The sequence below is a fragment of the Mauremys reevesii genome, linkage group 4 (genome assembly GCF_016161935.1).
Source record: "Mauremys reevesii isolate NIE-2019 linkage group 4, ASM1616193v1, whole genome shotgun sequence".
Lineage (NCBI taxonomy): Eukaryota > Metazoa > Chordata > Testudines > Geoemydidae > Mauremys > Mauremys reevesii.
Genome location: NC_052626.1, coordinates 17,017,940 through 17,162,118, shown reverse-complemented (window position 1 = coordinate 17,162,118; position 144,179 = coordinate 17,017,940). Strand labels below are relative to the sequence as shown.

Sequence of the window (144,179 nt, the reverse complement as noted above, 5' to 3'; positions counted from 1 at the left end):
ACATCAGGGGTTTTTGCAAAAATAAATTCAGTAAACAAGTTCTTTCAAATACACACACTAAGCACTCTAGAAAGGAAATCAGTGATCATGTTGAGAAAATGCCCATTTAACTGAAAACAATCTCCTTCACTAAACCCAATAATTGATTTCAATAATGCCATCTGGCTGAGGTTTTAGTCAGGGTGCAGCTGGGATAGCCCCTCTTGAGCAGGATATATCACTGTGCAGGCCTGACCATTTTACCCTCTTTCCTCCCTTGGACTGGCCTGGTTTCTAGAATGCCTTCAATGCTGAGCAGAGATGGCTGGAAACAAAGGCCAAGACGGCTTGCTAGCCTGGTCACTGCCCCAAAGAACTTACTATCTTAGGCTCTGATCCTGCAAAGATTTATGAATGTGCACAACTTCATTTATCTGAGCAGCCAGTAGGACTATTGATGTGCATATAATCAAGAATGTGCATAAGTCTTTGCCCAGTTGAGGCCTAACTTGACTACCATCATGACAGGAAAGGGATTCACTCCTCCCCCACACCCTATACACCTCTCTGGCCTCCAGGGGCTGGGGGAGAATCTCCCTGGCTCAAGAGCAGCATAGCTCAGTGGTTTGAGCATTGGCCTGCTAACCCTAGGGTTGTGAGTTCAGTCCTTAAGTGGCCCCCTCAGGGGTCTGGGGCAAAATCAGTACTTGGTCCTGCTGGTGAAGGCAGGGGGCTGGACTTGATGACCTTTTTGGGGTCCCTTCCAGTTCTATGAGATAGGTATATGTCCATGTTTATTATATTATATAATTGGCTGTACAAACAAAGCAAGCTCTGATACTGGGAGTGTGCTGGAGGCATGCTGGGGCAGGAGGGGCCATCTCCATGGTGCATGGTCCATTGGAGATTCTGGGCTGTGGCAGTTGGAGCTGCTCTGATTTATGCTGGGGGCTGCACTGAACCCCAGAATCCAAGCAGCACAAAGGTGGCTTAAAGCAAAAATCTAAATGGGAGGAGAAAGGAAAGAGGAGTCGAGTATGACACCAAGACTGCAGGAGCAAGAGGATAGTGGAATTATCAAGCATGAGGACTTGAGCGGAAAATGCACAGTTCTGCTTTTACCATACAGGGTTTGGGCTGAGATGCCAAGGGAGATGGCTGCAGATGAGACTGGAAACATATTTGGAGAGGTCAGGGATGACAAGATAGCTTTGGGAGTCATCAGAATAAAAGTCATTGAAGCCATGAGAGAATATGAAGTCTCCTAGAGACATGGTGTAGAAGGGCAAAAAGATGGTGGCCAAAGATGCAGCCCTGTGGATGCCAACAGGGAGCAGGAAGTGCATTCAACCACCAAGGGAGATGGTGAAGGAGTGGCTGGAGAGGTAGGAGGAGAACTGATCCAGCATGGAGTCATTACGGTCCAGGGAAAAGAGAGAACTAAGGCGGATGGAGTGGTCAGCATTGTCAAAAACAGAAAGTACGTCAAGGATGATGAGGCTGGAGAAAAGAACCTTGGATTTGACTGGGAAGATGACATATAAACTCAATGACACAGACAGTATTATAGGTTGTGTCACCTATGTGTATCATCAAGGTTGCCTGAAGCTTTCCATTCTAAGATCCTGTTTTCAGTTGCTTATATCTTATCTTGAATGGTTTATGCTTGGCAGAAGTTTTCTATGCCAGGTGTTTGTCTCAGGCTGAATATTTTGGGGGGAAAAGGTCCAGCTGCTTCTCAGAATGAGTTTAAGGAAAAATACATTGTTTTACCCATGTTAAAAAAATCTTAAAACCATTTGGAGCAGGGTCTTGAAATATGGCAAGGGGGTGGGGTCGTCCTAATGTCAGGAATGTGCCTTTTGCCATTCGTGTGAAACTTGCCCAAGTTGTAAGCCTCTGAAAAATCTCAGTTTGCACATGGTCAGTAGAGGTTTGTTAGTTTGGCAGCTAAATTTTCAGAAGATTCTGACTGCAGTGATCATGTACCAGACTCGCACAGCTCCTGCATGCCAACCTGACAGCACATGCACCATTCCCAATTGCTCTGTTCTTCAGCACTCCTGCCTCGTTTAGTACACACAACACACTGTGCTCTGAGAATGAATCAGGATTGTGTTGGTACAGAAGGCTGTTGTCTGTAGGATCCCAACCTCTTTTGTTGCAGAAATTGGGAGGTGTTTAGTGAATGACGCATTGGAAGGAGAAAAGATGGTCTCATGGGTAAGGCAGTTGAATGCTGCCCCAGAGAATTGGATTTCATCCCTGCCTCTGCCACAGAGTTCTTGTGTGATTCTAGGCAAGCCATTTAGACCAAAATTTTCACAGTTGAACACTATGTGTCTTCCTCATTTTCTGGATGCCCAGCATGAGACATTTATCTTCTGTTTATCTATATAACTTGTCCTTTTATACTGCTATCCATCACTATAGCATCTGAGTGCTTATCACATACAATCCATAGCAGTAGCAAAGTAGCTAATTGACGTCATGAAGTCTCTGGCACTTCTTTCGGTTCAGGATAAGAACTCTGCTTAGGGTAGGGATTTTTTGGGTTGGTTGTTTGGGTTTTTGAAAGATTTTAATAATTTCTTTTGTTTTGGTTGGTGAGGGTTTAGGCGTGGAAGAGAGTTTCAGTGTTACACTTGGTTTCAGATTTGCAGAAGTGCTGAGTACTCACCTCTGCAGCTAACGTCAGTGGAAGCTGTGCTTTGGATGTATAAAGTGTTATAAAATGCTAAGAACTCTGAAAAAACAGTCCCCAAGTGTCCCAAATTGGACACTGAAAATTAATGGACATATTTGGTTTTAATCTCTCTTGTGCCTCCAATCCCCAGCTGGATAATAATACTCCCCAATCTCACAGGGTATTGTGAAGACAAATTCATTACTGTTTATGAAGCACTCAGATACCATGATGAGAGGACCATAGAAATGCTCATGACGAAATTAAGAATTTTGTATTCAGTGTAGGGTTTGGATGTTGTGTGGTAAATAAGACCTCCAGCCACACACTGCATGAGAAAGATAAGAATAAATATTGAATAACTACCCATTCTCTACAGGAGTCCTGTGGAAAAAATAGTATGTGATCATATAACTAAAGACTATATCGTAATACATACAGTCAAGGGGGCATTTCCTAACTTTTGAGTGCTTGACTTTGCAATCTTAATGTTCTTTTAACATAAGGGGAGGGGGCTGTTTGTTTGTTTGTTTTGTTTTGAGTGATTTTTTGATGTAATTATTTACGTAGTGCCAAATTTATGACTAGTGCTTTACAGACCTGTACAAAAAACAGATCCCTGCCTCATGCTTGATCTTAGGACTTGTTTATCACCCACAGCCTCCACTGTCTTTAAATATCTCTAGATAACGCATTCACTTTAATGGGAATTGCAGTTGCTCAAACCCAAATCAGATATAACAGCATGGCAAATTGTTGATGAACAAAGGGTGGTGGTGGGCTCAGGAGGAAGAATAATCATAACAGTAAGATATCAAGATAAGCTTTGTTATGCAACTTATTAATTCATTAATTATTATTATTGCTGTTTGTACTACCTAGGAGCCATAGTCATGAGACAGGACCCCACTGTGCTAGGTTCCTTTTTTCTTGTTTTATTTTAGATGTATTTTAAGTGACTGGGTTATTATTTGAGGAAATAAAGTTGGGAATGAGACCAAAAGTACAGGTTCATGCTCAAAGGCTCCCCAGAAGAAGTGAGCCTTACATATTTTGTAAGAATACATAAAATATACATCAGTAGGACAAGGCTTAATCATAATCGACAATGGTGGACCTTAAAAACTGGCCAACTGCCTCAGATGACTAAGAAATATCTGCAGCTAGATAATGTCAGTATTTGCAGCATTCAAGGCAAGTTTCTTCTAGCAGCAAGTGTAGGACTGGAGTTGAACTATTTACTTAGGTAAAACTGTGAAAGACTGACAATTTCCTGTAATATTCTGAACAAACCTTACTGAATTGAGTTAAACTGTATTGAATTAGGGCGAATATCTTTGGGCGCCATTGTATTAAACATGCAGTTGTGTATGTGTGATTGTGGAATTTTATGTATTGTTATGGGAAGGATAAATAGGAGAACAACAGAGGGTGAGTAGGCAAATTCATTCAGAATGTGACTTCTCCAGAAAAGCTACCCCCATAGTTCAGATTGGATTCTCCTGGGACCAACAGACAAAGAAAAGGTTTTTGGATAAATAGCCTGGTTTTAAACCAGCTCAGGATCTAGCTAAGGGATGGGCTCTCTGGTCTATGGAGAGCCTCAATCCGTAGGGTGGATTGGAAGGACTGGGTCTTCTGGGTGCTTGTTCTGAGCTGGAGCTGTGATGAACTTGTGACCCCAAAACAATTCCTTTGGGTGGGGTGTTGAAGGCCTGCTCCCGCCAGAGTCCTCTGGTGAGCTTATTAGCACATGTGTAGGTTCTTTTAAGTATTTTTTTCTTTATAATGCTTTATACCTAAAAAGCAGGTTTGCATAGGAAGTGTTGTGTGGTACCTTATAACTGCAGAAGTTACACCTGGAAACCATCTCTGAAGAGAAAGCAAGCCGGGGTCCTGGGCTACCTGTCTGAGCTGAAAATACACAGTGCTGAGAGGGACCTGTGCAGCCTGGCAATATCCCGTTCGGAAGGGAGAAAAGCATGAGTCTCCACCCAGAAAGACAATGGCTGGGGAGCCAGAAGCCTGAGGGTGGATGCCCTTACTGGGCCCCTGAGGGGAAATACAGGTGCAGTTGTCCTGAACTGTGACAAAAAACTATTTAGGTAGGTACAGGGCAACTCATGTACAGACAGGCACCACTCATGGAATGATGAGTTCCTGCATTCTCCTATTTCATGATCATTCCAATGAGAAATGCCTCAAAGGCCAGAGCATAGGTAACTGGTACAGATAGGGAATGTCCAGGTTGAAATGGCACCTCCTGTGTCAGACTAACACTGTCCAACTGGGGTCACAAGCTAACACAACTGCTGTAACCCTGCCTAACACCAGGCTCAAGTTAAGTTGACTGGGGTATCTGTTACTCCTAGGTTCCCATGGAGAGATTTAGCAGGGCTGGGGGTATGTAGAAGGGCTCGGCCCTCTGCAGGGCTGTGGGATATCCCACCGCCTCACAGTATTTCACTATGGGCCCATGCCCTGGATCAGGGCGGGGCAGCAAACACAGAGTCAGGAGCTCAGGCTTCTGAGCGTCTGGTGCAAGGGGGAGACTGCCACCCATGAGTGGGGTGGCAGGGGGGACGCAGGCCCACCCACTCCACTGCGTCCCAGCCTGGGGCCCTAGCAGCGGCAGGAGACTCGCTGCTGTCAGTGGGGATCCTGGTCGCAACACACTGACATGGGTTCTGGCAGAGCTGCGGCCAGACCAGGGTCGACTGCTCCCGGGCTACTTCTGGACTCCCCCTCGTAAGGCACCTGGATTAGGGTGGTGTCCTCGGACGTTTCCAGCACTATCAGTTCCTCCAGGTAGTGGGCAAGGGGTAGGCTCGGCTGCTCCTCAGGGTAGCTGGCCATGGGTAGGCCAGTCCTCTCATCAGGCGCAGCCTGCTGGCGTGTCCCAACCAGGACCTAGGCCACCGGCCTCTGGCCTCTCCGGTGGGTGGCCTCCAAGTGAGCTCTGCAGTTTGGCTTTTCTACTTCCTGTCCTGCGCCCTGCCCTCTGGGGGGCGTGCTCAGGACCCACTGGCTCCACCCATGTTGGTGCTAGAGGAAGCTCATCCCTCCGCGGGGCTGTGAGGGATCCCACCACCTTGCTACATGGTATTTTTCCCAATTTTATCAATATTTTTTCTCCTGTCAGCCCAAGATCCTGCCTAGTCGTGCATGTGCTCAGCCACTCTACCTCATTGCTGTCAAGCACCGCTATCTCACCATCTGCCTCCCAGTTAGGGGCAGAGGTAGAGTTGGTTAGAAAATGGGTTGTTTTCTCCTTACAGAAAGTTTGAAATTTCAGATGAAAAATTCAACTTTTTGTTGGAAAACTGAAAATTGACACATTGTGAAATATTTTCAGCCAAAAATTAATTTAAAAAAATCAGGTTTTGAGTTGTCTGATGAAAAATTGAAATGTTTTGAGGGACGCAAACATGTTCCACAACAATGTTCAATGTGTCAAAAGCCCAATTTTCTCTCACAAAACATTTCAATGAAAAAGTCTTTGACCAGCCCTAGTGGGAAGCTCCAGGACATCACATCCTTCCATACCCACCACTGCTTCTCCTGGCTGGCAGAGAGGCTCCTGTGATTGCCACTGATCATCCAGGATCTTATCTTGCCTCTTCCCTCCCAATCTTTGGGGGAATAAAGATCCTATTACCTTCCCTTACTCCCCAGACAGAGGGCCTTTTGGCACCTAAGAGACAGCAGGTATGGGTTGTCCTAAGATCACATGCTGGAACAATTTGTATAGCGGGGGTGCTCAGAGACACTGAACTGAACTGTAAATCCTGAATATAATGGAAACCACTTCAAGCCAGGGAGTGCGGCAGCAACCCTTGTTCCAGTACCTACGCCTAAGATAGGAGGACAGGAGCAATTGATGTTGGAGGGATAGGTAAGAAAGAGGTGAGAGCTGGGATAAGGAAGAGGGAAACAGAGTGGGGAAAAGAGTGAGAAGGCATGACTGTGGGGGAATAATGAATGAGGTGAGGGTGAGCAGGGTGAATGAGTGTAGGGAAGAGAGTGAATTAGAATAGCTGGACTGAATGCAGGTATGTGAATGTGAAGGCGCTGTGCTCCTAATGATTAAACTGGTGCTCTGTTAGCCTGGCATTAGAGGAACCTTGCTCTCCACTATATTGTAAAGCAAGAGATTGAACCAACTGAGTCTATTCTACATAAAATGAGGAGAAGAAAAAGTGTTTGGGGGGTGGGGGTAAAAGAAAGGGAGCCTCTTACACCAGAAACTAGGCAAAGCATGTTCCTCACAGGGCGCTGTTTCTGTGAAAGGACCAGCATGGATTATATATATATATATATATATATATATATATATATATATATATATATATATATATATATAGACACACACATCTTTATGACAAATCCCCAAGCCCAGACAGTGCTCTGGAATGCTGGCCACTCGGCTGAATCTGTGCAGAACATTATACAGATCTACAGACCCTGGAATGACAGGGATTTTACAAGGGACATATACACATAAGACCCTGAAGCCTAATAAGGCAACCTTTTCCCTTTTGTTTAAAGACCTCGTAATTTATGTTTTTCATCATCATACCAGGCAGAGAAGGGTGTTTACTTTTATTTGTTGATGCAGCAATTTGTAATGTATGTTGGAATCTGAGAAGTGGCACACCTTATTGACTAGAGAGCAACCTAGCAAATGAGGAGGAAAACTGGATAGGTAAAGGACAGACAACGTAAAATATCAGAGTTATTTTACAACCCCACCCCCCCCACTGTATTTAACGTTCATGATCACAGAACGCTTTGCAAGGAGGATCAGTGACAGGCAGAAACAAGGAAGGTAATGTTACTGCATGATTCAAAGTGGGGTGGGGAGCATCTGAATGGCTTGGAGGGAGGAAAAAAAAAGTGTGCCAGATAGACAGGACAATACAAGAGAAAGAACCCCCAAATGCAGTGGGTTACGGGCTGGGAATGAAGAGGCGTGAATGAGCCTAGCAGGTAGATACAGAACACAGCTATGAAGTCAGGGAGGTATGGTGAAGCGAGTCCATGGAGAATCTAACATGATAAACTGTTTGTTCATAATATAAGCACATTCATAAACCAATCTAATCGCCCAAGCTTGAGGGAGAACAGATACAGAAACCATGCTTTCCACTGTGTAGATGATGGAAATCATACTTGAAGATACTGATCCAGGTATAGTATCCTATCCTATATTGTATAATCTCCCTTATTAACACTCTTCTCCCTAGGACACCCCAGCGTTGTCATTTATAAGGAAGCTCACAGTTCTTTCTGCAGGTTGAGCTGATTTTGTTTTGTAATTACATACAACATGTCCCGTCTCGGATGGGCCTCACCTGGCTGAGGGCACTTCAAGAGCTCAGCACAACAGCTCCTATCCAATGCTCTACAATATTTATTCGCCGCCAAGAAAAATTGTATCAGCCAAAAGATTAGAAATACCCTTGTGTAATAGAAACCCACAGGAAGTTTTTAAATTAAGGGACTTATTGGGATTTACCCTATCTAGCCCCAGTGGGAAGAACTCCTTGTGTTTGTTTCTAATCCTAATTGCCATAGGCGAGGAACATTTGTCCTGTGGCCTGTACTCCAGAGATCTGAGCTCAACTCTCAGCTCTCTGCCACAGACTTACAAGTCACTTATTCTCTCTGCACCTTAGTTCCCATCTATTAAATGGGTATAACAATAGTCCTTTACTCCGACTGTGCGTGTCTTGTCTCTTTCTGCCAGAAGGCACAGGAACTCACTGTATTTGTACAGCACCTAGCACAATGGGACTTGATCTTGCATGAGGCCTCTACATGCTACCAGAGCACAATTAACAAAAAATAATAAGAGCTAGGAATGATCATTAATAAGCTGAAACTTAATTGTATTTTTAAAATAAAATCTTATGAGCAAGTGGCCATTCAGACATATGTTTAAATAAATCATCTCACCCTCAGAGGTCCTGGGTGCTGAGAGAGCTAAAAAAGCAGCTCCTGCATTTCTGAACAAAAATCCAACACCAGGGCATATGTTCTCAGCAGACGCGTTAGTTCATTTTTTGTGTGTGTACATTTTGTCACCTGGTGATTTACAGCAGGCAGGTCTGGGCCCTAATAGTGAAGAATTTAAAGTTCATGCTTTTGCTCCAGTGTCCTGGCATCTCCTCTTGTTTTCATTCAAGATATACAAGTGCACTGATGATTATAAGTGGGGGGCAGCAGATCTACAATTCTTCAAACTTTTTACAAGAAAAGAGTGCACGTTGCCTAATATGGGCTGCCCGAGGGACTCTTTGCTTACAGTTGTAATTTTAAACAGAAGGCTCATGGGTTTTACCCCCTGCTTGATCCCATTTATTTCGCTACAGAGAAAGTGTGGCAAAGTAGTTTTACTACTTAGTTGAGAGGGATGGACTTCCGCAAACTGATGAGACGCACTGGGTCAAGTTTGACAGTGCATTTGCCTACATCCCATCTGTACCTAGAAAAGGCCAGCTTCTGCTTTCAGTCACATTAGTGTAAACGTGACATAAAAGGGCTGTCTGAGAGCAGGATTTGGCAACGGTTAAGTGGCTGGTATGCTTAGATCACAGCCTATCATGATGACCAATATTATCTCATTGTTTCCTTGTAATCCCTCACTGGTCTGTCTATGTTCAGCTGGTGTCTCTTGTCCTATGGTTAGACTGTAAGCACCTTGGGGCAGAGACTATTTTTTGTTGTGTGTTTGTACGGTGCCTAGCACAATGGGGTACTGGTCCATAACTAGGGTTTCTAGCTGCTGTTGCAATACAATATGATAATTGCACCACAGCATGGTTTTACACTTACGGACTAGATCCTGCAATGAGCGCCATGTGGGTGAACCTATGAGCCTCTTTACAGGAATGAAGCCTTGGGATGTATAACCCAAGAGTGAGATTTTCAAAGCCTATGCTGATGATCCTGACTATAATGCATGGAAGGACTATAATGCAATAAAGGCACCCTCTTTTATGGGGCAGCATGGCCCAATGGCCAGAGTCAATGGAGCAGCCCTCCTTTATGGGGCTGTGTTGGCCTATTGGCCCACTGAGGAAGTGAGACACCACCTAGGTGTGTGTGGTGCCAAGGGTAGGGGGACTCGGGCCTTCCCTGCTCCTCCAAGTCCCAGCCCAGGGCCCTGGCAGTGGCGAGGGTGCTCGCCATTGAGTCTGTGGGAATCCCCCCCAAACACGCTGACCTGTTCCCTGGTTCTCCAGCAAAGTCCTTTGGGCTGCTTCTTACCCTGTTTTCCTCAGCAGTGGTCCATGGTTCCCATGGGCTTCTGGGGTCCTCGGCTGGTGCAGCTCCTGATGGCTCGGTCCGTTCTCCGGGTTCTGCAGGCAGCCTGGAATCTGTCTGTAGCTCAATGCACCTTGGCTCTGTGGTCAGGGCCTGTAGCCACTCCCAGGAGAGAGTCTGCATCCTTCCCCTTCAGCAGCCTGCCCAGACTGAGTGAGGCTGCTTCCTTTTATAGCCTGCCTCCAGGCTGAGCATGCCCAGCAGAGTCGGGGGGCGTGTCCTCCTCAGCCTGCAATGCACAGTTAACCCCTGCGGGGCCAGTGCGGGGTAAGTACACTCCATCACACAGCTCTTAATATAAAATGTTTCTCTTTTGTTTTTTGGGATTTATCTTTTGTATTTGTATCTCAATGCAGCTGGGAACTTATTGGCAATATCTGATATCAGATCTTCTCACACTATGCCAAATGTTTACTGAGTGGTATTTTGTAGAGACAGCTAGAATGATAAAATTGGGTAGTGTATATAGTTCTATTCCCACCATTGTAGATTTACTTTCAAGAAAGCAAGACATATCAATAAGCAAAGATGCGATCTAGCTAATAACTGCAGCTGATCAGGAAATTAATATTTCCCTCTCACCCCCAAGAATTTTTTTTGACAAAAACGAATTTTTGTTTCCATTGCAATTTTTCACTATTTCCAAGGAAAATTTGAAATTTGTTTTTACAAAAAAGGAGAATGGGTGTGGGATTTTTTTTGTTATGAGTTGATGTGTGTGTGTGTGTGTGTGTGTATATCAGAAAAAATTTGCAACAGAAACTTCCACTAGCTTTACTAATGGTTTGTTAACATGATTTGATTCTGATAAGTATTTTAAAATAAATAGACAACTACTAATACAAGTCTGTTTCAGGCTCTGATTTTTTTATGCTCAGATCATTCAATGTCAATCTTCTCCCATAATGGAACAATTCTTCTCCATCTTGAAAGATGTATTTTCTTTACCTTCAATTCCCATCTTTTCCATTGAAGACAAGACCTTACTCATCTCAAAATGTGTATTGTTTAAATAAGAAAATATTTTGCAATATTCTACTTACATATTCCACTGATCCTTAGTGTATCAATAAATAAACACACCTTCATTGTAAAGTTATATATACGCTAGTGTGGCTCAACCTAGTGTTAAGTAAACAGCAATAGCTTAGAGAGAGATTCAGGAAGGCTTTCTACATAGAAGACTTTAGAACATACTTATTTTTTTTCTTAGATTCATAGGCCAGAAGGGACACTGTGATAATCTCATCTGGCCTCCTATATCGTACAGGCGATAAAACTTCCCCAAAATAATTCCTAGTAGAGGAAAACATCCAGTCTTAATTTAAAAATGGTCAGTGATGGAGAATCCACCACAACCCTTGGAAAATTGTTCAAATCGATAATTACATTTATTGTTGAAAATTTATGCCTTAATTCCAGTCTGAATTTGTCTAGCTTCAACTTCCAGCCAGTTCATGTTATACCTTTCTCTGCTATACTGAAAAGCTCATTATTAAATATTTGTTCTCCATGTAAGTGCTTACAGACTTTAACTAAGTTACCTCTCAACCTTTTCATTGTTAAGCTAAATAGATTAAGTTCGTTGAGTCTATCACTATAAGGCAGGTTTTCTAATCCTTTAATCGTTCTCGTGGCTCTTCTCTGAACCCTCTCCAATTTTACAACCTCTTTCTTGAATTGTGGACACCAGAACTGGACACACTATTCCAGCAGCAGTCACACCACTGCCAAATAGAGAGGTAAAAAAACCTTTCTACACTGTTAGCCAACATTCTATATATTAGATGTAGTACACACCACAGTAATAGGTATTATTCACACCGTATTAATATAATATACATTACATAGATAAGTGTTAAGAAGTTATGTTAACTGAATGTATTATGATTAAGGCTAAGATTCTGTCATGGATATTTTTAGTAAAAATCATGGACAGCTCACGGGCAATAATGAAAAATTCATGGAAGCCCATGACCTGTCCCTGACTTTTACTAAAAATATCCATGACAAAATGTGGAGCCTGGACAACTGCCAGTGAGCTGGGAACTCCAGAGGCCCCCCCAGCTCCACTGGTGGCTCCAAGCTCCAGGGGTCTCCCTTGCCACAGGGGTGGCAAGGAGCTCTGAGGGTTCCCCCTTGCCACCCAGGTTGGCCAGGAGCAGTGGGGGTCCCCTCTGCCACCGCTGGTGGCTGGGAGCAGTGGGGTTTCCCCTTGCTGCCCGGGGTGGCCAGGAGCTGCAGGGGTCCACCCTGCTATCTGCCATGACTGGTAGTGGCAGGGGTTCCCTGCCTGCCGCCCGCAGTTGGAGCTCTCAGCTGGCGCTGGCTGAAGTCACAGCCTAAATTATGATATACCCACAATTCTGTTCACCAATGTCAGGTATCCCATAATTCTTTGCAAAGCTGAAGTTAGCTTTGACATGAGAAAATAGGAAGCTTGTCCAAAACAGGATATAGAGAAAGGGACAGAACAGCTAGTTAAGGAACTGGTACGAACTAGTGGGTTATATCTTAGTTACTCTGTAAAGTACTTTCTGGCTTGTATATCAGTCTGCTATAAATACATGGTCTTAAATGCATATTTCAGGGCACGCCTTCTGTGTAAGATGAACATGCTGCGAGATAAGAATTGCTTCCTTGAAGGAGAATGTGTATGTCTTCTTTTCATATTGCACTGTTCTGTCATTAGACAATAAATTTGACTAAGTTTGGTTATTGGGGCTCTTGAAAATGTTTAATAACAAACCGTGAGTATAATCAAAACAATTGGCTATACAATTAATCAGAAACTCCTACTTGAAAGTCCCCTGTCTGTGCATCTAAGGATCGCATTAGCCCCTTTGACCACAGCATTGCACTGGGTGCTCTTGTTTAGCTGATTATCCCCCATGACCCCCAAATCTTTGTCGGAGTCACTGCTTCCCAGGATAGAGTCTCCCATATTGTAAGTATGGCCTACTTTCTATGTTCCTAGATGTAGACATTTACATTTGGCCGTGCTAAAATGCAATCTGTTTGCTTTCACCCAGTTTACCAAGCAATTCGAATCACCTTGTGTCAGTGATCTGTCCTCTTCATTATTTATCACTCCCCCAATTTTTGTGTCAGCTGCAAACTTTATCCGTTTAATCATCACTCTTTCAACCTGCTGTGTTCAGCAGAAATCCTGCACTCCAGTGCATATCACAGTAGCCACTGATATGATGTACAGGACCAAGTGATGTGTTACCTGCAATGGAATTGGCTGGCAAAATTGGGGTCAGTGAGAGAGGAGCGATGGTCTTGTGCAGTGGTACTCAAACTTTTGTATTGGTGTCCCCTTTCACATGGCAAGCCTCTGAGTGCCACCCCCCCTTATCAATTAAAAAATGTTTTTATCTATTTAACACCATTATAAATGCTGAATGAAAAGTGGGCCTTGGGATAGAGGCTGACAGCTCGCGACCCCCATGTAATAACCTCGTGACCCCCTGAGGGGTCCCAACCCCCAGTTTGAGAACCCCTGGACTTGTGGCTAAGGCACTGGGTTGGAATTCTGAAGTACAGCTGGTCAAAAATCTTCCCGTCGAAACAGTTTTCGATGGAAAACTGGGTATTCAACAAAACTTTTTTTTTCCAGACAGTGTATGCTTGCAATGAGAGTTAACAGAAATATGTCAATTCCCAATGGCTCCACTTTGTCTCATGGGACTTGTAGGTTCAACTATCTTAGAGTCCCATTCTCCTCTATGGGCTGAGCTCTCTGGCTTGACTACATTTCCCATAATGCATGACTACCAGGAACTCTTGTGATGGATCCCTCTCCACCTCACCAAGAATGAAGAAAGTGGGGCATCATGGGCGATGTACTCCAGCCAGAGAGCCTGGCCCATAGGGGAGAATAGGAGCATAAGGTATTCAAACTTCAAATTCCAGGAAGCATGATGGCACCAATTTGAATTAAAATATTTTGGTTTTAAGCCTAACCTCTTAGTTTTCAATTAAAAAAAAAGATCATTTGTCAACATTTTCCACAGGGAAAACAGCCCCTATTTTCCAACGTGATGTTTTCAAGTTTGGGTTAAAATCCCAGCTGTGCCATAAACGTCCCGTCTGACTTATAAAGCAGGGTTATCATTCAGACCATAAATACTAATGTTGCCTTTAAATGTAAGAGTCTTGTTCTTGGCAGGCTAAAAACATCTTGACATCTTGCCTCACGTTGATCATCTACAAGAGCTTTTGTTTGCCTGCCCTCATCGGTACAAATAGTATATAAAATACAACTTTTGTTTCTATAGAGCTCAAATCCCTGCTCATACATACCAACCTCCATGCACAGTAAGACAGTGCTTCTGAAAGCAACAGAGTGAGATCACTCATTCCATTACTTTTAATGGGTTAGTCCGCAGTGGCCCACCTGGTGCTCATGTTGCTAAATATAGCAGGGTTGAGTGGCACCAGCAAACACATCTAATTGTCATGCAGCAGATTTTTACAGTAGATGTCTCATGCTGATTTACCACACTCGTCATTTGAAAGATAAAGCATGCACAGGATAAAAGCCTCGGAGATGCCTTACAGATGGTTCACTTACAGCCCCTGAACTTGTCTTGGAAACAGTTGGATTTGAAGCCATTGCAAATGTTTGAAATATCTACACAACATATTTATCTTAGCTCATGGCTTCAGCACTTAGTGTGTCCTGCAGTCTGTTACCACAGAGTGAGGGCTTTTGCATCTGCCTGTCAGAAAAATGTCCCAGTGGTCGTTCTCATGAGATTAATGTAACAGAAAATGTTATAAATATATAAATGCAATGGGACAAATGCATCTTTGGAACAACCTTGCTGGCTCTGATGGAGTTATGCCTGGGATAAAATTGGACCAGTGTATTTAACTGTGGTGAATTTAACTTGTGTGGGTATAAATATAAATGCTTTGGGCTTAAAGCAGTATGGAGAAGTAGCATTAAAATAGACCCGGTGTTGCAAAAAAATCTGTTGTATCTCACATAACTAGTTATCACAAATGAACCAAACCAAGATACCGAAAACAATGTGCTAAATTGATGACAGGGAATTGAGTTAATGTGTCCCACTTCTTAGGGTGAAATTCATACCACATCTAATTGGTTTTTGCACAAGTGACTACTCAAGGGCTGGAGGGAAGGATTCTGTCCTGCAACCTGGAGCCAGGGCAAAGAAAAATTGGATGCAGCAACTCCGTGACTCTTTTGCTAGGGTGACCAACTAGCAAGTATGTAAAAATTGGGACATCTGGTCACCCTACTCCTTTGCAGTCTCTGGTCTGGATCTCAATTTGAATATAATTCAACAATGTGATGCGGTTGCAAGAAAAGCTATTGTCATTCTGGGGTGTATGAACAGGAGTATTGTATGTAAGAGATGGGAAGTAACCATCCTGCTCTACTCGGCACAGGTGAGTCTTCAGCTGGAGTACTGTGTCCAATTCTGGCGCCACTCCTTAGGAAATATGTGGACAAATTGGAGAGAGTCCAGAGGAGAGCAACAGAAATGATAAAAGGTTTAGAAAACCTGACCTATGAGGAGAGGTTAAAAAAATTGGGCAGGTCTAGTCTTGAGAAAAGAAGACTGAGGGGGGAACCCAGTAACAGTCTTCAAATGTGTTAAAGGCTGTTATAAAGAGGACCATAATCACTTGTTTTCCATGTCATTGAAGGTAGGTCAAGAAGTAATGGGCTTAATCTGCAGCAAGGGAGATTTAGGTTATATATTAAGAACACCTTTTTAACTATGAGGGCAGTTAAGCTCTGGGATAGGCTTTCAAGGCAGTCACCGGAAAGTTTTCCCCTAGCGGTACCTGTTGGGTTGGCTGTGGAGCCCCATGGAATCGCGCTGCTGTCTCTTCAGTTTCTGTCGACCTGCTGCCACTTCAGTTCCTTCTTGCCGGATACTCCGACAGAAGGGAGGCAGATGGGTCTTGGAATGGACATGAGCAACACATCTCGAAGAACAACAGTTATGAATGGTAGGTAACTTTTTTCTTTTTCGAGTGATTGCTCATGTCGATTCCAAGTAGGTGACTGCTAAGCAGTCCCTAGGAGGAGGGGTCGGAGTTCACCGAGTCACAGAATGCAGCATCGTCTCTAGCTTGCTATGTAATGGCATAGTGCAACGTAAAGGTGTGAAGAGATGACCATGTTGCCGCCCTGCAGATGTCTTGAATAGGAACCTGCGCCAGGAACGCTGCAGATGAAGCTTGCGCTCTCGTGGAGTGCACTGTTAATGCTGGGGCCAGTATCTTTGCTAGGTTGTAGCACGCCCTGATACATGAACCATGAAGAGAACCTTTGGGACGACACAGGGAGCCCCCTCATCTGGTCAGCAATTGCAACGAAGAGCTGTGTTGATTTACCAAATGGCTTTGTCCACTCAATGTAAAAGGCTACCACTTGTCTGACATCCAGGGAATGGAGCATCTGTTCCCTGTTATCAGCATGGGACTTACGGAAGAACACTGGAAGAATAATGTCCTGATTCACGTGAAATTGTGAAACTACCTTCGGGAGGAAAACTGGGTGTGGCTGCAACTGCACCTTGTCTTTATAAAACACAGTATAAGGGGGCTCGGACATCAGGGCCCTGAGCTCAGACACCCTCGTGGCTGACATTATAGCCAGTAGGAATGCCAACTTCCAAGAAAGTAAAGTAGATAGCATGTTGCTAGGGACTCGAAGAGAGGGCCTATCAGCCTCGAGAGCACCAGGTTGAGATCCCCTAGGGGAAATTGGCTGACTTACTTAGTCTATCTAGCCCTTTGAAGAAGCGGCCAACCATGGCGTTAGTGAATACTGACCATCCAGCTGAGCCAGGATGGAAAGCTGAAATAGCAGCCAGGTGCACCTTTACTGATGACACCTCCAGGCCCTACTGTTTTAGGTGAAGTAAATAGACCAGGATGAAGGGAATTGATAACTGTAACAGAGGAGTGCCCTTCTGCAGTGACCAAATTGGGAACCTCTTCCTCTCAGCCAGATAGGTGGCCCAAGTGGATGGCTTTCTGCTGCTGAGGAGAACCTCTCTAACTGAGTCTGAGCTTGCAAGCTCTAACGGGCTCAGCCATGCAGTTTCCAGCTGTGAGATGGAGAGACTCTAGATTGGGATGCTGGAGGTGGCCGGGGTCCTGCATGCTCAAGTCCGGGACCAGAAGCAGAGTTATAGGCGTGTCCACTGACAGATGTAGAACCGTAGTGAACCAGCGCTGATGTGCCCATGCTGGTGCGATCAAGATTATTGCTGCTCCCTCTCATCAGACCTTCAGCAGGACCTGGCGAATGAGTGGGAAGGGCAGGAATGCATAGAGCAGGTGCCCTTTCCAAGGGAGGAGAAAGGCGTCCGTGAGCAAGCCTGGGCTGTGATTCAGGAAGGAACAGAACTGCGGACACTTCCTATTGCGCCATGTCATGAACAGGCCTATCTGGGGAAATCTCCACCTTTGGAAGATGTTGATCATGACATCCGAGCGGAGGGACCACTCGTGGCCACGAAAGGACCTGTTGAGGTGACCGGCAAGTTCATTCTGCGAGCCCGGAAGGTACGATGCCTCCAAATATATCAAGTCCCACAGCTTTAGGGCTTCCTGAGACAGGGGAGGAGCGAGCACCACCCTGCCTGTTTATATAAAAGATCACTGTCATATTGTCTGTCAGTACTGACACACATCTACCCTGTAGATGGGTTTGGAATGTCTAGCAAATGAGGCAAACCACACACAGCTCCCTGATGTTGACGTGCAGCAAAAGTTCTGCCTGGGACCAGAGACCTTGGGTTCTGAGTCTTTCTAGGTGCGCCCCCCCAGCCCATCACCAACGCATCTGTGACTAGGGACAGCAATGGTTGAGGCCTGGAGAAGGGCACTCCCGCATACATGGCTTGCGGATCAAGCCACCACTGGAGGGACTCGAGGACTGGAGGAGTGAGTGAGACCAATTTTTCTAGGCGGCCTCAGTTCAGGCTGTATACCTGGGCTAGCCAAGCCTGAAAGGGATGGAGCCGTAGCCTGGCATGCTGTACCACATACATACAAGCAGCCATATGTCCACGCAGTTTCAGGCAATTTTGCGCCGTAGTAATGGACCTGCCTTTCTTTCTGGTTGGCCACCTCCACTACCAGAGTACCCAGTTGAGGATAAGTACACAGATACTCATACCCCTTAGAGGGCACAAAGTACTTCCTCTCTACCCCTTTTGCCATGGGGTGGGGGAGAGAGAGGTGGGTGTTTGTCACAACACCTTAGTGGTGTAATATATAGTCTTAATGAGGGGCAAAGCCACTCTCAAAGGACCTTCAGGGACCAGAATGTCAGCCATAGGCTCAGTCTCCTCCGAGACCTCCTCCGCCTGCATGCTTAAGTTTTGAGCCACCCTTCTGAGCAACTCTTGGTATGCCCTGTTGTCCATGGTAGGCAGTGTGGTGGAAGTGTCCGCCACCACTTCATCCGGGGAGGATGAGGAAGATGCCCACGGGGGCATCGGGTCTTCCTGCCCCTCTGGTTCATGGGGATTCCCTTGCACTGAAATGCCCTGTGTGGTGCCGGGCTTGGGGCTGTCTCAGTACTGGCCCCGATGCTAGGTCCCACAGTGGTCTCAGTGCCGGCCTGCGAGCCCATCTCCTGCCTTCGCGGAGGTTCCCAGGCTACCAGTGTCGATGATGAAGGGACCCGTGCCTCTGAAACCACCGACAAGGATCTGGTCCCTGGCTGGTAGGCCCATGGGATCCAGAAGGGCCACTGAGCTGGTGCATGCCACTGCGGAAGCCAGGACATCATGGATAGTGTCTGCCCTTCCTCCTGCCTTGAGCGGTGGCGGTAGAGGCATACGACTCAGCCTCTGAGTCTGACAAGGACTCTGACCCAGGTGACTAACGCAGTGCGGAGCAAGAAAGTGCCAGGGAACTGTGTCGAGGTGAGGGCGAGCGGTGCCCATCATCGTCAGCTTGCCTCTAGAGGCACCGGTGTGGATGGGGGCAGTGTCATCACTATGAGGTCCCTAGCCACCTCAAAAGGTGTTGGATGTAGATGGAAGGTCTATGTCCTCCTCCCAACACTCCCGCACTGGGGAGTCCACTAGAACTGGACTCGACGGACGTCGCCGTGAGACCTGAGTCAACGGTGCCAGCAGAGTCAGACCCAGAGCAGGGTGTCCTTGCGTGGGACACACCACATTAGTGCCTCCTCACTCAACTACTTTAGTGGGAGAGCGACCTCTGTCCATCTTCTTCTTCTTGTGCAGCACCGGCGAATGGGAGCAATGCCGGGCTCTTGCACTGGAGGTCTTTAGTACTGAGGAATGGCGGTGCTGAAGGTCCCTGGAGCCCAAGTCCTTTCGCAGTGCCACAGCCTCTCTTATCCCACTCCCGTCCTGATTTTTCACACTTGCTATCTGGTCACCCTAGTCCTTGGTCGGATGCCTCTGCAGATCTTATACTTATCCATTTGATGGGCTTCCCCCAAGCACTTCAGACAGAAGTCGTGTGGGTCTCCCTTTGGCATAGACTTCAGACAGGACTTGCACCATTTGAAACCCTGAGACCGAGGCATGCCCCAGTCCCCAGGAAACGAAGTGAGGGGGAACCCCCCAACTGAAACTTATCTAAAACTAACTAAGACTATTTGAACTAACACACACTAAGATTTTAACTATTTACAGGTAACAATTAACAAAGGTCTACCAGGGGATCGGTTGCTGTTAGCAAGAGAGGAGCTGCTCCAATGACCGTCACTGGCGGGAAGAAGGAACTGAGGAGGCACTGGGTCGGCAGGGTCCTGTATTCACCATCATAAAGGCGCAACTCCAAGGGTCTCCACAGCCGACCCAATAGGTACCGCTAGGGGAAAAATCTTCCGGCGACTGTGCATGCGGTGCTCATGCACCTACTTGGAATCAACATGAGCAGTCGCTCAAAGAAGAATTTCATCTTGTGTGTCTGATCCTGCAGTGCCTTTGGCATGCAAAACTCACTTCAGTGGGAACTGTATGGATGTAAAGAGAATAGGATTAGGCCCTTACGAAATACAGCCCTCAGCCATTTATACTCTCCCCTTATATCAGACCACAACGTCTACAGCATCGGAGGGGGAAAAGGGCATATATTTACCTCATAAAAATAAACAATAGTCTCTGCTACATTCCTGGATTTATTCCTTCTGAATAATGCTGGTCAAAATTACATTTGCTTGTGCTGTTCAGCTAAGCAATAGCTGGAGTGATATCAAGTAAGCGGTTCTGACATCTTCAGTAACAACGAGAGTGGGGAAAGGCTTGTGTAAAACTGGAGTGGTTCTGTGTAAACTAAAGTATTTAGTAATAAATCATAAGATTTATCCTTTACATAGCATGTTTCATCCATGGATCTCAAGGCAAAGGTGGGAAAGTATCATAACCCGCTTTTTATGGGTGGGAACACAGAGAGGCTAAATGCACTTCCCGATGGTCACTTTGCCAAGACAGCGGCAGAGCAAGGACGAGAGCACATCCCCTGGCTCCCCTCCAGTACCCTAAGCCATGTGCCATGCTGTCCTAGCATCTTTGAAGCCACAAAGTTTTAGAAATTACCTCTTGCTGGAGGGAATTTAATAATAAATAATTAAACTCCGAGTGACGTTAATGAGAGCAGTGGGTGCCGAGTACTTCTGACAAACAGGTCACGAGAGTTCACTATGATAATGTATCACTGAGATTGCTGATCAAGCATGGGTTAATTGCGTCTTGGGTAGTGATGCACATGGCCGACATGCTTAATGAAACAGCTAGATGCCAGATAACTGTCTGTAAGGGAATTACAATTCCAAGATAACTGAATCATATCAACCTCCATTGTGGTCAAATGGTTAAATTCTCTACCATCATCGAGCCATGTTTTACCCATTTTATAGAAAGGAGAACACTGGCAGCTCTAAGGAATGGTGAGTAGCAACCTCTCGCTTGGTTCAGCTAGCAGAGCTTCTCTTTTAGCATGGAGCAGCACAGTCCTCAATTCAAGTACTTTTTTTCTTTTAATTGAGGTGCTCCCTGTTTATCTATGTAGTTGCACAACAGCCTCCCTTTATATATGTTTCTGTAGTAAAGGTCACATAGAATAATTCACTCATTACTAGTGTGTCATGTGGATGAACTTGAAAGTCCCTCAGGACTGGTTGTCTCCTGCATGTTTATTTTACTCAGCAGTATCATGTCAATGTGTCTGCCTAAATATAGCTTCTGTGAAGAGCATTTGTAAGTTTCCTGTTACAGTCTCACTCACAGTTACCTTACAGTAAATGGAAGAAAATCAATGTAATCTCCACTCCATGCTGCACGTTACTGCAGCTAACTGGAAACTTTGGCCAGATTGAGTGTCTTTGCATGGAAATCCTTCTCATTTGGGGTTGGGATTTTGGGGGGAATAAAATCCAATTTGATCACTTAAAAACACTCTTTTGCCTTTTGTTACATGTGCACTGCAGATACGTCTCACAGGAACTGATGATGCAGAAACCATGGCCCCCATGGACACAGTTGGAAATGTAAACCCTGGATTAATTGACTCTATATTGGATTTGGATTTGACTATATCAGCAGCTTTGACGAAGCAAATTAAATGGACGATTCAGATTCAAGGTAATCTTTGAATGGAAAACACTAACCTAAAGCTTGTTGTTAGTCTTTCTATATTATAGCATCACAGCTTACAAATAGCAAGAAAATATGTACTTTAAAAATGTATTTAGTTAATGACATTCAAATGCATCTCTCTTCCAAAGACCCTCGGCTGACAGTAGCACTTCAGTATAGCTAAATTGAAAAACGCTATTACAATATTCTTGTGATGTCAATATCAGCCACTGACAATTACAGCTATAAACTGATCCATCAGATGTTATGCCACAGATGAGTAATCTAAAATAGTAAATCTAAAAATACAGGCACAGGAGAAACTACACACCCTCTATTACTCCAGGCACTGCCATTTTTGGCCCATGCTCTATAAAACACAACTGGCTTCTCAGCTCTAATTCAGCCAACGCCGGTCAGTAGCACAGAATGATACAATCTCATGCAGCGTTGTGCAACCCACATAAAGGGCTTGCTCAGGTTCAACGGGAACTTTTACTCTGACATCAGTGGGAGTTGGATCAGGCCTGAAGGGAAAATCTGGCTAAGAAATAAAAATGAAGTTCCTCTAAAATCTGCTTTTTTCCACTAATTTAATGCCAGCTGTTATATTGGTTTTAATTGATCTAAGAAACCAAAGCCGGTGCAAGTTTTTTGTAAGACCCTCAATTTAAAAGATAACTTACCAATCAGAGAGGTTTTGGTTTAGCATCATTTTTTTTTACCATAGAAGATAAGGATAGGTTCTGTCAAATTCTCAGATACTTGTATTCCTCTAACAAAGCAAAAAAGTCTGGTAAAAGTGCATGAGATTTTCTGTCACTTTAGCAAGCTTAGGTTCTAGTGCCAAGAGAAAGAACATGCAGCTTTTAAGAATTCAAAAGTAACTTTGTGTAATAAGTTTCATTGGAGCAGAGAGATAAATATAGTGTTATCCTGTGCTTCTGCAACAGAAGAACCAAAAATGTGTGAAGGGGTAGCAGCAGCCTGCTCCCTCCAGCAAATAGCAATGCAACTACAGTACCTGAGTAGGCCACACAGCATTTCTACAGAAACTAGATCAAACGGATCCCAGCAGAGTCTTTGCTGCATCTGTGGATAGGATTCCACTCTCTTATTTTGGCCTGCCGCCATACTACCTCCAATTATGATCTCATCAGATCTCACAAGCTATGCAGGCTCCAACAACGTCAGCAGTTGGTTGGGAAACGTCCAAGAAAAAGCGAAGCGCTTCAGGAAGGAACGCTGGTGAGTCTTATGGCCCCGTCAGTTCTGATCTCCAGCTGCCAAGGGGCACTGTGCTGCTGCAGGTGCCATCTTTTGGATGAGATGTAAAACCAAGGTCCTGACCATGTTAAAAGTCCTCCAGAAGAATTTTGCAAGTGTAAGGCTGTTAACCCGGGAATTCCAGCTATATTCGCGTAGGGCGATTCCTGCTTGCCCCGTTACGGATCCTCAGCTGGTGTAAATGAGCATAGACCCAATGGAATTATGTCAATTTAATGTGCTGAAGAACTGGCCCATTAACATTCAACAGTGTGCATGGGGAATTGTGCACTTAGCTATGTGTGTAATTCATGCCCTCCTCCCTCCTCCATCGCCTTCATTGGTTTGTGAAACCAGCTTGTCTTAGGCATTAAGCTCTGCCTCCTGCTATACATACATACAGCGCCTTACACAATGGGGCCCGCTGGGGCCTCGAGGTACCTTTGTAGTGCAGATAAAGAATAATACTCTTTTCAGCTGTATACTCCAGGGACGGCCACTGAGGTTTGGACAGTGCCTAGGACTTTGGGACCCAACGTGTTTGGGGCCTTTATGTGCTACTGGAATATACATGTTAAATTAGAATAACAATAAACACCTAGAAAAACTGCCACCATCATGACTAGAAAAACTAGTTAATTACACCTAGAAAAACTGCCACCATCATGTGACCTTGACCCACAACTGAAGATTAGCATTAGGTGTTAGAGTGACTTTAAAGAGTGACTTTAAAGAGAAATCAACGAAGTTCCAAAATACTTATAGCTGATGAGCTGATTCCTCCCTGGGTTGAGAGAGATGAGAAATAACTTGGAGCCTGTTTTTGCCTAAATGACTTCTAAACTGTTTAAAATACACCTCTAGGGAGAGGTGCTGATACCCTTACTGATACCCTTGCTCCAAGATCAGTTCCATTTGGGCTTGATTATCTGCTGCCCTTCACCATGGGTGAAACCCTGACTCCATTGAAGTCAATGGTAAAACGCCTATTGACTTCAAAGGGGGCCAGGATTTCACACAGTCATTTACACCTGTGCAAAGTGGGTATAGAACATTTCACCCCCACTTTGTATTGGTGTAAAGGATCACACAAGGTGCTGAGCAATGCTGAATGAAGCCTATTGGCTTTAATGGGGTTTCACACGGGGCAGGCACTCCTAAGTGTGAGTGATTGTTTTCAAATCCAGTCCTTAGGAAGCGAGTATTTGAGTGTTGATTAAGAACTTTTCCCATGAGGATACTAGCAAAACTGCCATATCTTTAATGCCTGTCTTACTTTATTCACAAAAACTAAAAAAACTGAAAATAGTTCCAAATAATTATTACTGTGAGAGCTCTATTTGTTTCCCCCAGAGTAATTCTACCTTTGTAGATTCTTTTTAAGTTTAGTAAGAGGTTAAACTGGGCTAATTTGTTTGTACACTATCGAGAATGCTTCTTGTTTAGGTTTCCTGACATGCATTCAAATCAATAAAGTTACCGTTTATTTTAAACACTTTCATTTATCAAAGCAGTTTTCTCAACATCCCTCCCTGCTGTTAGTTTTTTCACTGTTATTGGCAATCCCTCAGGTGTAGTAAAAGAATGTTTCACAATCTTCTTTGCTTTCAAAGACCTTTTTAACAAACCCTGCAATGAGGATGTAATTCATTTGATGACCTTGGTCAAAAACAAACATATGCTACATGGTGCAGCAGGTGCAAATGTGTTGATAGACTGATAAAACATTTTTTTAAAAACAAAAGCAAATTCTGGCCACCCCTTAGAAGTTCACTGCAGCTCGGACAATGGAACTTGCTGTTTGCATCCTCTAAACTCATGAAATTTATTTGGGGAAAACATAAAATATCAGTCATGATTTTCAAAACTGGGTACCTAAAGTTCAGCTGCTAAATCCATATTTAGGCTCCTATATAAAACATCAGTCTGGCAGATACCTATGCATATGAGCAAATTTACACATGCAAGTAATCTCATGAGTTGACTACCCATGTGTAAAGTTATTGGTATATGTATGTGTTTGCAAAATTGGGTACTTTCTGACCTGATTTCCAAAACTGCTGAACACCCAATATCTTCCATTGAAAACTCCCAGCATTTTTGGAAATCAGGTCACTTATTTGGATGCCTAAATATGGGAGCCTAAGTTTAGGCTCCCCAGTTTGAAAAGCATGGCCACAAACTCCCAGCTCCTCAGCCAAATCTTCCATTGGTTTGAGTGGGAGTTTTGCATGAGAAAGGACTTCCCGACTGGACACATTTCTAATGGGAAAATAAAGTGTAGTGACCATCAATAGAATAGAATTAATCGTGATATTCTTAGGGTACAATGGATACAGAATAGAAAGAATCCTGTCATTTCCATATAGGATTTGAGTCAAATACTAGCCCCCTTCACTTTCCTTCTCCCTGCTCTGCCACACCTCCAAATGATTGCAAATTAATGCCGTAGTCTCCGGACACGGGAGTTTACACAGCAGTCCACCTGGATTCTTTGTGCCAGGAGTAATTTGAGAGGAGGAAGGTGCATAGCAGCTGTATCTTGGCGAAAGACAGTTTGAACTGAAATACATGGACTATGTCCTCACTTACTTGGAGCTCCTTAAATCAAAGCACTGTGATTCGATAGCAAAATACATAACTATGGGCTTTATCAATCATATCTACGAGTATGCATACAGCACTGACTAGAAACTCCTAAAGTCTTGTCTCAGCTTGCTTTGGGCCCAGTGTAAAACCTGTAAAGGAGTCTCGGGCAGTAGACTTTTTTTCAACTGTTCCAAAGTCCTTGTGAGGACTCTCGAATGGATATCACCCATGGTGCAACTTGGGCCACACCCCTCCAATGCCTACTTTTTGCTTAGGGAGGCCCTTCACCAGGTCAAGGCAGAGAAGACCTGCAGAATGTCAGCCTCACAGATGTTTGGGATGTATAGCTGTCGATTAATCGCAGTTAACTCGTGATTAACTCAAAAAAATTCATCATGATTAAAAAAATTAATCGCACTGTTAAACAATAGAATAGCAAATGAAATTTATTAAATATTTTTGGATGTTTTTCTACACTTTCAAATATATTGATTACAACACAGAATACAAAGTGTACAGTGCTAACTTTAGATTATTATTTTTGATAAAATGCTAAACAAAAGAAATAGTATTTTTCAATTTGCCTCATATAAGTACTGTAGTGCAATCTCTTTATCATGAAAGTGCAACTTACAAATGTAGATTTTTTTATATAACTGCACTCAAAACCAAAACAATGTAAAACTTTAGAGCCTACAAGTACACTCAGTCCTACTTCTTGTTCAGCCAATCGCTAAGACAAACAAGTTTGTTTACATTTATGGGAGATACTGCTGCCGGTTTCTTATTTACAATGTCACCTGAAAGTGAGAACAGGCATTTGCATGGCACTGTTGTAGCCAGCATTGCAAGGTATTTATGTGCCAGATATGCTAAACATTCGTATGCCTCTTCAGACTTTGCCACCAATTCAGAGGACATGCTTCCATGCTGATGATGCAGGTTAAAAAAATAATGCATTCATTAAATTTATGACTGAACTCCTTGGGGGAGAAATGTATGTCTCCCGTTCTGTTTTACCCACATTCTGCAATATATTTTATGTTATAGCAGTCTCAGATGATGACCCAGCACATATTTGTTTTAAGAACACTTTCACAGCAGATTTGACAAAATGCAAAGAAGGTACCAATGTGAGATTTCTAAAAGTATCTACAGCACTCAACCCAAGGTTTAAGAATCTGAAGTTCCAGTCAAAATCTGAGAGGGACGAGGAGTGGAGCTTTCAGAAGTCTTAAAAGAGCAACACTCCAATGCAGAAACTACAGAACCCAAACCAACATAAAAGAAAATCAACCTTCTGCTGGTGGCATCTGACTCAGATGATGAAAATGAACATGTGTTGGTCCACTCTGCTTTGGATCATTATCGAGCAGAACCCATCACAGCATGGACGCATGTCTTCTAATGGTGGCTGAAGCATGAAGGGACATATGAATCTTTAGTGCATCTGGCATGTAAATGTCTTGCGATGCTGGCTACAACAGTGCCATGCGAACGTCTGTTCTCACTTTCAGGTGACATTTAAATATTTAAATAAATGGTATTCTATTATTGTTTAACAGCCTGATTAATTGTTCGATTAATAAACAATTTTTTAATCGCTTGACACCCCTAGTGGGATACCATGATTGTGTCTAGTAGTTCCACTAGATCAGGGGTAGGCATCCTATGGCACGCGTGCCGAAGGCGGCACACAAGCTGATTTTCAGTGGCACTCACGCTGCCCAGGTCCTGGCCACTGGTCCGGGCAGCTCTGCATTTTAATTTAATTTTAAATGAAGCTTCTTAAACATTTTAAAAAACCTTGTTTACATTACATACAACAATAGTTTAGTTATATATTATAGACTTATAGAAAGAGACCTAAAAACATTAAAATGTATTATTGGCACGCGAAAGCTTAAAATAGAGTGAATAAATGAAGACTTGGCACACCGCTTCTGAAAGGTTGCCGACCCTTGCACTAAACTGTAGCATTTTAGGCATATGTCCACACAAAGCCAGAAAGTGAAATTGGGTCCATGTTGGTCAGTGGGAGTTTTGACATTAACTTCAATGGGTCTACAATATCTCCCAGAATATGATCCTTAATTTCCACTTTGCTTAATACACTTTGTATATTGCTGGCTGAATCCTGATGTCCTAATGCAGAGCTAACCCCAGCAAAACTTAATAGATGGAGAAGAATTTCAAGGTGCTTTACATGCTTCCTATATGGGGATCACTCCTACTTATTTGAAAAGTAGCTACTTTGAACACAGCAATAACACCACATCATGCCTTTTCGATCCGCAGTTTAAAAGGAAATTTCAGTGTCAAACCTGCAGTTTCCTTCAGTATTTGTGTTTGTGATGTTACCAACTCCTGAAGGGGGAACAATTAACCTGGAACTGAGCCTTGTGCAATACTTGAAGGGACTGAGTTTTCAAGGGGGTCTGATGTGATATTATGATTATTTTTAATTGCTAGGTTTAGACATATGTTTCATTAATGACGTAGGCTCATGAACTTCACAGATTTTATTTTGCAAAGTTTATCTTCAAACCAAGAAATGAAATTCTGCATGGCATTTGAGATAACCAGGCTGAGACTGAGAATCAACTAGACAGAGGCAAGTGAGGGACTGTACTAAGCACAGCTGGATCATCTCGAGAAATTAAGCAAAGACCCCAAGCTCTATCAAATTTATGGTTGACAAGATAAACCACAGAAGTAGCTTTTAGTGATTGTTCTTCCAGGACAGGTTTCTAATTGAGAGAACAAGCTCAAAGCCTAAGATCATGACTGAACAGTGAAACACTCAATATCTACTGAAGTCTGCTTGATAAGACTCTCAGATGAAGGGATGTCAGTGTTGCCAAAGGGATTTTGAACTTTTTTTCTTTTTAAATTGGACCTTATATACAAAAGATCTTGGCTGTGGATGAGTGGGTCTGTGAATGCCTGTAGTAAAGATAACCTTAGATAAGGGAAGCAATTAGCTTGGAATCCACAACTGTGATTTTCTGAAAGTATGGCTTGTTTTTACCTAACTCTGGAACTCAAAAGAGGAAATGATGCCATGGTATTGAAAGTTGCAAGGAATTACTAGGACAGCCCCCAGCCAAGGCCTTTGATAAACTGCAGCAGCAATACAGTTTCTAAAGAAAGGAGAAAACATTTAGAGAAGCCTCAGGTTGGTCCATTTCTCAATCAGAGCATGTCCCCACAATGCTTGAGAAGGTGAGATTGTAGAAAGTGAGCAGCAAACATGTACAGTTTATGACTGATGCTGGAGACAACGTCCTGACTGAAGAGTGGCGGAATGAATTTATGGGAAGACTGGAGAAAGATAATAACATTGAAACCAGAGCAGCTGCAGGCATTGTTTCTGAATCAAGAATGTACAGTACTGGTAGAATCAACCCACTGGGCAGGCAAAGGACTATCATGTGAATGACAAAGTTCAACAGAAAGCTAAGGAAATGTCCTGGGTTTGTTGAAATAACCTGTTGAGCATGTGTCTGAATCAGGGAATGGGGGAAGGTGTCTGTTTGGAGCTTCCTAAGACTGTGGTACATATGTCCAAGATAGTGTTCTTAGACACAATCTTTTGTGACAGATAAAACTACTCCTTTCAATATAGTCATCCTAAAGAAAAGGGGAACAGGAGGACAAAATGGGGGCAGGGCAGAAGAAAGACAGCTATCCTCCAGTCTATCTTCTTAGACAGTTTTGTGTTGTTCCGCAGTGGACAAGGCAACAACCTAGGCAATATGTGGAAACTCTCAACAAGTCTAATTTAATTTCATACATTTCAAGGAGCTCAGGAAATGGATATAAAGTTTTGGCACAGAAGACAGAGACTTTGCAGGTCTGGAGCAGGTCAAAGGTCACTTTCTGTTTAGAGTTTCTCCATGCAAATCCCTTTCCTTGTCCAACCTGTGAAGAGAACTTTTTAAAATGCTGCACTTATGCTGTATGCACTCCATCTACTGAAGCAAGAGACCAGGAGTTCATTGTAGGTAGAGGATTCACTTCAAGACTTGCACTGAAATGACTGAAAAAAATGCTCTAAAGGACATGAAGAATTATTGGGGTTGGCCCCCAGGTAGTGTAAGGTGGGTTAGTCCCCTTTGACATCAGTGGAGCTATGCTGATTTACATCAGATTAAGTTTGGGCTAATGAGGGGAAATAAAGCTATAGAACTTTGAAAGGTTACTCTGTGACAGCACTCTGTTTAAAGGTAAACATTCACGCTCTTGTAGACGTGGGCAGATACCTGACTTTTCAATTCATTGCAAGTTCCAAAAAAATAGTATTCATTTTGGATCCATCCAAAAATGAAATTTTTGGTGAAAGTTCTGAAAAAAAATTAATTTCAGGCAGAACAAAACATTTCATTCTTATTTTGGGCATTTTAGCTGTTTTTACTCAAGGAAATTTGGAAACAAAGGGAAAGATTCACAAGGGAACTTGGGTGCCATTCATAAAACAGAGGAGAAGATTTTGTTGGTGGTATCCTTCTTCCATTCAATAGTCAGTGCACTCACCTAGGATGTGGGGGATGCAGGTTCAGATCTCTGTTCTGGAGAAGGAACTTGAACCAGGTCTTCCCCTTCCCAGATGAGTGCCCAAAGCACCAGGCTATTGCCTGTTGGGTAGCTCTCAATCTCTCCTTTTGAAGCTGTTCCACTTTGTAATTAATTAAATATTAATTGGAGCAGGAACTGTAACCCAGGAGTCCCTAACCACCAGGTTAGAGAGTCATTCTCACTCTTTCTCTCTGGCCAAAAAATATTTAATCATGAATCTAGCCCAAACAATCCAAACATTTCATTTCAGAAAGGTCAAAATGAACTCTTTTGACATTTCTGATCACTATTTTTCTTTTACTGAAACAATTTGCTGAAATCAACACAAATTTTGCAAAATATTTCAGTTGACCCAACTCTGCATTCTTCCGTGAAAAAAATGTCAACCACAAATTTTTACCCAGCTCCTCACCTGGCTTTGGCAGCAGCTCGCCAGTAGCATGGCCTCCACAATAACTAAGAAAGCTCAATAAACCCTGCAGGATTAAGCTCTGACCCTTGGCCAAAGAGGCCTTACCATCATGGTGTGGAACATTATAACTTCCAATAAGGAAGCAACTAAAAGGGTATCATCATAGCGAATCGGCAATTTGATCTATCCAGGCTTCCAAGGAAGGAGCTCACCCGACATTAGACTTGAGGTGAATGAGGTTGGTGCTAACTGAAGAGAAAGAGAATCCATTCCCAAATGGAAATGACATTTAGGAAACTTGCAGAACCCAGGCACCAAGGAGGACTGAAACTATGATCAGGTCTGCTTTGCCAGGTGTCTTTTCAATCTGTTGGTGTATTCCAGGTCTCTCTCTCCCCCAGCCTCTATGAAAACAGATCCTCGTTAAGTGATCTAACATCTGAAAATCCACTAAAACACTTACAGCAAATGAACAATATTCTTGTTATTCTTAATTATTATGTATGTTACAGTAGCACCTAGAGATTCCATTGTGCTAGGCACTGTACAAACACATAGTAGGAAGCAGCCTCTGCCCCAAAGAGCTTACAGTCTAAATGGAGAAGGAACCAGCAAAGGGAGGTGCAGTGTGACATAACAAACGAGCAACATGGCCACAGTGACGACAGCAACACGAGAAAGGTGTGTGAGAGAGGGGGACTATCAAATGATGTATATGTTTCACGTATGTTTGTTACATGCACATTTTGGCTGGGATTGTCAAAGAATTCTAAAGGGGTTAGGCAGTTAAACCCCAATAAATGTCAGTCAGATTTGGGTGTCTAACCCACTTAGGGTCCTTTGAAAATCCCACCCTTTCTACACACACACGCCCCAGTGTTTGTTCTTGTTTTAAATATCCTAATTTAGATGTACACAGGGCTGCATTCTGTTCTCAGCTACCCCACAGTATCTCTATTGTAATCAACCCATAGCAATGAAGTTATTATACAGGGTAACAGAGCAGAATCTGGTCCTTTGGATCTGGAATACGAACAACGCCTAGAATGGGTGTTTTCCCCTCCTGTGTCTAGTCACACTGCAGGATTGGGCTAGGCAGCACTGGAGCTGACTTTGTAGGATTGGACTTGGCTGGGGAAGCGCTGACTTCACAGGGGAGCAGGCCAGGCAGCAATCAAGCTGGTGGAGTTGATTTCGTGGAACAGGGGCAGGCAGCCGAAGTGAGCTCTTGTCCTATGGCCTTTGCTGGACTGGAGCAAACAGCCTGAGGGCACACAACAAGGCCTATTCCAATGTGCAGCTGCCAGGTGCAATCCTACAGAGTGAGCTCCACTGTCAAGCTCAATCCCGCAGAGGCAGCTCTGAACAGGGCTCACAATCTCTGGGAGGGGATCCCGCAGCAAAGTGAAAGTCCTGCACACAACCTCTGTGGTTTCACACAACGTCCATCTGGTCCTCTTGCTGCATTTGGGCTCTCTACCTAATCAATGTCAGCTCAAGAAGAGTCATTTTCCCCATCCTATACCTTTGACAATATCTCCCCCTTTCACAAATACATTTCCATGAATCATCTCATGTCATTTACAAAAACAGAACACAAACTCCAAACAGTACAACAGGAAACACTGCACAGAATTGCACTGGGGCAACACGATAATTGAAGTAAGTGAAGTCTGTCAGACGTAGCTTTCTTGTCCTTTCTTCTGGCTGGAGCTAACTCCTATCTTTCCCTTTAAGCATTCCAGCTCTGGGGCTTATACACAGGTACATAGGACATGCCACAGTGGATCAGACCAGTGATCCATCTCTTCCAATATCCTGGCTCTGACAGTGGCTACTACCAGCTGCTGCAAAGGAACGTAAAAATTATCCCCATGGATAATTACAGAATAACCTGTCCATATGTGGAAGTTAATGGTGTGGGGCTGCCGTAACTTATTGCAGGGGTTGAATCAGCCCCCTGCTGCTCTTAGGATCTGGGCACTGAAGAAGTTCGAAAACCACTTATGTCCCCAACTTCACCCCAGTTGTGCCTGAGCAGATCTGGTTTTTGGGTTTAAGTGTCTTGGTTTTTGTAGTTGGTAATAAAATGCCAAGTTCAGTGTTGAAATGTTCACTGCACTGGGTACTGTATAAACAATATACCATAAGAGAAATTCATTCTTAAAAAAATCCCCAAACTCTTTTAAATGCAACTTGGGTTTCATCCTGCTCACATTGAAATTGATGGCAAAGCTGCCACGGATTGCAAGGGGAGCAAAATTAGGCCTTTGGTTTTTGAGATGAAATATATAATTACACTGTGCAGAAAATGAAATATTCTATGACAGCTTCAGAGTTTAAAAGAAATAGATCTTAGCAGATGCTGATCTGCAAGATAAACAAATTAATTCAATTCAATTCAGCCTCCTCTACAATTGTACTCCTTTGTTCTTTGATTTAAAGTGCCAAATACAGCACGTATATGGCATACATGACAAAAAACACATGCCAGGACAGACACATAAATCTGCAAACAGAAAACATATCCAGTTGTCCTATAGCTCTGTTGTGTTTGTCTATCATCCTTTAACCTTTAGAACCTTGGCTTTTATCCAGGCCGGAGAGCTACAAAACACACACAAAAAAGCAGCACTCCATTTTCAAAGCTTTAACAGCTTGTAAGTGAAATGATTGCCTTTGATGCTGAAATCTCTCAGGATTACATTAGTGTATTAGGTTGTACTAAGCAAGCAGATTTAGCTTTGTTAGTTTAAAATCTCAGACTCCAAATGGGAAAAAAAAAGCATTTATTATTAAAAAATATTCAATGCAATTTTTGCTACCTTGCTCTGTGCCTGTTGTGGAACCACTCACTCAGTCATAAGCATACAGACTTAGTCATGATATGAGAAATAGCTCTTCGTTATTGCAATATGAAAAGCTAAGCTCATTGAGTTAAGATAAATGCCCGGGCCGGATCCTCAGCTGGTGTGAATTGCTGTCACTCCACTGAAGCTAATAGAGCTACTTCAGTTTACACCAGCTGAGGTCTAGCACTGGAAGTGATATTTGTTTCTTAACAAAGATTGCATTTCTGCAGCCAATGCAAATTCCTCTTAAGACTTCTGTGATGGGTAAGGTGGCACGGTCAATACCACAAGATTTCCTTATTTGGGCAAAGTTAGGGGTCTTCTTGATCACCAAGTCAATGTGTGTGGGTTCCCCCCACACCCAATAATTACAACTGTCACATATGCAGACACTCTGCAGTCTGACTTCTGGAAAAGTGCCAGACCAGGTCAAAATCCGTTCACAGACAAGTAAACTTCCTCCAGAAACACAAAGCCTTTAACATGGCATTTGGTCAGTGCTCTGTGCTAGCGTTTGACATGCGTATAGTACAGTACCTCGCAACCACAGCAGCTCATCTGTATGTCTCCTATTTTGCCCATATTTAAGGCCCTAATAACAGAGTAAGTTCTGCCATGCTGCTGGCAGTGACTCAAGTTGATGTTATATACAGAGCCTATTGTTGTTCTCCTTCCTGTAACCCCATCTATTCTCTGTCCTTGGACTGCAAGGTCCTCAGAGCTGAGATTTTCCTCAAGTGACTGAGAAGGGCCGGGCACATAATGGGTATTACCATATATAATTAATAATTAAGATCTGGTTCATAAAAAGTGGGAGTAACCGTATTGGAATTAGATTCATATAAAAATAGATAAAGGCTCTCTTGTGGAGATAACCAACTTTCCAGGAAAAGAATGTATTTAAACAACAGCGTTTCATTTACAGGTCTTAGGGAAAAGCAGCTCTGTGACTCCTCTGACTTATTTCAAGTTTAGAGCAGGATATAATTCAGATCCTTTAATAATTAAAAGGCTTGTGAGTCTTCTTAGCCTCACAAAGAAGAAACAGATAAGCAGCTTTCAGAGTACTAGAACTCAGACTGCTGTTATAAGGGGCATTTGTGGAATATTCTTCCAGTTTAATAATGAACTGTAGAAATCCATAACCAAATAGGAATATTATTACAGTTGCAATGCATAGATAAATTTCTTAACATTTTAGTTTGAGGCCTGTAAACGTCTTTAATTGTGAATTTTATTCTATTATGAACCAAGATCATATATGCTTTGAATATGTGAATACACTGATAAATTCAAAATAAAACAGCTACACAGTTTAATTCTGCACACAAGATGTAAACAAATTCAAAGTCAAGAAGGAAACACAAAACCCATATGGAATGCAATTCCTGGTTCAAAGAAAGGGATGGATATAAACAAATGTCTTGGCTTCTTTCTGTCCTCGAATTTCCTATGACCTAGTGTTTCAATGCTGGCTTTAAATGCTAATTTTATATATAAAATATTAAAAATCACAGGAAATTTACAAGAACTAGTCTGATCTAAAGCCTTTGTAATCTGAATACAGATGGCTGGCTGCTGTGCTAATACTGTATCAGTTTATAATACTGAATACCTTAGTGCTGTGCCATATCAGATGCTGCTGCAATGGATCTTAATACCTCCATGTTGCATGAAAGGGTCGTTACACTTTTGTGATCTAAAATAATATTGTTGCTTGAAAAACAGGTTAAAGGGGAGGACATATTTTGTGCTTAACCTGCACAGATGGCTTCCATCAATTCCACTACATAATTCTAGTAACTCTGTGTTATGTTACATAATAAAAACCCATATTTCTTTGCTAATAAAATGAGACAAGTTGTGAAGTGTACAGGATATTTGTTGCATTCTGCTACTTTCTTGAAAACAAGCTGTTTGCATTTGTCCTTTGTGTATCTTGTTCAAAACACTTCTGCCTGAAAAATTTCAGTAGCGTTTAAAGCCATTATACAAGAGACAAGTAAAATGATTAGCCCTAAAGCTTGCTGGGCCTGATTTTCAGAAGTGTTGAGGTTCCCATAGCTCCCACTGGACTTCAGCTAGATTAGTGGGTGCTTCCTTTTTTTTTTTTTTTAAATTTAAAAAACCTCCTTGCTATGCATACAAAAATGTAAATGCATTATCTGGTACTAAATCAGGTGCAGAAATAGTCTGTGCATCTAGGATAAATTGTCAGCATCAATCCTAAGTTCTTGTATTAGTACTTGAAGCTGATCAGATAAAATGGTGTTTTAGACTCCTGTCCTGTGAAGAGTTAAGCATGTGCTAAACTTTAAGCATATGAATAATGTGACAAAGTTTAGCATAGAATTGGGGTCTTAGAGCAGAACACATTTTACCAGAAAATAATTTTAGTTCACAAAAGTGAGGTTTTTTAATTTACTATTTAAAAGATATAGTGAATATCTGGGGCTTTTCTCCCCTGAATGACCATAGAAATATGATCCAAGCTATGTAACTTAATCAGAAAGTGCATTTGATCTCCTTCATGGGCCACCTTAGTGATGTGGACTCTGACATGACGTAGCATTTGGCAAGATTTTAAAAAAATGAAGCAGCAGAGCTTCTCTCTAGTTTTATTCTCACGGATTATACCTAACAGGAAAGTTTAAAGAAACGGAACTAACAGGTACAAGGCCACATGCTTCAGTTCTGCGGGGCAGGAGAATACAACACTGGAAGCAAAATTCATCGAAAGTATACGAAAAAATAGAAAGGAAAGACGTCCTGTAGCATGCCCTTGGAGCTGGTTAGAAAGAAGTTTTAGAACACCAGTATTCAGAGCGTCACTCCACGGAAATCCTTTCAGGGCAGCAGTACAGCACTCAGACCCAGCATAGGTACTTGAAAGTGGCAAAGGGGATGCAGAGCTTCTCATCTCACTCACAATTACATGACAACTCAGTGGCGTTACTCCTGATTTACACCAGTAAGGAAGTGAGATCAGAATCAGGCCCAGGGCACATGTGAATACCTCCCAAACCAAAGAAAAAAGAAAGAGGCAGCTGAAATCAGAAAGGGACCACATGCTGCATCACATGTATAACTGGAGCCACCTACTACAAGGACCAGAGAACTGGAACCCAGGTCTGCAGATGACTGATGCTTCCACACCGCCACAACAGAGCTCCCATCCATGTGCTGTAAATCCCGTGGGGACTATGCATCACAGGAAGTACAGCCCGTGGAAGACCCGATTGGCAGCAGCCTTCTGTGACCTCTGATTCGTCCAGGTGCACTATTTAAAAGCAGAGAGAATTCCAGGAAACCATCTGCAACCTGGCAGCACCTGTCCTGTTGTGTAACAGACCCTGATCTTGGTTCCTGCTTTGGTCTCTGGCTGTGTTTTCTGGCTCTGACCCTTGGCTTGACTCCTGACTCTGGCTGTGGTCCCGTGGCTAGACTCTTGATGCTGACTCCTGGTTTCTGAATCTGGCTCCGAGTCCTGGCTTGACTCCTAGCGCTGACTCCTGCTCTGACCACTAGGTCTAACTCCTAGGCCAGACTGACCACATCCCCTCCTCTTTATTGATCCAAACCACACCCTCAATTATCATGCTGATCCTTGACCTGCGTGCAGAGGGTGCTTCTACCATGCCATGTTTGAGGGGGCATCATGCTAATTAGCATGTTCCTACATGACAATGGCACACACAGGGAGGTACATGGCACTATTCTGCGACAACCTACACTCTGCACCCCACACAGCGCAGTAACGTAAGACCTACAGAGATCTCTGTAAGGACTACTGAAAGGTCCCAGGAGGTAAGAAGGGGATCTATGAGGTCTCAGTTTCTTTATCCCTTGTAAGAAGGTTTGTAGCACACAATGATACCTTACTCCAGACTCTGGTAAAGTGGAAATCAACACTAGCTAAGCAAACTCTGATCATCCTACTTAGAGACTTGAATTAAAAAGCTTTGTCAGGCAGTCTTGAACGATAGACTGAGGACAAGCATTAGGGATCAGTCATGTATCACTAGAAGGCATGTCACTTGACCTTAAATTTCATCACCTTTTTATGTTTACTGTCCCTAGCTGACTTTTGCAGTGAGCAGCGCTGTATTAGTAACTGCGGTACATTTGCGCACTCTCTCTCCAGAGGAAAATGGCCAAGTCTCATATTAGTGTTCAGCTGTGTGCCAAATTCTGTGCCAGAGTATGCACGGTTACGCTGCTCTGACCTCTGCCACAGCTAATGCTCGTACAGAACTTGGAAAATCTAAAGCCCTCGGTAAGGTGGTACTTACTATTTTGATGTATTATTATTTTCAAAGTGCTCACCGGAGAAACCAGGGTCACATTATACAGGAAACCAATAGCATAAAAAAAGGGATGAAGATAAAGAGAAATAAACTCGAAGGTGAAAAAACACAAAATAGTCCAGAGCACACAGAGCGGGCCAGGGGGTTGGCCTGTGCTCCCTCTTTGGGCTCTCTCCATTTCTGGGCCAGCTAAGCAGCAGTTTGGTTCCCTGCTCTAAATTACACCAGCTGCTCCAGCCCCAAGGGGCTGAACCAACCACCAGAGATGGGGTAGAGAATTTCCAGTCACGTCCCCTTTGCTCTGGCCATAGCCCTTACAATAGTAGCAGGCAACAGCGTTGTCCACTCTGCAGCATCTGAGGAGTCCATCTACATTGGGGTGATTCTCCCAGGGCCGGGGGAGGGAGGGGTTTACACCAGCTCTGTGTCCAGAACCTGCTGACAGTGCAGGCTGGGGCATGATCTGTGCCAATGTATGCAGTGACCTACAATCATAAAGAGCCCAGTGGAGATCACCATTTGAAACTCAGGCCCTAAAACGTACTTTATATATCTATCTATCTATCTCAATGTTACGCAGCCAGGTTTGCCCAAATCCGCCAGGTGGGATTTTCAAAAGCACTTAAGTGACTTTGAAGCACAAGACCCATTGCCATTTACTGTTCTATTTTAAAAGGAAGAGGATCTGGAGGTGACTTAGGGCTTGTATGCACTTAAAACGCTATAGCAGTGCTGCTGTAGCACTTCAGTATTGACACTACCTTCACCAATGGGAGGCCTTCTCCCATTGGTGTAGATAATCCACCTCCCAGAGAGGTGGTAACTGGGTCAATGGAAGAATACTTTCATTGACCTAGCACTGTCTACATGGGGATTTAGGTCGGTTTAACTACACCACTCAAAGGTGTGGATTTTTCACATCGCTGAGCACCATAGTTATGCTGGCCTAATTTTCTAATGTAACCAGGCCTTACTGTCCTCACTTTTAACCCACACATAAATCTGAAGCCCTTGTTTTATTACCAAGAGGAATTTCCTAAAATCCCTGAAAATAAAACGTGCAAGAAGCAGCCCATTAAAAGTGTATGAGGATGTTATTAAAGAAGCAAACCTTCTGGTTATCAGCACCGCAAGTGCATTCTTCTGGGGTCAGGTGGCAGTGGGGAAACCAGCGCCTCTTTCAGCAATCCCACAGAGATGTTTGCAGAACGACTGCCATTTGTCATAAGAACATTTCTTAAATTGTTCCGAGCATTTTCAAGTGCCTGATTGTGACGTGACGTTATTTTACTGATTAATGCATGAGTGAAAGTATTAGTCAAATACCACCTCCATACAAAGAGTAGTCCCAGCAAAGGAACCAGAATTGCCTCCTGTGTGGTGGTGGCGGCATTGCAGCATGTTTTATTCAAGGCTGTGCCATTTTGCCAGCAATTCTATTAGTAGTTTTGGTGCTTGAAACGGTTCCCTTTCCTCGCATGAGCTGGTGGGGCAGCTGCAGCCAGCCAGTTGGAGGGAGCTCATCCTTTCCCATGGAGAATCAGCATAGCAACCACTGTGTGCTCAAAGCAACTGAAGGAGGTAAAAACAACTGGTTTCAAGCAGTAGCCAAGAGCAAGGCTGGTGCACCTCCCAGAGGTTCAAGGGGAAGTAGTTTTAAAGATGGCAGATGGTTTGTCCCGCCTGCAAGTCATTGACAGTGGCTCAGGTGCTTCTCGGCCAGTTGCTCCTTTTGGAATGGGCTTAGAAGCCCCTGAAACGAGGGAAGTGACATGGAAGGATGGAGGAAAGCTGTATGAAATGATCCCCAGGAGATTGTATTAACAGCTAACTCCCTTTATGTTAATTGCCGTCATGTTGTCCCGTCCTGTCCCCAGACCCCAAGGTTGATCAGAAATCAGAATTCCATTTCAGAATAACATCACACAAATAATCATGCAGGAGTGGTGGGGGGATATCATCAGTCAGATCAAACAGAACATTTACACCTACAGTCAAGGGAACATGTAATCTGCACGTGTGATCCAGAGCTGTGCCAAAGGCTCATAGCACAGCAGGGAACCACACAGAAGTTACCTTGTTGAGTATTTCACTACAAACCTGAAACTCAAGCCATGTTTGTGGAAAGATCCACTAAGGTTCCGATACTTTTCAAGTGGAGCTGAACCAAGTTTTTTTTAAATGTTTTATTGATTGGTTTACTTTTATATGGTTCTGATGTAAAATCAGGTGAACCACTGCGTTTTTATCCAAAGTTTCTCTTTCAATCTGTGGGTGGCAAACCCCTGGGGATCACAACCCAAGACATGATTTGCTTTTTGCTGAGCACTGAACAGTGTAGCCAGCACTGCACATTCCCAAACCCATTTTCACACGAACCCATGAACAGCAAAAGTTGCTGATTTCTGCAATGGAGAGTCTGAAAATTGTTACTTATAAAATCCTCAATACCAATGTTGCTTTAAGATACCAAAGCCAGCACAGGATACTGAATATCTGGAACACTACAGAAATATATTGTTAAAAAAAAAATCAGTGCATTCCCTATGACAAGAAATACACTTAGAAACATTTATGAGCCAGATCTGGAAGCTCCGACTATGAGAACACTGCAAAATGGGACCAGTTGCTGGCTTTTCCTTTTTCCCACATTCTTTATTTGGAGAGTGGTTAAAAGGTTCTCTAGTGATATGTTTTTAATTAAAGAATGTGACCACTAAAAAGGATTAAACAAACCAACAATTGACTTGCCCTGGCAGTGCAGGAATTTGTGTAAGTATCACGATTGGTACTATCTTTTTATTGTTTATGAGACAGTGAAATTCTCATAACTGGCAGCCTATCAAAATAGATGTTTTAGTTCAGTGACTAAAAAATGGTTTCAAGCTGACATACGGTGAATTTTTTTTTTAATCCTTTTTGCAAACCAAAAAAGTCAAAACAATTTCATTTCAGGTCAAACAAAATGTTTCATTTTCAATATTTTTTTAACCTTTTAATAAAATAAATAAAATAAATGAATACAATTGAAGTACAATTCAAAAAGAAAAGTAATTTCAAATTGGAAAATCAAAATGGTTTGTTTAGAAAATGTTAAAACATTTTGATTTTTTTCAGAATATTTGTTTGTTTGTTTCCTGACTGAAACCATTTGGCAGGTTTGAGATGAATTCCTGAAATGTTGTGGTTGACCCAAATCTGTTTTTTTCAGCTAGAAAATTTTGCCCAGCTCCAATGGAAGCTTTTCCATTAACTCCAATCAGCTTTGGATCAGGCCTTAAGTGACTGTCCTGGTTTTCAGAGGCTCCTAGAAATGCTGAGGTGCTGCCGAGTTCATATTTGTTTCATCAGTTGTTTTAACAGTGAGCATCATACAAAACATTAATGGCTCAACCCTCCTTCGCTGAGCCAAACCCAAAGGAGCTGGGCTCAACATGAGCAAGCATGACAGGACTGGGGAAGGAAGTCATCTTCCTGAGGGGTCATGGATCCACTCTGCAACTTAGCCTGAGCCTCTGTCTTCTCCCACTTGCACACATTAGCTCTTCTGGGGACAGTAGCCAACAATTGTGTGTAGCGGCAGATCCTTCTGCTGCCACAACCCATTAGGGGAGGAGGTACAAGCAGGTTCTGGGGAGCTGAGTAAAATTCTGATCCCTTAGAAGTCAGTGGAAGTTTTGCACTCACTCTGGCGGAATGGAATTTAGCTCAGGGTGCTTGGTCTCTCAAACTGTCTCTGTCAGCTCCACACAACCCTATCAATTCTGCTGTCTTGGAGGAAAAGGCATGATTGCCCCTAGACACTAAAAACAACTATACTACTCTTTGATCTGCGCATTTATCAGTCATCCTAGAGAAGGGAAGCAGCATAAAATGTAGGACGGGCTGTACCGTAAGAGGTAATGCTACAAAGGCCAATTCACACCTGCTAACTCCTGTGAATACACAAACAGCAGCAGGTGTGTCATTTAAACTGATTTTACTACTGGGTGTGCCTTTAACCTATGTATAGAGCCACAACAATACCTTGCATTGTTCCTAGCAATTGTCCTAATTAAGCAAAGATACTATTTATCAAGCAGTTGAATAAGTGGATTCTTCTAAGGCAGGGGTGGCCAACCTGTGGCTCCGGAGCCACATGCGGCGCTTTAGAAGTTAATATGTGGCTCCTTGTATAGGCACCGACTCCAGGGCTGGAGCTACAGATGCCAACTTTCCAATGTGCTGGGGGGTGCTCACTGCTCAACCCCTGGCTCTGCCACAGGCCCTGCCCCCACTCCACCCCTTTCTGCCTTCTTCCCTCAGCCTGCTGTGCCCTCGCTCCACCCCCCCCCCCCGAGCCTCCTGCACGCCATGAAACAGCTGATCCGGAGGTGCGGGGAGGGAGGGGGAGGCGCTGATCAGCAGGGCTGCCAGTGGGTGGGAGGCGCTGGGAGTGGGGTGGAGGAGCTGATGGGGGGCTGCTGGCATATTACTGTGGCTCTTTGGCAATGTACATTGGTAAATTCTGGCTCCTTCTCAGGCTCAGGTTGGCCACCCCTGTTCTACTGTATTGAATGGATCCCCTTTTATTGAATGGCCTCCAAGTCCTGGTCCTATTGGAGTCAATGGTAACTTTACCTTTGTTGTTAGTAGGACCAGGATTATGTACTGAGGCATAAGACTGAAGGGCAAGTGACTGACCACCAGAGACATGTATTACACCTCTAGAAAGGAACTAGGTAACTTGTCTCAGAATGGTCTAATCCAGTAGATCTCCCATTAGACGGGGATCCAGGACACCTGGGTTCTAGTCCCACTGCTACTACTGAGCTGTGTGATCTGGGTATTTCACTTCCTCTCTCCCTGCCTTTCCCCCCTCTGTATTATGGTTGGGATTGTCTCTAATTATGTGAATGTTCAATGTCTAGTACTATGGCCCCATGTCCCAGCGGCGGCCTCTAGGTCCAACCTTAATACAAATAATGATAAAAATAGAGGGAAATGGTAGCCATGTATTTAAAAGGCACTGATGACATCGGACATAACTAATGGCCAGTCTAATTGTTACATTTTGCCCAGTTTTGCAATTGTGTATATTTTTATTCCCATTGGCTGATACATACATCTCCTAGCCACACCATAAATGTTAAAATATATTTAATACGACAACTCTGCTTGATTAAGGTTTCCTTCTTTAATTATAAATGTAGCAGATTTACTGTATAACAGAATGATGGCCAATCTCATTTTGAGCAGTAGATTATATGAAATGTGAATGAATTGTGTTATCCAGGTTTTATAGTAACCATTTACAAATTTAGAGGGACTATCTGTTTTGTTTTTAAGTTTTTACTCTCTAAAAACCAAAGCTGCATGTGTGGCAACCTAAAAAAAGGGTATTTAAAATGCAGATGTGAATTTAAAGATTGCATTAGCAACACTCACTCTTTCCTCTTGGTACTTTGCCCAGACTTGGCAGATGTAAATCTAATTTGCCCTAATTATGCTTTTCTAAAAGAATGCGGATTAGAGAAGCTGTACACAAGTCTCTCGAGTTGCCTTTTTATACATATGAATCATCTACCATTTTGAAACAACAAAAACCTTTCCCATGTGTTTTCAAACCTTCCCACTTATTTTATAAAAACACTGCAGGAATTAACAGTTAAGAAAATAAGACGACATTTTAATTTTTCTCAGAACCTTAATTTCTAATGTTGAAGAACAAAATGAAGGCACTTGAAAATAAAACAAGGGATTATTAAGCTGCACCTGTTGGATACAAAAGTGCATTACATCCAGAGTATGGCTTATTGTATCTTATCCACCCTCTGCCATTACTGATGTTTGTGTTCAATAGTGTGTTCGTTGCAGATATAAAAAGCACAAACCCCAGAAATATTCCCCATGGAATTAACCCCCAAAATTTAGAAACTGTGTAGCCTCAAACACACGGCCAAAAAGATTAGGGACCAGGTCCTCAATTGGTGTAAATTGGTGTCATTCCACTGAAGTGAATAGCTCCACCAGCTGAGGATCTGGCCCCTAAGTAGCTAAAGATCCAAATCAGAAATTATATTGAGAAAATTCAGTAAGACACATTTTCTGTCCCTCTCCCCAAAACAGTGGTCTTACATCTTTGTATGTACATGTATGATTATTTGGCTGTGGAGATAATGTGCATGCGAAACAATCAAGCGGGATGCGGTTCTTTAGTTTTGATTTTTTTGCTTAAAATGGAATTGGAATATATTTTCATAACTTCTTTTCTAACTGTGTTCAAAACTGGGAGGGTTGGATGCTCCGAACAAGCAGGTGGCAAACTTGGAGCTCTAACTTGATAGAACTTGAAACTAGAAGAATTCAAATTGGTAATAAGACACCAGTTTTAAGTAGAGAGTATAATTAACCATTAGAATAGCTTGCCAGGGGATGCGGTAAATATTCCATCGCTTGAAGTCTTTATATCAAAGTAAGGGCTTGTCTACCCAACAATTAGACCATGACAAGCTGGGGTACGAATCTACCCAGCACTAGCTTTCCGTGAACTAACTAACTGTGTGGACCCTGCTGATGTTAACAGTTCGTTAACGCTCTTTGAACTGGTCCCATTTCAGAGGACTAGATGAGACAGTATTAACTAACTGGCAGTGTGTGTCAGCAGGATCCACCTAGACAGTCAATAGCAGGCTAGCGCAGGGGAGGTTCACATTCCAGCTTGCCATAGAACCTGTAGTTCAGCCACAATGCCAAGTCAAGGTGAGTTGAGGGCACTAAGCACCTATCAGGTTTAGGCTCAAAATTACATAGATTACCGAGCAAGTGAAAACAGACCTGGAGCAGGGAAGGGAAAGAGAAGAGGCCAAATTTCTGCTAGTGTAACCAATGAAGTCATTGGACCTCCACTTTTTTTTTTTTTTTAAATTGGAGATATACCAATCTCCTAGAACTGGAAGGGACCTTGAAAGGTCATTGAGTCCAGCCCCCTGCCTTCACTAGCAGCACCAATTTTTGCCCCAGATCCCTAAGTGGCCCCCTCAAGGACTGAACTCACAACTCTGGGTTTAGCAGGCCAATGCTCAAAGCACTAAGCTATCCCTCCCCCATAGCTAGCCCTCCCCCCATCAGAGAATCTGGCCCAAACTAAGGAAAAGAAAAATGTACATTGAGGAAGCACTATTTATAGACAATTCAAATAGATAATTTTTAAAACATAATCAACTGTGAGAAAGGGCATAGCATGTTGGAAGTGAGAGAAATCAAGCAGAATGAAGTGATTAGGAGCCTGATTCGAAGCCCATTGAAAGTTTTTGACTTCAGTGTGTTTTGGATTAGGTCCTAGCAGAAGAAAAAGGAGGCATTTTCAGATACAGGAGTAGACATTTATAGCTTCTTTAAAACCAACCTGCAAATCAGGTGTGGGGTTTAAAGACAGATAACTAATGCATCATCACAAAATGATGCCTGTGAAGGAAAGCAACATGGAGGTCTACATTATACCTCCTTTCATAATTCAAATAACTAACTCTTTCATCACTATAAAAAAAAAGAGTACTTTTGGGGAGGTGACAGTTTTATATCAGAAAGAACATTATTTAGAATAACTGTGGTTCTTTGAGATGTGTTGTCAAAATGGATTCCATTCTTGGTGTACAAATATGCCTCATGTGCACAGGACTGGATTCTTTTGGCCAGCAGCATCCACTGTACCTGCCCCTTAGATGCCCTCATGCCCCTCACCTGAGGGAAGGGCAGAGCAGGCCCAACCATTGCTCAATTCCTTTGCCAATATACAATTTCAGAGGAGTAGGACTCCATAATAGTGGGAAAAGAGAACGGGTCGTGAAATCCACATGGACATCTTGAAGAATCAGTTGCTGTGAGGTAAGTAACTGTTCTTTCTTCTTCGAGTGATTGTACATATGAATTTCACTCTTAGGCCAGGTCTACACTGGGGGGGGGTGTCGAACTAAGGTACGCAACTTCAGCTACGCGAATAGCGTAGCTGAAGTCGAACTACCTTAGTTCGAACTACTTACCCGTCCTCACGGCGCAGGATCGACGTCCGCGGCTCCCCCGTCGACTCCGCCACCGCCGTTCGCAGTGGTGGAGTTCCGGAGTCGACGGGAGCGCGTTCGGAGTTCGATATATCGCGTCTAGATGAGACGCGATATATCGAACTCCGAGAAGTCGATTGCTACCCGCCGATCCAGGCGGGTAGTATGGATGTACCCTTAGTGGTGAATAAGCAGTTGGTATGTTTGGAGGTGAGTAGTAGGAATCCTACTTAAACAATAACTACATGACATCCAATCTGGAAGCCTCTGCCAAAGAGCAGTCTTGTGAAGGCATGGACTTAGCTGCACGTAGCTGCCATAGAGATTTCAGAAATAGAGACATTCTTTATAGTGGAATGAGCTCTAATGTGGCTATATGGATCTAACTTGGCTAGATCCATAGCACGTTACACAGTTGGAGACCCACTTAGATAATCTATCTGCCCCAAAATTCTCTCTGCAAAGGGCACAAGTGTGTTCTTCAATGTTTGTGTCCTGTCAGTGTAAAAAGACAGCGCCCATTCTGTATCAAGTGTAGTTTCCCTGAGTTTGAGTGAGGTGTGGGGAAGAATATTGGGGGATGAATAAACTGATTCAGATGGAATTCTGAAACAACTTTGAGCGTGCACTTGGAATGAGGTCTGAGAGTGACTGTGTCCTTATGAAACATTATATAAGGGGACTCAAGGTGAGGGCCTGAATCACCCCTATCTATTGAGCTGGGGTAATGGCCAGTAAAAAAAGGTCTTGCTGCCATGGGTGGCCAGAAGGAACTGAGGGATTGCCCATCCCCTCCGCCCTTTATGCCATTAGATGAAGGGGCCATGCGGGCATCTAGGGTGCAGGGGCAGCCCCAACAAATATTGCTGGCCACAATAAGTCAATCTCCCACTTATGTGGCACATGTGCCCCCAAAATGGAATCTATGTGGACAGTCACTAAGAAAACTTTATAATTTTGAATCTGTCCCTACATTGGGGACATGCAAATGTAATAGAAGAATTTTATAGCTCTTTAGTAAGTGAAAGCTTTAGTTATGAAAAGCAACTCTCTCAACAATTGGATGCAACATATATATCCAGTAACAAGTCCAGTTACTGTAAGTGTATGTTAAGCCTAAGACTTGCCATGCAACCATCACCAAAGTGGTTGAGTTATCTGATCCAACTTATTTGTCAGTATTGGTTAAAGTAAAAGGCTTATTCAACATTTATTAAAATTGAGAGAAAACTTGAGTAAATACATTCATTTTCAGGTGGATGCAATGAACAGCTTGCTAAGATGTTGGTTTACAATATCTTTACTTTCATGCAGAAACTATTATTTTGCATAAAACTTACAGCCTCTGGATTCATGGCCACTCTAGATTCTTTATAGTCTTTGGTTTGTTGACTTTTCTTTTTCCATTTTCACATAATAGGCTCTTTTAAAAAGTCCTTAATATACAAGTTCAATTTCCTGAGCAATCACATTAACCAATAAAGCACCTGAGGCTACAATTCAAGAAGCTCTATGCATCTTTTACAGCCTGAGTTCATATGGTGACGTTATCAATGATCAAAACAGTGCACATCCTTTTGCTGTTGTCTTTGCAAAAAACAACACTCCCAGCATCGATCCAATGAGATGAATGAAAAATGGAACGAGGAAGGAGAGTCAAATCTCAGTAGAAAGCAGCTGCTCACCTCTCAGGTCAAAGCAGAATCTGATGTGAAACTGGAGCCCAGCAATGAAGACTGAGAGACTTGGCTAGGAGATCAAAGCCCAAGTACTCTGATTGCCACATGGCTATATGGGAAGTAGTACAGAAGTAGTATTATAGCGGTGGCAATGAGTGGCATTATAGCTAAGGCTGTGTCAGCATTTCTCTTATAAGGCCCAGATCCAACTCTTTTTGAAGTCAATAGAAAGGATGCCACTGATTTCATTGGGAATCAGATATGGTTCTAAATCATATTTTTCACGGGGTTGTAATTTGGCCACACAAATTGCTGTCATCTGATGCTTGGAAAACAGGCTAATGCACCTTGGATTAAACATTTTTGAGAGAAGGTTTAGAAAAAAAATATTTTGTCTGTGCATAAGACCAAAGCAGATTGTGAAGAACTTCAAAAAGATCTCACAAAACTAAGTGATTGGGCAACAAAATGGCAAATGAAATTTAATGTGGATAAATGTAAAGTAATGCACATTGGAAAAAATAACCCCAACTATACATACAACATGATGGGGGCTAATTTAGCTACAACGAGTCAGGAAAAAGATCTTGGAGTCATCGTGGATAGTTCTCTGAAGATGTCCACGCAGTGTGCAGAGGCGGTCAAAAAAGCAAACAGGATGTTAGGAATCATTAAAAAGGGGATAGAAAATAAGACTGAGAATATATTATTGCCCTTATATAAATCCATGGTACGCCCACATCTCGAATACTGTGTACAGATGTGGTCTCCTCACCTCAAAAAAGATATTCTAGCACTAGAAAAGGTTCAGAAAAGGGCAACTAAAATGATTAGGGGTTTAGAGAGGGTCCCATACGAGGAAAGATTAAAGAGGCTAGGACTCTTCAGCTTGGAAAAGAGAAGACTAAGGGGGGATATGATAGAAGTATATAAAATCATGAGTGAAGTTGAGAAAGTGGACAAGGAAAAGTTATTTACTTATTCCCATAATACAAGAACTAGGGGTCACCAAATGAAATTAATAGGCAGCAGGTTTAAAACAAATAAAAGGAAGTTCTTCTTCACGCAGCGCACAGTCAACTTGTGGAACTCCTTACCTGAGGAGGTTGTGAAGGCTAGGACTATAACAATGTTTAAAAGAGGACTGAATAAATTCATGGTGGCTAAGTCCATAAATGGCTATTAGCTAGGATGGGTAAAAATGGTGTCCCTAGCCTCTGTTCGTCAGAGGATGGAGATGGATGGCAGGAGAGAGATCACTTGATCATTACCTGTTAGGTTCACTCCCTCTGGGGCACCTGGCATTGGCCACTGTTGGTAGACAGATACTGGGCTAGATGGACCTTTGGTCTGACCCGGTACGGCCATTCTTATGTTCTTATAAAGTTAATAAATAAAAGTGATTTTGTACAGTTTCCCTCTCTCACATCCTTGTGCTTGAATTTTTGTATTTTAAAATATTTTGCAGGCCACTGTATTATATGCTGTAAACAAGACCCTTCTGACATTTTGCACACACTTTTTACAAGAGTATTTTCAGATGTACATATATTTATTAGTAGTATTAGCTCCACATTACACAGATCAACAGGCTATCACAGATCAACAGGCTGAAGGAATCAAACACACATTGTGGTGACAGCAGTCTGTATAAAAGGCATTAAAATCTATATCAGGACAATAATTATTTATATTACAGTAGTACCTAGTTGCCGCAACTGAGACCAAGCCCAATTGTGCTACGCAATCTACAGATTCATAGAAGGATGAATGCCCTGAGGAGCTTACAATTTAAAATATCAGAGGGGTAGCCGTGTTAGTCTGGTTCTGTAGAAGCAGCAAAGAATCCTGTGGCACCTTATAGAGAACTAGAGATTTTTTGCAGCATGAGGCTTTGGTGAATACCCACTTTTTCTTCAGCAGCAGTGAAATTCCAGGGGCAGGGCAGGGTATATATAATAAGCAAGCAGAAGCAGGCTAGAGACGAGGATCAATCAGAGGAGGAGGGACTGTTCCCCAGCTGGAGAGGTGAAAAAACAAAGGAGAAAATGGTTTGGTAGGTGCTGGTTCTGTAATGGGCAACTCCATGGGCTGCCTGCTGCTTCCCTCATCCTGATCCTCTTGATGGATCTGCCTCTATCTCTCTGTTTGCTGCTTTATCCTGCCCCTGATGGATTCCTGGACTGTTGCTTCACAAGCAAAAGTAAAACCTGCAAACATGCACTGCAAAACATCTGCATCTCTATAGTGCTAGGGGGTTCAGGATTCTTAATTTAAAATATGAAAGGCAGACAAAGTGAATCTAGTGTTCATGACATGTCCAGGAACCCAAGTCCTCTGTTGATCCACAGAACAGCTACAACACAGGCAGCAACGATACAAATGTGCTTTCACCCTAATGAGGTTAGACTTACCTCTAGGGACAAGTGGATAGTTCATTCTCCATGACCTCTCAATACTTAAGCTCTCTTCTATGACAGCCAGCAATGCTGCCAGTAAATACCAACACCAATGGTAACTTCTGTGATTTAGACACCTATTTAGAATGGAACTAGTGCCACCAGCTAACTTCACATCAGTCACTGGGTACAATTACTCACTACTAGTCTGCAATGCATTTGAACCAGTTAACTTATATGCACAAGGTTGCACATCCTACTGCAAGTCTTCACAGAATGTCATTCCCTTCTCGTCCACCTAGCACACATAATATTACTATAGTAATTAATGTTAACAGAGTAAATAACAAGAATTGATGCACAATCAAGTGGCAAGATTTGAGTCTCTTCCATTCATGCACTTAGCACATTTACATGACAACTGGTCTACGTCAGATCTATGATAGAACAGATATTTTATAATCATATCCATCTGTATTAAGAGATAGGATACATGCACACAGCTCCCACTGACTTCAATGGGAATTGAGCATTAAGGATAAAATTTGCCCCTAAGTAATCCAGTGATTATCCCTAAAACAAATAAGGAAGATTTGTACCAATGTTAACTCAGACATTTTTAGATATTTGAAATTGAACACCATTAAGGTCATTTGCAAATGTCTCACTTTGTGCATGATTATGAAATAAAACGTCACCATATTTAGAAATATATGACATTTCTTCCCATTGGGCCTGTGCCCGAGGGAGCAGTTCTCTCTGTGGCAGTGTGTACAAAGGGTTGGGAATTTGGGCAGGTAAGTCTGTGACTACCCAGGTCTACTGGCCAAAACCCTGTTTGTAGGGATAGCAGCAAATACTACAGTGGAGAAGCAGCCATCAGTACTATAGGTCATACCGCGGTAGCAGCTACACTGTTGCTCTGTGGCTTTGAGGGATGGTGGTAAAGGATTTCCACCAAAACAGAGATCCATTGCACAAAACATATTTACTACGCTTTGTACAGGGGACCAAGATTTGGCCCTGATACTTAGGGTGAAATCCCAGCCCCACTGAAGTCAATGGGAGTTTTGCGATGGATTTCACTGGGGCCAGGATTTCACACCACATTTTAATTTTAAAATCCAGAGAGATTCTATCTGTGATCAGTTTTTTTGTATGCATCTCCCCGTCTTGCTTCAATAATGAAGTTTTCTCTACCCATATCTCAGTGATCCATAGAACAAACAGGAAGGCATTTGTCAAGTTAGAAAATCATGGTGCTCATTTTTATTTTTCGAGCAGCTTCACGGCAACATTGCTTTGGAACCACATGAAGCTGAAGATAACGCCCATTGTCTTAGGGAAATGCTCATCAAAAGCAAATTTCATTGAGTCCTGTAAAGGTACTTCTACAACTTCAATCAGCTCTCCCTCTTCAGGCTGGCCTCCACCTTCTCCAGTTTTCATCTGATCTGTTACCTCTGCATAAAATAAGGTTTGCTTAGAACCTGTCACGCCAACTCCGGACCTGGAAAAAAAAAAAAACAGAAGAGGAAAAACTTCACATGTATTTAAGAAAAATGCTATTTTGTACCTAGGAAACTGGGACCCTGGTCCTCAATTATTGCCCCTGAGCAATACCAAAATAAAAATAATTCATTATTAATTAATGTTAAGTATTCAAAGTGACAATGTAGAACCTCTTTTTATTCATAAAAAGTTAACTAAAATGTCATGCAGAAATCAGTGCACTTTTGAATTCAGTTCCACTTTAGCACAGATATGTCTACAACTACATTCTGTGGCTGCACTGAATGTTTATTTTAAAAGGAGGAATAATTGATATAACAAATGGAAGATTCTTCAATTGACTTCAGTGGGAGTTGGTTTGGGCCCTCATCTATAGAAACCTGCAAACAATAGGGTGAAGCTCCCCAGGGTATTTGTATGTTACATTTGTTTACTTATTTTTATAAGAAATTTTAGATTTCTGATGCTTAAGAAGATTAGGTCTATTCACAGCTGGAGTCCTCTATTCACATACTGGATAGGTGCAAGAATGGAGGGACAGTGTGAGATGCTTTTCTCCACCCTGCCTAACCCTTTTGCCTTGACCCACATGGACCACCCTAAGAATGAATGCATCTGAAGTAATTCAGCCTCTCAGCTAAATTTGTTATCATGGATTTACTATAGGATATCTTAGATTATGCAGTCTTTCTTCAGATAGACCACTTGCTGTGTGTTATACTTCTTATTTGTTAATCCTCTATTTCTTAAGAACTATTTCATTTAGATTTTTTTTTAAATAAGATTTAAGTACATAATCCACTCACTTGGTCCTTCCAGGAAAATAGTCACATTGCAATTGCAACTTCTGCATTTCCTGTGATAACAAATGACTTTTAAGGCCTAGTGGGGCTCTGGATCAGGCCATGAATGCTGAAGAATTATCCTCAATATTATTGTACATAGGATTCAAAGATTTGTAGTAGATTAAAAATTATTTATTCAATTCATATAGTTTTATTACAGTTCTAATAAAATAAAAATCTTATAGCATATAAACCCTTTTTTACTTAATCTCTAGATAAGTAAATCTCCCAGTTAATCCAAGGTAAATCATATCCCCAGCAGGAATTCAAGCCAGGTTCTATTCTTTCAATCTTCTAAAACAAATCTAATTATTTTGGCTGGACAACTAATATTAATTAGTCAGTTTGTTGCTATATCAATATCCACAATCTTTTTTCTTTAGAAAACAGAATTGGGGGTCAACAAGCTGCATTCTCTTCCTAACTCTCCCACTGATGTACTGCGTGACCTTGGGCAAGGCACTTCAGCTGTCTGTGCCTCAGTTTCTGCATCTGTACAAAATGGACAATGAAACTTACTTATCTTTGTGAAAAGCTTACAAGAGACTAAGGGTTTGGCTACTCTTGCAGGTGTGCAGCGCTGGGAGTTACAGCTGTCTTCGTACAGCTGTGTAGGGAAAGCGCTGGAGTGTGGCCACACTGACAGCTACCAGCGCTGCAGTGTGGCCACATTTGCAGCGGTGTTGGGAGTGGTACATTATGGGCAGCTATCCTACAGAGCACCTCGTCCCATTTTGGCGCCGGGGGTTGCGGGAAGGGGGCGGAGGGTGCGGGTCATTCTGCTTCCTGTCCCAACACCCCGTGATGCATCGCTTCACATCCCAGCAATCCCTGTTTTTCCGTCCACGTTTGGCACCATCTTGACTCTCTCAACGGTTTCTGTGCAGCGCGATTTCTGTGGGAAATGGAGCCCAAACTGCTGAGGAGTATGCTGACGAGTCTCGCCAGCACATCACATTTGGCAGCTGAGCTATTCCTTAAGATCCAAAGTGATGAGGAGTCCGACGATGATAGCGAGTCGCCTGACGCGTATGACACTAAATTGCTTCTGGCATTCACGGAAATGCTCAGTACCGTGGAATGCCGCTTTTGGGTTCGGAAAACAAGCACTGAGTGGTGGGATCACATCATCATGGAAGTCTGGGATGACGAGCAGTGGCTGCAGAACTTTCGGATGAGAAAAGCCACTTTCATGGGACTGTGTGAGGAGCTCGCCCCCACCCTGCGGCACAAGGACATGAGATTGAGAGCTGCTCTGCCGGTGGAGAAGCGGGTGGCTATTGCAATCCGGAAGCTGTCAACTCCAGATAGCTACCGATCGGTCGGGAATCAGTTTGGAGTGGGAAAGTCGACCGTTGGAATCGTGTTGATGCAAGTTTGCAGGGCCATTAATCGCATCCTGCTAAGAACAACCGTGACTCTGGGGAATGTGCAGGACATTGAGGATGGCTTTGCACAAATGGGTTTCCTTAACTGTGGAGGAGCGATAGATGGGACGCATATTCCTATTCTGGTACCACCCCACCTAGCATCCAAGTATGTTAATCGGAAGGGGTGTTTCTCCATGGTTCTCCAGGCGCTTGTGGATCACCGAGGGGGTTTCATTGACATTAACACAGGCTGGCCTGGAAAGGTGCATGATGCACGCATCTTTCGGAACACTGGCCTGTTCAGGAAGCTGCAGGCAGGGACTTTTTTCCCAGACTGGAAGATCACAGTAGGGGACGTCAAAATGCCCATTGTGATCATTGGAGACCCCGCTTATCCGTTAATGCCTTGGCTCATGAAACCGTATACAGGGAAGCTTGACAGGAGCAAGGACCGGTTCAACTACAAGCTGAGCCGCTGCCGAATGACTGTGGAGTGTGCTTTTGGCCATTTAAAGGGGCGCTGGCGATCTCTGTATGGGAAGCTAGACTTGGGGGAAAGCAGCATCCCCGCGGTTATATCCGCGTGCTGTACCCTCCATAATATTTGTGAAGGGAAGGGTGAAACATTCAGTCAGGCATGGACCTCTGAGGTTCAACGCCTGGAGGCTGAATTTGCACAGCCAGAGAGCAGGGCTACTAGAGAGGCCCAGCACAGGGCTGCAAGGATTAGGGATGCCTTGAGGGAGGAATTTGAGGCTGAAAACCAACAGTAATGTTTGGTGCCTTGGACGGGAGTGAAGTGCAGTGGTTACAATGTTAGTAGGAATCTGTGTTTCCTAAGCTGATTTGCAGTGCCTGTTTCTTTCTACAATAATAAAGACTGTTTTCAAACCCAATAATACATTTATTGAAAAGAAAATAACTTTATGGACAGACACACAACATTTTGGGAACCTAAAAGGGCAAGGGGTGGGGTGGGGAACTGTACAGTCACAGGTTTGAATATGTCCTGTCTGGAGTGCTGTGCAATGACTGCTGCACTTCAGGATGCCTATACTGCATGGTGATGGGGGTTGAGTGCAGAGGGTAAGGGTCATAGTTCTTAGGGCTGGTTGGTGAACGTACAGGTGTTGGAGGCAGCTGGTGGTGGTAAGAACCTGGATGCTGGGGAAGGGGGTTTTGAGTTGACGTTGGGGCACAAGGGAAAGAGCTTTGGGACGGGGGGGCCGGCGCGGTAGTGCTCTGCCTGCATGGCTACGAGCACCTGGATAGAGTCCGCTTGGCGTGCCAGGATGCTTATCAGCTGCTTTGTGCTTTTCTTCCTGGCCGCTGCATTTTTCTGGCGGATCCTGCTTTCCCTTTCCCTCCAGTCCTGCACTTTTTGATTCTCTGTGACAGAGTGATCCATAACTGCTTGCAGCATGTCTTCTTTGCTTTTTCGCGGCTTCTTCCGGAGGTTTTGGAGTCTTTGAGCTGTTGATAACACGGGCAGCCGAGATCTCAAGGTTGCTTGTGGAAAAGCAAAAAAGGCAACACTTAACAGAGGCAGCATTGTTTATGTCAGACAGTTATTCCCACAAAGTGAAGGAGTGTAAACAGTCTTCACAATAGCATAATTTTCCCATACCAAAGACAGCGCACATAACCCACAGGAGCCCCGAAATGGTGAGTAAGGGGGTCTGATTGCTTCAGGGCTGTACTGTCCTCGGGGTTTCTGTGTGTTGGGGAAAGCAAACAGCTGCAGGGGGCACCTACACTGAACACTCTCCCAACATTTTCCACAGGAGTTGATCCTGGAAGATATCTCGCTGCTGCGGGTCACCTGGGAAGAGCAGGAGGGTCTTCTACAGCAATGCGTATTCCGCCCTGGCCCCTATGCAGCTTGCCTGTGTACAGCAATGGTCCCCCCACCCCTCGCGGCACAGTGGCACGGACACATTAGCCTGACTGGGACAAGGACCACAGTGGCTCTCTCAATAAACTTGCGCAAGTGCATTGCCCACGCTCTGGCTGAAACTTTTGAAGAGATTACTGAGGCCGATTACCACGACGTGATAGACCACATCAATGCGCTATTCTACATCTAGGCATGCATGCATGCAGCCCTAACCCTCCTTCCTCTCCCAAAAAATTTCCATCCTGAAAATAAAAGCCGCTTACCGGGAACCCGCTCCTCTGTTTGTCCTCCACCAAGTACCGGCTGCTGCGACTGGCTACCTTCCTCCTGGCTTGAGAAGAGCTCCTGGCTGCATGCCTCCAGGGACTCCGGGGTGTCTCCCCCCACCCCAGTACCCTCACTCTCGGTTTCCTCCTCCCACCCCTTCTCTTCCCCCCCCCCCCGCTCTGAAGTGTCCATTGTGGTCCTCGGATTGGCGGTGGGGTGACCCCCAAGTATCGCATCCAGCTCTTTGTAAAAACGGCAGGTCGTGGGGGCAGCGCCGGAGTGGCGGTTTCCCTCGCGGGCTTTGCAATAGGCACTCCGCAGCTCCTTCACTTTAACCCTGCACTGCAGCGCGTCCCAGTCATGGCCCCTTTCCAACATAGCCCTTGATATCTGCCCATAGGTATCGTAATTCCTACGGCTGGACCGCAGCTGGGACTGCACAGCTTCCTCCCCACAAACACTGATGAGGTCCAGCAACTCGCCATTGCTCCATGCTGGGGCTCGTTTGCCGCGTGGAGGCATGGTCACCTGGAAAGATTCACTGATTGCACTCCACACCTGGCTGAGCAAACAGGAAGGGGATTTTTAAAGTTCCCGAGGCATTTAAAGGGCGGGTCACCTGAGGCCAGGGCAGTAGAGTTTGAATTGATGAGCAGAGTGGCTGAACAGGCATTCTGGGATACTTCCGAATACCTCTGGAGGCCAATAACAGCGCTTTTGGTGGCCACACTGGCGGAGCAGCGCTGCATCACCAGTGCTGCAGTCGTTATTCCCCAGGCCGAGGTGGAGTACAGCCAGCGCTGTAGCCAGGGAGATACAGCGCTGTATGTGCCTTGCAAGTGTGGACGGTGAGTGAGTTGCAGCGCTGTAAAGCCGCCACCACCAGTGCTGCAACTCTCCAGTGTAGCCAAGCCGTAAGATGAAGGGTGCTATGTAAGTATTCAATCTATTCTCTGCTTTCTCTGTGATTGTACTATTCTTCTGATACATTCCTTGGCCAAAAGATAATGTGACCTAGTGGGAGGTAGCAAGAGAAGAAGCTAATGGGCTTCCCCCTTTCTCTCCTGCCTCTTACTGAAGGATGTGACCTGCTTTCTCTGTAAAACTGAATTACTATTTACTGTCCCTAATGACCTGGTTTTTGCAGCCACTGACCTTAGCGTTTGAATCCTATTATGGTGGCTATCACTGCATGCTTGTCAATAAAAAAAGCTATCCAGCACTGACAATGATTCACAGACTTGATGCACCACTAGCACAAGATCAAATGCCTTCTCTGGACTCCCCCCTGCCCTTTGCACCCTTTTCCCTTCTCTAACGGGAAGCTGCTTGGAAGAATAACCCCATCACGCATGCTGCCACTCATCTCAGTTGCAAGTGACGACCCAACTGGCAGAAGACACAATAGAAATGCAGTCTTTGAAAGCAGCAGGATTTAATACTGGGCCCACCACGCTGGTTTAATCACTCTAATCTCATTATAAAAGTAAGGTAGACCCATTTTTCATGAAGTTGCTACCAGCACCCAGTTTTCTAAAGTTGGAATGCCATTTTTTATGCTAATATGCTATCAGTGTTCTCTCTGCTGTAATGACAATGACACACTTTTATATATTTTCTTGGTACTAATAGCAATAATGTACGGCACTAAAAAGCAACACAGGAGATGAATCACTGATTAAGAACAAACAGGGTTATTTCAGAATCCACCACAGGTAAGCCCTTTAAATCCTAGGAGGAGTCCAAGTTGTTCTGTAAAGATGCTGGCCCCAGTTTATTCACCTTGTTTCATAGGTGTAGCTGTGGGAGGGAAAGTAAGAGGGTTGTGGGCCACTCCCCTCAAACTGCAAGTCTCGAGCCGGCATGGAATTTGCACCCCCATGCGCAGCCCCATTGGCCTGACTGGAGCTGTCTCCCCAAATACAGAAGTCAAACTATGCCTTGGCTTGCTTTCCACCACTGAGCTATCAACTTTTCCCAGTCCTACCTCAGTCTGTATAACAAAATTGTAACTTAAAAGACTCATTTGCCATGGAATATTACATTGTTTTTATATCACATTTATTTTAATTCTTGGCCCTCATTTTCCTCTCTCTTTCTATTATCTGTTATCTGTGTTGTTTGGGGCACTCTGTTTTTCAGTCTATAAGAGGTGGGGATATTCTTTTTTCTTGCTGTTCTTTATATAGGGTAGGATTTGTTCTTCTTCGGTTATTTTTTGAGGAATTGTGTTTTTAATAATTACAAAAGCACACAGAGCCCGGGATTTGGTATTTTTAAGTAGAAACCTAAAGAAATGAAAATAAATGTTGGATTAATTTAGACTGTAAAATTTTCAGGGCAGGGAATGCCCCTTGTTAATCTCTACATGTGCCATGGTAAATTACAGAACTACATAGGTGTTTAATAATAAATGAATAAATACATAATAAAATATTGCTGGTGGCTATCTCGCCTTCTGATCTTGATTTGCTCTCACCTCAACTTGATTTACACAAATTCTTTTTAGGACCACTTCTAGCAATTTGTATCATATTGTATTTCATCCAAAAAATAACAAGTGGGAAAAACAGTTTTGAGTAGAAAAATATATCCCCTTCCCTTTTAACCTGCTTCTGAAGTTCAAGAAACCAAACTGGTACAGATCTGTAGATAGACAATGAAAGCATTAGATAGATGTAACCTAGTCAGTTTGATATTATGCAAAGGATCAGTCTGCAATCCACCAAGTTTAAAAACATATGACCCTTATATAAAAGACCCTTCCATACAAACTCTCTGCCTTAATTATTTACAGGGTAATCTCTTTCTATGCTACCCATGACCTTTCACTTTTGAAATAGCTGCAGCTGTGGAAATCACTGAGTTCTCCCACCATGTATCTTTTCTTTAGCATAAAAGAAAATTGTTTCCTGAGTCACAGTATCATGAGAGATTCAGTTTCTTGCCACAGGATCTCAAATAGCTTATTGATTTCACATCAGGATATTATTATTTATATGATACTCCTCCTTAGTACAGTCTGAGCTCAAAATATCAAGACTGTCTGTTATTCTCAAATTTAAATGTTTTTAAATGATGTTGGACCAGGATCTCATATCTTTCCTATACTGTAGTACCTGGAATTGCACACAGTTTGGGTCATATGTTGCCATCTATCTACGCATAGAGTTTGCCACTGAATTGAATGGAACGTTTGGGATAAAAAAAATTAGTGGTAGGATATGGCCACAGCTTCATTGTTTGTTCTTCTATTTATATTCTCTCCATTCTGTTTTAAGACAAGCTTAAATTGCATTTTGAGTTATTAGTTTTAAAATAAATATCTGCCTCCAAATAACAATATACAAGAACAAAGGGTCTGATAAATACTTTTCACTGCAGTTTATTTTACTCCTCTCTAAGACTTTATATTTGTAAATCTATTTATATACTAATTCAACAGCTCCTCTCACTTTTAAACTGATTAACTTTAAATACTTCGTATAAATTGACTAAGTTATGCCTAATGCTTTCATTGTTAAACTATAGATCTGTCTCACTTTGGTTTCCAAAAAAGGTCATCTACTTCAGGAAGAGATCAAAAGAGAAAGCAATATATTTTGCTGCACAAAAAGGATCTATTTCCAGTATTTTCCCACTTACTATTTTTTGTCTAGGTTCCCAACCTTTTCTTGCTGCACCCTCCCTTACCAGTAATGGAATCTGTCCACGTCAGGGGTGGCCAACCTGTGGCTCTGGAGCCACATATGGCTCTTCAGAAGTGCGGCTCCTTGTATAGGCACCGACTCCCAGGGCTGGAGCTACAGGCGCCAACTTTCTAATGTGCTGGGGGGCGCTCACTGCTCAACCCCTGGCTCTGCCACAGGCCCTGCCTGCCTCCTCCCCTCAGCCTGCCATGCCCTCGCTCCCCTCCACCCCGAGCCTCCTGCACACCACGAAACAGCTGATCAGGAGGTGTGGGGAGGGAGGGGGAGGCACTGATCAGCAGGGCTGCCAATGGGTGGGAGGCGCTGGGAGCGGGGGTGGGAGCTGATGAGGGGCTGACATATTAATGTGGCTCTTTGGCAATGTATACTGGTAAATTCTGGCTCCTTCTCAGGCTCAGGTTGGCCATCCCGGTCCATGTCTTCTCCCCACCACCCATCACTGCACAGTTGGCTCAGCAGAGGAGCTTGGTATGGGAAGGAACTGGGGCTAAAAGCAGAGCTGGCCTGGAGGCAGAGAGGGAATGAGGGCAGAACTAGGCTGGGGCTGGAGCTGTGGCTGGGGCCGGAGCTGGGTTTAGGGTGGAATGGAGCTGTGGCTGGGGCCAGATCTGGGCTTGGTAGCGCCCCCTCCCCACCTCCCATAGGGGTTGACCTGGATCCCTCGAACATTCCTCTGTACCCCCCCTAAGGGGGGCGTGCCCCACAGTTTGGGGACTACTGGTCTAGATGATTTGGCTTTCCTATCTTCTGATTCAGTTAAGTGTCATCTTCTCCTCATGGATCTAGAATTATAGAATATCAGGGTTGGAAGGGACCTCAGGAGGTCATCTAGTCCAACCCCCTGCTCAATTCCCAACTAGGCTAACTGCCCTTTATTAAAACAGATATTCCTGAATATTGACCACTGCCATCTTTTACAATATTTTAAACCTGTCTTGCATCCTCTTGTACTCTCCCTTTCCTTAGAGAACTATAAAAAAATCGCCACCAAAAATGTTTTATTTGCCTTGCTATTTCCTACAGAATTCCCAAATGCAACTCACTGGGGCCTGTTATTTTGAAGCAGTTTTAACTGCCTCTTCTGCTCTGATGAAGTCATAAAGCATTTTAACATTCCCCTTTGAAAATGTATATTAGTCTCAGGGATGTGACCTTCAGCAGTTGTTTGGTTTTTTGATTTTTTGTTTATGGGGGGGGAGGAAGGTGAGAGAATGGGAGGAGGTTCTAGAAAAGAAGGAAAGACTTCTTTAGGTTTCTAGTAATATCAAACTTCAGTCATTAACACTTTCCTGTTATCCTCTTGCATGGTTGTTTGCACTTACTATACAAAATATTCCAATAATTTTGGGGTGCCTTTATTCTCTTTGATATCATGTCTGCCACCTTCCTGCTCTATATACTGTCTATACATTTTTTCTTCTTAGCCTTTTCCTATAATTTCAAATAAAAAAATTGCTTTCCCCATGCTCACACAGTAAGCCTCCTAAGAACAGAGATAAAAACTGTATTTATTACTGACACACACGAGCATATATCTTAACTTGCCAAGCACTAACATGCTACACATGTGAGACAAGTGCAAAGTGAGGGGTATACAAAAATTATGAATGCAGGAAACTTGCAATGCTGCAGGATTTGTTCTTTTGCTGTATATTACTCTGTAACTTCAATTTCAGAATTCTTTATTCCAATCTAAATAATTTTTGACAATAAAAGTGATATGACACCAAATGTGTGTAGAATGTAAGCAACTTGGACTAAAATGAATGCAGTCCCTTAAAATGAGTGCTATATACACAGATACAATATTTTTTTTGGGGGGGGGCGGCAACCAGTGTGGATGCTTATATGTAATAATGACATTATGTACTTAGGTTGTGTATATCAGTCAACAAGAACCCTGGGAAAACCAAGCAACCCTTCATGGGCTCTTTCTTAACCATCTAAGTAAGTGAACAGCTCTGGATAAAGAGGTGGGTGAAAACGAACTTTCAGGTTTTCATACATTCCTTTTAGGCTGTGTCTACACTTACGGTGGCATATCGTGTACAGGAGCTACATGCCGTAGTGAAAGGCAGGCTGTATCTACATTTATCACTGCAGCGTGTCCTGCTGCTGGAGCCTCTTCCGGCTGCCTCCCTCTGCCAGAGCCTTTCCCCACCACTGGAGCCTTTCCCCACCACTGGAGGGAAGGGGAAAGGCTCCACCAGCAGGGAGGCAGTGGGACACTACACTGCTAAAAATAATGGTGTAGATGTGGGAAGCGCTGCTTAGGCATGTAGAGCTGCGTAGGGTATATACCTTGGAGGTTCAGGCGTGTAGGGCCTGTGCTCACCTAGACCATTCCCTGTTGAAGCATTTGCAATACTGCACAATAAACGTAAACTGGCTTTGTTAGCAACAGTGAGATTCTGCATACAATTTCATTCATAAATCTGGTATGCAGTATATAAAAGCGGAACTACTAACTTTTTCTTAAACAGTGATTCATTTTAATTTTACAATCATTCAAAGTGCTACGTGTTCACATTTGAAGCTGGCACACACCGACTTCTTTGTAGTTTAAATGTACGTAATTAAGGTGAAGTTCTCTACATGGAACTTATCTATTTATAAAATACAACTTTCATTTGGATGCAGAATCTGGTGTGTAGAGAATTCATACTGTCATGTGTACAAGCAAATACAGTATCTCAGTGGCCTTTGTATTGCATTCCAAATCTACTCAGACAAATTTTGTGCAATTTCCACTGTAATGTCTTAAGACCTTTATACAGTTTTAATGCTATAAGCAGCAGGTGCAGGAAAGAAAAAGAATAGATGCAATTAACACAAAATTATATTACACAGTACTGTCCACAAACAGGTGTACTAGCAGGTGATCTTTCTAATCATAATACATTTTATTGTACCACAGCTATTCACCACAATGCAGTAAGGTAAAAGTGGATTGTATTCATAGGTTACTATGTAGAAGGAAAAATACCTTTGAAAATACTACAATGCACAATACTAGCTCCATAGGATAAGCGCTGTGTACTTTCTTTCTTTCACACCTTCTATTTACTGTAATGTTCAAATTTGGGAGGAACGTGGGGTGGGAGCAAACTTGTACCCAGTCCTTAAAGAACATTGTATATGGGGATTCTGATGTAAGGGCCCAGACTTCTGAGACCTTCCAGGAGAGATACGACAGAGGGCATGATGCCAGCGGGTCAAAGGGAGGGCCCATGAGCCTTGACAGGACCAGGTTTAGGTCCCATGGGGGAATGGGTTCATAAATTTGAGGGTAAAGTCTCTCTAAGTCCTTGAGGAAGCAAATGGACATTTAGTGTGAAAAGATTGACCTACCATCCACCAGAGGGTAGAAGGCTGAGATTGCCTCTAGGTGCACTGTGACTGATGAAATGGCTAGGCTCTATTGTTTCAGATGGAGCAAGTAGTCCAGCACAGATTGGAGAGGTGACCGAGTTGGTGAGAGGTGACCGAGCCAGTAAGAGGCCTTTTTGGGATGACCACAGAGAGAAACGCTTCCACTTGGCAAGGTGAGTAGCTCTAGTAGGTTTCTAACTACCTAACAAGACCTGGCAGACTTGTTCTGAATAGGCCAGCTCTGTCAGATTTAACCATGGCATTTCCACACAATCAGGTGGAGGGCCTTGAGATTCAGGTGGAGCAATCAGCCTTGATCTTGCGAGATCAGGTCCGGGACGGGAGGGAGTGGAAACAGGATCGCTACTTATAGGGCCAATAACAGGCCGAATCAGTGTTGATGCGGCCATGCAGGGGCTATAAGAATGACTTTCAGTAGGACCTTGTACACGTTTTCCCCTCCCATTCCTCTTGTGTACAACAGGTGCTTTGCCTATGGGAAAAGGAAGGCATCTGTTGAGTGAGCCCGGGCTGCAACTGCGTAGCGAGCAAAACTGCTGACATTTCCTGTTCTGCGGTCTACAAGGGGACACTCCCACCTCTGGAAAGATGGACCTGGTTATGTTACGAAGGGACCACTCATGGTGAGAAGAGAAAAATCTGCTGAAATGATCTGCCAAAGTGTTCCAGACTCCCAGAAGGTGAGAAGCTCACCGACGTGGGCTTGCCACAGGAGGCACTGGCTTTGAAGCCCGGAGACCAGGGCCTGCCAGGCCCCAGGGACAGAGGATGCCCTCTAAACAAATGTGAGGGTCCAACTATTTAGACAACTACTAAAAAAAATAAACAGAAGGCAACAAAACTTGAAAAGAAAGGAGGGAATAACAAGAACCACTCATGAACACCTGGCCAAAGCAAGAAAAGCTGTTCCAGTGATCATCACAGGCTGTAAGAAGGAACTAAGAGGGTGTAGGGCCAGCTGGGCCCCTTATACCAGCACATGAGCATGCAGCACTATAGGATGTTAGAGGCAGCCCGACGGATACCATTGAGGGAAAAAAATCTCCAGTGACTGCATGCGGTGCATGCACACACCTATGATGGAAAGGACATGAGCAAGCATTCGAAGAAGAACAATCAGTATTTTTTATCTTGTTCTGCTCAATTATTTAAATCTAAAGCACTCTACAAATATTCTTGGTGAAGACTTTGAAAATGTTAGAACTCACGGGAGTGCTAGAAGTTAATAGATACCTTGCAATCAGGAAGAAAAATTCCATTATTTTTTCTTCATTGCAATAAAACAAGCCTTCAGCATGGCACTGCGGATGTTGAAGCCTAAAAAGCTAGTTCACAGGTGAACTTCATACAAGTTCAAGTTTGAACCATAGCCAACCACCTGGGGACCGGGAGGAAACTTGTCACCACCTAATAAAAGGCAAAACACAAAAGACCTGGTCACTCATAGGATCAGAAAAACTGGGTTTTTTTTTATAAGATGATAATCATACTGCTTTTTGCTGCATCCAATGGAATACACGTCTTATTCTCTTACACGCCTCTAAAGTGCTTAACACAATGATGGAGCTATAAATAATGACACATAAAAACACTATGTTAAAATAACATTTTTAAGTTGCAAAGCCAAGCACTCAAAAATTAGTAAATAAGTGGGATGAGACACTTTGTGAGTGGGTTTCATAGATACCTGCTGTCTGCAGAGAAATGGTGAAACTCAGAAATCATGGATTTCATTCAAGGCTCTGAAGGGGACTGTATTCTAGTGCTCCAAAGTAGCGGGGTGCTAAATTTCTCAAAGAAGAGGGCACCAGAATTTTTTTTAACATAGTCAAAACAACGTATGTTTCACTAGCCTGGTTTTCAGAAACGGTTGAACCATTTTGGGGGGGGGGGGGAGAATCAGCCTGAGGCAGACACTCAGCATATAACATTTCAGCCCAAATGCTTCAAGTTTGACAAAATTATAAGCAACCGAAAACAGAATCTTTATAATAGGAACTGTCGGGCAGTCTTAATAATATGTGGGGCTACCAGCCCCAACTATAATACTCAGATAGCATAAAGCTAGTCTGATTATGCAAGATGCCCTGAGTAAGAGATGATACATAACTGCAAAGCCCCCAGAGCAGACCAGACAACAAATTATGTCTCTAAGAGCCATAATTCACTTCCTGTTACACTCATGCTCCTGGACTACAACAACAGATTACTTTCTCCTCTGTTCTGTATCAGCTGTGATGGTCAGCATATCAGGAGGGGCAGAGTAAAGGCTCTGCTCACAACCTCCCCCACAATCCCCTCCCACCTGTGCAAATGTAGGAAGCCTAGGCAGGGGACTGAGGTTAAAACTTTATAACCTCTGACTGCCTATGGAGGCTCATAGGGCAAGCTGCAGTCTCACCCCCAATAGCTGTCATACTGTTGAGTAAGAAGGTGTCACTCTTGCACAGTCACTTTTCTAGTCATAACTTTAAAATGTTCCTAATTTTATTGTACTAAAACAGTGGTTTCACTTATGAAAACAAACAAAAACTAGATTAGATTACTGTTCACTACTTAAATTCAAACTTCCACAGGAAGGAAATTCAGAATGAGCACTGACATGCGACTATTTACTCTATGTCCAGACACCTTCCTCTTAGTTCACATCAGGCTGATTTCACAAGTGCACGCCTGTTGAGATGCTTCCCAGGAACAAAGCAGTGGGGACTGAAAATGCAAAGCTGTACAATGTGAAGAACACTGCAAAATACTGACCTGAAATATTGGGTCAATAAATACTTAATGGAAAAATTGTTATATAGATCACTGAGATGATAGACTATAATAATGGATCTGATTAATGTACTATATGTTAATCCAGAAATAACTGAAAGAACACATACTAGCCATTATAATGTCTTATGTCAGCATTTTGTATTGGCTATTAGAGGGTTGATAAAGATACTATCTAGAATGCATTTCAGCAATCTGAAGAACAGCTATTTTTTCAAACACTGATATTGGTATGCTCAATGTTCTCCCCACTTCCTCCGGAAGTAACTCAATGTCCCTGACAGGGGACCAATTCTCACATTCTGCCTTTACACCCAATACTCAAGGCTCATGTTGGGCCACCATGCTGCAAGCTGAGGAAGAGTGAACAGGACCCAGACATGAATGATGAAAAGCCCTTCTCCCCAACAGGAGCTGAACATATTCCTTTTAAGGGAGCAAGAACACAGGATTTGGAATCAACTCTGTCTCCCAAGTGGCAGTGCAGAGTTATAAAAAGTCCAACAACAGGTGAGTTTTTAACTGAAACAAACCACCAATACCCTATTTCAAGGTGCAAAATAAATGCCAGAAAAATATCATCTTTAGGGCCACAATCCTGCATTTTGATTTACAAAAGTGAATCACTCCACCTGCCTGGAGCCCCACTTGGTGGACCTCCACACAGGCTAACTGCTGTGCCCATAAGCACCACAGTGTAGGACAGGGGCCTTAAAGATTAATCACCACCTATTTGGGAGTCACACTGCAAGTAAAACCTGGGCAACTCAACTAAAAAAAAATAAATCTGTAAAATTAAAAGAAATTTGTTAACAGAGAATGTATGTTGTTTCAGCTAAATGTGAATTCTTACTATTGAGTCATAAACCCTAAAAATAGAGGGTTTACAATGGAAATAGGGTCACAACTTTTTTTTTTTAAAAAAGATTTGTTTAGATATCTGTATTGGTACAGCACATCAGTGTCACACAAAATACAAAGAACAGCTTTTGTTAATTCTAGAAAGCACTGTTTCTTTCAGTAGAAAAAACCCCTAACTGATCTTCAAGGAGTTGCAAGAGACAACTCCTGTGATTCACCCCTCACACACCCCCTCCATCAGAAGCGTTGCTTGTTAATCCAGCAGGAAATAACATTTGTCAGGATTGACAGCTGTGGATTTGTATTCAATTCTCAAATTAAAAACCAATGACAGGGTCTAGTTCAATAGAGCTGTCAAGTAAAAATGAAGTAAGTAAAAAACCTGCAGCCATTCTCTTGTACATGTATTTTGGATAATGGTAACAGATGCCTTTAACAATGCTACAGCCTGGTTGGGAGATATAATGGCAATAAGGCTGTGAAAACGTTTTCTTCTGAAAGTATTTAATTCTTGACATTTCTTTAATTCTAAACAGCACAAATATATTCTCTTATTTCTGATGTAATCTATTAAAATATTTTACAATGAAATTAAAAACACATGTAAAAATGTTCATAACAGTGCCAGCAATAAAGTGATATAAAATGTATCCTAATACATATTTCATATAAGCTTCAGTTATGGCTCTGATCCTGCAAACAGATCCAGTGGCACAAACCCTCATGTTGGGGTCCCATCGGTGTAGGCTCAGAGCCCATGTTGTGCAGCTCAGTTTTTAATTAGAATAAAGGAAAGCAGAGATGGAAAAGATCTAATACAATAGGTCTGCTAGCCTATCATCCTGTGAGTATAAGATTGTTTCTTACAATACACTTTCTAGCACTTCGACCACTCAACATTTAAGAGCCCCAAGCAATGGGTTTTCCACCAATTCCCTTGAGGTTCTCTATTCCCCAGTCTAATAGTTTTTACTAGCCCAATTTTCTTCAGTTTGAATTTCATCTAATTAATCTAAGTTTATAGCCCTTTATAGCTCCCTAAATAATAATTCTTCTTTCTTGGTGTTTACACCCTTAAGCAATCGTGGATGGCTGTTTCTCCCAGCTCATTGATTTGGCAAGGAAATTAATTTACCCCTAAGCTATTCTAACAATTGTCATTTGAAAAAGATTAAATACAAAGCATCAACTTGGCTGCTGTTTACCTGTACGAAGTGATTCTCTTCAGGTTTGTAATGGGAACGTCATAACCACACTCTTCTAAGACTTCGTTGCATGCAATTTCCTCCAAAGAAAGTCCTGGCTTGTCTACTATGCCAGCGCAGAGTTCATAGGTCACGCCTTCTGTAGCTGGTAAGGGATCCAATAGAGGACACCAGCTATCCTGATCTTTACTTTGAAAGTCTTGAGGACGGTGCCGTTCCATTTCACACATGTAAACAGCTAAAAAAAACGCAAAAGAAAAAAACAATTGTGCTTGGAAAAGTCTACTATTGCCATACCATTTCAAGTGGCATAAAAAGACCCCTTACTCCAAGTGAATTTCACCATGCAATTTATAACAAATCCAACTAATTGCATTGGTGTGTGTGCAAAAAAAAAAAAATCACATTAAGACACAACATTTGCACATTATCACTTTTACATACAAATGATGGGTTTTGTGTGGATAAATTCTATGATTTGCATACCAAAGTGACAGGCCCCAATAACTACCCACATAAGCAACTGGAGCATGCAATATTTCACACCTTTTGAAAATCTGTTTCCACAATATATCATAAAGGTACACAAGTGCTAGGAGATGTGGGTATTTGAAACTGCTTAATTGTGAAGCATTTACTACTGATGGGGCAATTTTTAGTAAAAATGAGAAAAAATGAAATAGCAATGGAATTTTTGTTTTCTATTTCATTTCTGTGAAATGGTCCTTTGAACATTAGTTCTGCTTATATTGATATGGAAGTCTCGTACATGCTACCAAAACTAAGTGCAGCTGGTTGAACCCAAAAATCTATTGTTCAAAACAACTTTCCATTTGTTGGCCAATGTAGATACCATGGTTTATTTTAATCTATGCATTTATCTCTGCTGGAAAGTTGGTCTGTACATTTTGTACCATGTGCACAATGATGAATCTTTCAGCCTGTCAACTCAGCTGTTATTTGGACAGGGTTATGAAAAGCATGTATGTTTGTTTGAAAAATCCTCTTTTGAACATATAGTTCCTTGCACAGATTCTTGAATGGAATTTGCAAAGGACCTTTTGCATTAATCTAGAAACAGCTGTCACTGTAATACACTCCTAAAGGAAATACTAATTCTACAGTCTTTAGTCAAAACTCTCACTGATCTCAGTGGACATTTTTCCTAAGTAAAGCCTGCAAGATTGGGTCCTAAAACACAGAGAAGCACTACCAAAAATATAGAGCCATTCAAACTTTCTTTTACAGATGTAGCTCCATTTGCTTCTTCTTTGCGAAGTTTCCCATTTTCACCCCCTCTCTTTTCTTAACAAATTTGATACTAATATAGGAAAAACATGATATTTAAATGTTATAAAATATCCATCATGAAAACTGTTACTTTATTTAATAATCTGATATCCAGCATGAAAACTACTGTTTTTTCTAATAATCTGTGACAGTTATTATACCTTAATAATGGTCCAATGTTTCATTGTCCCTTTTTATCTTTGGTTATAAAGGAATATTACTCCCAAAGAAGTAGCTCACTACTGAGGGTACTTGGCTTAAGTCAAGGAGATCCTGAAGACACATCCTTAACTGGTGTAAACTGCCATAGCTCCGAGAGGTATGACAATTTACCCGAGCTGAGGATCTGGCTTTATTTGTTGGATCTTACTGAGCAAATCTGGGGGAATTTTAATGTGTTTGCTCCAACATCCAAAAGCTGAGTTTGAGTCAGATGGTAAGTATGGGAAAATATCCAAAATGTTTCTTTCTTTAATTGGGAAAATGCCATGACATGGTTAGTGAGGTCAGATTTCACCAGCCTTGACTTCAGACAAGGCAGCTCCGATACACATAACCACAGTTCAGCTCAGAATTACTCTAACAAATTTTACAGGTCCATGACGTGCTTTTCATGGCAGTATATTTGGTAGGGCCCTAATCATGAATCTTGATTAATGATCCAGCATGTAAGCAAGATTTGTGGATTCTCAGAGTGGAAAGTCCTAACTATGTGAGTTCCTTCCAGTGCAGCCGCGGCACAGAGAAGAGAGCTGAACTCTGCCTTAGTCAAACCAGGTGATATTGTTACCCAAAACAAGCCCGTTCAAGTAACTGAAACAAAAGGTTTGCTTGCTCTCCAAGGAAAAAGAGAGGGGAGTCAGCAGTACAGATTTGCAGAGGCTCCTGGAATTTAGCAGATTAGGGAGGGAACTGGTTGCTGTTTAAACTTTTGATTTCTTTTTGTTTTCACCAATTGTTTTGGGAGCCCTAAGAGGTAAAATCTGGCTGGTGACAAGCCTTGGGTGCTATGTATTTTGAGTCACTGGAACAAGCAAATACATACAACCCACTGAAAGGTTGTTATACGTTAACTTGAAAATCCCATGGTGTATGTTTAGTGCTACTAACCCAAGTCTTCTCCAGTTACGTACTGTTTAATTGTATTTGGAAAGATGTGGTCCGTTGACTATCAAATTAATGATATCTAGAGTCTATCTCAATGGGGCATCTGTAAGGGACTAAAGTGGAAACCACTGCAGCATTCTTTTAGATTTTCATTTTAACAGAAGAGTCAATTAGTCCTACCCTCTCGTCTGTCTGAGGAGGGGCAGACACATGTATACAACTGTCACACTTGTAGTAGACACACGTAGTGATTTAAACTGCTGCTGATCATTCACAAATTCTCAAATATCTATAGAAATGTGCCCTTCCCCTATCCTCTTTCTGATGGGATTCTGACAGGGGAGCAAATAGGACACACACAGAGAATCCTCACTTAATTTATGCATTTTTACAGACAGCATGGCAGATCATCCCCCGGCAATGGAAATCTAATCCTATCACATATACTCTGGTGGGAGTGGGTATGAGCAGTAGCTGCACTGGAACGTTTGACTGCCCATTTGCACAGAAGGCCAGCCGTTCTGAGCACATTCAGGGCCCTCTCTGATCTCTGTGAGACTAGGCCCTCTAGAGTGAGCAGAATCTGACATTTCCACGGAGATAGCACACTGGAGGTATCCAATTGGCCAGAACACTTACAGTATTCCATTTATTCAGTTTTCTCTATTCCATTTGCTTATGGACCAACCTAATTTCATATTATCTAACAGTTTAATGTGTTTCTCTTGTCTTGAGAAATTCATCCTGAAAAGAATCTATTTTATTACACTATTTTATTTGCAAAAATAATGAACTTTATTATGCATTAGACCTGATTCTAAGACAAAATGTGTCCAGCTCTGTCTTGCATAGTATTAAAAGGGTAATGTGTGCATTGAGCCTTGTGTCCTCTGCACAGGAGTGAATTTCGTAAAGTCATTTGAAAAAAAAGCATCATGAAAGATATTTGCAGTTACAGCCGCCTAAGAATGCCATACTAGCCATACTGGCAGTTTCTATTTGGTTGCAAATAAAAGACATAAGGATTTTAAATAAGCATATAAATAAATCCTATTCCTTACAATAGGCAACAGAGTGCTGAATGAAAACATGAGCTACAAGTTACAATATTGTTGCATTACACTGAACTGCCTGTCAATCACTATAGGCAAGTGCGGATGGTAAGACACTGCACCAGAAAGTTTCCAATGACATCTACCAGAATGGTCTTGAAACAGTCTCTTAGCAACAGAGATAAAAAGAGAAATATCTTTTAGATTCTCTCTCTCTCTTTTTTTTTTTTTTTTGGTTAAAACCAACATGCTGAGGAAAAAATACATCTTATTTTTAATCTCCAAAAAAATAAATATTGTCAGAAGTGATAACAATTGATACAAAACGCTAAAATTAATTTAAATAGATTCTTTCTTAAGGTATCAACACCTCTTACAAGTAAGAGAGCCAATAATCTACCTATTACACTGCAGTATACAATAAAGCAAAAATATATTTGTGCATAGTGTATCAATATTCCCTAATTTTGAGGTTTGTTTTAAATTCCCAAGTATATATTGCCTCACATTAGATAAGATTATATTTTTTTAAAATAAGGAACATAAAACAATGATTCAGGGCATAAGCCATCTGCTAATTACCATAGGTCAAGAAGAAACTTCCTAAAGGAGCAGCTTATTCCATAATTGCTCACTACAGGGCTGCTTGCAACTTCCCCTGAAGCATGGCAGTAGCTAAAGCCAAAGACAGACTAATGGACTATCTGGATCACTGGTTTCATCTAGTAAGGCAATTCTTATTCTGTGGAATTCTGATCTAGTGAATAGAGTGGGCTATAGTACAAAGGAATAGAATATGGAACAAAGATTTTATCACCACAACTATCCGTACACCCCCAACTTTTAACTGCTAAACCCTTAATAGCTTGCTTCACTTGAGAGCAAAAGTAAAGCTAAAGGAGAGGATTACCTGGGCGGAACTGCTTCACCACAACAAAGCATTGCCGAGAGGAATTAAATATCAGGATTGAGACACTAAGGAAGAGGGGGAAAAAACAGATCAATGCACTCTGAATAAACCAGTATGGATTCATGCAGTATTATTAACCTTACATCCCATGAATTTTATTTTTAACTATATAGACATGTATGATGTTCAATACAACAAGGGCCTGATCCAAAATCCATTGATTTCAGTGGATTGAGAATCAGGCTCAAAACCACAGGTGACTTTATCCACTCTTAAGTCACTTTGCAGAAAAAAATAAAATAAAAAAGACCAAGAATACAGTTATTAATTATAACAGCCTGAAGAGCTTCCAAAATCAAGTTATTTCTGATATCAGGGACAGATATAGGCTGTAAACCTGGAGTCAAATCTTCATGTGTGCACCCTAGCACTCACAAGGAGCCCCACTGAAGTCAGGACTAAAAAGTCTACCTGCTGCTTGGGACCACTTGCTTGTCTATGGCTTTAAAACAGACACCATTAACCTGAAATCTAGTTATTTGAAAAATCAAGTTATAAATCGTTTCAGCTACTACCAGTTTTTTGTGGTTTCACAAATTATTTAAAGATTTTTTTCTCCCCTGTTTCTATATGAAAGCCTCACATACAACTGACTAACTCACCATACTGGGGAAACAAACTGACTCTTCACAGAGTACTGAAAAAGTAGAGAATTCTTTTTCTCTCTCTACTATAATGGAAATAAATTAATCTTAGGTTTTATTTGTAACACATGACAAGTTAACATTTTCAGATGAAAGTGTGATTGCTAATTGATGTCCCTTTAAAACTCACAAAAGCAAGTTTATACCACTCTCATCATCATAGTGTCAGCCCTTCATTTGCAATGCCAAGGTGCAGTACATATCACTGGAAAGATAATTTATTATTCAATGAATCATACAGTTCTTCAATCCAGTGGGTTAAGCTAATGATGGAATATTTGCAGTCAAGTATTCAACAATATTTGAAATGTAATTATGATAGTAAATCCACAGTAAAAATGTACATACAAACACACACTTGCTACTGTTTTTGGTTTTTTTTTAAACAACAACTACTAGGAATATAAATAACTAAAGGGACAACCAAGATACAAAATCTTTATGAAACTTCAGCAATATTTTAAATTCCATCTTATGTCAAAATGATCATTTAGAGCATTTCTATAACAAGACTAAGTTATCCATATAGAAATCTATTTTAAACTAGAGCCTAATGTACATATTGGGGCACTAGATGCTGGAATCTGGCTGACCCCTATGCAGGGGCAAAAACAACTCCTCACCCACACCGATTTTAATCCCATTTGGAAAGATAACATAACTCCAGCAACTAATGTACACCTCCAAATCTACAATGTTGTGCAAAAAAAGAAAAAAAATGTGCCCTATACTCCCAGTCATGAAGTCCAAACCTGGGCAAAGTGTACCTTTGTCACTGCCCAGTCCGTAACTCGGCAAACCCATGTGAAACATGCTAACACCTATAGTGCAACCATAATATAAACGCACATTTACAGGACATAAGTGGAAATGTTCAGCTGTCATTGGAGAAAGTTGATAGTAGGCCTGCCGCCGGCGAGTGCTGCTGCTCCCATTAGAAACCTGTGTTTGGCTCAGCTGAGGTGATACACAGAGACATCTATTGGATACTGATGGCTCCCGCCCCAGATGTCATTTGCAGGGTAATTTAAACTGAGGGACACCGCTTTCTGGTGCTATTGTCCATGACTGGATTTTTTTTTTCTGTTTACAGATAGAGATTCTCTCTTTGGTTGAATATTAGGCTATTAGCCAAATATTGTGTAAAGACAGAAGGACTGAAGCTGTAAAAGATTTCAGTTTGCTGGACTGCAGTATATTATGTGATCTTCCACAGCATTGTTCTTTGACCATTTTCAATTTCTCTTTCTTTTTTTGGATACTATTCTGTCCGTATAAGAGTAATTTTTTTTGTTGCTCTATTAAACTTCTGTGATAGACTGTACCTCAAAATAGCACCCTAAACCCCAATATTCACCACTGTTATATGATTATATATTACAATATGTTTTGTACAAAGTATCTCTTGTGAGGTATCATTTGGAAAGTTATAATCTGTTGAACATCACTGTTTGGTGAAAAATGTATATGAAGTCATGAGATTTTGCTATATGTTTGTTACTGAAACATGTTGTAAGACTGGGAAATGCCCACAGACCAGCTCTTCAGTAGCAACAAAGGAGTGACCAACATCCAGCCAGGTGTTAAGAAACCATCACTGGCCATTCACGGCCCTTCACCAGCAGGGGAGTTGTAAACAAGAGATTTACAATTCACATGAAAGACAGTTGTTTGAGCACATACACCATGGGGCTGTCTAACCCCCATGACACAGCAACGATGTTTCCAGCACCTGAAAGAGAGTATAAAATAAGGGACAATGACATCAATACTTCACCTCTCTTCCCCCACCTACACTGAAGGCAATGAGATCGTTCGGAAGACAAAGAAACATTTGGACTGAGGAGAGTGTTCCTAACTGGAAAGGCTACAGACTGGTGTAGAGTTTTTGGGTAAGAGAAACTTTATTACTTCAAATTTGATTTAGCCTGATAAAGTTTAGGAATTAGACTGTGATTGTATCGTTTATTTCTTTTTGTAACCAATTCTGAATTTTTATGCCTATATCACTTATCTTTCTTTAGTTAATAAACTTATTCCAATGTTTTATCTAAGCCATTGTGTTTTTGATTGAAGTTTGGGGAAATCTACTTAGGTTACAAAGGCTGGTGAATGTCCACTTCCCTTTGACAGAATAACACACTAATTAATACGCTTTCATAGCTCAAGAAGGTCTTGAGCAGCGTAAAAGGCACATTTCTGGAGTGTAAGACTAAGGCTGGGGCTGGGGGGAGAATTTGCTGGTGTTGCCCTGTATACAGTTCATGAGTGGCTGGGGAGAGGATTCAGGTACATTGCTGGGCGTGCTTCTGCATGCTGATGGCTGAGTGAATAGAGCCTGTAGGGTTTGCTGTTCACTAGCATAGCAATATAGAAGACAGCCTGGGCTGGAGAGTTAAAGGGGGCACAGTGGTTCCATAGTCCAGACTGCACCCTAGGGCATGTCACAACTTCCCTTCTTTTATATTGTGGCTACAAAACAGTATAAGTCACCTGAGAAGTTGAATCAACAGTGTAAAGTTAGATGGCATAGTGGAGACCCCTTGAAGGTAGACTAGCTTCTGAGGTTGTATAGCCTTCCTTACACCCCTAATACAGGTCCAACCTTTACTTTGGTTGGGCCTCCTTAGCATCTGGAGAGGAAGATATCACATTAAATAACTTACATCTATTTAGGAAAATGTCTAATAGCTGATCCTTCTAAGATTCAATCATCTGAGATATCTATGGAACAGATGGGAAACTTAAAAACAATCTGTCAAAATTAAGGAACAAGATCAAATTAAACTGGAATGGAGTAGTACCAAGTTATTACAATTGTCTGTCTCTCACACCATCTTGAGACAAAAAGGCACAGAGATGCCACAGATTTGTAGAACATATTTCTTCATTACTTTTAATTTTCTCAGAGACTGACAAAATTCTGAACACAATGTTTATAGCTTTTTTAAAATTATGGCAGATGAATTCTAATGTTTCCTTACACAGCTTGAGAGTCACAACCTAATAGGTTAAGATTTAAATCTCTCAGAGATGCATTTGCTACAATAAGAGTGCAATTTGGTATGATTTAAAAAAAAATCCATCAAACCTCATCCTTGAGACTTTCACAGCTTATGATGAGGCTTGTACCTTTTTACTTGTGAAACACCATGTTACTAAAATCAGGGGATCAGGTATTTGAAAAATCCACTAAGTGGGGGCCAGATCATCCAACTGGATTTCCATAGGTAGATCCCTGAGCCCACAAAGAGCTCCCACTGAATTCAATGGGACTCCATGTGGGTGCAGTAGCCACGTGTGTGGATTCAGATGCAGAATCTGGCCCTCTAAGGGTACAAAAACATCCTTATGTTCCTGAATTTTAAATCAGTTAAGCATGCAGAGAGAGAAAGAGAGAGAGAGAGAGAGAGAGAGAATTTATTTAAAAAAATTACTCTGAAGATTTTTTGGATGGTGTAAAGGCAGAATTGTAACAGTCTTTGATTGACCAAATACTGTAACTCATTTATATGCATGTTTGATGTTTCATAGAAATTTCTTAAAATAGCATTACAGTTAACCTTGGTTTAAGGTAGTATATATACACAATGTAGACTTTAAATGATAAAAGTAAAAACAGTAAAAATGGAAATGTACACAGCAAACCTTGTGATTAATGGTTGGCAGCATAATACATACAAAATTTACCCAACCCAAGATTTATGTTATTAGAGCAATGACACAGACCCACAAGAACAGGAAAACTGTAGACTTTCCTTGGAATGTATGAGGTCTGCACAGAATTTAATCTGATATTGACATCAAAGACCCTAGTCTAACAATAGATTGTGTGTGCACACATGGAAAAAAGATGCATAGGATTTCTTTTTGTTGTTGTTTCTTTCCTGGAAAATTTAATGGTCATTCCCAAGGAAAACTCATTCCAGGTGTAAGATGGTAAGCTCCAGAACCAGTCCCTATCATTTTAAAAAAGTTACAGAGTGAACATATGACTAATATACTGCCCTCGTTCACCCTGTGGAAGGAGCCTACAGGAAAAGAAAACTCCTCAAAATGCTCCCAGGATCATTCCAGGAGCAAGCTAGTGTTTGCTTCCCCTCAGAATGAGATACCAAGCCCCACAGATCACCTTGGATCTGAAGGAGGGTTAGGATTCTTCACAGTAACTGTGACTGCAGCTGCCCTAAGGACTAAACTTAGCAGGGAGGAGTGGCAGAAAAGGTATCATAAGCTAGTACAAGTGATGACCGCAGGGTTGGTGGGAGATCGCATGCCCCCTTCAGCTGCTCATGCCAAGTGTCCATTCCCCCTGTGATTCCCAAGAAGCAAAGCTGTGCAGGCAGAAAATCATCTGTTCCATCTGTGTGCAGGGTTCACTGGGATGGTCTGGGCCACTGGTTTTATTTTTCCATAAATATATGAAAAATTAGTGGTGGCTTTATCATGATCTAGGTTCATTTAGTCCTACCTCAGCACAGGAGACTGGACTTACAATAAATGATGACTTGGACTCAGTGTTTAAATTTGGCATTTGTTCAGAGAGAGACCAGTACTGACAGGCCAGTAATGACACTTATATAGCACCATTCAGCCAAGAATCTCAAAGCTCATTACAGTCTACCATTTAATACTCCTGAGAGCATTCTGTGCCAAAAAATTAAAAATTCTGTGCACAATAGTTTTAAATTCTGCAAATTTTATTTATCAAATAAACATGGAGGCTCCAACATGGCATTGGGGAGCACAGGCCACTGGCTGCACAGAGGTGGGAGATCACTGTCCAGTTCTCCCCCCAAGGACATGGACTCAGCGGTGAGGCTGCACCCAACCCTGACATAGCGCAAAGACTGGGCCTGCCCCAGAAACACCCCAGGGCCCTACCTCTCTGTGCCAGGTGCACCAGGAGTGGGCAGGCAGGTTCAGCAAGGCAGGAGCCAAGTGTGGAGGGGCTTAGCCTGGGGTGTCCAAGTGTGGGTTGGGAGGGCTCTGTGTGGGGCAATCTGGGTGCAGGCGACTCAGTGGGGGATCCAGGTGTGGGGAGGATCTGGATGCACAGAGGCTTGCTGGGGGGTTCTGGGTGCAATGGTAATAGGGTTCTGCAGGGGAGTCCAGGTGGTGCTGGTTTGGGCCCGGGGGGGGGGGTGAGTAGAGCTCAGCAGGTGCACCTGGGGGGCTCAGTGGAGGGTCTAGATACTGCGGGAGTGGGGCTCAGTGGGGTGGGGATCCAGATACAGCTGGTTGGGGAATCAGTGAGATGGGGGTACAGGTGGCTCATCGGGGTGCTCCAGGTGCAGGGGGAGTGGGGCTCATCAGGGAGATTCTGAATGCGGATGGGTGAGGCTCAGTGGGAGGGTCTGGGTATGAGGGGGTCTGGATGCACGGGGGTTGGGTGGATGGGGGAGCAGCTCCCTGTACAGGGATCCCTCCCCCTGCAGCTGAGGAGCAATGGGTGCAGGAAGTGTGTGTGTGTGGAGGGAGTTTGCAGAGCTTCCTGCAGCGGGGGAGAAACCTGGGGGTGGGTCTGACCTGGCCCCAGATGCCATGCGGGGAAGGGGAAGTCCCATCCTCCCCAGCCGAGCCGGGACTAGCAGCTGAATCCAGCGCAGGGTAGGAGCTCCCAGCTGGGTCTTCCCCAGTCCCGCCCTCTGCCCCACAGTAATTTACCTCTCTGCCGGCTGCCCTGGCCACCTGAAACATACTACTGGGGAGGGTCGCATGACCATTCTTGTGTCTTCCCTTTGCTTCCCCGTCAGAATGTCATTTTTCTGCAGGAAGCAAAGAAATCTGCTGGGGACATAAATTCTGCGCATGCACAGTGGTGCAGAATTCTCCCAGGAGTAAAAATTTAAATTTCACACCCTCTGAGTTAGGCAGGTATTTTGCTTCTTATTTTTAAAAATGGGTAAATTGAACTTAAATTACTTACCCGTGGCCACACAGAGCTGGGAACAGAACACGGGAATCTAAAGTCCCAGTCCCTTGGTATAACTCTTTTTAAAAAAAGATACTCCCAAATTTAAGACTCTCATTAATAGGAAGGATGTTCACTCTAAATGCACCTTTTATTGGCCAAGAACTTCAGCTATAAATTTTATAATTGTATTATTGGACTAGAAAACTTTTTGAGTTATCACCTTAACAAAAAATCTGGCCCAACTCTAAATTCCTTGTAATGGTGGAAGTTGACAACTTTTATGACATTCCTAGAAGTGGAATCTCCAAAGGGCTATATTTAAAAAAGAGTAAAGATCTACCGGTCCGACACTAAGAGGAATACAAAGAATGCTTAGTCCATTCCACTGAAATATTATTTTTTTTCAAGTGCAAAACTCAAATTTGCTTTGCCAAATCCATTATCATGTTTATTTCAGGATTGTCAGTATGTTTTTTTGGTATGGGCACAATTTCACCATGTAGTAATTTGCTTCATAATCTGCTATCTTGATTACTTGGGTTATAGTTAATCCATAAGCAATTGCTAGCATTTACTAATTGCTTTTCATATGTTGGAAACAAAAAACTTGAAAAATCTCTTAATGGAAGAAAGGCCTTTAATGGCCCCTAGGTATCATATCAATGGAAACTTTAAATGCATATGTGCAAAAATATATAATAAATAATAACAGCAGCTAAAAGCTGCAGTGTCAGCGATGGCTCATGTCTTCATGAGAATGAAACAGGATTCCCAGAGGCTGGAGACCAGGTTTCTATAGGAGCTTACACTAATACTATACTAAGTAGTTGATGAGGTAATATGGGCAAAGAAACTGACCTTTCCTTAACTCTAATCATTATCAAGGCACCTCAATATCACATCCTGTAGACATCTACGATAATCTGATCAATATGGAATGATCGATGCTCCCCCACTACAAAAACATTAAAAGCAACCACTTACTAGTTTTCTTCTTCAGACACTCATGATTGTTTTACTAAAAGGTTAAGAATCCAGTAGACTTTTTAACTGATAATGAATATGATTCTTGCAGGCCACTTTCAAATAATATTCTGAAGCACCTGGTGAGGGCATTAGGCAGAATACATTACTTTGAGTATTACTGAGCATTGTGTGGGCACTCAGTTGGCATCGGTCTGAGAAGAGAACAAAAAATTGTCAGAGCTGAAAATGCCTAGGAGAAAAATACCAAGATGACATGCAGGAATAAATAGGGCAAAGAACAGAATCAATCAGAATTTCAATTCTCAAGTGATATTCAGAGTTAAGAATGTACAGTACACAGAAAAAAGCCAAGCACAGCATGCAACCACCGAGATCTTTGTAGAAATGACCTTTTATAGACTTGATCCTTGTGGAGCATTTTTGGATACAAAAAAACTCATGTAAAATGTTTTTGCCTTGGTTGGCTTGAAAGGGAACCAACATACCAGCACCAATAAACCAGATAAGAAAAAACGAAGGGGAAATAAAATATTTTAGTTTTGCTTCAAATATTTGAGTTTTAAAGCATGATCTTGTTTTTTCTTGAAGTTTCAAGACTTTGGCTTTCTTTGCTCACTCCCATATCAGAAAGTGGAACCCAAATTCTCCATGTGTTCTTCCTATTGAGTCCATCTTTAAATTTAGTAAGAAATAAAGTAGCTTTGAGAAGTAAGTTACAGTCAGAGAGGAGATGAAGAGAAACTGCATAATTTTACCAGTCAACTAGGAAATATCTATACATGCAATTTTAAAACTATTTTTAAAAAAATGAAATTAGAATTTCTATTGAGGTCTAACACAATCCCAAACCTGTCACATTCTTAAGTATTTTTTGGGGTACAGACTTCAAAGAAGCTCAGTTAACCTAGAACAACCTATCCAAAACACACTTTGTGAACACAGAAGAGCAGGCAATTGCATGCAGACCCTAGGTTACTTCTCAGCTCAACTCTTCATTTCTTCAGAATAATATTTGGAATTTTCCCTGAAACTTATAATGGGATATATTAAGTGCTATCGTCTTTCTTTTATCAGGCAACTAGAAGTTTAAGCCAGAAAAAACACAGTCTTTAAATTTTCAGAAGACTTAATAAAGCTGCAGCCTTTGATTTATCCTTCGAATGCAACTCCTTTAGTTTCCCAGAACTTTAACTGTAATACAGATAGCCTTGAGATTGAATGCATGTGTGCATGCATAATTTTTATTGGTTCATTTAAATCTTCCTTCAAAGCATTTTACATTTTTCAAAGGCCAACAGCAATCCAAACAGATGCTTAAAATGCAGCCTATCACAAAAGCAAAGCTATAAGCTTCTGATAAAAACATTCAGCCTTTCATACTAATCACAGATAAAGTGGATTTGGCAAAAGATAATTAGAGCAGTCTAAAAGACTAATGAATTCTGATGACACTTCCAAGCTATTTTCGAACATTGTTTAAATGTAGTTAATATTAAGTAAACTCTGTATACAAAATGAGACAAGCACATTTACGAAAACAAACATTACTTTGAAAAAAATGAAAAGGAAGATTTGTCCCACTGTAAATCTAACTGCAGCAGGAAGTTGCTCATGACACCATAAAGTAGGAAGCATATGTTTGGTTAATCACTAAGCTGGTGGGAGAATGAACTGTAGCAATTATTTAAGATGCGTTAACAATTACATCAACATATATTTGAAATATAAATTTTAACTACAGTACCTACTTGTTAAGCACCAAGTTATACACAATTTTTTTAATCAGTCCATCTAAGAATGATTTTCAGTAGAATTTTTTAAAACATAAGCGGATGCTCACTACCACCCAATTCCCACATAATAAAGGAAAAAAATATAGATACCGTCAATTTTACCTCATTACAGTGACTGAGCCTGACCTGAGGATGTAATCAGGTACTAGCCAAAGCATAGCAACCCTCCTGTAAAACTGCTGGCCCATAAACAGAAGCCTTACCAAGCCTCGGCTGAAAACCAGGCCCTAAGTACACCTCTACCCTGATATAACGTGACCTGATATAACACGAATTCGGATATAACATGCTAAAGCAGTGCTCTGGGGGGGCAGGGCTGCGCACTCCAGCAGATCAAAGCAAGTTCGATATAACACAGCCTCACCTATAACGCAGTAAGATTTTTTGGCTCCCAAGTACAGGGTTATATCGGGGTCGAGGTGTACATGTTATCTGAGAATATCGCAGGCAAACAAATAATATAATTATCTGAGCTGAAATATGTACTACCTTCTGTACCATCACTTGAAACACGATAATGAAAATGCCTCTCGTCATAATCTGGCAAACCTGAGGGCATTAAATTACAGAGAAAAATATGATTTGTGGTATAGCAGCATGACATGGCACACAGCAGCACCTATCAGCCAGCAAAAACATATAACTGATGTATCATATTAGTTTTCATGTTAAAATAAATTAATTCTTATACAAAAGGAAGACAAGTGAAATTTCACAATATGTCATAATACATTCATACATAACATAGGAAATACACACAGGATGAAAATGACTTCATTCACAGACAGCACCAGTGATCTAGCACAGGGAACAGGCAGAGGGATGGTAATCCGCTCCCATAATGTGCTCAGAGCATATGCCTGCAATGCAGTCTCCACAGCTGCTTGCTGCAGCCAATGGGCTGGAAAAAGTGACCACAATTCGTCCATGCCACTTGTGTAATTCTAGTGACCCGTAAATCTTGCCTGCCCTCACGGCATGAAAGGGGTGCAGAAATCTCCTAGTGAAGCGTAATACTTGGAGTGTAATACTGATTTCTTGGACTTCCCTGCAAGCCCTTCAGGAAAACTGTATTTTTCAGCAGTCTTTGCAACAGCTAAAGGATGGAGACTTTTTATTAAATATATCAAGAAAGATAGTGATTACTTTTGTAACCATAAAGTGAATTTATCCCCTACTGAATTCTAAAAGGAGGTGATATTTTTTCCCCTCTCTTAAAATATTCAGGAATGACTTCATAAAATTTTCCATTAAGAACATATATTTAATTCAGGGACTACTAATAAGCCACTGATCAATGACATCTGACGTGTGTTTAGAATTTAGGTAGGAGCCACAAGAGTACTTGTAAGAGAATGGTCTTTATTGCCTGTCTCTAGTCACATGACATTGTTCAGAGTTACAAAAGACTATAACCCAGTTACGTGACAATGTCCACTGACTCCAGTGACTAATGTTACAGTGACTTCAAAGTTTTTCTTTTTACATGAAGTGTGCTTTATGTTGATTTTTTCATCTGTTTAAACTGGTGAACTTCCATCACCTTTGCTTTATACCAATTCACACCATAACCTGAAAGCTCTTCTCTTACGTGTCAACCACTGCACTGTATGCTTATGTTCCAATTCTACATCTCATACACTATTTCTTATTCCTATTTTTATGATTGCGTATTGACCTTCCTAAATTCTGTATATTGTTCTACAAAGTTGATGAACACAAAGCCAAAGTATTACATTTCAAACTCTTAGTGTACTAAATATAGCAGTATTAGGGTGAGGGATGATCTAAATGGGAACACCTATCTAGTTTTAGTGGGTCAAGATCATTTTAGTTCTATTACTTCCGTTTATTTTTACAGGCATTAATTATTCATTTGTATTATTTTAGTTGTTTTTAATTTCTGCGAGGAAGCCATTACACTTTTGTATGAGGGACACTGTCAAGTCAATTTATGGATTTGGGAGCCTGACTTTACACACTTTGGGTGAAATGCTGACCCTATTTACGTCAACAAGGCCAGAATTTCACCCCTAGTTTTGAAAATCTTGTCCTCCATTAACAATAATGAGCCTTACAAAAAACCCTGGGATGACTTCTAACTACAAAGATCTATAAGCAATGCTATTTTAGCAAAACAATGCGGATCCTGATATTTTAAAAAAGCAATTATTTCTGATACAGCCCCCACTAAAGAGTAGCCTGAAATATAAACAAAAAATCCCATTTAAAAAAACCTGTATGTATGTTTTCCCCATCATTCTCTTGTTGATGCTTACAAGCATTTTTCCAGAAAAGAAACTGACTGACTGACAGACAACACACAGGAAAAAGTGAAATGACTATGAACAATGTGCTGTCAAATGCACGAAGTTTAGATCAACTGGACAGGAACTGTCATTTACTGTATGTGCCGGGCCTACCACAATGGGGCGCAGATATAGTTGAGGCCCCTGAGCATTACCACAATATAAACGTTAAATAATAACAACTGAAAAAAACTAAAGGATTTTTTTAACCCAACTTCTTTTAGTTACCATACACTTGGGTGTTATTTCTAACTATAGGACCCAATCTTGCAATCAGATCTGCTAACATTGACCCCTCTGCCTCACAAAGGCCTATTACCTTCAAGGAAACTCCACAGGGGTTTGCACTAGCAGATCTTACTGTAGGATCAGAGCAATAGTAGATTACAATATTTTCAGATAGAAAGGTGGCTTTCAAGTTGATAGGTTTCTTTTAATAGTTGTCAGTAAGGAACTGAAATAATGAATAAATACATTTAAATACTTGCATCAAATACACATATGTACACATTAAACTCACATAAAAAGCAACAGAGTCCTGTGGCATTTTATAGACTAACAGATGTATTGGAGCATAAGCTTTTGTGGGGGAGGGATAGCTCAGTGGTTTGAGCATCAGCCTGCTAATCCCAGGGTTTGTGAGTTCAATCCTTGAGGAGGCCACTTAGGAATCTGGGGCAAAAATTGGTCCTGCTAGTGAAGGCAGGGGGCTGGACTCGATGACCTTTCAAGGTCCCATCCAGTTCTAGGAGATTGGTATATCTCCAGTTATTACCTTTATTACCTTAACATGGCTACCCCTCTGATATTAAACTCATACTTATCCTGATTTCAGCAGAAGCCTGTCAAGTTCTCTGGAGCCCCAAATGAGCAAAACATTTAAGCACATGCTTAAGTCCAGATCTATTCAGCAAGGAACTTCGCTTTAAGCACATACTTAAGCGCTTTGCTTAATAGGAATGGAATGACATCTGCCTATGTATTTGTACAATGCCTACTAGAATGAGGCCCTCGTTCTGAATGGAGCCTTTGGGTTCATCCACAATATAAACAGAACAACTTCCTTTTATATTTAGTTCCAAATTGCTTTATTTATGTTATAGTGGTGCCTAGAGACACTAGGGACTAGAGCCCCACTGTGCAAGGTAATACACACACATATAATCTAAGGCCTTGGCTACACTTGCAAATTTGCAGCGCTGCAGCAGGGTGTGAAAACACACCCTCTCCCCACAGGGAGGTGGAGTACGGACAGCGCTGGGAGAGCTCTCTCCCAGCGCTGGCGCTTTGACTACACTTAGCGCTTCAAAGCGCTGCCGCGGCAGCGCTTTGAAGTGCAAGTGTAGCCAAAGCCTTAGTAAGTGGACTAACATTTAAAAGTGCTGAGCACCCAACAGCTTCCATTGACTCTGATGCAAAGTAATAAGTTTCCGGCACTTTTGAAAATCAGGCCCCAATTTTAGAGAGCACCTAAGCACTTGGCTAAACATCCTGCCTGAGCAACGATGCTTCCCTGAATCAGGGTCATTTTTAGGTGCCTACATATTGATTTGGGAGCCTAATGTTACACTCTGGGTGAAATCCTGACCCCACAATAGTTAACAGGAGTTTTGCCATTAATGTCAATGGGGCCAGGATTTCACCTCAGTTTTGAAAATGTGCTTCATTAACAATAATGAGCCTTACAAAAAACCTCAGGATGTCCTCTAACTACAAAGATCTATAGGCAATGCTATTTTAACAAAATAACACAGACACTGTTATAACATTTCGAGCTTATTTAAAAATGACTTCCTATAGTTTATAACTATTCTCTCCCCTCCCCCTTTTTACAGTTTTATTCCTTCTCTGGGCATCTGCAAAACAGCTTTGTACGGTTTGAGATATTAGGATTCAAATCTAAATGTACAGACTAGCAAAGGGAACCCCTACTACAAAAACAATTATAGGTTTAGTTACAATCTGGTTTTGTTGTGTTTTTAGTCAATTTTAGAATATTATAGACTAATTAAAAACGCACTTTTCACAATATTAGTGAAATGATAAAAAGAAAACATTCCCTCCCCCCACACAATTTACAACAAAAGGAGCATATTTATTTTGTGCCACAAAAACAGAGACAACCAAACAATTACACATTAGCAACAAATCTCCAACTATAAAGAAAAGCTTAGCCATATAACCAGCACAAACTGTTCTACTCAAATCAGGTAAAATAACAGTTTTCAGTCAATTTACAGCATTTTGTACCCGTTTATGACTATGATCTATTAGACCAGAATTGGTCTCATATTCATGGATAGGGCTTATGTAGGAAAGCTGAAATCTTGCAAATAAAGGAAGCTTTTGTTGTTCCTGTGAAATGACATAAGTTGAATTTAAATTGTTTGTGAAACTAACATTCTACAGTTTAACACAGTAATCACTAAGAAGTTAGGATGGCAGCTGTTGTACATGTTAAGCTAACAAATGTTACGTGACCAGAGATGAATGGCGTGACATGTGGCTGTAGCCCTTTTATACAGTCATGTTCCCAACTATTTAAAAAATGTCCACAAAAGTCCTTTAAAAATAATATTCTCAAGAAGTTCATGGAAAACTGGTCCTATAGTATTTATCTCCATCCAGCTGTTTATCATTTTGTTAGTATGCACAATCTAAGATTTACATTAAAAATAATCAAAGAAGAAGCAATTGCCTTTGGAAAAAAAAATTATTAACACTATGACCTGAAGCTGGACTAGTTTGTCTGGAACCAGAGGGCAAGTATTACATGTCCAACAATCAATTATCAGTCCAATTTTTTGTATCTATGATCATAAAATCTACATACACACCCATAAGTAAGTAGAGAGAAATCTGTTTGTCCTCTAGATAGATTCCAACAGTCAGTGTGAACTTAATATTCAAATATCAATCCCTTTTATCCTCATCCTCAAGTACTGCAAAGACTTTCTTTTCTGATGGATCCAGATATGTCTAATTTTCAATATTCTTTCTGTAACTCGTACCTTTGTATCCTCCATTTTGATAAAAATTAATATATGCAAAGGCTGCCTGGTTGCTCCTACTACTTCATTCATCTCTCAAGTAGCTACATATGACACCATTTACTAGAAGGGTCCAACTGAGTCTAACACTGGACAATTTCCTGAAAGCAATTGTTTTACCTGATGATCTCACATCATCAAAGCAGCTTCCCATTTGACTTCTAGTAAGGTCAGTTCAGTAAAACATTTATTACTTTAAATAGAGCTGGGAAATTCGTTAGTCTAATTTTACCCTTATTTTTTATTCATGAATTTTTCAAATATCAGACCTGAATTTTACAAACTTGTTGGAAATTACTCAATGAATGTTTAAGCAATGGACAGCTCATGAATCGGGTCTGCTGCATATATTCTCTATTTGTTATCAGCATTATGTAAATTGGGTGGCAGGATTAGGGAATTTTTATGAGATTATAATCTTTCCTTTTCAAGGTCACTTGAGGTAGGCCTTGCCTGATACATCATTGCTAGATTAATCAGGCTACTGTAATAATAGGACTTGATCAGACTTAAAATAGAATTTCTTACATCACATGTAAACCAAATAATTGCACATGGCATATTTTCAAACAGTACTACATTAAAGCACACTAGGGACCTTTAGCGTGCACCAGCAGAGTCTACATCAGTGGTTCTCAAACATTTGTACTGGTGACCCCTTTCACATAGCAAGCCTCTGAGTGGGATCCCCCTTATAAATTAAAAATGCTTGAGCTTGGGGTGGAAGCTGACAGCTCATGATCCCCCATGTAATAACCTCGCGATCCCTTGAGAGGTCCCAACCCCCAGTTTGAGAATCCCAGGTCTACATGGACCAAAAGTGTGCTTCAGAATTCACACCCTCATAGCGTGCATTACCCCATTGTGTAGATAATTCTTTTTATTCTCTGTCTTAAACTGTGGGTCTGAAAGGGCATTTTATTGAAGGTGGCTAGTATTTACAAGCATCACAGGAGAAGTGGGCCTTTAGGAGGGATCTAAATGAGGAGAAAAAGGATCTGGTACACTGGGATTGGGATTGTTGAAGATAATATTGAATGAAACAGGACACATAGGTAAAAGAAAATAGACATGAGCTAATTTGTTCAGATTTACCTGTCATGTGTCCTCATAAAGTCCCAAAACTTCTTAGTGCCATTCTAGAAAAAAACAAAAAACAAAAAACTCATCAATACAATTAGTCCCCAATGAAAATTGGCTACCTGAAATCAAACATCATTTTAACAACAGCAACTTCCTTCCTTGGCAAAACTGGCTGTATCTGGAATATATTTATTGATTTTTGACCACAACAGTAGTGTTGCAGGAACAACTATTTAATTTTCAACTAGAAACTGGAAAGGGCTGAGGAAGGGACTAAATGCTTACCTACCACTTTGTAAGAGCAAAGGCAAATATGTTGCAAACATGTGCCTAAAATAGGCACCTAACTCTATATTTAGGCACCTAAATCAAAGATGCTTGATTTTCAGAAGTACTAAGAACCCGTATCTCCCAGTGACTTCAGTCTATTCTGATTTAAGTACCCACATACGGCTTAAGGAGACTGGCCTTAGGGACCCAATGTTTGGCAATCTGGGCTCTAGTTTCCAGTATAACTATGTTCACTTACAAGGATATGCTACTGAATATTCTTATCCTGATTTATAGATGGCAAAAGCATGCACATAACAGTTACAAATATTTGCAACAGAATAAAATCTCTGTATTGTTACCCTATGAAAACTGGTAATCAATTAGCTACTGTGCTACAATTCACTTGTTTACTTCCAAGATAATCTTGCGCCAAATTCAATAGACTTGTGCTTCCAACATCACAGCTGAATTTGACCCCCTAAACTGTAATCATTTCCCCCACAGATTTAATAGGTATGTTGACACTTGTTTTACACATATAACGTCACATTGTATAGTCTATGGTATATCTATTAAGACACCTCAGCTGAACTCAACAAAAGAATAAATCCTTTTCCATCACCTTAAGTATAAGTTCTCAGATGGTGTAAAATCAGCAAAGCTCCACTGAAGTCTAATGGAACTATTCCAATTTGCATCAGCTGAAATGTGGCCTACAGATTTATTTCCTTAAATCATATTTTGGGCTTTTATGATAAATTGGGAGCCACCTGAAGGAACCACCTCTTTTGGTAACTGCCTCTCTCTTTAATTGGACAGGCAAGAGGTAGACCTGTTGAGGACTTATATCTAAAAGATACTGTGATGGGGTGTACCTTGCCCTTCATGGCCCCCTGCTGGAGAACCTGCGGTCCTACTACACCCCACCTCAGGAAGGACCAATGGAGGTGGGGCCTCCAGGCCTTCCTACAGAGGCCTTGTGGAAGCAGCCAATCAGAGCCCAGCAGGCTTGGCTAAAAGGAGGAGGTCAGTTCCTGGTGGGGGCCAGTGGGGTAAGAAAGTGTTCCTTTTCTCTGGCCACAGGAGACTGACTGGCTGCGTCCCCCCATCCCATCGCCGATGCATCTGTGACTAGGGACAGCGATGGTTGAGACCTGGAGAAAGGTACTTCTGCACATACTGCTTGCGGATCACGCCACTACGGGAGGGACTCGAGGACTGGAGGAGTGAGTGAGACCAATTTGTCTAGGCGGTCTCAGTTCGGCCTGTATACCAGGGCTAGCCAAGCCTGAAGGGGACGGAGCTGTAGCCTGGCATGCTGTATCACATACGTGCAAGCAACCATATGGCTGAGCAGTTTCAGGCAATTTCGTGCCATATTAGTGAGGAATCTTCCTGATGGTGCCCATGGCAAGGAAGCGAGATTCCGGGAGGAATGCCCTAGCCTGACCTGAATCTAGGAGAGCTCTGATTAATTCTATCCTCTGAGTTGGGGTTATGGTTGATTTGCCATGTTCAGAATGAGGCTGAGCCTGTGGAATGTCGTCCGCACCAGGCTCACGTGGGCCTCTACTTGGGCCTGGGAGCAGCCCTTGGTTAGCCAGTGGTCTGGTATAGGAATTCTTGCACTTGACACTTCTGTAGAAAGGCTGCCACGACTGCCACGCACTTGGTGAACATCCGAGGGGCCATCGAGAAGCCAAAGGAGAGGACCGTGAACTGATAGTGGGTGTTTTTGACCACAAAACAGAGGAATTGTCTGTGAGATGGGATTATGGACACATGAAAGTCCTCATCCTTCAAGTCGAGGGAGTATACCAGTCCCCTGGATCCAGGGAGGGAATAATGAAAGACAGGGAGCCCATGCGGAACTTCAACTTCTTCATGAATCTGTTTAGGATTCACAGGTCTAAAATAGTCCTGAGCCCACCCTTGGCCTTTGGGATTAGGAAACACCGGGAGTAGAACTCCCTGTCCCTGAATTCCAGAGGGACCTCTTCTACTGCCCTGAGTTATAGGAGTGTTTGCACCTCCAGCACTAGAAGTTGCTCCTGAGAAGGGCCCCTGAAGAGGGACGGGAAAGGTGGGTGGGAAGGTGGGAGGGAACAGAATTGGAGAGAATATCCCAACTCTGCCATGCCCAAGACCCATTGGTCTGAGGTGATTTGAGCCCAAGGGTGGCAGAAATGGGATAGAGGATTCACAAAGGGAGGGGAAGGATTCTGGATCTGAACTTGTGGGTAACCCCCTTCAAAAGTTTGGTTTGGAGGCTGAAGGCTGCTTTACTGCACCTTGGCCCTGGGTTAGAGGAGGACTGAGAGGGCCTCCGTCTATTACTCCTGCCTTGCTTTCTGCTATAGTCCTGCCTAGGAGGATCCGAGTACAAGTGAGGGGCGGGTTTCAGCTTAAATGGCTTTCTTTGATGGGCTGGCATATGAAGCCCCAGGGACTTCAGGGTTGCCTGCAAGTCTTTCAGGCTGTGGAGCCTAGTGTCTGTTTGCTCCGAGAAGAGTCCTAAACAGTCATAAGGCAAGTCCTGAATAGTCTGTTGGACTTCGTTCGGGAGTCCCAACATTTGAAGCCATGAGCTCCATATCATTGCTATCGCAGTTGCCATCGTATGGCTTTCTGAGTCCACCAAGTCATGGGAGGCCTGCAAGGAGGTCCTCACGATGACCTTGCCATCCTCCAGGACAGCCGCAAACTCTAAATGGAAATCTGCCGGAAGCAGTTCCTGGAACTTGGACAGCAGGTTCCAGGAATTACAGCTTTAGCGGCTAAGGACTGCCTGCTGATTGGCAATGTGAAGCTGGAGCCTGCCAGTACAATACACCTTCCTACCAAAGAGATCCAGCTTCTTCACTTCCTTGGATTTAGAAAAAGCAACAAAGAATCCTGTGGCACCTTATAGACTAACAGACTAACTTATAGACTAACTGTTAGTCTATAAGGTGCCACAGGATTCTTTGTTGCTTTTACAGATCCAGACTAACACGGCTACCCCTCTGATACTTGGATTTAGAAGTCAGCCCCAGTTGTCTCTGCCTTTTCTTCTGGTTGGCAGCCTCTACCACCAGAGTACTGGCTGAGGATGAGTAAACATACTGTTTGGAAGGCACAAAATATTTCCTCTCCACCCCTTTCGCCGTGGGAGGGGGAGGAAAGAGAGTCGGGTTTTTGCCACAACACCTTAGTGGTTTAATGTATAGTCTTAATGAGGGGCAAAGACACCCTTGAAGGACCTTCAGGGACCAGAATGTTAACCATAGGGTTGGTCTCCTCCGACACCTCCTTTGCCCGCATGCTCAAATTTTGAGCCACCCTCCTGGGCAACTCTTGGTATGCCCTGTTGTCCATGGTAGGCAGTGTGGTGGAAGTGCCCGCCACCACTTCATCTGGGGAGACTGAGGAAGATGCCCATGGGGGCACTGGGCCTTCCTGACCCTCTGGTTCGCAGGGATCCCCTTGCACTGAAATGCCATGCCGGGAGTGCTGCTGATTTCCAGGCCTGCACCCTTCTTGGTATTGGCTCTGGTGCCAGGTTCCGCAGCAGTGTCGGCCTGTGTGCCCATCTCCTGCCCTCGCAGGTTGGGGGACAACCCTCAACTGAAACTTATCTAAATCTAACTAAGACTATTTCAACTAACTAACACTAATTTTTTTAACTATTTATAAGAAACAATAAGAAAAAGTCTACTAGGGGATCGCTTGCTGTTAGCAAGAGAGGAGCTGCTCCAATGACTGTCACTGGCAGTAAGAAGGAACTGAAGAGGCAGCAGAGACCTATATACACTGCCTTGAAGACATAACTCCAGGGGGCTCCACAGCCAACCCAATGGGTACCGCTAGGAGAAAATCCTTCTGGCAACTGTGCATGCGGTGCACACACACCTACTTGGAATCAACATGAGCAATCACTCGAAGAAGAATTTCCTTTTGTACAATTGCAGAGAATGTTGTAGTATGCCCATTGGTGCACATGACAGGGGGGGAGTGCAGATCTTAGGAAGTCTTCTAGAGGCCAGAGTCATCTGCATGAAGCCCCTTGGCCTTTATATTTGCTCCCCATATTGCAGTATACCTTAAATGGAGCCATCATGCCTTCATTTATGCCCCCCACTATTGTTGCTCACCCGAGGAATCCCTTTGAGGAAGGTAGATATTCAGATTATGGAGAGGGAGAAGAGATCCTGAATTAATGTTTATGAAGCATTCATTTAAATTTTAGGCAATTAATCCCTGTAGGATTGCTGAGATTATGCCTTGAGGTGCCTCAACTGCCCTCCTATTCTTTCGCAAATTACAGAACCTGACTGCCATGAAACACTTATAGAAGGGTTTCCACAGAGCTGAGGAAAATTATACTGTGGAGCTAGTACCATGCTCTGCTGTGCTCCCAACACAGATGCACCAAATCTGAATCCTTCTGCTCAAATATGCCCCCATTTACAGTAATGGGATCTGGCCTATGAACTGTACATAACTTTAAACAGAAAATAAGAGACTCAGAAATAAAGGAGCAAAGAGTCCAGTGGCACCTTATAGACTAACAGACGTATTGGAGCATGAGCTTTCGTGGGTGAATACCCACTTTGTCAGATGTATTCACCCACGAAAGCTCATGCTCCTATACGTCTGTTAGTCTATAAGGTGCCACAGGACTCTTTGCTGCTTTTACAGATCCAGACTAACACGGCCGCCCCTCTGAGAAACAAAGGAGTTATCAGGACAGGAAGTCCAGGTTTTCTGTGAAAATGACTAGCATTTGCCCACATACAGTTCATTATCTAGATCAGGGGTCGGCAACCTTTCAGAAGTGGTGTGCCGAGTCTTCATTTATTCACTCTAATTAAGGTTTTAATACTTTTTAACATTTTTAGAAGGTCTCTTTCTATAAGTCTATAATATATATCTAAACTATTGTTGTATGTAAAGTAAATAAGGTTTCAAAATGTTTAAGAAGCTTCATTTAAAATTAAATTAAAAATGCAGAGCCTCCCAGACCGGTGGCCAGGACCTGGGCAGTGTGAATGCCACTGAAAATCAGCTCGTGTGCCGCCTTCAGCACGCGTGCCATAGGTTGCCTACCCCTGATCTAGATGGTAAATACATTGAAAGGTTTACTTATTATTACTGACTTTTTAATGTACAGTGTCACACCCATAAAAGGGTTAAACTAGTTTGCCTTGAGTCCTTCAAGGTGCTGTTCATCATCATGCATTGATTAGATAGGGCTGTAAGTGTATCTTGTGGCTATATCTGAATAATAATCCATTTCATATATCCAACCTGCACCTGTCCAAATAAATAAATCAATAAACAAATGAAACATTCCAACATCCCATTGTTTACAGTGGCAGAAACTCAAATGAGCACCATTCACTTCTATTGTCCAAATCTAATGTAATTTGAAGTCAACTGTATGGAGTTGAGTTTCTATTGTGCCAAATGCCTGGCTCTCTGCTAACAGACTAGCATAAAGCCTGCTAATTATTAATAGCATGTAAACAGTTACCAATGGTTCCTATACTGCTCTATGTACTTTACAGTACATTAAATCTAACCAGCTTTGTCCAGCAGTAAGTAGTATCATTGTATTGACTTATTTCCTCTTTTTAACACAAGATATATATTCACAGCATAAAATGATGCATAGTTTTATACATATAGAAGTCATCCTAAACAAGTTATTTGCTACACAGACTGTAGTTTTTAAAGTTGCACTGATGAAGTAGGTCACTTTATTCTTGCTTCTCCATATGTGTGCAAATAACTCATTTCTGCCTTTGATGGTGTTCTGCTCCCACTGCTGCTGTGGAGTTTGGGTGAACTGAAGCTCCAATAACTATGTTCATTGTCATTCCAACAGAATAATCTTTCCATGAAATAAATACATCACATTTTCATTTTATTAAAATATATACAGTACATACATTTATAAAATAGTGCCATTTACAAACCTTATCAAAATGATCAAAATATCTCTCAATGATATAATGATATAGATTAATTATAACAGACTTGTGCAAGGTTTAAACACAGATGCTGTGAAAAAGATGAATACATAAAATCTGAAATATATTTAAACAATTATTCTTAGAACAGGAACATAAGAATGGCCATACTGGCTCAGACCAATGGTCCATCTAGCCCAGTACTTTGTCTTCCAGCAGTGGCTGGTAAACATGTCTTACACAGAAAAAGACACACTGTATGTTATGTTAGCCTTTACCTGTTTCAAGTGGCAGCGCTGGCATTCCAACAATATCCTAGGATAATATATATTATGTGAATTGATAAATCTCTAAGCACAAAGTAACCATATCCCTTTTCTGTATTTAGTGATCAGGCTCTATTGTGGTGCAATACTGCACTAGTCCACACGGTATGTTTAAGTCAAGAGTTGTATTTCAGGAAAGCCAGTATGTGAGACAATTTCAGTCTCATATTACTTGAAAGAGAGATTATTTACATAGGGAGAAACTAAATAATCCATTTTTTTTTCTGGAAAAGCAAATCTGAATGAGACTTTTAGCAGTGTGAAAACAACTGTTTTATATTAAACCTATTGTTAATTAAGCTCCACAAGTTCAAAAATCAGGGCACAAATTATGGTCAGTCTTTTACTTTTTTAAACCCCTTTCACTGGGGGGGGGGAATAAAATAAAAATATTAGTCCTTTTAGAGTTTACAAAAAGAGATAAAAGGATTTAAATAACCTTTTAATTCCAGTTAAGTATGTAATGAAACTTATGGCCTCAGACTTCATGACATTTTAGCTGGGATTTTGGAGAGGGATTTCAGCATTTTAGCTGCCTAATTCCCAATGAAATTCCCTGGGAGTAGTGCCTATCTCTGTTAATCTCCTTTGGAAATCACAAACAAAATAAATGTTGCTTGCCTAACTAAAGGTGTGGTTTGTTTTCTTTATTCAGAGGTACAACAAGCAGGGCTGGATTAAGGCAGCGGCTTTAGGGGCTGCAGCCCAGGGTGCCCTCAAAAATAAATCACAGGCAGCGATCTCCAACTCCGGACTGCTAAAAGTCCCACGGTGCAGCAGGCACTCAGGCAGGCTGATAGGATGGAAGTGGCTGGCTCCTAGCACGTCTCTGTGGCCCCTGGCGGAGGGGTGGGGGTGGGAGATGGCTCCGCACGCTGCCTCCGCCCCCACCATCCTCACAGCTACAGGGGCAGCGCTTGCAGGCGCGGGCAGCACACGGAGACACAATGTCCTCCCCCCCGCAGAGACGTGCTAGGAGCCAGCTGTTTCCGGGAGCAGCACTGGGCTATGGCAGGCAGGTAGCCTGCCTGAGCCCTGCTGTGCCGCCGGCCAGGAGCAGCCTGTGGTAAGCGCCTCCCAACCGGAGCCTGCACCTCGCACACACACCCCTCCTCCCCCCAACTCCCTGCCCCAGATCAGAATCCCCCTCCTTTACCCAAACTCCCTCCCAGAGCCCACATCCCCTCCTGCACCAAACTCCCTCCCAGGAAGAAGACTTGCATACAGGGGCATCACAAAATCTAATAGCCCCAGGCCCACAGGAGAGTTAATCTGGCCCTGACAACAAGGGGAACGATGCCAGCAGCTCAAAGGGAGAGCCTGAGAGTCTTAACAGGACCAGGTTTAGATCCCACGATGGAACGGGTTCATGAATCTGCACGTGTAGTCTCTCCAAGCCCTTGAGAAAAAATAATGTACAATCCACCAGAGGGGGAAGGTGGAAATGGCCATTAGGTGTAACTTAATCAATGAAACGGCTAGGCCCTTCTGTTTCAGATGAAGCAGATACTCTGTCATGAACTGGAGAAGTGACCTAGGGGGTGAGGGGCCTTGTTGGGATGACCACACAGAGAAATGCTTCCACTTGGTGAGGTAAGTGGGTCTAGTAGATGGTTTCCTACTATCTAGCGATATCTGGTGGACTTGCCCTCAATAGGCCCACTCTGCTGAGTTTAACCATAGAGCTTCCACATGGTGAGGTTAAGGGCCTTGAGGTTCGGATGGAACAATTGGCTGTGATCTTGTGAGATCAGGTCTGAGAGGAGAGCGAGTGGCGTCAGGGTTGCCAGCAAGTCCCTGGTCTCAATGAACGCCTCTGGTGTAAACAATACTGCAATCCTGCTGGTGCCACATTGACTCTCCTGTGCCAAGGTCTGAATTCAATGGTCCTGCCCACGAGGCGGAGTTGATAGTGCCGCCCTCGGAGTGGAGGCAGATGAGTAGCCAGACTCAGATCGCACTCCACTGCGCTCCCCATACTTGGCTCTCTTCAGAGTCGGGGAACGTTCCCTCATGGCCAGCTGCTTCTTATATTTCTTCTTCGGCACTAGTGAAGGAGAATGATGCCGAAAGTCTCTCCCAACAGCTCTCAACTGAGTGCCAAGTTGGACCAGCTTGACTCCAAGAGGGATGGAGCACCACCTCCATCAAGAGGGACTTCAACCTGGCCTCCCTGTCCTTGGTACAGGGCTTGAAGTCTCGACTGATTAGGCAGCAGTCCCTGATATGACTCTCTCCCAGGCCCTTCAGACAACTTGAGTGCAGGTCACTCACAGACATGGACTTGCTGCAGGAGGCTCATGGCTTGAAACCTGGGAACTGGGACATGCCGAGCACTGGGAGCAGAAGAAACTCCAATAGGGTGAGAAGTACCAACTAACTATATACACGTAATCTACAACAGTCCAAATGGAGAAAATAAAGAACTGGGATAGGGAAACCAGGGAAAAATGACTAAACTAAGACCACTGAGTAGGAGTTTACCGAAGCAAGAGGAGCTCTTCCAGTGACTGTCATGTTCGGTAAGAAGGAACAGAGATGGTGTGGAGCCGGCGCTCTAGCCAGCCTGATGGATACCACTGAGGGAAAAATATCCAGCAACTGTGCATGCGGCACACACACACCTAACGTGGAATGGACATGAGCAAGCACTCAATGAAGAACTTTGCCTTTAATGATAAAAATGTGTCCAGGTAATAAAATTTTATAAGTACACAGATTTTGCTCTCTTTACTACACCACCCTGTTACAATAGAATAGTCCATACTTGGAGCCAAATACTGCTGTTATCCCTGGGCAACCCCACTGAAATTAATAGCATTGAACATCGGTTTAATAGAAAGCAAAATGTGGCCTATTATATCAATAACATCTACACCAAAAGTTGTGCTGCACTGCATTTTTGTATTTTTTTGTAGCCTGAAATGTTTAGGAGCATTTGGGATATAACCAGATTGATCATGTTAGAGCAGCATTTTCTTCTAGCACTTTAACAAGAACATTCTAAACCAAACTTGCTAAAAACTGCACCAGTTGCAGTTAACTACAAGACCTAGAACACTATTGAACACAGTAGGTCAGTTTTGTTGCGGAGCGAAGATGATGAGTGCTCATTGGAGCCTTGCGTGTTAGCCCTGTTGCTTACCTGCTTTGCTACACACTGGGTAAAATACACTTTTTAAATGATTTGTTCAAGAAAATACAATAATTCTGTACACCTTTAATTTAAATTTTATACAGATTTCTTTTCTATCCCTCCCTGATATCTCAGCTGATAAACGTTGTTCATTTTATAATGTAACTTCTAATGACACCTAGAACAGGGATAGGCAGCTACTGCTGTCCTTAACTTAACATTGTGTGCCCAAACTTGCAGTGAATCTGAAAATATGTAAAACACGGAATGAGTAAACATCACACAATGGGTTGAGTCAAGGATGGAGAGGCCAGAAAACCAGTACAGGTTGGTCATATCCAAAAGGTGTTTGGTGGCCTATGTGACATGAGTTTAGTGGTTTTCACTGGACAAGTACCCACACCACAAAATCATGATCACAACTGCCATTACTTGGCAGTCTTAGTACAGGCATCAAGGATTGACTGAGCCATGTAACCAAGAGATCAGTCTTGCAGCACAATTGCTGGGCCATATTGGAAAGCTTGCACTGATGCAGCTTATGCTATCCTGTTCTATCTGTAAAGACAGAGATTCAGTCTCTAAGGCTGTAAACGCAGCAATTTCCACATAAACAAATATATAGTAAGTAAATGCCAATTTTTACTTTAAGTTTACATTTCTTAGTCTTTTTGGAAGTTACATCCTTATGTATAAATGTATAGCAGTATGTACAAAACAAGCATAATTAAAGGCAGCATTTTAAACATGTTAAATAACATATAATTGCTAAATATTATTAGTGTCTATAATCCACTATATTATAAACCCTAAATATTTAGAGATGAGAGACCAAGCTCCTCCCTCATTTGCTGTGGCAGAAATCAAGTACACCACCACTGAAATCAAGAGTTACTCTAAATTTTCACTGGTTTGAAGAAGGGCAAAAATTGACAATGTGTTTTGGACAGACAGTTAAACAATTTTGTTTTAACCATGTTTAACCAAACTCTGGATAATTACTTGGAGCTTCTATTTTATTGGATATACTTATGGTATTTAACAATCAGGGAAGCTATAGACTGAAGGCACTTGACTATTAAAACCTGTACTTAGTCACAGGAAGCTACTTCTTGAACAGGCAAACAGAAAACTTCCGCATAATGTACTCTCCTACCAGTCTGCACCAACATCAACAAGAAGGTTTCATACTCCATGCCTATTCAAACCTTGGCCTCTTTAAAGAGGCTGACAATCAGGGTTACAGATAGTGCTGCTTATGATGGTGGGATTTTTTTCTGTGTTGTGGACATATACCCAGAATAAACAGCTAAATTAATTTCACATAAATCACAGAGAAATCTTCCAATGGCAATTGATTTCTATTGTTTGCATTATGGTAGCATCCACCGACCCAAAGATCGAGGCACTAAACAAATATAGTGGGATCAATTCCCACCCCAATGACCTTACAATCCACTTAGAAGACAAAGTGGGTATAAACAGAGGGAGTGGAGGAGGGAAGGCAAATATATTCTGGTACAGATAACCTAAATGGACAAATTGTGAGTAGTGAGCTTCTTATGACAGAACCAGTAGTGGCCTTCTGGTCTCTACCAATCTGTCCTGGAATGGAAAATGTGGAAATGGCAGAACAGCTAAATGGCTCTTTTGTTTCCACTTTCACAAAAAAGGTTAGTAGCGATCAGATATCTAACATAGTGAACACTGGTGAAAATGAAGTGGAATCTGAGGCTCAATTAGGGAAAGTTAAAAATTACTTAGACAGGTTAGACGTCTTCAAGTCGGCACGGCCTGATGAAACATCCTAGAACATTCAAGGAACAGACTGAGAAGGTACCTTATTGATTATCTTTAAAAATTCATGGAAGACAAGAGAGATTCCAGAGGACTGGAAGAGGGCAAATATAGTGCCAATCTATAAAAAGGATAATAAGGACTGTGACTGAGTGGTGAGGCTGTCACCTGACGTGCTGGAATTACCTCTGAGCCTGTTTTCCACTGCCAGCTTGGGACTCCAGAACCCTGCCTTGTTGAGCCAGACATGCTAGTCTGCTGCAACACAGACCCCGGGTCTGAACCACGCCCCCAAAGCTGCAGACTTAACTGAAAACAGCTTAGCAAGTACTCCTATCTCCAGCACCCAGACACCCAGCTCCCAATGGGATCCAAACCCCAAATAAACCCGTTTTACTCTGTATATAGCTTATACGGGGTAAACTCATAAACTGTCCGCCCTCTATAACACTGATAGAGATATATGCACAGCTGTTTGCTCCCCCAGGTATTAATCACTTACTCTGGGTAAATTAATAAACAAAAGTGATTTTATTAAGTATAAAAAGTAGGATTTAAGTGGTTTCAAGTAATAACAGACAGAACAAAGTAAGTTACCAAGCAAAATAAAACAGAACATGCAAGTCTAAGCCTGATACATTTAAGAAACTGAATATAGGTAAATCTCACCCTCAGAGATGTTCCAATAAGCTACTTTCACAGACTAGACTCCTTCTTAGTCTGGGTCAAATCCTTTCCCCGGTACAGTTCTTGTTAGTTCCAGCTCAGGTGGTAACTAGGGGATTTCTCATGACTGGCCGCCTCCATTGTTCTGTTCCACCCCCTTTTATAGCTTTGGCACAAGGTGGGAATCTTTTGTTTCTCTGGATTCCCACCCCTCCTTCTAAATGAAAAAGCACCAGGTTTGAGATGGATTCCAGTATCATGTGACATATTCACATGTCCTGTGAGACTTCATTACTCACTGGCTGGCACCCATGTATAAAGGAAGGCTTACAAGTAAACAGAGCCATTTACAACCAATTGTCCTAGTTAATGGGAGCCATCAAGATTCCAAGCCACCATTAATGGTCCACACTTTGCAGTTACAATAGGACCTCAGAGTAATACTTCATATTTCTAGCTTCAGATATAAGAATGATACATTCATACAAATAGGATGAATACACGCAGTAGATTATAAGCTTCGTAATGATACCTTACAAGAGACCTTTTGCATAAAGCATATTCCAGTTACATTATACTTACACTCATAAGCAAATTTCCATAAACATATGGAGTGCAATGTCACAAGGACAACCTGCGGAATTACAGACCAGTCATCTTAACTTCAGTACCCAGAAAATTAATGGAGCAAATAATCAAGCAAGCAACTTGCAAATCCTAAAAGGTGATAAGTAACAGTCAGCATAGATTTGTCAAGAACAAAGCCTGTCAAACCAACCCAATAGCTTTCTTTGACAGAGTAACAAGCCTTGTGTGTGTGTGTGGGGGGGGGGGGGAAGCAGTAGATGTGGTATATCTAGGGCACTGCTTTTCAACCTGTGCTTTTTGGACCCCTGAGGATAGTGGACTACGTCTATGGGGTCCATGAAAGGTTGTTGTTGCCACAGAAGAAAGGGGTCTGCACCTCCATTTGAAATTTTTTAGGGGTTCACAAATGAAAAAAAGGTGAAAACCTCTGGCCTACAGAAGTTGTGGAATTGCCATCACTGAAGGTTAAACAAACACCTGTCAGGAATGATCTAGTTATTACATAGTCCTGCCTTGAGTGCAGGGGACTGGACTAGATGACCTACTGAGGTCCCTTCCAGTCTTACACATCTATGATTATCTAATTCAGTGTGTTTAAATCATTGTCTAAATAACTATTTGAGATAAACTGACATATTATTCCCTTAAGGCATAATTAACTTAAATATTTTGTACTGTCCAGGAGAGTGCTGGGCAGTACAGGACATACATTTCTGGGGGGAAATCTGGGACTGGGGGTGCATTGGGGTCACCCTGAAGTATAGCCAAGACTGATGAGAGCCAGAGTGTAACCTAAACTGTGACTGGCAGACTGCAGTTCCACACAGACACTCAGAGTGTGGCTTGAACGCTGTCTATGCGTGGCCCAGGTAGGAGCTATTTCCACAAGGCATTGTAAGGCACCCAAGACTGCTAGGCAAGGGAGACACAGCTGCTCATTAGTCTGGATTGAACCCTGGTATGATACAATGGGTTTCTGTATAACAAAACTATATAACACCTTCTTTCATCTTTTAATAATTAATCACAACAGTCAAATATTTTTAGGTTTCAAACTTATTTTTTCCTTAAGATTTACACTTTGTACCATATGTTTATAGATGATAAAGAGTTGACAGTAATAGATTCCAAAGAGTTCTTGTCATTCATAAACACTGTTCAGCACTGGAATTTACTTTTTATCTGAACAAATAATTCTGTGTTATGGAGTATTGATGTATAATTTAACTCCGTCTTTGCTTACTCTTAAGGGTTTAATTTGTGACATGAAGTGTGATAGCCCTTCGCTGTGTTTAAAACATATTTTCTATAGTAGGAGTCTCTTCACTTCAAAACCTCAGGATGGATTCCCAGATAGCATAAATCAATGTAGCTCCATGGAAGTCAGTGGAGCGATGTCAATTTATAGCAAGTGAGAATCTGACTCCTCATCTTCTTTTGTTTCCTTTTGAAGACGTGCATCAGAACTAGGAAACTGTTACACAATTATCAGTCCCGTAATTAAACAAGAAAATCAATTAAGTTAGTAATGTTATTATAGAGCATGCTAAATCTGAAAGAACAATTCAATAACCAGATATATTGTTTACACTCTTCCATAACCAATTTCACATACTTAAAACTTGCTCCAGTATGTGTGATCTAAGTTTCTCCTTTTTACACTTGGAAAACCATGCATGACATATTAATACGCTAGTTTTTTGAGGGATCTTATATTAAACAAATACAGTACTCCTGACCTATCTAAAAAGATTTCAGAGTGACAGGAAACCTCTGACCAGAAACAGCATTAATCAGAGTTGCCAAGAGGCCTGCACCATTCCCAGTCTCCACTCACTTATCTATTTGCATCACTGGGGTGAATTAAGTCTCATTTTCAAAAGCAGTTTGCAGAATTAAGTAGTGATATCAAAGAACTATTTCCTACTAACAGGTTTCTAAAAGTCAATAAACTTATTAGGAAGAATCAGGAATGTGTTTCTCAGAATTATGGAGTGACAAAGTATTTTTTTTTTTTAGTATGTACTGTAAAAGCCAGAAGAAAGAGGATTTCCAAAGTTTCTCTGATTCCATTAATGGGGTACTGAGAACCATTACTTAAAAAAAAAAATCATACTACTAACAGAAAAATGTGTTTTGGATGCAATTCCGTACAGAAGAGCAAGCATGACAGAATGGTGGAACTGCGAAACCACTTGAAACAATCTCTTATAATTAAGAACATAAGAATGGCCATACTGGATCAGATCAAAGGTCCATCTAGCCCAGTGTTTTTCAAACTGAGGTCGCCGCTTGTGTAGGGAAAGCCCCTGGCGGGCCGGGCCAGTTTGTTTACCTGCCCCATCCGCAGGTCCAGCCGATCGCGGCTCCCACAGGCCGCGGTTTGCTGCTCCAGGCCAATGGGAGCTGCTGGAAGCGGCGCAGGCCGAGGGACCTACTGGCCGCCACTTCCAATAGCCCCCATTGGCTTGCAGCGGCGAACCACGGTCAGTGGGAGCCGCGATCGGCCAGACCTGTGGACGGGGCAGGTAAACAAACCAGCCCGCTCACCAGGGGCTTTCCCTACACAAGTGGCCACCCCAGTTTGAGAAACACAGATCTAGCCCAGTATCCTGTCTTCCAACAGTGGCCAATGCCAAGTGCCCCAGTGAGAATGAACAGAACAGGTAATCATCAAGTGATCCATCCCATCGCTCATTCTCAGCTTCTGGCAAACAGCGGCTAGGGACACCATCCCTGCCCATCCTAGCTAATAGCCATTGATGGACCTATCCTCCATTAATTTATCTAGTTCTTTTTTTAATCCTGTTATAGTCTCGGCCTTCACAACATCCTCTGGCAAGGAGTTCCACCGGTTGTGTATTGTATGAAAAAATATTTCCTTTTTTTGTTTTAAACCTGCTGCCTATAAATTTCATTTGGTGGCCCCTAGTTCTTGTGTTATGAGAAGGAGTAAATAACACTTCCTTATTTACTTTCTCCACACCAGTCATGATTTTATAGACCTCTATCATATCCCCCCTTCGTCTCTTTTTCAAGCTGAAAAGTCCCAGTTTTATTAATCTCTCCTCATATGGCAGCCGTTCCATACCCCTAATCATTTTTGTTGCCCTTTTCTGAATCTTTTCCAAGTCCAATACATCGTTTTCGAGATGGGGCAACCACATCTGCAGGCAGTATTCAAGGTGTGGGCGTACCATGGATTTATATAGAGCCAATATGATATTATCTGTCTTATTATCTATCCCTTTCTTAATGATTCCCAACATTCTGTTTGGGTTTTTTTGACTGCCGCTGCACATTGAGTGGATGTTTTCAGAGAACTATCCACAATGACTCCAAGATCTCTTTCTTCAGTGGTAACAGCTAATTTAGACCCCATCATTTTATATGTATAGTTGGGATTATGTTTTCCAGTGTGCATTACTTTGCAGTTGTCAACATTGAATTTCACCTGTCATTTTGTCACCCAGTCACCCATTTTTGTGAGATCCCTTTGTAACTCTTCACAGTCTGCTTTGGACTTAATGATCTTGAGTAATTTTGTATCATCTGCAAATTTCGCCACCTCACTGATTACCCCTTTTCCCAGATCATTTATGAATATGTTGAACAGTACTGGTACCTGTACAGACCCCAGTGGACGCCACTATTTACTTCTCTCCATTCTGAACACTGACCATTTATTCTTACCCTTTGTTTCACATCTTTTAACCAGTTACTAATACATGAAAGGATCTTCCCTTTTATCCCATGGCAGCTTACTTTGCTTAAGGGCCTTTGGTGAGGGACCCTGTCAAAAACTTTCTGAAAATCTACATACACTATATCCACTGCCCCCCGCTTGTCCACATGCTTGTTGACCCCCTCAAAGAATTCTAATAGATTGGTGAGGCATGATTTCCCTTTACAAAAACCACGTTGACTCTTCCCCAATAAATTATGTTCTTCTATATGACTGACAATATTGTTCTTTACTATAGTTTCAATCAGTGTGCCCAGTACTGAAGTCAGGCTTACTGGCCTGTAATTGCCGGGATCACCTCTGGAGCCCTTTTTAAAAATTGGTGTCACATTAGCTATCTTCCAGTCATTTGGTACTGAAGCTGATTTAAATGATAGGTTACAGACTACACTTAGTAGTTATGCAATTTCACATGTGAGTTCCTTCAGAATTCTTGGGTGAATACCATCTGGTCCTGATGACTTATTACTGTTTAAAGTATCAGTTTGTTCTAGAACCTCCTCTAATGACACCTCGATCTGGGACAGTTCCTCAGATTTGTCACCTAAAAGGAATGGTTCAGGTTTGGGAATCTCCCTCACATCCTCCACCATGAAGACTGATGCAAAGAATTCATTTAGTTTCTCCGCAATGGCCTGATTATCCTTGAGTGCTCCTTTAGCATCTTGATTGTCCACTGGCGCCGCTGGTTGTTTAACAGGCTTCCTGCTTCTGATGTACTTAAAAAATTTATTTTGCTATTGCTTTCTGAGTCTTTGGCTAGCTATTCTTCAAATTCTTTCTTCCTAATTATATTTTTGCACTTCATTTGCCAAAGTTTATGCTCCTTTCTATTTTCCTCATTAGGATTTAACATCCACTTTTTAAAAGGATGCCTTTTTGCCTCTCTCGGCTTCTTTTACTTTGTTGTTTAGCTACGGTGGCTCTTTTTTGGTTCTCTTACTGTGTTTTTTAATTTGGGATATACATTTAAGTTGAGCCTCTCTTATGGGGCCTTTAAAAAGTTTCCATGCAGCTTGCAGGGATTTTACTTTTGGTGATGTACCTTTTAATTTCTGTTTAACTAATCTCCTCATTTTTGTGTAGTTCCCTTTTCCGAAATTAAATGCTACAGTGTTGCGCCACTGTGGGGTTTTCCCCGTCACAGGGATGTTAAATTTAATTATATTATGGTCATTGTTACCAAGGGGTCCAGCTATATTCACCTCTTGGACCTGATCCTGTGCTCCACTTAGGACTAAATCAAGAATTGCCTCTCCTCTTGTAGGTTCCAGGACTAGATGCTCCAAGAAGCAGTCATTTAAGGTGTCAAGAAACTTTCTCTGCATCCTTTCCTTAGGTGATATGTATCCAGTCAATATGGGGATAGTTGAAATCCCCCATTATTATTGAGTAAACTATAAAGCAAATGTAGAGGAGTAACCTAGAGGTTTAACCAACTAACTGATGGTAATTCAGCAGTCTATGTGAAATGAGCCTAGTTCACATCCAAATCACAAAAACTTCTGCTACAGCTGGCACTTATTGACAAATATAATGACAGAGACCAGGGATGGCATAGATCTTGGAGGCTGAACTATCCCTATAGGTGGTCCCACCAGTATAGTTGAGACTCACTGGCACTGCAGTTTTGGGCAAACTGACACTGTTGTGATCTGTGCAGTACCTATTTTGTTCATAAGTAACTTGAACAGGAGCTAAGGGTGCTCTGCTCATTGCTAGATCAGACCCAATATGATGCCTGGATGTAATTCTGTATCTCACATTAGCCAGCTAAGTTACTTTTTAAAGAAGTCATAGTATACATCAGTAGAGACCTCATCAGAGGAACACAGAAAAACACACAACCTGAGGTCAGAGACTATAATTTTTTACAACCCATATCAATTTTTCCTCTTCAAAGTGAGAGTTTGGCGGGAGTTCATAATGAAACTGCAGCCAGATGGTTACAGTAGTAGAGTTTACTGTTAAAAGGTGCATTTTTTCACACTTTAGGAGGTAAAACAAACAGTTGAGAACACACATTCATTTATTCAACTGTTAATGCAATAGCTGGGCCAAGCCACTTCATACCTAGCAACTGCCCGTACAACTAAGATTTTTGATGTGTAAGTAAAGCTTCCCTTATAAACCATGGGAAGTTTGCTTTTCAGATACACAATTTATCTTTTGTGTGTACCTTTCCAAGAATGTAGTGGCTGAAGTTTAGTTTTGCATATGCCTACTATTGCTATCACTTAAATTTGAATGAAATAAAAACATGAGACTTGACCAGTGTCGTCTTTCTTATATTTATATGCTAAATTCAGTCACATTTTAATTACAATATTATATTGCAAAGCAACTGCTCATTACATATAAAACATACTTAATTTCCAAGCATATTGGAATCTATATTAGGAGTCAGGATGTGGTGCTTGCACTAAGAAACATGATATATTCACAGGTCAAACTTATGACTTTTTTTACGAACATCATTTTACACCATCAGCTCAGCACATAAACTAAGGTTATAACCTGGGATACACATGTGGCTCTTCTGGCACCATGTTAACTCTGATAAATTCCAGAAAAAGTCACAAATTGCAAAGTCACATGGTTTGCTTTAGAAAACTGTAACAATATTTAATATATAAGACAGAGTTTAAATTGAATATTAAACTTTATAGCATTTTGATGAATTTCCTAGCATTTAGAGCTTGGTTGCAAATAGATTTTACCCCATTTTCATAGTCTCATAACTTTCCTATATATTTATTTTTGGTGCTGACATTTTCCATACTGATTTACACTCCCCTCCCTCCCCCGACACCCCCCCCCCCAAAAAAAAAAAAAGTCTGAGCAAAATGGAAGGCAAGGATGGAGGGGAAAAGACGCTCTTGTTTTAAAAATTTCTGACCATACATTTTAGAAAAAGCTAAACCAAAACAGCTGAAGTTTGAAACTTGGTCTGGACCAGGGCTGACTCCAGTTTGTTTGCTGCCCCAAGTGGTGAAGCGGGGGGCGGGGAGAAGAGAAGAGAGATAAAGCCGCGATCAGCAGCACTTCGGCGGCAGCTCTAACGCGCCGCTTCATTCTTCAATGATAATTTGGCGGCGAGTCCTTCACTATGAGAGGGACTGAGGGACCCACCGCCGAAGACCCAGATGTGCAACCCCTTTCCACTGGCCGCCCCAAGCACCTGCTTCCTTTGCTGGTGCCTGGAGCTGGCCCTGGTCTGGACATAGCACTCGTGAGGAACAAAAGTCTTTGCATAGTTTGAAAAAAAGAGATAACCCTTTGAAATCTATGCACTGAACATGTGGTTTTGAACAGTGTTTCTATAAGTTTACAAGGCACACTAAAATATAAATCTATTGCATATGCGTGGCACAGACAATTACATGTGCACTTGCTGAAGAACTTACAAGTTCTGCTGCTGAAAGGCTGCAGAGCAAAGGATTTACAGTTATTGCCTTCAGCACCTCTCTCCCCCACCCTATACCCTTTTTATTGACAAGAAACAAGAAATTAAACACAGCCTAGAATAATTTCAATTTCAGTTTGCAAGATCATGGGCTCCAAACAAATTAAAAAAAAAACAAAACCAAAAACCAAGAATTTTCAAAAATTAAAATTGTTCAGTTAATGTAAAGTCAGTCCCATTACATGTTAAATGTCAGCCTTAACACTAACCTCAACTCTTATACTCGGTGGGCCCAATTATGCAAGTAGTTAAGCAAAAGATTAATTTTATTCAGTTCAATAGGACAATGCACATGCATAAAGTTAAGCATGTGCTTAAATGTTTGCAAGATCAGGGCCTACAAAGGGCTGAGATAAAGGCTTTTATCAGACATTTGGTGTTTTGTGCTCTACCTTCATGAAGATTGCCTGTAACCCATCCGGGTGAGCAGAAATGATAACCAGGAACTTTAACATTAAAAGTAAACCTTTAACCCCTTCCCGCTATACAGAAAGAAGGCAGAGTACTGAATCTGTTTTGGGGTGGGTTTTTTTTTTTTTTTTAAAAGGTTCATAGATTCCCGGGCCAGAAGGGACCACAGAGATCATCTAGGTTGAACTCCTATATAACATAGGCTATAGAACTTTCCTAAAATAATTCCTAGAGCACATGTTTTAGAAAAAAACATCCAAGCTGAATTTTGAAAATTGTTGGTGATGGAGAATCCTTGGCAAATTTTTCCAATGGTTAATTACTCTTACTGGTAAAAATTTACACCTTATTTCCAGTCTGAATTAGTCATTGGATTGTTATAGCTTTCTCTGCTAGACTGACAAACCCGTTATTAAATACTTGTTCCCAATATAGGTGCTAATACACTGTAATCAAGTCACCCCTTAACTTTCTCTTCATTAAGCTAAATAGATTGAGCTCACTGAGTCTCACTATAAAGCAGGTTTTCTAATCCTTTAATCATTCTTGTGGATCTTCTCTAAACCTGCTCCAATTTATCAACATCCTTCTTGAACTGTGGACATTAGAACTAAACATAGTATTCCAGAAGTGGTCACTCCAGTGCCAAATATAGAGGTAAAATAACATCTCTACTCCTACTCAAGATTCCCATTTATGCATCCAAGGATCCCATTTGCACTTTTGGCCACAGCGTTCCACTGGGAACTCATTTCAGCTGATTATCCACCATGACCCTCAAATCTTTTTCAGTCACTACTTCCCAGGATAAAGCACCCCATTCTGTAATTATGGTCTACGTACTTTGTTCCTAGCCATAATTTAGCCATATTAAAATGCATATTGTTTGCTTGTGTCCAGTTTACCAAACAATCCAGATTACTCTGGATTAGTAACCTGTTCTATTCATTATTTACCATTCCCCCAAGTTTTGTGTCATCTCCAAACTTTATCAGATTTTGTTTTCTTTAGGTCATTGATAAAAAAGTTAAAAAGCATAGGGCAAAGAACTGATCCCTCCAGGACCCTACTAGAAATACAACCCATCAATGATTTCCCATTTAAAACTACATTTTGAGACCTGTAATTAGGTTGTTTTTAACCCATATAATGTGTGCCACGTTAATTTTATTTTGTTCTAGGGGTATTTTTAATCAAAATGTTGTGTGGTATCAGGTCAAACACCTTTTTTAGGAATCTAAGTATATTACTTCAACACTATATTGCATCAACATTATTACCTTTATCAACCAAACTTCTAATCTCATAAAAAAAAAAAAAAGATATCAGGTTAGTTTGACAGGATCTATTTTCAGCTCATATTTTACCTACAATAATTTATATTCCTTTCATTTGGCTTTCAATTTATGAAGGATCTCGGTTGGGCTTCATTAACTACTTGTACCTTCCTATTTAACCATGCTCTATACAAGGCCTGCACAATGTGCGGCCCGCGAGGGGATTTTAAATCCCCCGCACACGGCGCTCTGCGGGCACCCCAGAGCCCTTTGAATCCCGGCCCCGGCCGGGAAGCAAAGAGCTCTGGGCTGCCGGCAACCGCAGGGAGCCCAGAGCCCTTTAAATCTCAGCCGTGGCCGGGAGTCAGAGGGCTCTGGGCTGCCCGCAGTGGTGGGGAGCCCAGAGCCCTTTAAATCCCAGCCACGGCCGGGAATCAGAGGGCTCTGGGCTGCCGGCAGCCGCGGGGAGCCCAGAGCCCTTTAAATCTCAGCCGCGGCCGGGAGTCAGAGGGCTCTGGGCTGCCCGCAGAGATTCCCAGCCACGGCTGGGATTTAAAGGGCTCAGGGCTCCCCGCGGCTGCGGGGAGCCCAGAGCCGTTTGAATCCCGGCACGCGGCCGCTGTTTGCCCCCTCCCTGGACCCCTGCCCCAACTGCCCCCCAGGACCCCCACCCCCTATCTAACACCGCTGGTCCTTGTCCCCTGATACCCCTCTCCCGGGACCCCTGCCCCTAACTGCCCCCCAGGACCCACCCCCTATCTAAATGCCGCTGCTCCTTGTCCCCCAATTGCCCCCTCCCAAGACCCCTGCCCCAACTGCCCCTTGGGACCCCAGCCCCTATCTAAGCCTCCCTTCTCCTTGTCCCAACTGCCCCTCCTGAGACCCCCAACTTTCCCCAGGACCCCACCCCCTCCCTGTCCCCCGATAAATCGCTGGGACTCCCATGCCTATCCTACTGCTGCCTGTCCCCTGACTGCCCCCCTGAACCTCTGCCCCATCCAACCACCCCTGCTCCCTGTCCCTTGACTGCCCCCTGGAACCCCCTACCCCTTCTCCAGCCCCCTTACCGTGCCACTCAGACCAGCGTGTCTGGCTCCATGCAGCTCCAGACACATTGCTGCCATGCTCCCCCGTGGAGCCCACAGGCCTCCCCCCACAGCACCTGCCTTCCAGATTTGAACACCTCAAAATTCAGGAGTGCTCAAGCTCAGTTTGGGCAGCTGTTACTTCATTTCTCCCAAATCAAATATACTGATCCACTGTAACTTGCTGTAGAAAAAGCAGGATAAAATTGAGCAAGAAATGCTTATTAGCACTGGAATTGCTATTTTCAACAGCCATTGCCTTTTTGTTTGTTTAAAAGGAAGACAGTGATATTGTATTGGCAAATTCCCCATAGAAAGAAAGAGTGGAATAAAAGAATAATAAAGGCACCTCAACTTTTCCTCATTTATGGAGGACAGTCTTAGAATATGCATCCAGATATCCTCCAATCACACAAGCTGAAAATTGTTCCACTTTACTGCAGCTCTGTAACCATATGGGAACCAATCCTGTCTGTGTTTTGTGCACATCCAAAATTCCTGCCTAATGACCTGCCCTGGGAGCGTTACCAGTGATCCAGGGCTGGGGAGGCAGGAGCAGTGTGTGTGTGTTGAGGGGGAGGCATTGGTGTGGGGGAGCCCAGGGCTGGGGCAGCAGCAGGGTGGGGGGAGGGCACTGATGAGGAGGAAAGGGGGAAGCCCAGCGCTGGGGCGGCAGGGGGTGTGGGTCAGTGGGGGGAGAGCCCAGGATTGGGGCAGCAGGAGGGTACAGGGGGGAGCCCAGGGCTGGGACGGGGGGGGCAGCCAATTTTTTTTTTGCTTGGGGCAGCAAAAAACCTAGAGCCGGCCCTGCCGGGTTCCCCCAGCCGCCGGTGCCCCGAGCCCTTTAATTTGACACTGAGGGCTCCCAGCCACCTCTTCAGCTGGGAGCCCCCGGCTGATTTAAAATAAAGTATCACCTCCCCACCCACAACCTTCCTTTTTGGCCCACAGCTGTTTTGGTGGGGCGGCACTGGGGAAGGAGGGTTTGTTTCTGCAGGGCTGGACGGCCCTGGGGCGGGGTGTTTCTGCGGGGCCGGGAGGTTTCGGCCCTCGGCTGTTTTCTTTGGAGTAATGTGGCCCTCGCCGCTTTACGAGTTGTGCAGGCCTGCTCTATACCATTTTTTTCCTTGAGTTCTTGCAACTATATTATATAGGCACTGGTCACAACTCCCTAAACTGAAAACTTCCGACTCAACCTTAACAGAAGCTTTAAATCTTTTTATTTTATAGAAATCTTATGGAAATGGCAAACACAAAAACCAAGACACAGACTACAAACTATGAGTATTTGAATTTTTCCTGGTGTCTTGATGAAAATAAATTGATATAGAGAGAACGAGTGTACAAAAATCACCCCTCTGGCAATTTCCCCCCCCGGGATTTTCTCACTGTTCTTCATCTACATTATTGCTCTTCATGTGCCAGTTGCTCAAAAATGATTTATATATCAGTAATGTTTGTCTGAAGAGCATTATTTAGTCCTAACAAAAAATATGTGCAACAAGTTGAACTCGCCAGCATACAGTAGACAGGAACTCACCCCTTCTAACTTATTCTTTAAGTTCTCATGACATTTACTATCCTTATTATTGACTAAAGCCATGAATCCCAATTAAGTCTGCTGTCAAGTTCAGCTACTGAACAATCTCCCTCCCAGTTTTGTAAGCAAGCTAGCAGAGGGTTTATGCAAAATCACAGCAGGCAATAAAATCCAAGTGACTAAAACGAAGGCAAAACCCAAAGGGATGCAGCCTTCTTGCAGATTGAGAGCAACTCAGATCGCTCTCCAGTTAAGTCCTTAAGGTCGTCTGTGTGGATGTTTAGTCTATATAGATTGGCACTAATTGTATTACCCTCCCTTAATATTTATTGAGTCTATTATCTTGTGTAAGATCGATGTCAGACTGATAGTCCTATAATTACCCAGGTCATCCACTTATCCTTTAATAATATTGGCACATTAGCTTTCTTTCAGTCTTCTGGAACTTCCCCAGTGTTCCAAGACTTATCGAAAATCAATATAAATGATCCTGTGAGCTCCTCAGCCACCTCTTTTTAAACTCTTGCATCCAAATTATTTGGACCTACTGACTTAAACAGCAACTATTAAAGTTAGACATTTTTAACAGTCTCCTAAGATAATACTCTTTCCATTCTACTAGTATCATGATACTACTACATCATGATTTTTTTCAAATAGTAGAAATATTTATTGAACGCCTCTGCCTTTTCTGTATTATTATTGATAATTCTGCCACTTCCATCTAGTAATGGACAAATATAATTGAGAGTATTCTTTTTATTCCTAATATAAACTCCTCCTTTTTTCTTAATTCTGCTGGCCACAGACTTCTCCTTGTGTCCCTTTGCTTCCTTTATCAATTTTCTAGGATTCTTAGCTTCTAATTTATATCACTACTATCAACTTTCCCTTTCTTTCAATTGTTATAGCTATTATTTTTATAGCTATCTTCACTTCCCCTCTAAATCAGTTTTTTAATCAATAAAGTCTTCTTCCTCAATTTGTGGAACTGTGGCTGTTTTAGGCATCTAATAAAGCAATTCCCAATCATCATTCATATTTTTCTGATTAAATTCTCTCTCTCAACTAACTTAACTCATAATTGTTTTCAGCTTTGTGAAAGTGGCCCTTTTAGAGCACCAAGTATATACATTATTACTCTGGGTTTTATTGTTTATACATTATGAACGTGATCCAGTCCTGATTACTTTACCAAGGTTACTATTAAAAAGGAACTTATCACAGAACTAAAAATTCTCTGTCAAGATGAGGTCTTATATAGAATTCTCCGATGTTGGATACAACACTTTTTCAGTTAGGAAATTGTCATCTATAATAGTCAGAAATTTTTGAAGTTTACTGTACATATTCCCCAGCCAGTGAGCACAGTAAAAATAAAGATTTAGGGTACAATTTTCAAAATCTCCTAAATCCCATTCACTTTCTTTCAGGGGTAGGTGACTTTTGAAAATTTTACCCACAAAGAAGAAAATCTCCTGGGTTTCTGAGGCTTATTTTATGTTATTTGTAACAAGAACTTCTGTATCAATCTCTTCTGTTTCCACTGGCAGCATGCTCGTTTTGGATGCAGAACTAGAGACAAAGGGTGTCCTTGGAGAATCTCAGAATAGTGACACCCAATGACAGAGGAAATCATTTTACACCTGACATAATTCATCTAGGCCTGCCATAGATAAAGCGTAGAGTGAGAGACAACAGCAATTATTCACACAGAAGTAAACAAAGGGCTTGGCTACACTTACAAATTTGCAGCGCTGCAGCAGGGTGTGAAAACACACCCTTTGCAGCGCTGCAAATTGCGGCGCTACAAAGCGCCAGTGTAGTCAAAGCCCCAGCGCTGGGAGCCGCGCTCCCAGCGCTGTCCGTTATTCCCCACAGGGAGGTGGAGTACGGACAGCGCTGGGAGAGTTTTCTCCCAGCGCTGGCGCTTTGACTACACTTAGTGCTTCAAAGTGCTGCCACGGCAGCGCTTTGAAATGCAAGTGTAGCCAAAGCCAAAGTCAAAGAGACCACACTGAAACAGAAGCCTAATGGGGTAATCTCTTCAGAGTGATGCACACAGTCAAACTCTCACTCTGCACAAGTTGCACCCTGGCAGCTTTAGTCCATTTACTCACCTGAGGCTTCAGGGGTATAAGACAGAGAAGAAACTGTGGCTGCTGAAGGATAAGACCTCATCTCAGTCTGATCCAGAGCCCCTTTAATTCAGTGAGTCTTTCCATTGACTTCTAGAGGCTTTGCGGGAGGTTCTCTGTGGGTAGCTAAGACCAACCTGGCAAGCAGCAGACATGAGAATAGTTTGTAGAGTGAGAGAATGAACCTTAAAATGATCAGTCCCAAGTCTACTACCACACAAATTTAATCTCTCCTTTCATTCCAGTCTTTGCAGCCCAGTGTCAAGACCCTCATTCAAGAGAAGGGAAGAAACTGTCCTTTCATCATTACGCCCACTTACTGTGCCATACAAGTTTTTCAGATCTGCAGTGGCTGGATCACATGAGGATGGAAGTAGGAAAACAGCACTGAGAACACAATAAAACCATGGCTTAAGCTGCCTCTAACACTTTAGGAACATGTCAACAGCAACCATTTGCTAATATTTCTTATTCCTTTTATAGTCATTTAGCTAATGAATGCCACTGTGCCTTAAATATTGCCCATTTAGAATTCTTTGTCAACTGCTCTTTCGAGCAGTCTTTCCAGAAATCCTAGATTTCTTCTAACTGGTCTCCCTCTATTCATCTTCCATCAGCCCAGTCCATCAACTTAACCTAAAATGAGTCAATCAGCCCCTAAAAATCCAGGGCTTGCATTTTCCTTTATCACCCTGTCAGTTTCTTGAAGGCAGCCTAGTGTGGAGCTGTTGCACCTCGACTATCCCAAAATGTTTTGCATCCTCATCTCTGTCTGTTCTCCTTCCTTTATAGCTGGGCTTGTTTGCGTATTGTTCATGGGGGGATGGGAGTGGGTGCATGTCTGCATGATTGGCAATTCTGGCAGCTGGGCTGGGGGGTGCTCAGCCTGATTGCCTGTAAGTGGGGACTCTCCTTTCCCTTCTGCTCAGTATGGGGCTTGTAAACCCCATTACATATCCACCCCTAAAGGCTGAGGCCCAGCCTTGACTGGCAAAGGCTACTTCTCTTGACAGAAAATCAGCATTGCGATGCAAACTTCCTGCCGGCTGTTGCAATCATATGCCTTCCGGATAAAACAGGCACCATTTCATGATCCTCTGGTTTGTTTCTTCCAGTACATTCAGCCTGCACAAGGGGACATGATCTGTAACTAATGTGGATACATTCCCCAGGAGGTAGTGCCATAAGCTTTCTATCGCCCACTTGGTGGCCAAGCAATCCTTCTCTATCACCAAGTATACTCCATCATGAGGAAAGAGTTTCTGGCTGATGTCCACTATTGGGTGTTCTTCTCCATCTTCCTCTTCGGAAAGGACCACCCCTAGCCGTACATCCAATGCATCTGTTTGCAATACAAATTCCTTCTCGAAGTTTGCATCTGGGTATCCATAAGACCTATTCTGAGGCGGTGCCCTTAGCTATGTTGGTTACTGGGACTACTATGATGGCAAAATGCGATATGAACCAGTGATAGTAGCTAGCTAGACCTAAAATGGCCTGAACTTGCCTTTTGACGGTGGGAGTTTTATATGCCTGTAAGGCATGAACCATATCCACCAACAGATGGATTTTCTCTCCACTGACCATGTAACAGGCTTCCTGTTTTCCTATCATGCACTGGCTGGGTTAGCTGTCAACCTGGCTTCCCTCAGTGACTAGAGAATAGCAGCCATTTTGTCCAGATGGGAATCCTTTCTATAAATTACTATGTCCTCCCAGTATGCCACTGCATATTGATTATGCTGTTGGAGTAACTGGTCTATCAAACGTTGAAAAATAGCTGCTGCATTGTGTAACCTGAAGGGCAAGCAGTGTTCACTTTTCTGAAGTCTATACAGAAATGCAGTGAGTCATCTGGCTTTGGAACCAACACAACAGTACTCATCAAGTCACTTTGGGATTCCTCTATTGTCATGAGTTCTAACATGACCTTGAGTTCTCTCAACAGCTCTTGTCAATTTGTTGGGGACCGGTCAAAGGTCTTCCCATATTACTTCACTTGGTTCCATATTATTGTGATGGTGAGAAAAGGACATCTCCCCAGAATGGGCTGAGAATATCTTTGTAAAAGTGGCCACCAGTTGGAGTGTCTGTTCCTTTTGCTTCTGGTTTAAAGTTCTCTCAAGGGGTATTGAGCTTTCTTTCAGGCAGTTGTTAATTTGGGGTTCCAGTTCTTGTTTCTCAGGACATGGCATGATGAAGAGACTTTCCCTGGCTTTAGCAAACTTACATGGTAAATTTGGGGAGGGAACGCCCCTTGGCTGTCTGATTAAATAGTCCATTGTTCCGACCTTCTTTATCATCTCATAAGGGCCTTGGCCATCAGCTTTTATTCAGAGCTTGGAAAAAGCAGTAGAACTCTGTCACCTGGCTGGAAGGTGCATAGTTGTACCCCTTTATTATAATGTCACTGTCATTCCTGTACTTCTTTGAGGTTTTCTTTAGTGTAGGCCCCCATAGCCTCCAGTCTCTCACATAACTTTAAGACATATTGTACAAGGTTTTCAGCTCTTGGACCCTAGTTTTCCTATATACTGCACCAGGTTTAGTATGCCTCTTGGCTATCACCTATATAGCAGTTCAAAAGGTGAAAATCCTGCAGAAGCTTGGGGTACTTCCCTAATAGCAAAGAGTAGGGCCATGAGTAATTGATCCCACTGTCAAGTCCAGAGTAATAAATTTCCTAAGACTTCTCTTAAGCATCTGATTAAATCTTTCCACTAGGCTCGCTGTCTGAAGAGGATACTCGGATGTACATAGCATTTTAACCTTCAGTATACTACATACCTCTCTCGTATATGCTGGAGTCTGGAGGCACTTCTCTAGGAGGCCTATAAGGTTGATGCCTATTCATTCAAAGGGGGTCTCCACCAAGGGAAGAGGTACTAGTGGACACCATGGGACTCCGTTGGGGGCCACTAATTAGCATTCAAGACATGATACACAGAAATACTTGACTTCTTTAAGGACCCCTGGCCAAAAGTATCGAGACAGGATCCTAGACTGTATCTTATCTTTCCCAAGGTGTCCCACATATGGGATTGTGTGAGCTTCTATATCTAGCACACAACAGTACACCTAGGGCACTAGTAATTGGTTTGTTTCTCCTGCATCAGCTTGTCTGGTCTACGTGATATAACAAGTCCTACTTAAGGGCAAAACAAGGGTACTACCATGCTTTCATGGGGTCTGTCACTGCCACTTGCTCAAAGCCTGAGTTTCTTTGTTCCATGCAAAAATCCCAGAAGCCCATTAGCCTCTCTGGGTCCAGTTTGAGAGGGAGTGTCTTGTTTTGGTTCTTCCCCTGCATCTTCTGCATTGCCTGGATCGACTATAGTCTGTGGTCTCCATTATGCCTATGGAGGGGGTAGCCTCTCACCTCTCTCCATCTTTCCTGTCTATCCATTTCTTTCTATGTAACTTTTTCCTTCTAGGCCAGTATTTAAATAGATTGGAGTCCTTAAAAGGGAATAAGAACTCTAATGTTTCTGTTGGAGCATCTTCTTCAGGCTCCTGTGTTAAGGGAAACTTCTGTAAGAGTTCTTGAAAATACGGCCAGGCTCAAGCTAATATCAATGGGTAGAGATAATCTGGAAACACATATACCTTCATATGACCTTGGCTCCTGTCAATAGTCAATTTTACTATCATGCTGGGATACTACAGAATATCTCCATGGATGCATTTAGGGGCAACTTCCTCCTTTGCTGGCTTCCCTACTGTTCCCCGACAAACAACTGGTCACGCCCCGCATCTATGAGGGCCAGTGTTTTGGGGCCATTCACTTTCCCAGGGTTTTCTCCAGGCCCTATCCTCTCTGTCCACACCTGCCCGAAATTACATTCCATGGAGGGGCAGTTGCAAAACCTGTCCCTGCCATTGACAGGAGTAACACACGATCAAGACTGTCCATTGTCTTCTAGTGGCCTTGTAATTGTCTTTCTAAGATTCACTGAACCCTTGTTCCTATGTTGGTATGGGGTATGCGGCTAGTGGATTGTTTAAAGTTGTAGGCTTGCTGTCTCAAGGGAATCTTACCCATAGACCCTGAGAGGCACATCTGTCACCTATTAGGCCCAATGGCCAGTCAGGTGTCTGTTTTCTTGGGGTTTACCCAAAATGGGATCCCCCTCCTTGGAACTCTGTTTCCTTCTCCCATATGTATGGAGCAGGTATTTCTGTAGCAGAGGGGCCCTGGATGGCTTGAGCAGTCATGTCATTCCCCCAAAAGGCAGGTTACGTCCACTAGGATTACCGGTCAGCGTCTACAAACAGTCTTAGCCCACCAGTGGAAGAATCTCTACAAACTACTCCATAACTGTGTGTTCTGCTATCTGGGGTCCCGTTTGAAACTCTAGTTTTAACCAATGCTGCCAGAAGTCCTTTAGTCTTTGAGTGATTGCCTGTGGCCATGCTTTCGGGGGTATCTCTTATAGCAGAAACGCTTACAGTAGGTTTCTTCATCTAGACCTAGGTGATGCACTATGGCAGCCTTCGCCTGTTCAAAGTCCTGACCTGCTGTTTCTTCAAGTCTCCAGTATGCTGCCCAGGCTTCAATAAGGAATGGAGGGAGCTGGATTGCCCACTGTGCCAGGGGCCATTGACAGGCCATAGTCACCCTTTCAAAAGTTACCAAGAAAGACTCCAGGTCATCATCTGTCATCATCTATGGAAGCATCAGAGTTGGAGTGGTTCTCTGAAGTGCAGGGGACACATTCCCTGTGGCGGGACCCTGAGGAGTATCTGGTATCAAGTCTGCCATCAACTGCAACAACTGTTGCTGGTGCAATGCCATCTGTTCAAACAGTTGTTGTTGCCTCTGTTGTTGCTGTGCTTGTGAGTCAGGCAGCTATTGCAGGGGCTGATTCACCTCCCTAGCTCTTGGGTATATATCAACAAAAAGTTAAGAGATTTTGTGTTGCACTTTGTTTGGTTTTAGCTTTTCTTTCTGCAGGGACCATTAAAGTCAACCCAACTTCTGGTACCACTTTGTCAACAGCTCTTTTGAGCAGTCTCTCCAGAAGTCCTAACTTTTCCTAACTGGTCTCCCTCTATTCATCTCCCATTAGCCTAGTCCATCAACTTAACTTAAAATGAGTCAATCAGCCTGTAAGCGGGCGGTACTCACCCCCCTGCTCGCCGCCTGGTGGGGGGGCCGAAGAATGTGTCCTCCAGCCTGCCGCGCCTCTTCAGCAGGGTGGTGACCCGTTCTTTTGGCCCCCCGGCATCCTCCCCTCCCTGGTGCCCCCTCTCTATGGTTGGTCCTCCCAGGGACCCCGAACCCCACGCTCTATCCTGCCTCCTCAGTGTGGTGGTGCAGTCTGGTCTCATGGTCTAGCCCCACACCCTGGGGACAGCCCACTCATCACAGGCAACAGGTCAGGGGCAAGGGCTTGGCCCTGCTGCTGGGCTGCCCCCACCCCCCCACAGCCCCCTAACACAGTTCACTAGGCCCTTGGCCTGGGGCCCCAGCCTGGGGCTCTCCTCCTAGCTTCCCCTTCCCCCCCTCCTCCTTTCAGCACTGCTTTTGTCTTAAGCCCAAAGCAAGCCCCTAGCAGCTAGAGCTCAGCCAGAGAGAGAGAGAGACTCTTCTCTGGCTCCTGCCCTGAAGCTCTCTGGGGCAGCTGCTGGGCGTGGCTTCCAGCTGCAGCAGCTTTCCCCACTGCTCCAGCACTTTTAGGCCCCTTTAACCCTTTTCCACCCCCTTTTAACCCCCCTCCCCTCCACACTCACCCCTCCCCCACCCCCCCCCCCCCTGGGGATAGGAGGGGGTGCCCACACACCTCCCCTGGCCCCTACGCCCACGCTCCTTCTCCTCCTCTCTCTTCTCTCCTCCCTCTCTGATCCTCGACGGCGCTCTGTTCTTTAGCAAGGGCCACCCCACCCACTTACTTTAGCTGGAGGCACCCCCCTGCTCCGCCGTGCCCCCCGCCGGCCTCCCAGTCCCCTCTTCCCAGCCTCTTCCCTCAGGGTCTGGGATCCAGTGGGTGTCTGTCCCAGCGCCCCCTGTGTCCCCACCCAGCCCGTGTCTGTCCCCTTCCTGGGCCCCAGCCCTGGCCTGGGCTCTGGCTGTCTCCACCGGGGCTCTCTCCACGGGTGGGTCTGGGTCAGGTCAGGCGTGGTCCCAGGTGAGAATCTCTCGCAGAGAATCTCTTCTGCAGTGCCCAGAGCCCTCCGCTCTTCCCCACGTCTCCTCCCTCTCCCTCTGTCTCCTCCTCCCCACCTCTCCCTCCCCTGTGGGTTCCTCTCCCCTTGTGTCCCTCCTTCCCCCTCCCTCTCTTCTTCAGGGCCCTCTCTTTCCAGCCCTCCTCCACCACCCCTCTCAGGCTGGGCTTCCCTTTTGCTGTTCCTGCCTTCACTCTTCTGCTTTCTGGGGGGCTGCCTTTTTTTCTGCCTTTTTGTGGCCCTTGCAGTGCACCGCCCCTCTTCCTTGCACACCCCCTGGCGCCCCTTCCTGCCCCTGCCCTCCCCTTCTGGGGGCCCTAGCCCTGGCTGGGCCTTTGGGCGCTCCTTGGGGACCTGGGCCCACTGCCCCAGGGGGTTTAGGTGTCCCCCTCCCTGAGTCCAACAGGGGTTGGAGAGCCCCTGCCCAACCCTGCAGGGGCACACCTGCCTCCTGGGGCCTCCCTCTCACCCCCTGAGGCCTCCCCCTTAACCCCTTGAGGCCCCTCTCCACTGGCCAGCCTGGCCCACACGGGGCCCAGTGCCTGGCCCCCCTGGCAGGCCCCGCTGCCCCGTGTGCCTGCCCCCACTGTGTGCTTGCTGCTCGCCCGAGCAGGCCTGCAATAATAGTCCTGCTCCTCTCAGGCTCTCAAATAATAGTCCATCTTTCTTCCTCTCAAAGTCTCTCAGTCCAGGCCAGTCCCCTTGTTCGCTGCCCAAGCCACCCCGGTTCCTGTCCCCAGGTCCAGGGCTGGTCAGGTGCACTTTGGCGCGCCCACCTGGTTGCCGCCAGAATGTCCTCGGTCCACTGCTGCCCCTGGCCCCCCCTTGGCTGAGCGCTGGCAGGCCCCCAGCCCTCTGGCCTTGGGCCCCTTCTCCCCTCCCCACCCCCTCCCCTCCCCCCCCCCGCCCCCTCCCCGGGGCCCGGCCACCCCTATCCCTGGTTGGGTCTCCCCTCTCCCCCCAGCTTCACTCAGCTCCCCCCCTCACCCCACCTGGGGGGGCACAGTCCCTGTCACGCCACACCTGGGGCCACCTGCGCAATGCTGCCACTCATCACACCTCTGGGGCTTGGACACAGGCCCTGCTGCTGCCCTGGGCTGCTGGCTGCCCTCCCCCTGTACCTGCACTAGCTCCCCTGGCCTGCTCTTCCTGCCTGCTGGCCCCTCCCTCCCCTGGCTCCTCCGCCAGCTCTGCTCTCCCAGCCACTCTCCCTCCCCAGAGCCAGAGCCCCTATCTGCTCTAGAGCCTCTCTCTAGCCAGAGCCTCAGCCCCTCTGGCTTTTGGCTCCCCCCCCACTTCTTAGCCCAGGGCCCTTCAGCCACTTTCCACTTCCACCCAGCCCCCTTTTAGCACTTTAACCCCAGGTCCCCCAGGCCACAGCCCTTAAACTCCAGGGCTTGCAGTTTTCCTTTGTCAACCTATCAGTTTCTTGGAGGCAGCCTAGTGTGGGGCTGTTGCACCTCTACTATCCCAGGCTGTTTTGCATCTCCAGGTGGCGGTGCATGCCTACATGACTGGCAATTCTGGCAGCTGGGCTGGGGGGTGGTCAGCCTGATTGCCTCTAAGTAGGGAAAGACGCTCCTTTCCCTTCTGCCTATGCTCAGTATGGAGTTTGTAAACCCCATTACATCTTCCTCAGCTGAAGAGTAACCAGCAGGGAAAGAAACAACCCCTTCCATACCCTGTTCTGTCATCTATTGAAAATATGATAGGAGCTGCATTCAGGAGTCATGAGACAGGTGAGCGAGGATACTAGTTTCAACAGCAATATTACATTTTCATTGCAGCCAATAAGCTCTGTCTTGATTTTATCACTTCACTAAATTATCTGCAGCAGAATGTTCGATTGGGAAAAGCATGGTGCCTGTCTGTTTAGTCATGGATTATTAAAAACAGGATTAGGAAGCAGTATCTGTGATGTTTGGATTTCTCTTAGGCCACACAGTTTTGTAAATCCACTTGTAAAACAGTCAGCATGTGATATGTAAATTTAATAAAGTGACTGTTTGCTAATTATTATTTAAGACCTCTAAGAGACAAAATGTTTTTGGATGCACAAATCAAGTCAATTCAGGAATGCAGCTCAATGAAATATGCCTTGCATCAAATACAGATCTGGATTTGGTCAACAAAGAACAAGTATTAACAAGATTAGAAAAGGTTATCAAGCAATATACAAACTCCTGTAGGCCCTTCGTGAGTTCCAGTGAAGTTGGGAACAAAGCCAGTTGCTGCTAGGTGTCTCCATGGTGCAAGGAAGGTAGAGAAGAAGCCCTACTCTGCTTTAGAATCTCAAGGGAAGTCCAGCCAATCAATTCTACCCCATGTCTTTTTATAGTGAAGGCCTAGGAACCTCCAGCTAACACTGCAGCATTCTGTACATCTCCTCAACAACACAGGCTCCTGCACACACATCAAACCTGTCCGTTCCTCTCTCCACTTGCTTCCAAGGGACTAGAAAGTCAAGGTCTCGGTCCTTATCTTCCAGGCATTCAACAACCTAAACCCAGCATAACAAAAGAGCCTACAGCTCCACAATGAAGAGCTTGGTCAACAACTCTGTTCTCAGGCACAATGGACATTTTTACTGTAAGGGTAAAGCCCACCCATGAAGGAGAGAAGAGATTTCTCTGAAGACCAACAGGGACAAACTCACCCAGGAACTAAGGACCATCACTAACCTTTAGCTCTTCCTGCAAGGCATGCTTCTTTGACTTGCCTACTCTAACATACACATAGCACCACGTACATTTGAAAAAAATTAAAAACAAAATCCACACTGCATACACAGTTCTCCCCTGGGAGATGAGAAACAAACAAACCACACCAGACAGATATTCGTCACATCCCTCAATGCAGTACTGGAAGACACTCATCTAGTGTAGAGATCTGGGCTGTACAAGAACCTATATAGAATAGAGGGGAAGATATCACATTGGCAAAATGGTCACTAGTTTTTAACTTCCCTCTTTTTCACTTTATCATCGTTTAATAAAAACAAAAATGTTCTAGTTTTTCTTTCTTCTGATGAAACGTTTTCCCTGATTAGGCTGTTGCCAGTCCTAAACTGCTGGGTCTGATAAGATGATCTTTAAATTTTCTCTCATTTAACAATGTTTACATTGAACCATTAATAGCTCTTTTATAATATTAATGCTGTGCATACTGGTACATTAAAAACTCTTTAAACAGTAAGTAAGATCAGTGATAAATATCCAGTAAGCAGTTATTCTGATCATTCTTTTGGACTATGATGATAGGTTTTCTGCTGCTCCAACTTGAGAGAATGTCAAGATTCTCATGGACCTGCCATTGATTCATCTAAGCACTCCAACTCAGACAAGTTATTGATCAAGCTTCAAGGTGTATTAAGTCTTTTTAAAAACAAACATATGCCTTGCAGACAAAACACACTAGCAGATGCTCCATTAAAAAAAAAAAAATCACACATGCGAAGAACTGAAAAACTTTGATTGGTGGAATCATCAAGAGTTTCCTAAAGTAGTGCTGAAAGGCTCTTTTCATTGAAAGCTGTCCACAATAGTCCACTTATTAAATTAATCGCAATATTTTACGAATACCATGATTGTTATAATGCCAAAAGCAAAGAGTCCTAAGTGCAGCTGCATACATAAAAAACAACTATGACAAACCCGCCAGAAAACAAGACTTCTACACACACTGTTGCTCTATGTCGCTGCTTCAAACTCAATATGTTTTTAAGCAATCAGAGATCTATACTAAAATCAAAAGAAAATTGAACTATAGTCAGTTTTTTTTCCAATTTGTTTGCAATCAGCTAAAAGTAGCTTTAATAGCAGAAGCATCTGTATATCTTATAAACTTCTAATAAAATAATTATTGTTAGCAACACCATTTAAGAAGTTATACTATTTATTTTATTTTCTCCAAGTGTTGAATTAAAGCTTACTTTGTTCCTAAGCGTAGTTTCTGGACACCTCCTAAGGACACTGATGATCCCAATGGCAATAATTCTGTTTGCTTTCTGAAAAAGTAATCCATTAGCTTAACTGTTTTGGAGTTTGCCTCAGAAAGGATTAAGTAAAATCAGGGTCCTATTGAAGTCAATGGCAAAAATCCCATTGACTTTAATGAGGTTAAGATGTCAAAAAGAAAATATACAGTAGAACCTCAGGTTTTGGACTTTAGTATATTACATCTGTTATACTATGTAGTGTTTTTAAACAATATGAAGCTCAGTAAAACATCTTATTTACTACTTTTCAAGTTAATTGTACTTATTACCTAATGATAAAATACCTACCAGGGATAAGTAAGTTTTAAAGGTTCGAGTTACAACTGGAGAAGATTTGTGAATTCAATAATTAGTTTCACATAGATTTTCAGACTACATTTACACATCTTTAGGGGGGGAAGGGTGGAGAGAAGTGATGCTTAATGATTATCCAGTATTAGAATTAAGCATAAAGTGATATAATTTGTAATGTAGATAATTATTAAGATACTTAAGCTAAATGTTACCAAACTCTCAGTAATCTAATTTTGAACAAGCTACCATCCTATTTCCTCCTCTAAATATGAGACTGTGACACTGAAGTCCTTAGAGACTTTTTACTATTACAACATATTAGGACTTTCTATACTATTTCTATTTTTCTTTAACCACAGCATGTGCAAAAATCCACTCACTGCTATGGTTACTGACAAGAATTGTTTTCTTAATTAAGAATATGTGAATAAATGAAATAAATCACTTCACTTGCTGAAACTACAAAAAACTGAATTTAGACTGAAACTGTACATGAGACTTTTGCAACTGCAGTATGGAGAAGGACTAGTGAATAGCATAATGGAATACGTGCTTTTTGTGCTTACTAATAAAGTATTTAACAAATCACTGTTTTCATATTGTAGAAAGGTGCTTCTGTATTAAATTATGTTTGTTTATTAAATATATACATTGATCTTGACCAGCCTTACATACTACAGTATGCATCTTGCTTTGAAGTAGAAAGCTCAGACTTTTAAACTCTCAGTAGAAGTGTTATTTTCTATATGCACTGAACCCTTTTTTCCTATTCAGAAGATATCAACTGTAGAGCCCTAAAACACATTGATATCCAGAGTACAATATTTTTTTAATGTGGGGGTGGGGGTTGAAAATGGAGAGAAGCAGGTTCTACAGAAAATACTTACAAGGTTATTTACTGTGTGTGACATATAAAATATCCATATGGGTCTCTCACAGAGTACACACATACAAAATATTTTTATATACTGTATTATACAGAGTCAGAGAAACAGTTAGATATTTAAAAGATACATAGATGTCAGAATTTGAAGGTTCAGATATCTTCAAAGGCATCCTTGAATATATGCAAAGGGATTTTTGAAAAGCATATTAATTTGAGATTTCATTTTGCATTTTAAGGTTGTTGTTTTTTTAATACATGTCCTTCATTCATGCAAATGTAAAAAACTCTAAAATATATAAAGGAATACAAAAAATATGAAAGAGGTACTTTTAATACAGGATCCTCAGCAGATGACAAGCCATTAAGCTTTCACCTTTGAGTAATTATGATGACTGTGATGTCTCTTTTGTATCTCCATTTTTTAATTAGAATCTTTAATGTGTTTAACAAGTAATTCTTCCATCAATCTTTGATGTGTTTTACTTGTAAAGCAATGACAGTTTGCAGTTCAGTCTCCTTAAAGTTCCAGAGAAACCATTTTCCACTCACTTGCTTTGAAAGCCATTAAAATAACTTGATGAAGAACAGCAGCAGGGGGCTAATGGAAGCCAAGGCTTAGTAACAATCTTTAGATTTCCCCCTAAGACTTTCTCACAGGCACTTCTCACAAAGATCCTTAAGACCTTTCATCCTCCTGCCCTCCCCCACTATCAACAAAACCAGCACACAGTTAACAGATGCAACTAGCTCCATGTTTTCATATTTTCTTATTACCTTTTAATTTAAAAAAGCTAAAAGTTCATCTGTTTTCCGTAACACAGACCAACTCTTCATCTTCCCATCTGAGAAAGCTGAAAATGAAGAAAGTTTCAAGCAGCTAACTTACCACCTATATTGAAGATATGAGTATGAAGCAACACATCTGCTACCTAACAGAGAAATATAAATGACGACTTGAACTTGAGTGATTTGCTTATGTATATTCTGGTTGTTACTGAAGTATTTTGGGAAAAGGACAAAGGACTCCCTATAAATGCAACATAATATTTTAAATACATAGATTTATTCCAAAGAAGCAATACTGTCAAATGATTTCTAAGTAGCCTAAACAAATGTTGAACCTGAAGCAAACTAGGAATTCTTCAGATTGTGATTTGGTCCAAATGTAGTGATAGAGTTATGTTGGGCACTGAGACTAAAGAGTACTAAAGCATACTTTATCTAAGTATGTTATGAACACAGTACAACCATTGTATCTGAGCACCTTTTTCATGTTACTACTCTAATATACCTGTTTGGAGTACAATTCTTCTTAGAATTTCCTGGAAGAGAAAGACTGTTCAAGCTATTGCTCCACTCAAGATACAGTATATAACATTTTGGCAACTCTCCCTGCAACAGGACCTTGGAGCACATGCATGCATCCCAATGTGCCTATTATCGCCCTGGGGTCCTTTAAAGCTGGGAGCTATAGTTGCAGGGCACATGACTAGGAGCAAGCATATGACCTATAGAATGCCAGATATAAGATTTCTTGTCTCTAGGACAGGGGCACAGACATGAGAGACTCAAGGTCAGGAAAGTCCAGTCAGGGTTTCTCCCCTGTTAGTCACCCCTCCCTTGCTATTGTGAAGTGTGTGTCCTCTCCCTCCACCAACTTGGCAGAAGCTGGAAGTCTGAGGTGGTTAGTACCCACTATTTCAAGTTTATTTGCATCTGTTTCGGAACACTTGTTTGAAAGTAAAGCCATCCCTGAGGAAAGGGTCCTGGATTGCACAGTTGTTCCCCAGTCGGTGAGTTGGCTCACAGCTATACTCTCACATCATCTCAGTTTCTACCCTGGCTTAATGAGCCTGTAGTGCCTTCTACAATCTGGGAAAATATTTCATTTAGTGGGACAACTGCCTAGAAGTCTGGAAATAAGCTTTACTGATATCCTCTGTGGGTACCAAAGGCTCGCATATATTTCACACATTTCTTCTTGATAAACTAATATATTCAGTTTCAAATTTCAAGAACTTTTTCAGGCCTCAAACGAAAGTGGCAGAAGTACACAAATCAGCATCCATGTTTCTTAGAAGCTACACAAAGAACATATTTGCCAGTCCATTGGCTTTGCCTAACTGGCTATATCATGAACAGAGGAAATGGATCCAGCAAGAAATAGCCACAAAAATAATAGTTTTGTGGCACAAAAAGCCCAGGAAGTGCGACACAGTTATTCTGAGAAATAATTGTAGATATCGGCAACATGCCCCACCACTATGTTATGTAGATACCATGTACTGCAAACAATTTAAAAAGCATCAAAGCACCATCTAAAATAACCATGACTTCCATCTCTTCATCATTTTAGGCTGTCAAAATAAGTACCTGTGATATTATTATTGGTTTAGCAGTAAGTGTTCTGTAGTTTGTTAGAAGTATCACTGAAGAATAAACACTTAATAAAGTCAAAATCAAAAGCTGTATTCCCTCCTTTTCTGCATTATTTTTCAAACAAACTGGAATGTTTTGTTTTTTACGGAAGGGTGAATCTTTCCCACATTTATATTTAACATTTTCAGAGAAAGAATAGCCCTCACCTTTAGGAGTTTGCCCTCATTTCCCTATAATGTATTCATCACCACTCAGCACATCTGTCCTAGCAAATCCTATTTCCTGTTCTATTCATGAGGCTCAGCAACCTGGAGCTTTAATGATTGCTGCCACACTTTTCCCATGGCCTTCTCACCTCTCAGTCCCCCCTCCACCCCCAAGTACCCAGCTCCCATTGTTTATCATCTGTTCTCCCCTGCTGCAAACTGCTGTCAGATGTTCACTTATCCCTAATCTTACTCACTGCCTTTGATATTCTTTCTAATCCAACAACCTGTCAACTGGGGCATCAGCCCATGTCCAGACCAGCTGCTCTGTCACAGGCCTTAAGGTTCCCTCTCAGCTTCATATGCAACATTTGAAGGATTTTGACAGAGCATGCACAATGTGAAACAGATAATTAATGTTGTTTTGATCAGCGATCATGGCTTTCGTGTGACACTAGTTGACCACTAATGAAAAGTAAGCTTTAGTTTGTTTAAACTTCAGTATTACTATATTAACAAGACCTTGGTCTATGTTTAAGGGACAACATGTTGAAAGCTAAGTTCTTGGAGATCAGGGAATGCTGCTTGATTTAGCTATAAATTATGTAGAAAGATTAATTCACACAAACATTTTAAGTCAGATAGTTATTTTACATATTCTGTGGAATAAAAAAATATAATGTCCTTGTTTGTGCTAAATCATCATTTTCTATATAACGTTTTCAAAGCAAATAATTTAAAAACATACGAGTTGTGGCTGCAAAGTGTAAAAAATGTGTATTCAATATAACTAGCCATTTACATGTAATTTCGTATCATTAAAACTGTTTTCAAGGTATAATAACAATATGCTATACTCATCTAATATAAAGCATTAAAATCTGTTTTTCTATCTTTATATTTTACAAGATATTCCCACTTAGAGAAGATTTTATAACTTCCAGAACATCCAAATCCACTGTAAAGGTTTGTACACTACTGCTCATCATCTGTATTAAAACGTACACCATCTGTATACCGATACATGCTACACTGCTTCAGATGACAGAATTTTTTGTACTGGGAAAAAAGTAGCCATTTTTACTTATTTTTAATCTCAATTAAAAAATTACAGACATATACGGGTACATTTCTCTGAGCTAGCTCAATTTATATTAAAAAAAAATCATGAGTTTAAACAAAAAACAAATTAGAGATTGTACAAAAAATGTGATGAGAATACTACTAGGAGTATACAAAACACCAGTCATTTTTTTTACATAGCAATTGTAATAAAAATCTACATCAGATGTTGTAAAGTGGCTCGTTTTCTCTGGACCAGATTATTTCCATCCTGGGGCCTGTGTACATGGGGACACACAAGAAAATTAATTCAAATTAACTAAAGGTGTAAATTTAAAGTGGATTAGTTAAACCTCATTAAACTCCTGTGCGCACTCTCTTTTAGCATTCAAGTGGCCTTAATTTGGTTTAATTTACAGTATGTCTACAGTACAGCCACTACAGTAGAACAGCTACAGCGCTGCAGGTGTGCCGATATAGTGTAGATGCGTGTAGATGCTGTAGTGTAGCATAGTGTAGACCCTTCCTATGTTGACAGAAGGAATTTTTCCTTTCTATGTAGGCAGTCCACCTCTCTGAGACGTGATAGCTAGGTTGACAAAAGATTTATTCTGTTGATTTAGCTGTGCCTACACCAGGGTTTAGGTCTTCCAAACTATGGTGCTAAGGACACATTATTTTTCACAGCCCTGAGCAACATAGCTAGGTCGGTCTAATTTTTAAGAATAGACCCAGCCTTAATTTGGAAGTGAATTAAGATAAACCCAATTAACACCACTTTAATTTTGAATGAGAGTGTTACACGGAGTTTAATGCAGTTTAACAAACCCATTTTGAATTCACACCTTTAGTTAATTTGGATAAATGTTTCTGCATGTACCCATTTAGACAAGCCCTTAGCAATCATTATTCTGAAGTGGAATAACCCCAGCCTAACCATAGCATATAGGTGAAATACATTTACTAGCACTCAACTGTGCAGTTATTTCACAGTTATTCTAAACTTTGGAGTCTGATTTGCATAAGTGCATGGCTGTTTTTCAATAACCAATATGCCAGTTCCTGTGCTCTGGCTACTAATGGCCTTTGGACATTAAATCAGAACACCATTGTTTGCTTAATTAATTTATTATACTTGTAAAAATTATATACAGAGAATGTATATTGCAGGCTTGGACCTGCATTACTGTAATTACTGGCACCTTTGCTACTGGCTTCAGTGAGCGCAAAGTGAATTCCTGCTCTCTGATCAGCTGTTGCCCTCATAACTCCACACCCATATGTCCACAACAAACAATTCTACCTCAGTTTCTCAGTGCCTTCCCAGCCTATTATTCCTGACAATCTCTCAACACTCATGTCCCCTAAAGATCCTGGTTCCTGAGGAAGCCTAAGTTATCCCACTACACTCGTACAAGTACACTTATTTTTAATATTTTTATCATCTTTATAATTTGAGATTGCTGCTCCCTGTTTGTAGCTAAGTAACATGAAAAATGATTGTACTCCACTGTATACAGATTGCAATCTCTTACATGTACAGGTTGTCTCTTCTTACTGTTCTGTAAAATGCCTACCATTCTCTTGGGATTATACAACTAAACAGACACAATAGATGGAGTTCAGTTAATTTGTTTCATTTGGTTGCATACATGAAATTATTAGGAGCAAGAGTCCCAATTTAAGATGATATTTACTGTTAAGAGTTTGTTAAAATTAAGATAAAGACTATGCTTCACCTAAAAAGCTGGAAATTTCTGTCACTGCTAACCAATCTCCACATTACCAACCATTACCTTCTAACTGTCTCTAAGCTATTTCACACTAGGAACAGGTGCAAGGCTGGCGGCCAAAGTGTGTTGAATGAAAATAAACCTTCATTACAGCACACACAAAAATACCTTGATGTTTCCCTTTTACTACTTCTCTGACTTTCCAAGTTTTCTTCATATTTTCCCTTCAGCAACTCCCAACCACATACCATGCTAAAATTATTTTGAAATTTGAATAGCATTACATCAGAAGTCTGTGGCAGTGCTATGAATAGATCCAGGTCCCCTCACTTCTAGTCCCAATCCTGTGCCTTAACTTAAAGACCACTATTCACCTAAAATACAGTGTATTCTCATGCTGCTGTGAAAACTATAACTTCAAGGTTCCTTATGTTTATGCTGTCTTATTATTTTGCATGTAATAATATTATCATGAGTACTAGAAAAGGTGAAGGAATTCAGAAAAATTCTGCAAAAGAAATAACACCATCATCCTTAACATGATCGCTTTGACAAATGAACACTTCCTAATAGTGGAGTCTTGGAAGATTTAACAGACCAGTGTTACTTGTTTGAACAGATTACCTAAAATTCTGTTTATTATTTTCACAGCAACATTTTAAGTGTCAAACTTGAAAAGAATGTTATATGTTTACCAAAAAGCAGAATGACACTTCAGAAAATGTTTTAAGCAGCTGGGAACACTCATGCTACTATATAAAAATTATTTCTAAATGTGGAATTAGTTGGTACAGTATAATAATAACAACAACATCTACTTAGTGCTTTTCATCTTCAAAGTTCTAAGGCCATTAATGAGGCCCCAATCTTGCTTCCCCTGCATGGAGCTCCTTGCAGAACTGAGTCTTAATCCTCATGTCCCAGTGAGATAGGTAAATCTTAAATCTCATTTTAAAGTGTGGAAACACAGAGACTAAGGGGCTTGCTCAAGGCCACAGAGGAAGTCAGAGTCAGATCTCTTCGAAATCAGGGATCCTCGTTTGCAGTCCACTGTTAAATTACGCCCAACTCCCTTATTACATGGGACATTTTCTGCTCACTACTCAATACACCATGGATTCAGATCCACAACATTCTCTTAAAAAATAGAATTTTAATAACTTTAAATGTTTTTATTCCCTTAAAAGTAAAAGAAGAGGCCACACATTAAAAAGATTTTCCCCACTTTCATTTCATTTTTATGCATCATATGTTTAACTCAGGAGTGAATAATTGGAAACATTAGTTAATCAATATAGAACCAAATGACAAAGCCAAACACTAAACCATCTGAAGCTCTGAAAATAGAGTAAAGCTCACATAAGAATAAACAAAGTTTCTTGTTACAATTGGTCCCCTTATTTGATTAAACTTCACTAGATCCTCACTGGCAACTTAGAACAATTTTTCTGGTTTGTCATAGGAACATAAGAGCTTCCATACTGGGTCAGACCATAGTCCATCTTTCCCAATATCCTGTCTCGGACAGTGGCCCGCACCAGAACTTCAGGGGGAGCGTACAGAACAGGGCAATTATGGAGTGATTCACCTGTCTTCCATTCCCAACTTCTGGTAGTACGAGATTTAGGGTCACCCTGAGCATGGGGTTACATCCCAGATAGGGTGACCAGACAGCAAATGTGAAAAATCAGGACGGGGGGGGGGGGGGTAATAGGAACCTATATAAGAAAAAGACCCAAAAATCAGGACTGTCCCTATAAAATCAGGACATCTAGTCACCCTAGTGCCAGACCATCTTGGCTAACAGCCACTGATAGACCTATCCTCCATGAAGTTTTGAGCTTATCTAGTTCTTTTTTTAACGCAGTTATACTCTTTGCCATCATAACATCTCATGGCAATGAGTTTGAATGTCAAGCACAGGCTTGTCCATATATATTACAGAATTTAAAATTGCAGTTTATATTAGTCTAGCCTGTGCACTTCCAAAAGTTCCTTGACTGATCATATACTAAAAATTAAATGGTAGGAAGCAGTGATGACAGCTGTCTTGTCAAAACAGGCTTCTAAAACAAAGCCCAAGTCAGGGAGTTAGTGTATGAACTAGGATTAGAAGTCAAGAGATTCTGGCTCTCAGTGATTTGCTTAGCACACTAGACCACATCTCTCTCTTCAAAGAAATCAAATGATAAGAAATATGTACTGAATAAATGTACTATACTGAAGGGAATATAGTCCCCAAGGGAAACTCAATTTCTGAAACACATCAGGGCAACTTTCTGCATCAGATATTTTTGGCCTTGGTTACACTATGAAAACAAGCAAGTTCAACAATGGCTTTTGAGCATGGCTGTGGCCCTACTGATTTAAAACTAAATGTGGTCCAGCCTTCATGGACAAGGCTATACCTGCAGGCTAAATTGTAATTTAAGTCATCTAGACCTCAAATTAAGTTTAACCACTGTTGTCTGACTTGATTGTTTTAGTTGTAGAGATATGACCAGAAAGAGTCAGGAATTTACAATTGAATCTCCAGCCAAATACTGTAATCTTTAGATGGACCAATTAAAGATCACTAGTGATGTTCTGGAGGTACCTAGAGTTCATCAGTATTTAAAGGTAATTCGTGATCAGAAACTTTAGTTATTTACAAGAATTCTTTATATTTTCTATTTGTACAGGAAGACACTATTTGTGATATGCAGTTTCCAACTTCATAATGTTCCCTCCTCCTCTGTCCCTGTCTATTTGATCACCTCCTGCTTTTCCTTTTCCAACACTCCAACTCCTAGTCTTAAATAGATCTCCTCCACACATATGCCTCCTCTTCATTCCTTAATGAGTGTCTCTAAGAGCAAGTCTTCACTACAAAATTAAGTCGACTTAAGTTATGTCAACGCACAGCCACCACAATACGCCCCTTCCACTGACTTAATTGTGTGGGGCACTGACAGCTGGAGCTCTGCCTGCCCTGGGGCCCACACAGACACTGTGTCACCCTAACTACACCAACCTAAAAGCTATGCCTCTCACAGAGGTGGAGTTATTAGGTCAGTGTAGTGGGCAACTTACATTAGTGGAAACAACATAGTAGTATAGACACTTACAGAGTTATGCCAATGTAAGCTGCCTTACAGTTGACGTTAACTCCGTAGTGTAGGCCAGGCCTAAAAAGAAACAAAAGAAAGGATAAAAGGGTGAAGTAGAATGAAGAGAAGTAGCTTGGCATTGCTAACTTCTGAAGGGACTGAGTTCTGCTGTATTTGCTACAGCCATGGAATTGCAATGAACTAATGGACCTCACTAGGTTAATACTGAGACTGGAGTGACCACTACAGTACATTTAATTAGAGAAAAAACTGCTCTTTGTAAACCTATTTACAGAACAGATTCTGCTGGGAAACACACAGTATGTATGTTACAGTAGCAGATACTAATCTCATTTTATCAGATGTACTCTTTGTATTACTGAGGGCTCTAATTCTCAGGGATCATTTGAAAGGTGGCTCATGTTTATATTGACATAATAAGGAAAAGGATTTCCTATTACCACTTCCATTGCTTCCCACATACAGGTGCTGTAAAGTTAGCCATAAATGGCAGTTTCATAACTTTTGATGATCTAGACAATCATCCAACTTTACTCCAATTCCTGCAACAAAATGACTTTTTTACAGGACATTACCCAAGAAGTGAGGTCCAAATTGATTAGTATTTAGTGAGACCTGCAAAGAAAATCAAGTTGCTGCAGACAGCAGTGTTTCAGCCCTAATCAGTATCAACCCAATGCCCAAGCACTGGCAATAGGGGGCACTATAATTCAGTCTTTCAGATGAGAAATAAAACCAAGGTTCTGAGTCTGACCACTGCATACATGACCACTTGCAATCCTTTACAAAACCCAATGATACTTTTTGCAAGGGCAGGTGTATTTTGGCCTATTTCCAGTTTACAATGAAAGTACCAACTTCAATTTCAATCAGATATGGTATCTGCCTTCACTTCCAGTCCTAAACTATGATGTAAGTTGCAGCTGTTGTTTAACAGCGCACAGCATTATACCCCAGAGGTGACTGTATTTCAGTGGCGGGTGGATCAAGTGGTTCCTGTTTACACAGCAAATGTAAAGCACTTGGGGATGAAAGATGCTGTATATAAGAGTAGATTCATATGAAAGACCATAATTAATATGCATTATAAGACTACTGCTGCACTCTTCAGGACAATATTACTGCTGCCACATAAATGCCACAAGCCATCACAATCCTGCCTGAGAAGAAATTGTGATCACAGAATATCAAGGTTGGAAGGGACCTCAGGAGGTCATCTAGTCCAACCTGCTGCTCAAAGCAGGACCAATCCCCAGACAGATTTTACCCCAGTTCCCTAAATGGCCCCCTCCAGGATTGAACTCACAACCCTGGGTTTAGCAGGCCAATGCTCAAACCACTGAGCTATCCCTCCCCCCTAAATGGGGGATGCTCCTGCCTTGTTCAGCTATGAGGAACAACTCAAGTCACCTCTCAAGGTGCTTTGTCAAGGTCAGTCAGGTGTCAGTTATTGCCAACCTTCCCCACCTCCTCCTGACTGGGCACAGCTGGGAGAACAACGAAAACCCAGCGACAGCGCCCAGTGTCCGCAGGAGGGGCACGGGCGCGCGCAAGGGAGCCTGAGCTGAGTGGGACCCTAGGGGCAGGGAACGGTTTGGGAGGGACCTAGTGCGAACGGGGCCCCCGCCGGTGAGGACTAGGAGCCAGGGGGCTGGGAGGGGCTGGCAGGACAAGGGGGGAGGCACCGTTCCGCCGCGGGGCCAGGCCGCATTTCCTGGCAGGGCAGCGCTCCGGCGCGCTCCTAGGCCCAGCTGTATCCGGGGCTCCCGCCCGCCCGCCCGCCGCGCCGCAGGAGCCGGGACTCACCTGCCGGTAGCGGAGCCGGTAGGGCCGCAGGTACTGGGAGGAGGCGCAGGGCGCCAGCGCCAGCTCCTCTATGGTCTCCATCTGCGGCAGGAGCGGCCCGGCCTAGCCTACCTCGCCGCGGGAACCGGGGCGTGACCGCGGCCAGCAGAGGAGCGCGGCAGCCTCCGCCAGAGGCAGGGAGTCAGCGCGGCATCGCGCGCAACCCGCGCGCCAACCGTCCTCGGCTAAGGAGAGAGAAACCTGCCCCCCCCCCCCACCGTCCAGCCAGCGGGGAAGGGAGGGACGCCACCCACCCCCCAGCTGTCCTCAACTGAGCGGGAACTGCCCCGCTAAGCGGCAAGGACCCCTCCCCGCCCCCACAAAACCGACCAGCTAAGCGGGAAGGGGAGTTTTCGCTCACATTTCCCCAGCGCCAGAGGGAACCGAAACCCTCCTCCCTCCCCCGCGTGCACCCAAGCACACGTCTACGTGTGGTGGTGAAATCCTTGGCCCAGTGGGGTCAGGTCAATGGCAAAAATCCCATCCGCTTCGGGGGAGCCTGGATTGCCGCTGCTGTGTTTTCCTTGCCCCCGTCCTTCACTGGCTAGGGGCATGTCTACCTTATGGACACAAGCCGCTGCAGCGTAGACCAGTGGGTCTCAAACTTTTTTTCCCCACGGAGCACTTGAAAATTGCTCAGGGTCTCGGCGGATCACTTAATGATCTTTCCAAATGTTTGTACCGTTAGCTAGCTATTGTAAAGCGCTTTGGATAGAAGCACAATATTAAAAAAAAGAAACCTAATAATCAACTTTTTTGTTCTACAAATAAAAACACACATTTTAATACCAGTACTTTCACCTTTCTAATGCAATGGACGTACCCTCTCTCCCCTGCCACGGCAGCAGGCCACGAGCTGAAGGTGGGTTTCTCCCTCCGCAGCCCCACATATCCCAAATTCCCCCAACCCCCTCTCCTCACCCCACTGCCCCCTATTCCCCCCAAGGCCACCACATCACCTTACAAATGCAACTTCTCCAGAGTCCAGGCACCTAATTAGTGGAGCCACACCTGCATGGCTTCACTAATTAGATGGGTGGCCCTTTCTTCTCTCGTGTGTGGCTGCCCAGGTGTGCACCTTAGAGGGAACTATCCATGGACCCCCTGAATGGAGCTTGCAGACCGCTAGTCATCTATGGACCACAGTTTGAGAACCACTGGTATAGGCACTTCCTGTGTCGCTGGAAGGGGTTGTTCCATGGATGTAAAACCTACATAGGCAATCCACCTCCCTGAGCAGCAGTAGCCACCGCCCTGATTCGTTAGGTCAGTTTAGCTCCAGCATGCAGGGGTGAATTTTTCATACCTTTGATTGATGCAGCTAGCTCTAATTAATTTTTAACTATACACAAGTCCTCACATGAGTACTCCCACTGAAATGGCCTCATTTGCTTAAAATAAAATGTGTTTGTGAGTATTTATGGAAAATGGGATCAGGCCACAAAGCTGTACCCCCATACACTACATGTTGCCTTCTGAAAAATACATCTCCACCCAAAGATACAACGCGTCACCTCACAAACATCCCTTCAAAACACACACATTCCCATGCACCACTGATTATGTGTCACAAAAAACAAAGATATATTTCTCTTCACATTTTCCTTGGATATAATCCCCACGTCCCAGGCTATGCATAGATATGTAACATAGATAGACATTCTAACATAGATATGTATCTTGATAATGAATCTATTAAAAATTGCTTCTGTCTCTTGCTTTCCTTAATCTCTGAACAGACTTTGAATATCCACATCCTATATGCAAAACAGGGATGTAGTAGAGACCATGGGGGGGTTCAGTCTTATACTCTTATGGTTCACAAAATGTCATACTTATTTGTGAAGTAATTTTTTAAAATTGATGTTAAATTTCAGAACTTAGTATTTTGGTATACCAGCTTCATTTTGTCACCCTTATATAAAACTGTAGGCCCTGGTCTTGCAAAGACTAGCACACGTGTTGTGTTTAACTTTGCACACAGAGGCCAAGAAAAAGAAAGCTGAGAGTCTCACAAAATAACATGACTTCAGGAGCTGGAGCTTTAAGAAAAAACTCCACATATTGCAAGACTTGTGCTAAAATTGCTGCATACTACTAGTAAATGTATTGTACTTTAATTACAAGATTTATTGTGCAAAAAAATCCATTGCCAATTAGCCAAAAAGCTGCATCTTACAACTAAGTAAACTGTACATTTCATGTCTCTGACATATTTGCTTGAGCCTGCAATTAATTTTTTGGGGGGTACAGGTTTCCTAAACAGAGTTTATTGCTTTTGTCATGAAATACAATTACTTTAAATGTTTCCAACACCAAAGCCAAAAGTTATGTTTTAGCCAGTAAGAATGAATTATGCAAGTGACCTAAAGTCAACTGTATAATTTACTAGTTTACTTCAATGTCACAATCCACATAACCTACCTCATTTATTATGTTTGCAAGTACAATACAGGCAGAAATATCTTAAAATTCTTCACTGCAATGCAATGGTTAATATATACACATACAATCAACCAATAATAAATTCAAATCTTAATCTCCAATTTGTCAGCCTTTTTATATGCTACAATGTTGTGATGGTGATTATGGAGTAATGACAAAACTTTATAAATAATACTACTTGGTACTTGTACTATACAGTTATTTTATTTCAAAGTATTTTATAAACAGAAACAAATCTTTTTCCTTTACTGATATCTATTTTGTCTGATTTTTTCTTTCTAATTCTAAGCAGATATCATCAATCTTATGGCCTAGATACTTTATAAGAGTGCCCCATATTTACTCACTATTTCTGTTATTGTGCATTGGACTTGTAAGCTATTTCAGTAATATCACCTCTAGTTCATGTTATTTTAATTTATATAAGTATATTTATAAACATACTATCTGGAGCCTGTGTGACTTTTAAAAATAGCTTACACTGGATGACTCTTGGTCCCCACTAAACTATATACCACCCTCAGATTCAACACCTGTTGGCAAAGCCCTGAGAAAAGAAAAGGGCCTTACACAATGCCTTTGAGGTCAACAGATGGGTTTCTGGTGCTTTGGGAATTACGGGCTTGTGGTTCATTTACAAGACTAGGAGTCAGGAGAGCTGGATTATTACACTCCTAGTTCTGTCTCAGTCTTGGGGCAGCTCCTGAGCTGATGTACATGGTTATAGCACCATTTACCTCAATGGCACTATGACAATTTTACCAACTAACGGTCTCCCACCCCGTGTAAATTTTGGACAGAATTTAGGGTCCAGTTCTATTCTGATTGAATCAGTGGCAAAACTCCCATTGACTTCAATGATGCAGTGAAATATCTCTTAGCCTGTTTGTTCATGTATAAAATGTAGATAACAAGCATTGCCTACAGTGTACGGCTGTTGTGAGGCTAAATGTGTTAATATTTATAAAGTGGTTAGGGTTCTTTAAATGGAATATGAGCAAAAATATTATAATTGCATTTGTACTTGCTTGAAGCTATTTAATTAAAAATATTTTTTTTGTGAACATTGAATAATCTGTTTTGGAATAAAAAAACTGTCACAATATTGCAAAAACTAAAATATCTTCATATTCACTGAAGTGTAAAAGGCAAGGTAATAAAATTTCATTATTATTAAATATAAAATACCTTGTTGTTGCAGTATTTGCTGCATGTGAAATGGAAGTAACATAAACATGAATCTTCTCTAGTAGAAGAATAAACGGAAGTTTTATTAGATTCATAGATTCCAAAGTCAGAAGGGACCATTGTGATTATCTAGTCTGACTTCACTATTCCCATCTACCAAAAAACATTCTTATTAATCATCCTTCTCATGTTTATTTTTAAACAGATCATCATTAGATTTGAAGGTCTACTAGTTTTACCAGGAGTTTGGCTATCAATACACAACAGAAGGCTAGGATCTCTTTCATGTTTTTGATACTCCCAATACTGATTTAACAGCATTAGGTTTTTGAACAACAGAAGCTCACAATTTGTCATAGTTATTATCTCTGTGATTTATGTTCACTTTCCATACAACCCTAAGGCAGATGTCTGTGTGCACAACTATTCGGCAATCACCACATAACTCAAACTATTTTGTCAATATATTGATTGCACTAGGACAATATTCTGATATGCCAGCCATCTGTTTATTTTTGCCTTCTAATCTAATACCTTTTTGTTACATCATCTACAAAGTTTATTGCCATCTCATATAATAGTAAGAACCTTACCAATATGACTAAAATGAGAGGAGTCTTTGCTATCATAAAATTTACCTAGTGATAAATTATTTACCTTTTATATTACAGAGCAGTTACCGTCAATTCTAATAAAATATTAATATTTTGTCACTCATATTATGGGCCTGAATAGTATTATATTTTAAAATATGTATGTTGTAATGAATATTATTAGTTGATTTTCTTGGATTATATGATTTGAAAAACATTGGTTAAATTAATCCCTGTCATAACTCCATTTGTATAGACGGAATTACACCAGACATGAATTTGTCCCTATGTATCCCTTTGGTCAAAATAATCTTCAGATCATTCAAAACTCCAGTGAACTGTAACTAATACTTTTATTTTAAAATTATTTCAGTTTTTCAAGCCCAGTTGGAATATAAACACAGTTCCAGTGTGCAGTAAGTTTACAGTAACACTGTTTACTTATATTAAAAGGTATAGAGTATCTGAATCTGTTCAGCAAATCAGATGACTCTGCGACATAAACATTCTGATCCCACTTTACATTTGTTTTGTTTTGTTTTAGAAAGATATCATTGTGTATAATGGATTGCTCATACCATTCTCAGTGCTGTACAGGAAGCTTTTGGAATTTTAAATTTTAAAATATGTATTTATGACCTGTGATACTTCATAGACCAACTTGTGCAAACACACATGTACCAATTTTCAGAGAATTAGAATATAATAAAATAAATAATGTATAAAATAGTATACAGGTACTCACCAATCCAGTAGTAGTACTGCACTGCAGAGTGGTTGGTTTCTTGAAGCTCTTAGGTGTATACAGGTAAAGTTTTCTATACAGTAGGTTATCACTATAGGCAGCGCATGGCATACACCCAGATCACTAAAAATACACTAACACTAAAACTATACTGAACATAATTTAATCTTTCTTTGATAATTCAGAGGGCACTTCAGGATCTTGCAGTGCCTCTGGATCATCATTATCAACCTCAATTATCATTGTCGATGTAGAAGTTGTAGGAGATTGGGCTGAATCTGTAATGACCCCATGACACGCCCTGGAAGCTGCTTTTTTGAATAAATCCCTGATATCAGCTTGCTTACTTGTCTTCTGCCTCTTTTATATCAAAGTAGAGTGCAGAATGTGCAATTGCATAACCTCCTGGGCAGTATACTAGTCCCGGTTACTAGAGTGAAGATTTGTATTCGGAGATATCAGAAATGCAGGTTAATAGAGCTTTATGGTTGATAAAGTGCCAGATAACACAGCTTTTACTGTACCTCTTCAGTTTTAAAACGCCATCTCTAAGGTGGGCATATTCAGCCTGAGGGGAGGAGTAAGTGATGTGGACATTTCCAGCCACTACAAGACCCCTTTGCCTGCTCTGGACCAATGGTGAAAGGCTTTGTAGGGAAGTGAATCCATTCAGCCAGCTCTTGGCTGGAAGAAAAGGCCTTTCAGATGGAAGTCCTGGGAGGAATAAAGGGAAAAAAATTGATTGATCCTGAAGGACTTGCACCTGAACCCCAAAAATGCCATCGATACAACAGCAGACATGTTGATCCTAGGTTAGAATAACTACTAGTTTTAGCCCTCACCAGAGTGCCTTAGTTACTATATATACAGTAACTCTCCAAAGAGCTCAGCATCACGAGCACCTCTGTCATGTGGTCAGTAACATTTATTTAAACACAGCAGAATAATCACAAGTAAATTTTGAGAGTGGTATAGCATATTAGTCTATGTAGAATATGCATTTGAGCTCCTGAATTCTAATCCCAACTTCTTCTGTGGCCTTGACCAAGTCATTTGACTTCCTTAGGGAACTGATGGGCAGGATCCCCTGGGAGGCTAATATGAGGGGCAAAGGAGTTCAGGAAAGCTGGCTGTATTTTAAAGAAGCCTTATTGAGGGCTCAGGAACAAATCATCCTGATGTGCAGAAAGAATAGCAAATATGGCAGGCGAACAGCTTGGCTTACCAGTGAAATCTTCGGTGAGCTTAAACACAAAAAGGAAGTTTACAAGAAGTGGGAACTTGGTCAGATGACTAGGGAGGAGTATAAGAATATTGCTCAAGCATGCAGGGGTGTAATCAGGAAGGCCAAAACACAACTGGAGTTGCAGCTAGCAAGGGATATGAAGGGTAACAAGAAGGGTTTCTACGGGTATGTTAGCAACAAGAAAAAGGTCATGGAAAGTGTGGGACCCTTACTGAATGGGGGAGGCAACCTAGTGACAGATGATGTGGAAAAAGCTGAAGTACTCAATGCTTTTTTTGCCTCAGTCTTCACAGACAAGATCAGCTCCCACACTGCTGTCCTGGGCAACATGGGCAGTATGGGGAGGAGGTGAGCAGCCCGCAGTGGTGAAAGAACAGGTTAAGGACTATTTAGAAAAGCTGGACATGCATAAGTCCATGGGACCAGATCTAATGCATCCGAGGGTGCTGAGGGAATTGGCTGATGTGATTGCAAAGCCATTGGCCATTATCTTTGAAAACTCATGGTGATCGGGGGAGGTCCCGGACGATTGGGAAAAGGCAAATATAGTGCTCATCTTTAAAAAAGGGAAGAAGGAGAACCCAGGGAACTACAGACCGGTCAGCCTCACCTCAGTCCATGGAAAAATCATGGAGCAGGTCCTCAAGGAAATCATTTTGAAGCACTTAGCAGAAAGGACGGTGATCAGGAACAGTCAACATGGATTCACCAAGGGCAAGTCATGCCTGACCAATCTGATTGCCTTCTATGATGAGATAACTGGTTCTGTGGATATGGGGAAAGCAGTGGACGTGATATATCTTGACTTTAGCAAAGCTGTTGATACGGTCTCCCACAGTATTCTTGCCAGCAAGTTAAAAAAGTATGGATTGGATGAATGGACTATAAGGTGGATGGAAACCTGGCTGGATTGTCAGGCTCAACGGGTAGTGATCAACAGCTCGATGTCTAGCTGGCAGCCGGTATCAAGCAGAGTGCCCCAGAGGTCGATCCTGGGGCCGGTTTTGTTCAACATCTTTATTAATGATCTGGATGATGGGATGGATTGCACCCTCAGCAAGTTCGTGGATGACACTAAGCTTGTGGGAGAGGTAGATACTCTGGAGGGTAGGGACAGGGTCCAGAGTGACCTAGACAAATTGAGCCAAAAGAAATCTCATGAGGTTCAAGAAGGACAAGTGCAGAGTCCTGCACTTAGGAAGGAAGAATCCCATGCACCGCTACAGGCTGGGGACTGACTGGCTAAGCAGCAGTTCTGCAGAAAAGGACCTGGGGATTACAGTGGACGAGAAGCTGGATATGAGTCAGCAGTGTGCCCTTGTTGTCAAGAAGGCTAACGGCATATTGGGCTGCATTAGTAGGAGCATTGCCAGCAGATCGAGGGAAGTGATTATTCCCCTCTATTTGGCACTGTTGAGGCCACATCTGGAGTATTGCATCCAGTTTTGGGCCCCCCACTGCAGAAGGGATGTGGACAAATTGAAGACAGTCCAACGGAGGGCAACAAAAATGATCAGGGGGCTTAGGGACATGACTTACAAGGAGACGCTGAGTGAACTGGGGTTGTTTAGTCTGCAGAAGAGAAGAGTGAGGGGGGATTTGATAGCAGCCTTCAACTACCTGAAAGGGGGTTCCAAAAAGGATGGATCTAGATTGTTCTCAGTGGTGGCAGATGACAGAACAAGGGGCAATGGTCTCAAGTTGCAGTGGAGGAGGTCTAGGTTGGATATTAGGAAACACTATTTCAGTAGGAGGGTGGTGAAGCACTGGAATGGGTTACCTAGGGAGGTGGTGGAATCTCCTTCCTTAGAAGTTTTTAAGGATGATTTAGTTGGCGTTTGTCCTGCTTTGAGCAGGGGCTTGGACTAGATGACCTCCTGAGGTCTCTTCCAACCCGAATATTCTATGATTCTATGATATACCCAGTCCTAAGAGATACTGAGCTTCCTTTAACTCCCATTAGTATGAATGTCTTGCAGGACAGGACATTTAGCCATTCAGTTTCCCCATCTGTAAATGTATGCCTTAGTTTTCAGTTTGCACAAGCTACACCATGAATTGTTGACATGACTGTGAAATATGTACTCTGTGCCATCCGACGGTATGTTTCATT

General features: G+C 42.4%; 1 protein-coding gene across 2 annotated transcripts; it reads right to left on the bottom strand.

Annotated features, from left to right (window-relative positions):
- Nucleotides 1-50,974: 50,974 nt before the first annotated feature.
- NUDT14 (nudix hydrolase 14) lies at nt 50,975-136,067 on the bottom strand. Of its 2 annotated transcripts, XM_039537819.1 has the most exons (5): nt 135,811-136,067; nt 87,783-87,826; nt 71,928-71,992; nt 67,569-67,806; nt 50,975-51,243 (listed from the first exon to the last, which is right to left on the bottom strand). In XM_039537819.1, the coding sequence occupies exons 1-5, from the start codon at nt 135,889-135,891 to the stop codon at nt 51,003-51,005; spliced, it is 669 nt and encodes a 222-aa protein (XP_039393753.1). In that variant the 5' UTR covers nt 135,892-136,067; the 3' UTR covers nt 50,975-51,002. The 2 variants fall into 2 exon arrangements, with proteins under 2 accessions (XP_039393753.1, XP_039393754.1); XM_039537820.1 differs by lacking the exons at nt 87,783-87,826; nt 135,811-136,067 and adding an exon at nt 78,299-78,366.
- Between the last annotated feature and the right edge of the window lie 8,112 nt (nt 136,068-144,179).

What these genes read in the sequence shown, in the direction of transcription:
- NUDT14 (XM_039537819.1), bottom strand. Translation starts at nt 135,891, where the DNA reads ATGGAGACCATAGAGGAGCTGGCGCTGGCGCCCTGCGCCTCCTCCCAG. An exon ending in TTTATGAGGACACATGACAG is followed by an intron (nt 71,993 to 87,782) that starts GTAAATCTGAAC and finishes CCTCTTCCTTAG; the next exon opens with TGTCTCAATCCTGATATTTA. An exon ending in AAGAGAATCACTTCGTACAG is followed by an intron (nt 51,244 to 67,568) that starts GTAAACAGCAGC and finishes TTTTTTTTCCAG; the next exon opens with GTCCGGAGTTGGCGTGACAG.